Source organism: Rhinichthys klamathensis, unplaced genomic scaffold, assembly GCF_029890125.1.
Source record: "Rhinichthys klamathensis goyatoka isolate OS25496 unplaced genomic scaffold, OSU_Roscu_1.1 h1tg000159l_1, whole genome shotgun sequence".
Lineage (NCBI taxonomy): Eukaryota > Metazoa > Chordata > Actinopteri > Cypriniformes > Leuciscidae > Rhinichthys > Rhinichthys klamathensis.
Window position 1 is genome coordinate 813,177 of NW_026606693.1, and position 144,179 is coordinate 957,355.

The window sequence follows — 144,179 nt, forward strand, 5'->3', positions numbered from 1 at the left end:
ATAGGGGGCGATTTCAGATTCAGCCAATAGATTTAATTTTAATTGAATAATATCTGGGCAAATATTCTGAATCTAAAATATGCCTAAATCATTCCATTATAATATATCAGAATTCCAGAATTTACTCTCTAAAAAATAACCAACAGGAAATAAAAAGCAAATACAAATCTTGGTTAAACTAAAACATCTCATATATATATATATATATATATATATATATTTGTAACAATGTCTTTACTGTCATTTTTTATTCATCCTTACTGTTTTAAATAAAATCTTACTGACCCCTTACTGAACTTTTTAACGTATTGTACATCAAATTTGTTTTAATTACTTTGAGGGCTTTTGTCATTTTACAAATTGTAAAAGTGAAGAGAAAAGTTGATGGGATTGAGAATTGATGCAGGCCAGATTCGAGTCTCACACTGTCATGTAGCTGAACTCAGAAATGAGGAAGACATGAACCAATCGCAGATATCTTTTATTAAAAAACAACAAAGATATACAATCAAGAGAACTAGGAAACCAGAGACTTGTACCATGATGGTAGTTGAACAAACTCAGGGTTGCAGAATTAGTTTCGAGTTGACAAAACCAAACCAATCTAACCAGGCTTTGTTGGTACCATGATGGTAGCATGGTTGGTACCATCATTAACCTTCTTTGTCAACTCTGGCTGTGATCCTGAATTAAGCTGTGACATCAGTAGCAAACAGCCAATCACATGCTGAGAAAGAGTGAAACTGCGATTCATTTCTCGCGAGAGAAGCAGTGCAATTCACTTCTCTCTTCTGCAGAAAATTATATACAAGATTTAAAAAATATTAAGAATTTAAACAAATATACCCAGCAAGAAGAAAATAGCTGTCTTTGAAAGAGGACAACTAAAAGAAAAAGTCTTGCTATATCAATGCATGTAAAAATTGTGAAGTTAGTTTATACAGTTGATACAGGTATTGAGAGAATTTAACTTTTAAGCTCACATGTAGTACTTTTATCGCTTAAAGGCAGGGTAGGCAGTTTGTTTGTAAAACACTTTTTCCCAAATTTGTTAAAACTGTCTTTATATACCAATACATATCTAAAATGTAAGTACTCTGAAAAGGCGAGTATAAAAATCGAGTGTCTGTAGTCCTCTCAGGGCTGCAATAAACAGATACTCTTTCCATTCGGAACGAATGCAATGATTGGCTGGGCGACTGTCACTCTCCCTCGCTACCATGGCTACCACCCCTGCTGCTACAGGAGCTGCCCACATGCGCACACCCGGTTGACTCGCTCATTTCGAAAGAGCAGTCAAAAGTACCACCTGTACCTGCATTAAAATTACCCGTAAAGGGGATACGTTGCCAATGTATCTGTATGGACACTTAAAGGGTTAGTTCACCCAAAAATGAAAATTCTGTCAGTAATTACTCACCCTCATGTTGTTCCAACCCCGTAAGACTTTCGTTCATCTTCGGAACACAAATTAAGATATTTTTGATTAAATCTGAGAGCTGGATCACTCCTCCATAGGCTTCTTAAGGGATCGAAACTGGCCGGCCCAAAAGTTATGAAAGACATCGTTAAAATAGTCCGAGTGACTACAGTGGCTCAATCTCAAGTTTATCAAGCGACGAGAATACTTTTTGTGCGCAAAAAAGAAACAAAAATAACGACTTTATTCAACTATTCATTTCCTTTGTACGGCCGTGATATTGTGCATGTGCGTGTGCATGTGATATTGTAAAATGTGCGATGGGGGTTCTGCGGTGTGTGCACGAACTGTGATTGACAGTCAGATCTCACACAGCCCTGCGCTGATTGGACCAGAAGAACCGGGAGCGGTGGATTTTTGCAAAACAAATAATAGGCTCTAGGTGGAGGTATAAGCGCAGGTTTTTTTCTAAAACCGGCTGATTTATGTTGTTCTGTCGGAGCATAGTGTCAATTTCAGTGAATATGATCAAAAAAATCTTACCGACTTCAGCTTTAATTTGGAGTAGAAACAGGTGGAGTGACTTTATCGCATCAGACATGTCACTTTGCTTACAACTGATTGTTCCAAATTCGGATTACAACCTCTTACCTGGAACATAACCTGCCCCGGACCAGGTTAGCTGTGGAGCGTAAGTTACTATGGTGATGAACACTGCTAAAAGCCAAACAACTTTCATGGTGCCCAGGGTTGGCTTAAACCCAGGGTTGGCGCAAACTAAACTGAAACATAGCTGGCTAGCCACCTAAACCGGCTTCATGGTATAGGCCCCAGGGAACACAAAGAACAAAGCTGAGCACATCGACAAAACATCCATTAAAGGATAAGACTTGACAAAAATCAGTCACAGAATCTCTGACCATTAGCACAGGTGTGTAATACATAACTGTGTCAACTTGTTAATAAGCTATGCCTTCTGCTAAACTCTCCATATTGCAAAAACAACAACAACAATGAATTAATCTGCAGAGGGAAGAATATGTATCCACATGGCAATGAGTAATTAACTGTGTTCAGAGATTGGAGGAAAAATAAAATAAACCAGTCAAAATAAAAAATAATGTGTCTTCAGTCTCTGTAGCGGCTCCTTATTCACCATCAGCTGATCCTGAGGAAACTGGACTGACGTCTAAATACTGAGAGTCCTACAATAAAACACACAGACAGACAGACACATATGAGTATGAGACAGTACATAAAGAAATATTAATAATTAATCACAATTTGTTATAATTGATTATGAATATTTAGATCAGTTAATACAATTAACTTAATGTATTAAAATTAATATTGCAATCAATCCACCTGTTCGTCCTGTGAACACTCAGTGTTAATTATTTAATTCTAAGAAATGTTCATTTCCGGGGGAGGGAAATGCCTTTCTTACTGTACAGTACTAAGAGCCTGTAGTCAAAATCTCAAAATCTTTGTTGCAAGCAGAGAATCAGAACCAAATACGTATTGTGCACAAGTTTTTTTTAAAACTAAAATCACTAACATAACTAAAATAAACACACATACACATTGGGACGGAGAGAACACGCAAAGCAAACAGGAGAAGGGAGGAAGTTGGAAGAGTTGATGGTTGGAGTTGCAATGGACTGCATTGAATGAAGAAGTTGTGCCAAACTCCTGATGTTGTCCTTGATTCTGTTGTGGTTGAGAGAGTCCCCTCTCTCCTGAATAAGCACAAGGCCTGCGCCCTGGGGCCTAGTGTGGCCACGCAGGACAGCTATGCGAACGTACCGAGAAGGCCAAGAGAGGGAAGAGCTTATGTAGAGGCCATTTAAATTCTGAGAAAGGTCCCACCTCTCAGGGTTTGCTCGACCAATAAGAAAGGGGGAATTTCCAAGCGGGAAATTCCTTCAGTTGGGAGGATTTATGGCTCTGTCTCAAGTGTGGTTAGACATAGGCCATGCTGTTTGTGTTCATTTATACTCAGATAGATATAACAAACACACACTGCATTCTATGAGAATGATGAGTCATTAAATGAGGATTAATTAGATAGGAGACACGATACAGGTGGGGTTAGATTGACCGTTGGTTCTATCATAAAATACATAGTATCAAAGACACTACACAATAGGGGTGGAACGGTACATGTATTCGTATTGAACCGAAACGGTACGGGGGTCACGGTTCGGTGCACGAATTTACATGGAGAATACACGGTATAAAAATAAATAACTCGCGTGCAAATTAATTAATGTAATGCGGAACTACTGAGATGCGCGGGTTCTTTAGGGACACATAATCTGTAACCTCGGCTTTGCTCTGAACGCGCGTTCACTTCAAACCAAACCAGGCTCTGCTTCAAACGTTGGCTTTTATCTATACGCGCGTTCTATTCGCTTTGTACTAGCGTCGAACTAGACGTGAATTTGACGCTCTATTCGCTTTTGGTGTGACCGCATATTGAACAGGCTGCGATGTCAAGATTGCAAAGCTGGAGTGTGTGTGTGTGTGTGTGTGCAGAGGCTCGGGCGCGATCGAACTGTGTGTGTGTGAGAGAGAGAGAGAGAGAGAGAGAGAGAGAGAGAGAGAGAGAGAGAGAGAGAGAGAGAGAGAGAGAGAGAGAGAGAGAGAGAGAGAGAGAGAGAGAGAGAGAGAGAGAGAGAGAGAGCAAACAGTGGAAACATAAAAAAACATACTCCGTCATTCTGTTCATACAGATCATTAAACCTGCAAAGTGTTTACTTATTTGTGTAAACTCGCAATAAAACACACCATTGTGCTTTTGTCACACTGTAAACTCTTGTCAAACTGTAACCTACAACTGTCACCCAACCAAAATATCACTCACACAGACACACACATACACACACACACTGTTTTAAAAGCAAAAAAATATTTATCCAACCCCATTTCAAAACAGTCTGTGTTCCATCTTTTGGACATTCATCATATTGCATTGGTTTTCATTTCCTCGGAGTAGGAGCACTAATCTGTTTATTTTTTAACACATTGATTAAAAATGAACATCGAATGTGTTTTTAAATGGTAGTATTATTTTATACAGAAATTCAGATGAGAGTAATGTTACATTAATTAATAATGTTAATTAAAATTAAGGAAAACAAAAATATTGATCTGAATTATAGCAAACTAATTTTAAATTCATTCAGGTACAATTACCAAACATATCGCAAGGTCTTTTTGTCTTTTTATTTTCCCTCCAATGTACCGAAATCGTACCGAACCGTGATGTCTGAACCGAACCGTGACTTCTGTGTACCGTTCCACCCCTACTACACAAGATAGTAAATTGTTCACAGTGTCCTGGGGTGCATGTTCATTAACAGATCAGTTCGTTCATAAATTAATGCAGTAAAGTCTGTTTTAAGGGTTGTGGGTCTTTCCTATGGCCTCTGCTTTTTCCACGTGACCACATTTTTAACAGCAACAAAACCAACTTATCTGATTGTAGTCATGGTAACCAAGACCCTTCTTGCCCTTGTTGGGGGGATGGGACCATAGATCCCAGAGTGAGTTTTTTAAGATTATTTGTTAACTATAACAAATAATTGTGTCTGATTTGTCTCAGTCATTACAATATGGTCAACAACTGATATTCTTTCAGGACCACTATCGTCAAATACGATTGACAATTATCATACATTTTGGATTGGCGGTATGGTTCCGTTCTGGGCGAGAACAGCAATAACCCCCCTTAGGGGAAACAGAACAGAACCAACATGAATGTATGCAGATATCATTAATTCAAGATTTTAAAGTACAACATCGTTCGAGAATTTATTCTGATTCAAGGGGAATCAGAATGCCAAATCCTGACTGATGAGATGTGGAGCTGGGGATGGAGGAGGGCAAATAGCTCCTAAAAACGCGATAGCTGCTGATAATACTGAAGGAGCTTATATATGTATATTATTATATGTATACAGTGATAGGCGTCATATTCCTATAGGTGGATTAACTGAGAGTCAGCTGATGCGAGCTTGACTAACGTGACCTGCCAGAACTGGCGCTATGCTTGATGACAACTCTCTCTTAATCACTTACACGAAGGAGACACTGTAAGTGATGAAAATACTCATATATTCATAGATCATATTCACATCACAGAACTAAACTAAAATATTAAGTTCACCTAAAATTGAAAATTAGCCCATGAATTACTCACCCTTAAGTCATCCTAGGTGTATATGACTTTCTTCTTTCAGACAAATACAATCTGAGTTATATAAATAAAGTCAAAAAGCAAAAATGCTAAAATAAATGTGTACAAAAAAAAAAAAGTCCTGGCTCTTCCAAGCTTTATAATTGGCAGTGAATGGTGGTTTCTGTTTCCATAAAAGTGCATCTATCCATGATAAAAGTGCTCCACATGGATCCGGGGGTTGATAAAGGCCTTCTGAAGTGAAGTGATGAGTTTGTGTAAGAAAAATATTCATATTTAACACGTTACAAAGTAAAATTCTGGCTTCTGGCCAAAGGCCATACTTACACCTAAAGCGCAACTTATGATGTCAGAAGTAGCATAGTGCGTCATGGCGTAGTGTAAATATCAGCAGGACGTCGCATTACTCGCAAAAGTTTTAGACTTAAGTCGAATCCGTATGTTCGTTTGGCCAGAAGCTAATTATTTTACTCTATAAAGTTTTAAATATTAATATTTTTCTTACACACAGGCATTGCTTCAGAAGGTCTTTATTAACCCCCCGGAGCCGTGTGGAGCACTTTTATCATGGATAGATGCACTTTTATGGACTTCAAAACAGAAACAGCCATTCACTGCCATTATAAAGCTTGGAAGAGCCAGGACATTTTTTAATATAACTCCGATTGTATTCGTCTGAAAGAAGAATGTCATATTATACATCTAGGATGACTTGAGGGTAAGTAAATCTTTGGGTGAACTATACCTTTAACACAGTTTACAGAGACTAAAGTGGAGCGGAATTATCTTATATTCTCCAGTTACACACATATGAGGCCTTTTACTGAACTTGGGTCAATTTAAAGGATTTAAATAAAAATATACTCACAGTAGTACAGTAGCTCCAGTTTAAAACGTGGATCATCTTTTAGATCAGAGAGCAACTTCCGTCCTGATTGTTCTATTTTATTCTTAGACAGATTTAGATTTCTCATGTGTCCAGGGTTTGATCTCAGAGCTGAAGTCAGAGCAACACTACCTTCATCTGTAATGCCACAATCAACCAACCTGTAGAGAACAATGACACACTCTTCACTCTATCAGTTCAGATCAGGGCTGCGTCTCCCAAAAGCATCGTAAGCCTAAGAAGTTTGTTGTCCCTCAGCGTCCCTCTGCTACCAAGTGCTCTATACCGGACATTGACTTACCATCACTCTCTCACGATTTCTGCCTGGACTTCTAATATACTGTTTCACTTGCATTTAAATCTTCTGATTATTTATCGTAACAAATATCTCGTAATTTCAACATAATAAGGGGACATTCTAATATGCATTAAGCCACATTTAGCGTTCTTGTAATGGGTTTCTATGGGAGGAAAATGCTTAACGTCAAATTAAACGCGTTGCGTTCATATTCTGGACTTTTTTGTTGTAGGCTATAGCCTACTTTATTATGATTTTAGTATCATATTGATTAATAAATGCACGCTAAATGAACTTGATAAATGTTGTAGATATGTTTTAGGTTATCCACAAACAAATTGCTTTCAGAATTCAACGAATGTGCAGCAATTTGTACAAATATTGACATTTTTGTTTTATTTTGTATTAGTGATTATAATTTGCGCGTGTAACAAAGATGGCCTACACGCGTGCATATTGACGCCTTTTCTGAGTCGATCTCATTTGAGAGTTTTCGGCAATTTGCATAACGTGTATTTAAGTTTATATTCTGGGCTCATCAGATTTTTTTGTAGCCTAAATAATATACTTTATTAGTATGATTATTTACTTTGTTTGGTCTGTTAGTAAATAACACTGTCCGTTATGTTAAGGTTTATATTCATTTTGATATGCCACTAGAGGGCAGAATACGACCGGGAATTAAAGAATGCATAGTAGTTATGTTGACCTACTGTTTTCATAACACTGGATATTCTACTAATTCATACTTTTCTAAAACGTTGCATATTGATGGCAATTAACTTATTTTGCAATTACACATAGTTTTGTGCTAGTTTTGTTGTCAGTAGTATTGCTCTTTCAGCCAGCTTTATAGTTTATCTATTAGATTTGGTTTATTTGTTAACTTTACACAACTCGTATAATCGCAGATAGCCTATTTTGCTTCATGTGCTTGGCCATTATTGGCCAGATCAGAAACTCTGTTTTACTTTACTTGGCTTGCACTGCCTTAGCCTACCACTACTGCGGCTATTAATATTATTAATTTAACAATTGTTGCTGCTGTATGGTCCGTGCTAAGAGTAGACCATGAAACCTACTTCAAATAGCAATTTCGTGTGTGCAATTTCAAAAGTTCCACTATGGGTCCAAGTTGGTCACTCGAATTCCCTTGATTTGACCAACAGAAAGCTGCTTGAAAGTGACTCCTGTGTGAGCTGTGCTTCATACATTACGTCACTACACTGTTGACAATGGTCAATGGACCTTTTTGCCTGTGTAATTTCTCCAAAATTTCACAAATGTGATCGCAAGGCAGTTTCTTGACAGCTTAAAAGTTCTCTTTCATAGGTTCACTCAACGCTGCGGAAAGCGCAGTGGGATACTCTCTGAATGTGCCGATTGTCTGAAGCCTTATAGAATCACGCCAATTCATTGGCTGATGGCGTCCGCGCGATATGGCTCCGCCCCGGCGCTCTTACGTCGCATCATTACATATTCGCGTGCGCGCCATCTGCTCCTCAGATTTCTCTACCTTCAGAACGAAGCGGTCACGTTGCCCTTCGCTCGTGATTTTTCTGAGCTACATCTAAGGATTATTCTCGGCGCTTCTGCGACTGTTCAAGCGGAACTCTGTTTCTCCTTACGGTGAAGTTGCCATGGATTACAGACGCTGTACTCCGCCATGTGCTCGTTACATTGCTAACGACGACCCACACAGTGAGTGCGTTAAGTGTTTGGGTTTTTCACATGCACGTGAGGCAGTTATAGGATCGTCTAAATGCAAATTCTGTGAAAATTTGTTGCTCAAAACCCTCAAATCGCGGCTCGCGATCTTTGAGAGGGAATCATTCGTCTCCCCCTGTCGCGCTCCCGAGGCCTCTCAAGGATCCGCGTCATGGGGTTCGGATGTAGAGCTTGAGGATGTGGAGTTCGAGCAGACGAGCCCCGCTCTTTCTCTCCCTCCCTCCCCTCGGCACGCGCGAGGCATGCCAGTCGAATTTTCACACGATTATTTGCGCCCCAGCCCGGGAGCACGCGACGCGGTTTCTTTCGGGCTGGAGGATATACTTTTTACCGAGGCTTCCGACTCCGAGGATTTCGGGCCTACTGTCGCCGACGAGGTTATCCCGCCGAGCGGCCAGGAAGCGCGGCCTACGCGGAGCTCGTTGACGTGCTTTCGCGCGCTACGGAGAAGCTCACTATTGATTGGCCCGACGAGCCACGTGAGTCTCAGTCGTCGAAACTCGACGAAAGGCTTCTCAGTGGCCCTAATTCTAGGCCTCAACGGAGGAAGCTGCCATTTTTCAGTGATCTGCATCATGAGATCTCCAGATCCTGGAAGCAGCCTTTCTCTTCGCGCCTCACTAATGTGGCTGCTGCTGATTTCACCAACCTGGTAGGCTCTGTGGAACAGGGCTATTCCGCCATTCCGGCGATTGAGGAAACTTTAGCCGACCATCTTGCTCCGTCGTCTGCGCCGTCCTGGAAGTCGCGCCCCCTCCTCCCTTCTAAAGCATGTAGGACTACTTCCTCTCTCATTGGGAAATCCTACATGGCGGCTGGGCAGGCAGGCATGACCCTGCACACTATGGCCATTCTTCAGGCCTACCAGGCGGACGTCCTGAAGGAAATGGACGAGGGCGACGGCGTGACTCCTGAAGCGGTCAAGGAGCTTCGTAAGGCTACGGATTTAGCCTTAAGAGCCACCAAGCATACCGCACGCGCTATAGGTCGCTCTATGGCTGGTTCTGTTGCGGTGGAGCGCCACTTGTGGCTTAATCTCACGGAGATCCGTGACAAAGAGAAGGTTTTCCTCTTGGACGCCCCCATTTCTCAAACGGGGTTGTTTGGTGAGGCGGTCAACACAGTGGTTGAGAAATTCCGCTCCTCCAAATCCCAATCGGCCGCGTTCAGACAGTTCATGCCCAGGAGGGCTAGGGAACCTTCTGCTCCCCCCCCCCCCGGTGCGACCCAGAGAACGTCCCTCTCATAGACCGGAGTTCTCTTCCAGAAGAAGCGAACCGGGGCATCCCCCACCTACCACGGTTTGGGGAGCCCGCGGTCGCCCGTTTCCCCTTCAACGGCCTCACAAGCGCCTCCAGTTGAAGCGGTCCGACAAACCGACTGCTCCGGCGGCCCAGAGCCGTTCCTGACCTTCCGGTCAGAAAAAGGAGAGCTCCTCTGCTTCCTCAAGGTTGGGTCAGACCGCACAAGCGTTTCTGCCCACCTCCCAGCTCTCCTTTCCTTGCCCTGTCACCTTCGCCACTCAGAGTGTCTCGAAGTGCAGGTCATATTTCACCTTCTCTACTCAGTCCGGTGCGGGAGGAAGGAGACGCTTTCTGCTTTCTCCCCTCACCCCCCACACTCGTAGGCTCCAGTTTGGTATCCTGCCTCTCACGGGGACTTCGGATGCCTCAACGCCTGTGATGAGAAGACCAACGCCTGTGAAGAGACGACTCAACGCCTGCGAAGAGACGACTCAACGCCGGCGATATGTTATCCCCTAAATATTACATGATTAACTAAATGTATTTTTTCCAGGTACTTTCTGATATGCACTTACTGTAAAGCTATGATTGTTAGCCAGAGGAGAACTGGCCCCTGACTAGCCTGGGTTCTCCCAAGGTTTTTTTTCTCCATCCAATCTGATGGAGTTTTGGTTCCTTGCCACTGTCGCCTTGCTTTTGGCTTGCTTAGTTGGGGATATTTAATATTCAACAATATTATTGAACTGTGTTGTACTACTTTCATGTTATCACTGTGAAGCTGCTTTGATGCAATCTGTATTGTGAAAAGCGCTATATAAATAAATGTGACTTGACTTGACTTGACTCTCTATAACTGCCGGCCGCATCCTCGGAGGCACTTTCCGTTTTCCTCCGGAGCAGGCGGATCTGGTCACCATGACCCCAGCATCGATGCCTCCCATCACGTGCCAGGACGCCGATGGCCCTCCTGCACAGTCAACCTCTTTACTCCAGGAGCGTCAGCACGGTACCCTCACTCAGGTATGTCGTCTGCATTACAACATCCCTCCTCCTCTATCACATTTCCTTCCAGAGTGGGAGCGCTTACCAGGGGTATCGTCTTGGTTCTTCGCACAATTCGGTTCGGCTACACTCTTCAGTTTTGCCGCAATCCCCCCTGTTTCAACGGGGTGTTTCCTACTGTAGTAGACAGCGCCACTCAGGCTTCTGTACTTCAGCAGGAAATCTCTTCCCTCCTTCTCAAAGGAGCAATAGAGGAGATTACTCCAGGGGAAACCGAGCGGGGCTTTTACAGCCGTTACTTCCTGGTCCCGAAGAAGGGCGGCGGTTTGCGTCCCATACTGGACCTCCGCCGACTGAACTTCGCCCTTTACAAAGGGAAATTCAAGATGTTGATGCTGAAAGCTATCATATCTCAGATTCGGCCAGGGGATTGGTTCGTGACGATAGACCTAAAGGATGCTTATTTTCACATCCAGGTTGTACAGCGACACAGGCAGTTCCTCAGGTTCGCCGTTGGAGAAAGGGCGTTCCAGTACAGGGTCCTTCCCTTCGGCCTATCTCTGGCCCCGAGGACATTCACAAAGTGCATGGATGCAGCTCTGGCCCCATTGCGGCTCCAGGGCATCCGTGTTCTAAATTACCTGGACGATTGGCTTATTTTAGCCCAGTCCAGGAAGCTAGTGGCCCACCACAGAGACATCGTTCTGAGTCATATCCAGTCTCTCGGTTTGAGGTTGAATTCGGAGAAGAGTGTTCTTGCTCCGGCTCAAAGCACCGTTTTCTTGGGGGTGAACATGGATTCCGTTCTCATGCAGGCCCGCTTGGCCCCTGCACGGATTTCCAGCTTGATGACATGCTTGGCTCGTTTTTTGCTAGGCCATCATGTGTCTGTGGGCACCTGCCGCAGGATGCTGGGCCTTATGGCCGCGGCCTCCTCCGTGCTACCGATGGGCCTACTCCACATGAGACCCTTCATGTGGTGGGTGAAACTCTCAGGGGTTCGACCCTCCGGGTCATCCCTTCGCCTACTGAAGGTATCGCGCAGTTGCTTTCGAGCCCTGTCAGTTTGGCGGGACCCTCTTTTTCTGCGGAAAGGGGTCAGCATGGGTGCGGTATCTCGTCGCCAGATGATTACGACGGATGCCTCTCTCACCGGCTGGGGAGCAGTTTTCGAGGGCAGACTAGCGTGTGGGGTCTGGACCGGAGAGGCTCTCTCTTGGCACATAAACTGCCTGGAGTTAAGAGCCGTTTTTCTGGCTCTGCATCATTTCCTCCCTCTTCTGGAGGGTCACCATGTCATTGTCAGAACAGACAACATGGCAGTGGTGTCTCATGTGAACCGGCAGGGAGGTTCTCGGTCGCGCACCCTAGACAGGCATGCGCGTCACCTTCTCCTGTGGTCTCAGAGCAGATTCCTTTCTCTAAGAGCGGTTCATGTCCCAGGGGTTCTGAACCTCGCAGCAGATTTTCTGTCGAGACAGAAACTCAGATCGGGGGAATGGATGTTGAACCGCTAGACGATGGCCCTGATCTGGGAGGTTTTTGGAGAGGCGGAGGTGGACCTCTTTGCATCTCAAGAGTCGTCCCAATGCCCGCTTTGGTTCTCCCTGAGTCCCCCGGCCCCATTGGGGATAGATGCGTTCGCTCACCCTTGGCCAACGCAGAAACTCTATGCCTTCCCGCCCATCAAACTGATCCAGGCGGTCTTGGCCAGAGTGAGAGAGAGCGGAGTCCGCCTCCTCCTGGTAGCTCCGTTCTGGCCATCTCAGCCATGGTTCTCGGAGCTAATTCCTCTACTGGAATCTTCCCCCTGGAGGATCTCGGTCAGGGAAGATCTGCTGTCCCAGCTACAGGGCAGGATATGGCATCCTCGCCCAGACATGTGGAAGCTGTATGTTTGGCCGATCAGAGGCCGTCAGCATTAAGCTCTGGTCTCCCAACTGACGTTCAGGAGACCATTGCGAGTGCTAGAGCCCCTTCTACAAGTAGATTATATTCTTCCAAATGGAGGGTGTTTGAGACTTGGTGCTTAGCACATGATAGGAGCCCAGTTAACTGCCCTGCTGGTTCAGTACTGGAATTCCTGCAGGAGAAGTTTGCGGCTGGAGAAACGGGTGGGAGACTTACAAGCTCTTTCTGTTAGCGAGTCTTGCTTGGACTTTGCCCCTGGCCTGGTCAAAGTTTCCTTGAGGCCGAGGCCAGGGTATGTCCCCAAGGTTCTTTCCTCAACTTTCCGCTCACAGGTAGTTAACCTTAACGCTTTCCACCCTCCTCCATTTTCGTCTGAGGAAGATAGGAAGCTTAACTTGGTCTGCCCAGTTCGTTCTCTTAAGATATATGTAGACCGCTCAGGCGGTTGGAGGAAATCTAACCAGCTTCTGGTTTGCTTCGGTGCTAGGCGCCGTGGGCTTGCTGCATCAAAGCAGAGGATTTCTCACTGGGTCACAGAGGCTATCTCGTTGGCTTACGGGGTGCGTGGCTTGCCTTCACCTCTTAGCATTAAAGCACATTCCACCAGAAGTGTAGCATCTTCTCAAGCTCTTTTCAGAGGAGCACTTTTGGAGGATATTTGTGTTGCGGCAGGCTGGTCCTCTACGCACACTTTTGTAAGGTTCTATAGCTTGGATCTTGACATGACCCCGGGTTCCCAGGTTCTTTCTGTTTGAACTCATTTCGGTCGTTGTCTCTTTTATCTACCAGTTATAAAAGCGCTCTAGCTTGGCGAGTTTGGTAGTCCGTTCCCACTGCGCTTTACGCAGCGTTGAGTGAACCTATGAAAGAGAACGTCTCTGGTTACTTGCGTAACCTATGTTCTCTGAATAGGGAACGAGACGCTGCGTTAGCGGCCAAGCTCCTCGCACTGCTGACAGTTTCTTTTCGGCAGAGAAATCTGAGGAGCAGATGGTGCGCGCGCGAATATGTAATGATGCGACGTAAGAGCGTCGGGGCGGAGCCATATCACGCGGACGCCACCAGCCAATGAATTGGCGTGATTCTATAAGGCTTCAGACAATCGGCACATTCAGAGAATATCCCACTGCGCTTTCCGCAGCGTCTCGTTCCCTATTCAGAGAACATAGGTTACGCAAGTAACCAGAGACGTTTTCTCCTCCTGTTTCTTCGTCCTCTTCTTTATAGTATTATTATTATCATTAATTAGGCTATTATTAGGGGATCAAGCACGTTAGTGCTGAAACCCTATTGTAATTGTAAGGATTTGTAAAACGCATCGTGCAGCCCAAACCGTAAGTGCTGGAGACTTGAAACTTTGACAGATGGTAGTACAAAAATCGAGAAGAGGTTGAGAGAGTATGACCACGATTGGCCCATAGGTGGCGCTATAGCAATACATTTTGCAAAACTGCTTATAACTGCTAGACCGGAAGTCGTAGACTCAAGTGTCTTATATCACTGAAAAGATGGACTCATGAAGAATAAAATATATATATCCAATTTCATTCGATTATGATTGATTTTCCGCCATTTTGAATTTTGTCGAAAACCTACTTTTGCAAACTAGTCCTAGATTTTTTGCCCGATCGGAACCAAACCAGTGCAGAAATGTTCTCTGGAGTCTGAATAATATCAATAATTATTGAAAAAAAGTTGAAATTTCGATTGACAGTCGCTAGGGGGTGCAAAATGAACGCTGTGGGTGGAGCCAATTTTACTAAAATGGCTATAACTTGTCAATGGAATGAGATATCATAATCAAATTTGGAACACCTATGTTTGAGCTTAATTTTTGGTCACGTGCAAAAAATTGCGGCGATCGGCCAGTAGGTGGCGCTAAAACATGAAAAGGGCTATGACCACCTGACCGTTAGTCCGATTGACTTGAAAATTGGTATGCAGTGTCTTGGTCCAAGGTGCCATGTAGGTCTATGAGGAGATTGGTCTATCTCAAAACATGGCCGCCATCAGCCAATGAAGTTTGAGCACCTATAAGACGAGGTTAACGAAGGCCGATCGGAACGAAACTCGATGGGCATGTTCGACTCATGGCCCTAGAGGTCTGTAAGAGGTCTAGATTAATCTAGATTAATTCCAAGATTACAGTGAGATTAATCTAGGTTAAAAAAATTAATCTATGCCCACCACTACTTTTTATGCATATGTGCTTAAAGGCCTTAAACGCTTGAACCCCGATAAATGCTGCTTGCAGCTTTAATTATTATTGTTGTTGTTTAAGGATTAAAAAAAACTATAAAATATAGGCCTATTGAAAGCTGAGACGTTACTGATTGTAAATTTCCACGATAAACCTCTGGGATTTTGGAGCACCAACTTGCATAAAAGTGCATAACAGTAGCCTAGATCAACACAACATAACTAGCCTACAATGCGTTCTTTAATTCCCGGTCGTATTCTGCCCTCTAGTGGCATATCGCAATGAATACAAACCTTAACATAACGGACAGTGTTATTTACTAACAGACCAAACACAGTAAATAATCATACTAATAAAGTATATTATTTAGGCTACAAAAAAATCTGATGAGCCCAGAATATGTAAAATATTCAGCGCATTTAAATACAAGTTATGCAAATTGCCGAATACTCTCAAATGAGATCGACTCAGAAAAGGCATCAATATGCACGCGTGTAGGCCATCTTTGTTACACGTGCAAATTATAATCACTAATACAAAATAAAACAAAAATGTATTTTATTTACAAAAATGTCTATTTGTACAAATTGCTACACATTCGTTGAATTTTGCACACATAATTGAAAGCAATTTGTTTGTGGATAACCTAGAACATATCTGCAACATTTATCAAGTTCACGGATAATTGTGCGTGCATTTATTAATCAATGATACTAAAATCATAATATAGTATACTACAAAAAATCAGATAAGTCCAGAATATGAACGTTTAATTTGACGTTAAGCATTTTCCTCCGAAACCCATTGTTACATTTACTAATTGACGCTTTTATCCAAAGCGACTTACAATTGCTATATTTGTCAGAGGTCACACGCCTCTGGAGCAACTAGGGGTTAAGTGTCTTGCTCAGGGACACATTGGTGTCTCACAGTGGATCTGAACCCTGAACCCAGGTCTCTCACACCAAAGGCATGTGTCTTATACATTGCGCCATCACCACCACCACCGCTATTATAAGAACACTAAATGTGACTTAATGCATATTAGAATGCATATTAGATATTATGTTGAAATAACAAGATATTATGTTGAAATAACGAGATATTATGTCGAAATAATGAGATATTATGTAGAAAATAACAACTTAAGTCGAAATAACAAGATAAGTTTTCTTTTTTTTTTCTCACCTTGCGGTTCAGGGCTTCCATAGTATGAAGCATTGATTTGTTATGAGTTTTTTTCAAAGAAGACCTCAAAAAACAACTTTATTTAATTCTACACAGTCAACAAATTGCTTAATATTTTATTTTCAAAATTATAAAGTATCTCTTTTAAAGTCCAGATAGTTTAGAAATGTAATTAATACAAGGTTTAAAAAAAAGAATGTTTTATCTATGCTTTGAAAAGCTGTTTAAAAAACAGTCACTATATCCCAGTCAACTCCAAAATCAGTTCTGTTTCGTAATTAAATTGACATTTTCACTGGACCTACTAGAAAAGCAAGCAAACATTCCTCATCCTTTGTTTTAAAATATTTAAAATCAAGAATAAAAACATCCACATTAAAACCTTCATTGAAAGCATCAAATTTTGTTTCCATCACTCCACAATAATATAACTGACCTTGTGACAAGTTGTGTTTACCCATCAAAAACAATAATGTATCATTAAGACGTAATCTGAATGTTAACTCTTTCCATTATCTCCCTGTATTATCCAGGACTTCATTCATAAATGGTTAAATAAAATGCCCACTGATTTACCATTACACAATTATGTGTGTATAATGATTTGTGAACAATGATACAGTACATCTGTTTTTTTAGAGTCATTTAATCATGCTCTTTTTGCAGAACCTCTCACCCCCTATAACTGCCATACATATTTTTTCTGTTATTTATAATGTTTTGTTATATTTGTTTAATCTATTTATGAATATTGAGTGTTGATGTTAACTAAGAACCAAAGTACATTTTGCGTTTTGAGCTTTCTTTAGGATCTGTATGTCACAGATCACACTTTTTAAGGTGCAACAGAAAAAACAGACTTTTGGTGAGAAGTTATTCTCCGTGTGTGAAGTAGAAGAGTTACTCGTGTTTTGAGCGAAGAAGTAAAGATGTTTTTTATTTTTGTTTTTTGAACCGGGTATTTCAAGTGAACTCATTCCCTCTTGGTTATATGCAGCCAGCGAGGTATGTGTATTACGTTCGTATTCCCCGAGTGTATTTGTATTTACCTCTTTATAGTGTGTGTGAACATGTTTATCTTTTACATTGTCTTACTGTAGTTTGACGGTGGATTTCATTGATGGAGAAAAGGATGACAAGTGCAATAAATCCATCAGTAACCAGAACCATGGTGTCGTTTATTTCCTGGAGGGAGTGATACCCCCTTTAAATTAATGGATGATGTTTTAAAAAATACTCATTGCAAGGATAGAGCAAGGTTCCACTTCATTAAAAATCTTACTGAATCAATGAAGATCAGAAAATTAAACATTCAACAACGCTCTTTCCCTCAGTTGACTGTAAGAAACTATGGTCACTAAAATCTGTCTTCATGTGACTGAGCTGGATAGTTGATCACCACAGAGTTCCTCCTCATACACTGATAACACTATGTGTTTTTCTTTGATTCGAGTCTGTTTAAAGTCAAGAGACTGAAATGTTGATTTGTATGGAGGGATTGTTGGGTCAGATTGAAAACTAAAAGTCTAAAACTAAAAGTCTTAAACGAAAACCAAAAGTCTAAGTTTGAAACTAAAAGTCTAAGTCGAAAACTAAAAGTCTAAGTCGAAAATGAATTTGGTATTTAGGATTGGGCATTTGGTATTTAGGATTGGGCATTTGGTATTTAGGATAGGGCACTTGGTATTTAGGATTGGGCATTTGGTATTTAGGATTGGGCATTTGAGGATTGAGGATTGAGGAGTGTATGCAAATAAGGAGGCGTGGCCGAAATACTGGAGGCTGGGTTTGAAATGGCTGGTGCAGATGCACCTTATGGACAGCAGAGGGCGCTCCAGTGCTAAGGAGCACACTGTAATGAAACCAAACAGAGCGAGTGAGCAGGTCTGGAGCGAGGACTGTACTTTATAATGTGATAACTTCAACTTAATGACAGCGTTGTATAGGGGTACTGGAACGGTACATGTATTCCTATTGAACCGAACCGGTAGCCTACGGGCGTCACGGTTCGGTGCACGAATTTACACGGAGAATACACGGTATAAAAATAAATAAAACTCTAAATAGCGATACATTTCGCTCTACTCGCGTTTGGTGTGAACGCAGCACAGGCTGCGACTTCAAGGTTGCAATGTTGGAGTGTGTGTGTGCGCGCGCGAGAGAGAGACAGAGAGGGGGAGGCGTGGGCGCGAACGAACTAGGTGTGTGTGTGTGTGTTAGAGGTCTGCACGGGCTTTAAACTGAAGCCCGAACCCGGCCCGTACCCGCGATCATTTAACCCGACCCGACCCGACCCGACAATTACATTTACATATTAAGCCCGAACCCGAGGTCCATTCTGTTTCTCACAGCAAATACCATTTTTTCACGTCTGCTGTCTGTCTGTATTGTGACTGAAATAGCGTGCGAGAGCGGTACATGCGCTCATGCGCAAATCATATGATAAAATAAAACAAAAATTATAATTATCATTATATTTGAGAGAGAGAGCCTGTGTGTCTGTGTGTATGCACACTTTGCAGTTTGAACTTTGCAGCACACACTCCAACATTGCAACCTTGACGTCGCAGCCTGTGCTGCGTTCACACCAAACGCGAGTAGAGCGAAATGTATCGCTATTTAGAGTTTTATTTATTTTTATACCGTGTATTCTCCGTGTAAATTCGTGCACCGAACCGTGACGCCCGTAGGCTACCGTTTCGGTTCAATAGGAATACATGTACCGTTCCAGTACCCCTATACAACGCTGTCATTAAGTTGAAGTTATCACATTATAAAGTACAGTCCTCGCTCCAGACCTGCTCACTCGCTCTGTTTGGTTTCATTACAGTGTGCTCCTTAGCACTGGAGCGCCCTCTGCTGTCCATAAGGTGCATCTGCACCAGCCATTTCAAACCCAGCCTCCAGTATTTCGGCCACGCCTCCTTATTTGCATACACTCCTCAATCCTCAATCCTCAAATGCCCAATCCTAAATGGCTAAATGATTAAATGCCCAATCCTAAATCCCTAAATGCCAAATCCTAAATCCTAAATGGCTAAATGACCAAATGCCCAATCCTAAATACCAAATGCCCTATCCTAAATACCAAATGCCCAATCCTAAATACCAAATGCCCTATCCTAAATACCAAATGCCCAATCCTAAATACCAAATGCCCAATCCTAAATACCAAATTCATTTTCGACTTAGACTTTTAGTTTTCGACTTAGACTTTTAGTTTCAAACTTAGACTTTTGGTTTTCGTTTAAGACTTTTAGTTTTAGACTTTTAGTTTTCAATCTGACCCAACAATCCCTCCATAGATTTGTGTGTGAAAGTGTGTATTTCAGTGTGACTCTCAGTCCTGCAGTTTCATGTTATTGAGGATCAGCTCATGTGTTCAATCATTTACAGCTCAATCAGCTGAACTCACAGCAGCAGAAAGAGGCTGAACACTTCAAATATACTTTACATTGTGATTCATGTGTGAGAGTCAAATATGATCTTACCACAGTATCTCCAATTTACAGTGAGGATCCTCCAGTACAGCAGAGAGCAGTATGACTGAATTTCCTATATTATTCCATGACAGATCCATATCTCTCAGGTGTGAGGGGTTTGATCTCAGAGCTGAAGCCAGAGCAGCAAAACCTTCATCTGTGACGCCACAATCATGCAACCTGTAAAGAAACATGACACACTCTTCACTCTCTCAGTTCAGATCAGTTTAACAGGTACAAAAAATAAACTGACTAACCTTGATTTACAAGTCACAATTCTATACAGACTATTACATTTTTTAATTGATCACAGTCATACAAAACAATAAAAAATAATAAATAAATTCAAAAAGCTTTTAACAAGTGCTTCAAAAATCCCAATTTAAATAGAAAGTTTAATAATAAAAGAGCCACTGAGGTAATATGATCTCAATTTGTTTTATTTGTTAATCACTGTATTACTTCTGATGTTGTGAAGGGTTAAACAAAATCATCTTATTGTGAAACTGATTTAGATTTTAGACCCAGTACAAAAATAGGTTGATAATTATTAACCCTTAAAAAGAGAGGGGCAAGTAAAGGAGTATTAATCAAACTAGCAGAAGAAACTTCTCATAATTGGTGTCCCAGCTTGGTCAGGCTGGTCTGTTGCCTGGGGCCTCATTTAATGAATTATATTTTATACTATTTGATTTATTTATTCAAAAACAAGGCAAGGATAAGCTACTAAATGATTTTTAGCAATGTAATGTGACGACACATCTGGATCTCATATTTTCCTAATGTCTTGTAGCCTTAAACATGGTATCACTTGGATGAATAATGCATATGCAAATGATATGCAGATGAGGATATGCATAGTAAAACGAGATCTAGTGAGAAGCATTAAAATGTCTCCGTTATTAACGGATCAAACAGCGCTGACGTGGAAACCAGGAGAAACATTGTTCCATGAATGAACTAGTTATAGGCTTTAAGTCCACAGATCAGCAACATTCACCATGGGTTTACTGTAACTTGTAACCATGGAAGTTTGGCAGAAATAGTCAAATGCTTTCAAGTACATCACACATCTTATTCCAGCACTTCAAAACTCATATTATAATATTTAAATGTTACTTTTAATGTGATGACCAAAACATTATTTGTTCATCCTTCAAAGATTACCCCCATTTATAAAACTAAAAGTTTTAAGATGTAGGAAAACTCGCACTTATTTAAAAATAATTTTTCTTTTAATAAAAAGGAAATTTCTCTGGTATTTCTTTCTTTTTGCTGTATCGAAAACGTACCAAAACCGTGACACCACTGTATCGTTTCGAACCGAACCGTGAATTTTGTGAACGTTAGACCTAGGGATGGGCATCATTAAGAAATTATCGATATCGATGCCATTGTCGAGTCTGCTTATCGATGCGATTCCTTATCGATTCCCATATCGATTCCTGTACCATTTGCTGAACACTTACAGGGTGGCTTTGAGAGTTGTTGGCTTTGAATGTCTAATTTAAAGTGGTTTTAGAGAATGAAAACCAAGTGTGCAATATCTAGGGCCCTATGAAATCAGTTTTATTTTTTCCCAAATTCCGTTTTATTTTTCCCAAATTCCGTTTTTTTCCGTTTTAATTTTTGGGAATTCATTTTTTTTACCCTTTACTGTTATTTTAGTCATAAAAAGAGTGTGCTTTTAAAGTTAATGATTAAAATGTATACAAATAAAATAGGAATGACCTTAAATTACAGACATTTACTGAGTAGCCTTTTCATACTGCATGATGCCACATGACACTGCACTCTTCAAGTAACAACAAAATATGGTTATGAGCTTTAAACTGTCCTGTAAAATAAATTATATTAGTTTATATAAGTTTAAATAAAGTCACACTCTGTCTCTCTCTCTCGCCCAGTGTCGCTCGCGGAGTTCGTTTCGCTTTTGTCCAGTCCGGCGCCTCATAGACAGACGCGGTGTGTGTGTGTGTGTGCGTGTATGTGAGAGAGAGAGACGCGTGAGTGATAGAGAGATGGAGGGAAAGCGGGAAAAGGAAATACAACGGAAAGAATGCGCTGCGTGTTTTAAATAGCGTAAAAAAAATGAACGAAACGCAATATGTGGCGGCCGGAGTTGATTTTGTGGCCGCGAATTAGTCTATGTGTGGGAAACACTGCATAAAAGTCACGTGCGAACTGCTCGGCTCGGCACTGAGGGCTTATAGCGTCGAGTTTCTTAACTTTTTCGCCGAGGAAAGCAGAGCCGTGGAGAGCCGCTTCGCCATGCTTTCATTGTTTTGATGCCGTCATAGGCTCTATGCAGCGGGGATTGTGACGTGTTTCCGACTACACTCTCTACTGGGCAAACAGTTTCCGGTTCCGTATTAGATCTGACGCGCGAAAGTTAACAACGACAAACATTCTAGTTATTCTTATCTTGGCAGCTTAACTATGGAGAAAAAGGTTTTCCGATATCAAAAGCTAATGCGACCTAGTTCGGAACATTGTTGTGTGCCGTCGTGCGTTGTGTCGGCAAGATACAACTCGACTGTGAGTTTTCATTCATTTCCCGTGGAAGAGGATCTCAGAAAAAAATGGATCGTTAAGATCAGGAGGGATGACTTCCAAGTCAACAAAAACACAAAGGTGTGTAGTGTTCATTTCAAACCTGATGACTTTATGGAAGGGACTAGACTGAGACGTCTGAAAAAAGGTGCTTTCCCTACACTGTTTGAGTTACCAAGTGCAGCCGCCGAGGTCGAGTGTTTGGGAACGGCGAGAGAGACCGCTGCCCCCTGATCCTGACTCGGACGTAGAGCAAGATATGGATATTGACGTGGAGAGGACTGGACACGATTATTGTTCAGTTCCCGAAGCTGCAGCTGTGGACATGGTATTACATGAAAATGAGGAGTTGACGAGGGAGATAGAAGATCTACGGAAGCAGTTGGACCAGACCAAGATCATACTTCGCTTCGGTCTCCAGAGATTTGCTGGGTCCGATGAGGACATACGCTTTTATACAAGGTAAAATTATATTGCCTGTGATAAGCATTTGTAATAGCGTTGCCTTTGTCTTGAAAACACTAGTCCACAGTGTTATTAAATATTATTTGAGTTGTATAAGCTAGCTGCACGTAAAAGTAGGCTACACCGACCAAAATAATAACAACATAGGCTAACATAATTATATGTATGAATAACATATGTTGTCTTCAACAGCAATCAGAGTTAGTTTAATCATACATACGGAATTCCATAATTTTCATGACTCATGATGTATTACAAGATTGTTGTATCAATTACTTGTAGTTCACCATTCTTATTTCCTAAACTGAAAATGACTATATTATAAAGCTAAGTCTAAGTCTTTTATGCCATGTGAGAACCAATGCACGTTTATTTCTTGACAGATTTGCAACCTATAACCACCTGATGGCCTTCTGGGAACTGATTGAACCGGCAACACACAGAATGATTCGTGTCACCAACTCCAAAGTCACCAAGGAGGGTGGAAACACTCGGGCACTTCCTGCAATAGACGAGTTCTTCCTGTTCATGATGCATCTTGCTTTGGGCCTCAAGCAAAAGGACCTTGGTCATCGCTTCCATGTACATCAGGCCACTGTGAGCCGCATCATAACAACCTGGGCCAACTTCCTGTACTTTGTCCTGGGGTCAGTGTGCATTTGGATGCCGAAAGAGAGAGTACGAGCCCATTTGCCAGAGGAATTTCATCTTTTCCGAGACACACAGGTTATCCTGGATTGTACTGAGATCCGCTGCCAAACACCTTCCTCTTTGCTATTACAAAGTGAGGTTTTTTCAAACTATAAGTCTCACTGCACATTCAAGGCTTTAATAGGAATGGCACCTCATGGTGCAATAACATTTGTGTCTGGACTCTATGCAGGGTCTATAAGTGACAGGGAGTTGTTCAAACAGTCAGGGATCATTAACCTTCTTACCCCTGACATGGCCATCATGGTGGATAAGGGCTTCTTAATTGACAGCCTAGTGCCATGCAAAATTCACCGGCCTGTTTTCCTGACCAAGGGAAAACAAATGCTACCTCATGAAGTGACACACACTCAGTCTGTGGCCAGGCTCAGGGTACACGTTGAACGTCTTATCCGTCGAGTGAAGGAGCATAAGTTGTTTGACACAGTCATCCCCTTGTCCATTTCTGGTAGCATAAACCAACTGTTTACAGTGGCATGTTTGCTTGTGAACTACCAATGTGGACCACTTGTCAAGGCATGGAGCCACTGAGTCTAAAAACCCTCATCCTTGTTAATGTGCTAAGGTAAATGTAAATATTGTACATATACTTTTGTAAAAACTATGCATTTCACACTCTGATCAACAGACAAAACTAAGACAGTGTTTCCTTATGCATTTTTTATTATAATTTCATAATGCATAACAACATATTTATTAACTAGCCTATACAAATCTAAATATATATGTACATATACATGTCTAATGTAATATAATAGATACAGGTGTATATATATTGTATAAATATAGTATGTGTGTATATATGAGTATTTTGTATATATTTGTAAATATTGTTTATAGTGTAAATAACAAATAATAATACAATAAATATAATGCTGTATATTATAATTGAATGGACCACCAGTGGTATGTGGCCACACTGTAACACACAGTCATGAAATAAAGCAACATTTGTACAATTGTAGAAATTGAGAAATACTTCACTGGTTATCTAAAAATGACCTAAACACGCAAACACTTCAGTAGGTAGTGGTAAAAAAAAAACAGATCTGCTCGGTCTCTAATGGTGCGCATTACATCAATATCTTTGTATATACGCTCAACAAACATGTCCTCCTGCGCACATACAACAAAATCACACCACTCGAAACCTGTTAGGAGGATCTGACCTTGCACTTGCCAGTAATACTTGTGCTGCCTCCTAAGCTGCAAAGAACCGTCTGACATTTTGAGGTAGGGACAGTCAACATAACTCTGGATGTTGGGGCATTTTATTTCCAGCAGGCCAAATGGTGGGTTGTCAGAAGGATCGAAAACGACTCCATCGGGAGAGCATCCCAGCCATGGAGCATCAGGGTGTATGATGAACCCGCAGGGTGAATAATTCACATTTTTTAAACTGCAGTACTCTGTCACGGCAACTGGCTCCATATCGATTCCTCTCCTCATGTCCTTCGTCATGACAGTCCCCCTCAAAATTCTGTGTGCCAGATTTTCAGCAGTATGACAGCGAACATGGCATGCCTTGTGAAAGCGTGTAGATGTGACTCGCATCTTTCTCAGTCGATGCCATTCCTGGCATGAGCTCTGCTCCCGTGTTGCAGCTTCAACCCTGTGGGCCATGTCGAATGACACCTGTAGCGATTTCATATATACATGTTCCTCCTCTGATAACACATAGGCGCATGTGGTTGGCTCAAGCCTATAGCTTTGGATGGGAATAGAAGGTTGGGCAGGGGCGCCTGGGATGTTGATGATTTCCCGCATTTCTGGTGGTTTTAGCTGAAATGACAGCACACTCCCTGCCTGGACAGCCCCAAAAGCTGACTGAACTAATGGGACTTCTGCTGACATGCCCATGGTGGTCACTAGAGGTGCAAGCAAAGGGGGAAAGTGCTTGTATACCTCTGCCACTCTCAATGTGGCTAGATCTGGCATTTCTCCGTCCAGTGCTTTGTAGAGAGAACTTCTGAAAAAGGTAAAGTGAAAAAACTTTTTTTTTTAAACTGCAGCGTACATATTAAACACATAAACTAAAGGTAAAATAATCTCACCTCACACAAACCGCGGTTGAATTTTGAGGTTTGCGGACCTCCATGTCTCCCACCGGACCTGGCCTAACACCCTGACAGCAAAGACACATTTTGACATGGCATCACAATAGCTACATGTGCATAGGTACAATTCACATGACAGACAGATGACTTACCAAGGTCCTTGGTTTATGCCAGATCTGCTCAGTGTCAGTGCAACTGTGCACTGGGGGTACAGCAGGGATGCTTAATTGGGAGAAGTGTGCTGTTTGATACAGTAGTGCAACCAAATGGTTGCATAAGGCACACCCCGCCACACAGGAGCAGTGAGTGCTCGCCAAAATGACAGGTTTCGAGTGTTTTAACACCATCTAGGGAGAAATAGAAGCTTAGATGACAAATTCCTCTCAAGAGCTAAACTGTTAACAAGAGGAAAATATAACTAATAAAAGCATAGTGTATTCTAGATGAGGGGCACATATGTTAAAATGTAGGTTTAGAGTATTTATTTTTCCCCACATTAATTTCCCACATGTCTAGTACAATTATGTGGTTTTGTTTTACTAATACGGTGTATACTTTTTTTTCTTGATATACCCCTAAAGAATAGAAGTTAAATGTGACAACATGCCATATAGGAGGGGCACATTGTAACATGACAGCTTAAAATGTTATCTGATCTAATAGAAAATATATACAAGTCAAACCAAAACATTTTCTCAATAAAATACAATTATTAACTTTTTCATATAAAATAATGGCATTTTTTAATGTATCAGATTTGTCTAAATTTAAATAAACACAAATGAATAGAGATGAAAAATTAATATAGTAAGAAAAATAATTTTGCTATGGTTAAATAAATGTTCAGTGATATCTTACAACGATTTCTGAAGTTTGGCCCATTTTTTTTCTCTATATAGTGCTGATATGACAACTAGTAAATACACTAAGTTTCGTCCATAGACAGTAAAAGAGGTTTCGTCATGCTGGCATGTGTGGAAGTATTTAAAACAAGTGTGTTACAACTAGCCCCACGTTACGTTGTGCCCCGCTCTCCCCTACGAAAATTGTCAAATTTTCATTTCATTTCAATTTCTCGCAAACACATTTGAGAAGTAGTTATACCCTTTGTAAACAAAGTCGCTAAGTTTCAGTCCAATGCGATAACATTAACTAATTAAAATTTTCACCGGGTCAAAATGACCTACACAACCTGAGGGGTAATATAGTAAGTACTTTAGCTACTTACCCTCATAATTGTCGATATAGCTCCCGATGTACATTTTAAATCCCTTTTCCCGCTTGCTGTTGGGAGCAGCACATGATTTTTTAATGAGTCGGTCTACATCATTTACCGTCAGACGAGGTAAGTCCTGAAGACAACGACTATAAAAGAGAGCCATATCTGACTGTGTATAAACAGGAAGTTGAACCGGAAGTTGATAGCCTAGTACACGCGAACCCGGAACTGCGACGTGCATAGAGCCTATTGGAGCTGAAATGACGGGAGGGGTTGTGTCGCCCAGATTTGCTTCCCGGTCTGCATTTAAAATGAAGCCACACTCTCGATCGTCTCGTAGCCATCGCGCTTTTGGGGGATTTAAAAATCCAGTCGCATACTGTAACGTCATGCCGCGACGCGGGAATGGATGGAACGGAACATTCGGAATCGTTAGTGGAATCGTTAACGTGTGGACGTGTACGATTCCGATGGATCGGAACGTTTGGAACCGGTTCCAAACCGGAACCTGGAACCGATTCCCAAGCCTAGTTAGACCCCTAGTGTAGGCCTACGCCAATTTTTGCTTTCGGGCGCACGTACACTTTTAGTAAGGATCCTACGCACAGTTTCATAAATGAGACCTGTAAGAGCCATTGTTTTGTTAATATTTTAACTACTTCACTGAATCACCTTCTACAGACTGAATGGGTTTTTTAACTGCCGTAAAGCAGTATCTCTGGTCATATGATGTGTATGACATCATTGCCCTCATATGGAACCAGAGTGGAACTGCAACCAGTTCAGAAGCCGGAAGTTTACTGAGAGTGGAAGTTCTCCCCTTATTAGACATTCTCTGGCTACACCAAGTAATGCTATGCCATGTATGCAAGTACGAAATATGAACTGGTGAAGGACTGGAACTGTGGATTTATTGACTGTTTGTTTGGATTCTTCCTTAATTGAAATGTAGACCAGTCACAGTAGAAAAAAATCTACGACTGTAGGCATATTAACTTGTGTGTGGACATTGCAATGAATAATAACCCGGGCGTGCGCATCCATTAACAAGCACTGTCCAGCAGCCCTCAGCTGCTTTAAGTATAGACTTGGTTGCTTACAAGACCCCTGCATGGTTTTAGAGAGTGTTTGGGCACATTCAGCTGGTTAAGCTGGGAGATCAGCAGATTGCAATTTTTTAAGCATGGTGGTGGTTGTCAAAAACACGAGTCATAGACAGTGTTAATCTAGTCAATGTCAAATTAACCTAACATAACATAAATGGTCATAAACAAAGGTTTTTATTTATTTTATCACCAATAACAAAGACAAGAGGGATAATAAATAGGGGTGTATTAGTATATCCTAACCCTCAACTTCAGAAACACCACTTTAACAACAAACTATTTTACTGCATGATATTATCATTGATCTAACAATGTTTTGAAGAAGTAAATCCCAAATAATACTCAATAACAACATGGACTGCCGTTTGAGCTGCGTATGCCTTTGGGTGGGCATTATGCTAATATTTCACATTGTAATGTAGACGTTAGAGAAAGTAATATCTGGACTTTAATCAAGACATTTTAGACAGGTCTGGATCACTGTGTTCTGTTAGAAAGCAAATGAAGCTCCAGTAAATGTTTGGTGGGTCAAAAACAGGAGCAACAGGTCATGTGATGTGATGGAGATGAATGAAATGAACTTCAGTCTTTTGTGCTGCGATTTAATGTGTTTAAAGAACATTTCTAAAATGTACATTAAAAAGGGTTCCTACACAATTCAAAATTCCATACTTTCCCAGGCTCAAATGTCCAAACTTCCCTGTAGATTTCCAGACCATATTTAAAGTGTCCCAATTATGCTTTTTCGAATATTCCCTTTCATGAAATGTGTATTGTAGCTGTCTGTGAATGTAAACGATCTGCAAAGTTATGAAGGAATTTTGTCAGGAATTCGAATCCCACTTCAGTGACGGCTACATGTCACTGGGTAACACATTTGCCTAATGCCCACCTATGATCTACTTTGTCCGCCCGTGAACAACTTGACCCGCCCTTAAACACTGTAGCTGTTTTGTGTTGTGTATTTTGAGAAGACGCTGTTTTCTGCTCTGGAAAAGCAAATTCTCTTTGTAAACACTTTCAAAGGATGAGGATCTTAAGAGTCTGGTTAAAATTCATAAAGCGATACAACAATGGTATACATTTTTGACGAATGCTTCTCAAATCTCCATGAGGTCTAAATGAGGTTTACAAAACGCTCATCCATTAAAGATCAACGCATTCTCATCCCAAGGCGTCACTAAAATGACAATTTTGACCATGCTTCAATATTCGACGCTTTAGGCACCCTTTAGCGTCAGTTACATGACGCGATCCTAGGGCGTCATCTAACTGACGCTTTACCTTTAGCGTCAGTTAGATGACGCGGGTAGGGTTAGGTCTGGAGTAGGGTTAGGATTAGATAGCGCCATCTAACTGACGTTAAAGGTAAAGCGTCAGTGAGATGACGCCCTAGGATCGCGTCATGTAACTGACGCTAAAGGGTGCCTAAAGCGTCAAATATTGAAGCATGGTCAAAATGATTCCCAAGGCGTCAGTTTCATGACGCCTAGGGATGAGAATGGGCTGTAAAGATGACGGAAGTATGATTATTTATTGATGTATATATTTTCTACAGGGTGTTCAAAATATGTCGTTTTGTGTTTTATATTGTGTAGGTCTCTGGCTAACGACTAACTCACGTTATTACTGTCTTACTGAAATACTTCTGCTAATGTTCTATTTGCCAAGTACAAGGGACTATAAAAATACTGGTACTTTAAAAAAAGGTCAAAATTTGGCTTTCTTTAGGGCATTACATCATATTTCAAGGCTTTAGGTCTGCTTTAACACATACTCTGTGGTGGTCAAGAAACCACACCGCAATTTTTACAAAGGTCCTTTTAGTGGCTCTGTAATACGGTAATAAAAATATCATGAGAAGAAACCCAAAATGCTTATAACCTGCATTTTTGCATATTGAAAAGGTGCACCTTGAATTCTAAACAGCTGACATGAAAACACACTTCTTGATACATTTCTATTATAGAAAACTAAATAGGGGCAATAGTCTGGAAATGCTCATATTTTTCCATACTCCGCTTTCTTTTTTCCATACTTTTCCAGACCTGGAAATTACTCAAATAAAATTCCATACTGCGTAGGAACCCTAGGACACTTCTTACTGAGGAAAAGACATGCGTGAATATCAGAGAGATGATCTCACCTCAGTATCTCCAGCTTACAGCGGGGATCCTTCAGTACAGGAGAGAGAAGCTTCACTGAATTTCCTATTTTATCCCATGACAGATCCAGTACTCTCAGGTGTGATGGGTTTGATCTCAGAGCTGAAGCCAGAGCAGCAAAACCTTCATCTGTGACGCCACAATCCCTCAACCTGTAGAGAACAACGACACACTCTTCACTCTCTCAGTTCAGATCAGATCAGTTTAGCAGTAAAACCACAATTAAAGAGAAAGTACACACTTAAAGTAAAAATCATTACGTTTGATGGATCAATGCACTGAGATCTAAAATGTCACAGAGCACAAAACATTAGCCTAATTTAAGAAAGATAAATAATATTTCCTTATTCCACAATGTCATTGGTTTAAAAATGGTTTAAAAACCACTAAACTCTAGACAGCATCTGCAGCACGGGAGATTTATGAACTTTTATTTTCGTAATGTTTTAACAGTAAATTGATTGTTCTCAGCGACACTTACTGAACTGATCTGGATTTTTTAATCACAGAAAGCAGCTTTTGAAAAACTTTCATATCTTCAGCAGCTTTATTGTTTCCTCCAACAAACTTCCTGAGATCAAACTCATCCAGCTTCTCCTCTGATGTCAACAACACAAAGACTACAGCTGACCACTGAGATGAAGAGAGTTTGGCTTCCTTTATTGTTCCAGATTTCAGATACTGTTTTATTTCCTCCACTAGTGAATGATCACCCAGTTCATTCAGACAGTGGAACAGATTGATGGATTTCTCTGGAGAATCAATGGTCCTGATCTTCTTCTTGATGTACTCAACTGTTTCCTCATTGCTGTCAGATCTGCTTGTCTGTTTCATTAGTCTTTGAAGGAGAATATGATGAGACTCCACTGACAGACCCAGAAGGAACCGCAGGAAAAGGTCCAGATGCCCATTTTTACTCTTTAGCGCCTCATTCACAGCTCTCTGATGCAGAGGAGATAATGAAATAAACCAACCATTCATTTGAGGCACAAAACTCTGTTTAGTGATTGATTCAAACACATATATGTTGTTGTTTGTAAAGGAGAGGTGGGCATATAGAGCGGCTAGATGTTCCTGAACGCTCAAATGAACAAAGCAGAAGACTTTCCCCTGATACCAGCCAAACTCCTCTCTGAAGATCTGAGTGCACAACCCTGAGTACACTGATGCTTCTGTCACATCAATGCCACAGGTGTCAGGTCTTCCTCGTAGAAGATCACATTGCCTTTCACAAGCTGCTGAAAAGCCACTTTCCCCAGTTTTAGGATCATGTCTTCATCTGTCACCTTCTTCTCATAGTCCTTCTCATGTTTGATGTTGGTCTGAAGGATCAGGAAGTGTGTGTACATCTGAGTGAGAGTCTTGGGAATCTCTCCTCTCTCTGCTTCGCTCATCATCTTCTCCAGAACAGTGGCTGAGATCCAGCAGAACACTGGGATGTGGCACATGATGTAGAGGCTCCTTGAGGACTTCAGGTGTGTGATGATTGTATTGGCCAGACTCTGATCACTAACTCTCTTCCTGAAGTATTCCTCCTTCTGTGGATCATTGAAGCCTCGTACCTCTGTCACTCGATGGACACACTCAGAGGGGACGAGATCGGCTGCTGCTGGTCTGGAGGTGATCCAGATGAGAGCAGAGGGAAGCAGATTCCCCACAATGAGGTTCGTCAGCAGCTCGTCCACTGAGGCTGATTCACTTACATCACACAACCTCACATTGCTCTGAAAATCCAGAGACAGACGACACTCGTCCAGACCATCAAAGATGAACAACTTTTTATATTTGTCAAAGGATATTTCCATTTTTTTTGTTTCAGGAAAAAAGACATGAAGAAGATGAACTTCTGCACAGAGACTGTTTTTCCAATGCCAGCGACTCCCTTCGTCAGCACAGTTCTGATGGGTTTGTCTTGTCCAGGTAAAGGTCTAAAGATGTCATTGCATTTGATCGGTGTGTCCTCTGTTGCTGCTCTTCTGGATTGTGTCTCAATCTGTCTCACCTCATGTTCATTACTGATCTCTCCACTCTCACTCTCTGTGATGTAGAGCTCTGTGTAGATCTCATTCAGGAGTGTTGGGTTTCCCTGCTTTGCTGTTCCTTCATACAGACACTCAAACTTCTTCATCAGATTTGATCTAAAAGTGTTGAGGACTTCATGGCTGTAAAATTAACATACCAAATTATTGAGTTAACAAGAGTTAATAAACAATAAGTCTTTTTTGTATTATGTATCATAACCAAATCATATCTTTTACAAAAACGTTATACCAGAGATCAGTCTGTTTATCTCCACTCTTAAACTCTATTATATGACCAGATGCGTCACTCCTCATAGACACACAGCTGGGCTCTGGTTCTGATCTCTTCTGATGAACTGAACTATAACAGAGATTAAAGTGATTTCAATTTCTGTATTTCAGTTTAAATTACTGTATTAAAAAAACGTATTTTATCCATATAAACACTTCACAGGTTTTTATTTACACTATGTTGATGTTGATACAAAAACTGTACTTTTAACTAAGCACTCTCATAGATTTGGGTCTTTGTAAGCAACTCTATATATGTTAAAATATCAGATAAAGAATAAAAAAAAACTATAAACAATGTACAAAAATAATTATTTAATATCACAATACTATACTGATAATACAAAATGCCATACTATAATCATATTGTTTTAGAAATGATTTACCTGCAAACAGTCTTGGTATCTCCACTCTTAAAATTTACTGGCGGATCCATAGACGCGTCACTCCTCATAGACACACAGCTGGGCTCTGGTTCTGATCTCTTCTGATCAACTGAACTATAACAGAGCAGATTTGATCCTTTATGATTATAATCATTTTAGGGCTTTACGAATAATCGCAATTAACATGGAAATTGCGCTTAAATAGTTTTATATTATTGCGATTATGAAATCAAAGGCTTTGATTATTTTTTATGTGCAGCTTGTCAGTGACGTACGGCTCTGTGATCAGTAGTAAACGCTGCTCCGTCTGAAAGCACTGCGAGTTTGAGTCGCTTATAACGTGCACTTGAAAAAGCAACATGCGTCAAACATCTTTCCAAACATGAGAAGCTTTTATGAACCTCTTTCCAACAGAAGACAACATTTAATAAATCAATTAAAGCATTTCAATCTTCTGTTTATTCAGCTACAGCGATAGTATGATGCCCATAGGGATTTCCTGGAATGACGTGCCTCATCTACTTCTGCGGCCAGGCATATTTGGAGTTTCTGCGTGAGACGCACTCTGACTTTCAGATGGAGCCGCTTTTAATATCAGCCGTTCTGGACTGACAAGCTGAGCGCTTAATATTAATGGCTATGAAACATAGGACCTTATTATTTCAAAATATGTCTCAAATTTTTATGCTAAATTATATTACAGCAATACATGTTCCGTAGACAAAATAGAAGATTTTTATAGCCCCTAAAACATAGAATATAGTATTGATGAAGATTGTAAAGCCCTCTTTGATAAGGAAGTATCCATTTCCAGAGATTAGAACAGCTATTAAAAAAAACCTTTAATTAAAACAAATCCCCTGGTAATGATGGCTTAACTGTTGAATTTAAAAAATATATATTTCAGGACCAATTAACTGCATTTCTGTTAATGGTATTTAAAGGATCTATTAATCAGAGTGTTTTGCCACCCTCCATGACACAATGTCTAATATCTTTAATTCCAAAGCCTGATAAAGACCTATTATCACTACATAATTGGAGACCTATCACCTTAATTAATAATGACAGTAAAAAAAATCAGGATTATAATTTATTATTGATGAGAGACAGTCAGGTTTTATAAAAGGAAGACACATTTGTAATAATATTAGACTTGTATTAGATCTTATAGATTATAGTGAAATTATCAATGAAAATACTGGTTTTATTCTGTTTGTTGATTTTTCAATACAATCGAACATGACTTTATTTTAAAAAGCCATTACATGTTATGGTTTTGAGGACACATTTAAAAAAATTGTCACACTTGTGTTCTGTTTAGTTTGTTTTCATTGGACTTGTCTGCCTGTCTTCACATCACGTGTTGTCTTCACAGTTAATTATCTGTTCATCTGTATCCCCTGTGTCTAGTTAATCATCATCTGTTTCACTTGTGTTCTGTTAATCAGTGTTCATCTGTGTTTGTTTTTTAAGTTTCTTCAGTTCAGTCAGTCTTTGTCCGTTGTATTTAGTGTGTGTGAACCTTCTGCAACTTTGAGTTATATCGTTAGTAAAACGTTTGCATTGGAACTTCTGACTCTTCGTCTTCTTCTCCCTGAACCACACCGTGACAATAATAAGATTAATAGCTCTGTAAAATAGGTATAATTTTTTTTTCAGAGTCCTATTAGTCATTGCTTTTTTTTGTTGGTTACACATTTTGGCCATTCATATTAAGAAAGATATTTTTCGTGGTATCAGAATAGAAGATATAGAAATTAAATGCACACAATTAGCCGATGACACTACCCTTTCTTAAGAGACTATACTGAAGTTGAAAAAGCAATTATGTGTCTGCAGTCATTTTCATCTGTATCTGGTCTTTCCATGAATATTAATAAATGTGAGCTTATGGCTCTAGGTTCCTGTAACTTTACAGCAGTAGGCTATGCAATATTCCCATGAAAGGAGTTGTCAAATATTTAGGTATCAAGATATCTAAAAGTAAATAAGTCAGGAAGGAGTTACACTTTACCCCTATCATTCATTAATTTTGAAAAGAAACTGAATTCTTGGTTGATGAGAGATCTCTTTAGCTGGTCGTGTGTTAATGGTTAAAGCTGAGGCTTTATCTAGGTTGGTATACTGCTCAAGTGTTAGATGTACCCCCCTCGTTAATTAAAATGATAGACACCAAACTTTAAACATTTATTTGGAAGAACAAATCACACTATATTAAAAAAGAAAATATTTGTAAGTCAAAAACTGAAGGAGTATTGAATGTTTTATATTTTAAGATCTCTAACATGAAATTCAAATAAAATGACTCCAAAAGAAAACAATATATAATTGTTATAATTAAAATGTTATTATTATCAACAAAATACGGATTAAAATTGCACGTTTCCACAACAAACACGCATTGTTTTCTATACCTGCATCCTGGAGAAAAATCTTCATCTCTAACGTTAGATGTGTGTGTGTCATCCATGATGAATCTGAACATTGAACAGTTACAGAATCTGGTCTCGATCAACGACTCTAGATAGAAATGACAAAAACAACAATTCAATTCAACGGGTCAGAAACAGGATCACGAGACGGCGACGTTCACTCAAACACACATTGTTAACACAAATGTTAAAATAAATCACAGACAACATCAAAAACCAATGGAACCACATTAATTTGTTTTAAAGTAAAAAAAAAATCAAACATCATACCTAAACCTAACCCGAAGAAGTTCCATGGGCGTCGGAAGATAAAAAAAAGTGGGTGGGTCCTCCCCCAGAAAAATGTTACTGGAGTAACGTTAAATGCCATTTCATGTATTCCGGTGCCTTTTTAATTAAACAAGTAAACTAAACTCCGCTTCACGTCGTGCATTAAATGCAAAGATATCCGTGGATTATCCCACTGCTGATACCATGGTCATTTGCCAGCATTGACAACTTAAAGCTGTTATTGATGTTTGCAACGCAATATTTTGACTGAAATGGTACAGCGGGCGGTTATTTACGTCAGTTGCGGCTCGTTGAGAAATAATATAATGCAGCGATTCAGTTTGTCAGAGTTGGGTATAAACGGAGGTCGGAGCCAGTTCCCAGCAAACATTTGGACGTGTAATGACCGTTGAAAAGACGTCCGTCCGACACGTCCCGTCATGGTTGAAAAATAGTTCCAAAATGAAAGTTGAACCGACGTCTTTGACGTCATCTGGCCGTGAATTCCACGTCTCTTCAGCGCGTCCCTGGACGTCTAAATGCGTCGTCATTTGTGTGTTTAAATGTGTTGCTGCATAATTTAAGTGTATATAAGCCTGCATTTAAAATAATCACACACATATTGTGTAACATCGTGAAAGGCAATCAAGTCTTGAAGTTTACACATCTTGACAAAGGTTCTAAAAAGGTCCAAAATTGGTCTAGTCAGACCTGACCGTCAATAAAACGTTTTAATCACGTGTACATCACAAACTAGAACACATTATTTGTGGACATAAGAAAAAAAGAAGCATGTTCTGATTTAGCACATTTTATTGATCTTCAACAGCCAAAATGTATCTTAATATTTTTTCAATGTTTAACATTTGTTAACCAAACTAAAATACCAATTACAAAATACTGAATTATATATAAAGGGATAGTTCACCCAAAAATGAAAATTCAATGAAGAAAGGTATAGGCTACAGGTTTGAAACATGAGGTTGAGTAAATGATGACAATTTTCATTTTTGGGGAAACTATCCGTTTAAAAACACATTGTTTGGCTCGGTTTTTGTATCCACCAGCTGTTCCTGGAGCGTGTTTCAGGTGTTCTGCCATTGCTGCATCAATTTCAGAGTCTGTAGCATTTGGGCTCCACCTCTTCACAGCATCTAAGGGAAGATAATATATATATATTTAAATAAATACAATTATTATTAAATTATAATTTGAGGTAAATGATATGCACTTATTTTCAAAATATTTGTATGGTCTACAGCTAAATTTAAAAAAAAACATGGAACAAGATTAATGAATCATGAATGACACATTAGAAAAAGGTAATCAACATGCATTACATTTTATTTTATTGTATAAAATATGTTCTGCTTTTATTTTTAAAGCAGTTACTGAAAACATACATGTTAAAATCCAGCTAAACATTTCATTCCATTTCAGATAATTTACTTTCTGAAAGAAACTCTCAAAAGGCTACATTAATAAGTTACAGTAATGACTGTATCATTAAACAATATACTTGGTATAACGTTACCGTTGTTGTATACGTTCAAAGTTACTTTTAGCCTACTGGCTAATTTTAGCCAAACTCAGTAAATTTCAGTTGACAATGTGGGGATAATTTCTTTCGGTTCATTCATGTCACACAAGTAAAACTCAAGCACGTTAATCTAATACAAAATGTACTTACCCAACAGTAGATTTTTAATAATAATATCGACACAACTCCGTCCTCTCCTCGTGGTTGTTCAAAGTTCCAGAATCTATGGGGAGAACGCGTTAACATCTCGCGAGATAATCCCATCGCATGATTTTGTAATATCGCGAGATCTTTTGTTACTACATCTTGGCAGCACAGTTTATGGTTTGGGCAGAGGGTTTGGGTAATTACATCCAACTCAGACATAAATGGTGACCGGGTATATTTCTGTTTTACATGTATATACATTCCATAAAAAAATAACAACGAATACATCAGGTACAACAGGTTAAAATAATGACTAAAATGCAGTGGCTTTGCATTTGCAATCACTTGACTATACTGTACATTTTGTGATTATAATTTATAAAAACAAGATAAAGTAAATATATATTCATTTGTATATAAATCGTGTATTTTATAAAGAATTATAAATCCTGATAAATTTTTTCTGTCTTGCTAGACTAGACGTGCAAAAGACGTCAGTGGACGTATAGTATTCACAGCCTGACTAGACGTGTAAAGGGCGCCAGTGGACGTCTTCTTCACAACCTCTTAAAAACTTCATGGGCAACTACATTAATTATTGCAGTATTAACCATGCGAGGATTAAGCGCAGCTTTTGCATATTAACAAGGATTTCATAGAGGGTCATGATGGACTATAAATGCACGTGTAAAAGACGTCGCCAGGTGACGTCCTCTCACCCGATACACTAAACATAACTACACGAGCTAAAAGTTAAAATAACAATTATACATGCAACTGTAGACATGTACAAATGTATCTGAATGCATTTTTAGGAAATGTTCTGTGTTACATTTTTTACCGATTTATGACGTCCTGGCCGCAACTATTTTTGGCCAGGGACACGACGTTGCCGTCGGACCAATGTTTGCTGGGTTGCAAATAGCAGCAAGTGGGTGGAGCTTTAGCCGCAAGTGGGCTGTACAAACTTCCAGAGGATTTTGATTGGTTTATTTAGTATCACCTGTGTTGTAGTAGCCAGAGCCATATAGACGTGAGAGTTACGACAACTCCATTCATTGACTCCAATGGAACGGTTTTTTTTTACAGCAATGGCGGCTCGCGGAGTCTCTCAATAGTTCCCAGAAGAAGCAGCAGCGCGGTAGAGTTACAGCAGAACAGACCGTTTATGATGCACTTTTAAAAGGTAAGACGTTTAAAGAATAAGATTGTATATTATCAGTACATCTGAATCAAATTAACTTGTAACTTTAACTGTATTAAGCATGCTAGTTGATTATTGCTCTCTAAATTAGTAGTTTTAGGGAACGTTATCAGGTAAAATAAAGGTCATTGGATAAAGTTAGTACCGCATAACAAACCACGAACAGCCTATTAATGTTTAAACCCGTTTTATTAATGCATGTTTATCGTTTGTTGTGTAATAAGAGGGAAATACTTCTAAACAGGTTAAATATAACATTGGGGAGTGTGATAGTTGTAATTGATAAAATGAGAATATCGGTTTCATTCCATATTAAATGTGCAATAACGGGGAAAAATCGTTATTTTAGGTTTCATATTTGAGTAAGGAAAAACGTATGGTTGGCGTTTTTTATTCATTGTGTTTCTGTTGACTATTACCTGTCTATATTATGATTTAGCTCAGCTGATTTGTATTGATGGGAAAGGGAGATGGAAGTTTATAAGTAAGATTAAAAAACATGCTTAAAACGGCAGCAAGCCGTGTTCTAGATCAAATCACACTAGGCTAAATGGGGTATTATAAATACCATAACTGTATTATATACTAACTCCTATATATAATTTATCCCGTTTTTGTTTCCTTTATCTCTTTCAACACAAGAAGCACAAAGGGGATTCGGTGGATCCTGAATACTCCTGCACTGACGCTGTACCCTCATCAGTCTCAGCTCCTTGGATTTTGCAAGACTTTACTTGCTCCTTATTTTTAATAAACATGACACTTCCCAGTGTTGGTCTTTGTGGAAAAAGTGCAGATACACCTAAGTATGATTAGCACAAAATGTTTAGTTCTATTTATTGCTCCTGACTTGAGCATATTTTCTGTGTCTGACAGGACAAGAACAACATAGAGGAAAGGCCAGACAACATGCTTGACGTGCAGTTTTTATTAGACATTTATAAATCCCATTGTGCTAATTCAGTGCAAAAGTGTGTGTATATATATATATATACACTCACCGGCCACTTTATTAGGTACCCCATGCTAGTAACGGGTTGGACCCCCTTTTGCCTTCAGAACTGCCTCAATTCTTCGTGGCATAGATTCAACAAGGTGCTGGAAGCATTCCTCAGGGAGTTTGGTCCATATTGACATGATGGCATCACACAGTTGCCGCAGATTTGTCGGCTGCACATCCATGATGCGAATCTCCCGTTCCACCACATCCCAAAGATGCTCTATTGGGTTGAGATCTGGTGACTGTGGAGGCCATTTTAGTACAGTGAACTCATTGTCATGTTCAAGAAACCAATTTGAAATGATTAGAGCTTTGTGACATGGTGGAAGTAGCCATCAGAGGATGGGTACATGGTGGCCATAAAGGGATGGACATGGTCAGAAACAATGCTCAGGTAGGCCGTGGCATTTAAACGATGCCCAATTGGCACTAAGGGGCCTAAAGTGTGCCAGGAGAACATCCCCCACACCATTACACCACCACCACCAGCCTGCACAGTGGTAACAAGGCATGATGGTTCCATGTTCTCATTCTGTTTACGCCAAATTCTGACTCTAACATCTGAATGTCTCAACAGAAATCGAGACTCATCAGACCAGGCAACATTTTTCCAGTCTTCAACTGTTCAATTTTGGTGAGCTCTTGCAAATTGTAGCCTCTTTTTCCTATTTGTAGTGGAGATGAGTGGTACCCGGTGGAGTCTTCTGCTGTTGTAGCCCATCCGCCTCAAGGTTGTGCGTGTTGTGGCTTCACAAATGCTTTGCTGCATACCTCGGTTGTAACGAGTGGTTATTTCAGTCACTGTTGCCCTTCTATCAGCTCGAACCAGTCTGGCCATTCTCCTCTGACCTCTGGCATCAACAAGGCATTTCCGCCCACAGAACTGCCGCTCACTGGATGTTTTTTCTTTTTCGGACCATTCTCTGTAAACCCTAGAGATGGTTGTGCGTGAAAATCCCAGTAGATTAGCAGTTTCTGAAATACTCAGACCAGCCCTTCTGGCACCAACAATCATGCCACGTTCAAAGTCACTCAAATCACCTTTCTTCCCCATACTGATGCTCGGTTTGAACTGCAGGAGATTGTCTTGACCATGTCTACATGCCTAAATGCACGTAGTTGCCGCCATGTGATTGGCTGCTTAGAAATTAAGTGTTAACGAGCAGTTGAACAGGTGTACCTAATAAAGTGGCCGGTGAGTGTATATAGGTCATTGACAAATAAACAAATAAATGTTTTTTTAAATCTTTTCAAAACTGATGTAATGTATATTTTTGTGTCATGAACAATGTATTTGAACAAGTTTCAGTTGTGAACATTTCTAAGTGTTTAAATGCACCTGAAAGTGTACCAACCTACCCATACTTGAAAGCAGTTTTTACCAGTATTTGATAGAGATCTACAAGGATCATTATGGCTCCTCTGGACAATGCATTATCATGCACACTGCAATTACCATAATAAGAGAGCCATGTTTGCAGTTGTGCCCCCCTGACATACAAATTGCTAGACAAAAGGTTTTCAATTATCAGCTATAAATCTACTGAAATGTATAAAATTTGTTTATATGAAAGGTTAAAATGATGCCATAGAATTTCATTTAAAACACCATTTAAATTAGTATTTTAGTCTGTTCATTTGTGCGGACAGTTGCACAACCTGACATTTTGGGGGGGTTAAGATAACAAAACATAAAATATGTATTATCTAAATGTACTAAAAATGAATTTAAACTAAATAGGTTTTATAGATTAAAGTGATGTATGTCATGAATTTATCAAATTATGTTAAGGAGATAATGTATGTGTGTGTGTATAATCATGTTTTGTTTTAAAATGAAATATATTATGTATTCATTTAAATAGTAATAAGTGCATATAAGCATTGTAAACATTACGATGAATGCAATTTTACATTTTACTTGTTTGCAATGGCTTTTTAAGACAATCACTTGTTTCCTGCAAGTCTCCTGTCCTTGTGAAACCATAGTGAACATTACATGATAACCCTTAAATAACATACAAGTTTAAGAACACACAAAAAAAATACTTCAAAACAACTGCAAAACGGTCTTTAACCAAGGTAAAGTTAGCCAGAAAATATGTTAACAAAGGCAGGCAACACTGGTTGACCACAATAAACATTAAATATCAGCAGATTTGTATCTTTTAAAAACAATATTGCTGTAACTACATACACATACTACATCCAAATGTCAATGTATTATATACATATTGTAAACCAACGCATTTATTGACTACAAACTACCAAAAATCACAGTTGAAGACAAACACAATTTATCCCTTTTCTAAAATTCCAAGGGCCATTTAGAAGAAAGAGACAATGTTTATTAAAAAATAATTTATTAACACAGGAATGAACACTTGGTAACAGGAATGAGTGTCCATATGTGTGTGCATGAGAGAGAGTGTACATCACATGACTGTGTGTGCATAAGATTTCTGTGTTGAAGTGATGTAGGATACTATGTGCTAGTTCACAGCGAAGGAGGTGGAAAGAGAAAGAAGGAGAGAGATGAGAAGAGAGAGGAAGGGAGAAAGACGTTTTGTATACATTTTTAGCTCATGTAATAATTATATAATAATAAATGTTGTATTCTAATTTTACGGCCAATAGGGCGTCTATGTATTTATTATGTCAATGATTTGAGTAGGAGGGGGAGGCTGCAGACCTGGGGCCGGTAGATATACGGCCCCTCCTGTTGTTCCTGATGCGTCCAGTAGGGGGAGGCTGTACAGCGACACGCATTGAGGTAGGCCTATGTTAAATAATCTGCTAAAGTTATTATTGTTTAGCAATGATGCAACATTTATTTTTCATAGACGATTAGCTAGATAAAGATAGGGTAGGTAGATATCAATTCATTTCTATATCAATGGAAGGGTCTATGATTTATTTCGAGAGACAAAAGTTCTTGCAAGATATTTTTCTAAAAAAAATTTAAGTTAAACCACTGTTTTTATCAGTTTTGTTGGGCCATCACATTTTTGTTGTTTGGCCCATCACTTTTACAATTGTTTAATAAATTAAATTATTAAAACAATTGATAAATTTGAGGCTTCGGTCTTCTTTCAAATGAAAAAAATGGCTTTGTGTTTTTATTAAAATACACCTTGCCTTATATATATATACACTCACCGGCCACTTTATTAGGTACCCCATGCTAGTAACGGGTTGGACCCCCTTTTGCCTTCAGAACTGCCTCAATTCTTCGTGGCATAGATTCAACAAGGTGCTGGAAGCATTCCTCAGGGAGTTTGGTCCATATTGACATGATGGCATCACACAGTTGCCGCAGATTTGTCGGCTGCACATCCATGATGCGAATCTCCCGTTCCACCACATCCCAAAGATGCTCTATTGGGTTGAGATCTGGTGACTGTGGAGGCCATTTTAGTACAGTGAACTCATTGTCATGTTCAAGAAACCAATTTGAAATGATTAGAGCTTTGTGACATGGTGGAAGTAGCCATCAGAGGATGGGTACATGGTGGCCATAAAGGGATGGACATGGTCAGAAACAATGCTCAGGTAGGCCGTGGCATTTAAACGATGCCCAATTCGCCTTTGGCTAAGCCACACCCTAGAATGTAGATTGGTCAATCACAGCGCAGCCAAGAACGAGCTCCCACAGAGGTCCGACACTTTTTCACAGCGCTCCATTGACTTTAACACAGGCGTCTCATATTTTTGGTCTCGGCAAGCTATATAGGCTACATAGTTTTATCAAAAATATGGTTAAGCGTTGTGCCTGGGGCATCTGTAACACAGATACGCGTTTCCCAGAGAGGTTGGAGGGGGGTGTGCGTTTTTTCCCCTTCCCAAACCGAAGTCAAATCCTGACAAGTGTCGTCTTTGGATTAAACTGTGTGGACGTCCTCACAGTCAACTAAACCCCTCAACAAGCTCACTTGTGTGCTCTAAAGTAAATGTTGCTTTTAACCTTAATGTGAAGTTATACTAGTTAGACAGTGTTATGCTGTTAGGTTATGATTTCGGTTCTCTAACGTTACCCTAATTAATGAAGAAAGGTGCTAGCAAGCAAGCTTAGCGATAGTTTAGTTATCACGTAACGTTAACGTAAGTCAGGATTGTATGTTTTGAGTAGCAGCTGGATGTTATCTAACTTTGTTATTCAAGATACAAACACCTAACGTTAATGTTACAGACACGCTGTGGTAGTTTTGAAGGTGACTAACGTTACCGCCACCGTGTTGCCACAGTCCAACATTATTGTTTAAATTTGTTTTAAAAAATGACCAAATTTGAAAGGTGAGACTTTGTTTAATATGTTTAATATGAAAAGTAACCGAAAAGTAACCTGGTCTGTCAGCCTGTTGTCAGTCTCCTCACTGCTCCGCGATGTATTTTTCACTGCTTGAGAACATGGTGTGTGTGTGAGAGCGGCGTAGCTTGACGGACATAGCGACAGTAACTAAGGGGGGCGGGGCTTAGCCAAAGGTGAATTGGCACTAAGGGGCCTAAAGTGTGCCAGGAAAACATCCCCCACACCATTACACCACCACCACCAGCCTGCACAGTGGTAACAAGGCATGATGGTTCCATGTTCTCATTCTGTTTACGCCAAATTCTGACTCTAACATCTGAATGTCTCAACAGAAATCGAGACTCATCAGACCAGGCAACATTTTTCCAGTCTTCAACTGTTCAATTTTGGTGAGCTCTTGCAAATTGTAGCCTCTTTTTCCTATTTGTAGTGGAGATGAGTGGTACCCGGTGGAGTCTTCTGCTGTTGTAGCCCATCCGCCTCAAGGTTGTGCGTGTTGTGGCTTCACAAATGCTTTGCTGCATACCTCGGTTGTAACGAGTGGTTATTTCAGTCACTGTTGCCCTTCTATCAGCACGAACCAGTCTGGCCATTCTCCTCTGACCTCTGGCATCAACAAGGCATTTCCGCCCACAGAACTGCCGCTCACTGGATGTTTTTTCTTTTTCGGACCATTCTCTGTAAACCCTAGAGATGGTTGTGCGTGAAAATCCCAGTAGATTAGCAGTTTCTGAAATACTCAGACCAGCCCTTCTGGCACCAACAATCATGCCACGTTCAAAGTCACTCAAATCAACTTTCTTCCCCATACTGATGCTTGGTTTGAACTGCAGGAGATTGTCTTGACCATGTCTACATGCCTAAATGCACTGAGTTGCCGCCATGTGATTGGCTGCTTAGAAATTAAGTGTTAACGAGCAGTTGGACAGGTGTACCTAATAAAGTGGCCGGTGAGTGTATGTTATAGACATATTAGCTCAAAATCAACACTATAATTTTCCTTGCCCATAAGGCAACATCAAAAAGTTTTATTACTGTCTCCACAACAACTAATGGGAATCACTTCATGGCCTCAGCTGGCTCTTGAAAGCCCATTCCTGTTAGCCCTATATCTATAATCTCCTCAGGGTGTTGTCCCCCCTGGCATAGTTGCAGACACTTGTCACAATGAAAAACAAGCCATACAACTAATGCGGTTTCTTCTGGCGAGTGGTATAGAGGAAACGTCTCGGTTACGGATGTAACCCTCGTTCCCTGAGTAGGGAACGGAGACGTTCCGTCGGATGACGACGAATGGGGTTTCGCTTAGAAAGCCAATCGACTTCGAGTACTACAAAACGAGCCAATGGCAAAGAAATGCCATGGGTCTGCGGAATTTGCATAGCGTAACTCCGCCTCACCTCGTGGGTATTTAAGGAGAACGCTGGCAGCAAATAGGCATGTTTTCTTCGCTGAGGAGCCAAGACTGAGCTCAGGCGATCCCCGCGGTACAGCGGAAGTGGCAGGCAGACGGAACGTCTCCGTTCCCTACTCAGGGAACGAGGGTTACATCCGTAACCGAGACGTTCCCTTTCGTTGTCACTCCGAGTTCCGTCGGATGACGACGAATGGGGATACCAGTCTAATCACGCCACCTTCTCAGCTGTCTTCCAGTGCCCTGCGTAAATCTGAGATCCCTGTCGTGAGACTAGCACGGACGAAGGACTCCTATTTAGCACAGGAATACCAAGGTACACTGGGGAGCATATCCCAGATTTTTTTGGGGAATATGCAATTACTGCCAACCCAGAGGGGGGGACTTAGGAATACACATATGACCCGAGGGATGCATATGGGGAATCACTGGGGTGTCCAGCCGCAGGTGGAATATTTCAACCCCAGGGGTGGCAAGGTGGCTTGCCGAGGGAAAGACACATGCTCAAAGAGGCTTACAGTGGAAATACACATGTGGGGGTAGCTCAGAGGAGGTACCATGCACACGGAAGGCACCTAGCCGACGCGCAGGCAATAGACACTGGCGCCAGCGTCAGCAGTGCTGGAGGAGCTCAGGGCTTTCGGGGAAGCTCACCTGAGGAGAATATCGCACGTATCCAGTCCGTGGAGTGGCATGGCGAGCAAGCGAAGACACCTAACGGGTCCCATGTTAGCTTGAAAAAGACAGTACATGGGAGGAGACTGGCTCCACTCGGAGATTGAAAAATCTGCGAATGTGTTAGGTGTCGCCCAGCCTGCAGCTCTGCAGATGTCTGTTAGCGAGGCACCATGCGCTAAAGCCCAAGAGGACGCCACACACCGGGTGGAGTGGGCGGTCACACCAAGGGGGCACGGTCGACCTTGCTGCTGGTATGCCAAAGCAATGGCGTCCACTATCCAGTGAGACAACCTTTGCTTGGAGAGAGCCTTTCCCTTCAGCTTCCCGCCATAACAGACAAAGAGCTGGTCTGAGGTCCTGAAACACTGCGTTCTGTCTACATAGATGCGAAGAGCACGTACTGGACAGAGCAGTGCCAAGGCTGGGTCTGCCTCCTCCGGGGGCAGCGCTTGCAGGTTCACCACCTGGTCCCGGAAGGGAGTGGTAGGAACCTTGGGCACATATCCAGGCCGGGGTCTCAGGATCACGTGAGAGCCACCCGGCCCGAATTCCAAGCACGCTTCGTCAACGGAGAATGCGTGCAGGTCCCCTACCCTCTTGATGGAGGCCAATGCAGTCAGAAGCGCTGTCTTCATTGACAGTAAGTTAAGCTCGACTGACTGCAAAGGCTCAAAGGGAGCGCTGCGCAGGGCAGTTAAGACCACTGCGAGGTCCCAAGAGGGTACGAGAGGAGGGCGAGGAGGATTCAGTCTCCTCGCTCCCCTCAGGAACCTGATGATCAGGTCATGCTTCCCCACCGACTTACCTTCTATCGGGTCATGATGTGCGGCAATAGCGGCGACATAGACCTTGAGGGTGGAGGGAGACAGCCTTCGCTCCAACCCTTCTTGAAGAAAGGAAAGCAGAACACTGATCGAACATCTCCGGGGATCTTCTCGGTGAGAAGAGCACCAGTTGACGAAGAGGTTCCTATTCAACGCATAGACGTGTCTCGTGGATGACGCTCTAGCGGAAGTGATGGTAGCCACCACCGCTGGTGGTAGGGTACTCAAACCTACCTCGTCCCGTCCAGGAGCCACACGTGGAGGTTCCAAAGATCGGGACGAGGGTGCCACAGGGTGCCCCGTCCCTGAGAAAGGAGGTCCTTCCTCAGAGGAATCGGCCAAGGAGGTGCTGTCGCGAGGAGTATGAGTTCGGAGAACCAGGTCCGGGTGGGCCAGTACGGCGCGACCAGAGTGACCTGCTCCTCGTGCTCCCTGACCTTGCGCAGGAATTGCGCAAGAAGGCTCACTGGGGGAAACGCATATTTGCGGCCCTGCGGCCAGCTGTGCGCCAGTGCATCCGTGCCGAGCGTGCCCTCGGTCAGGGAATAATACAGGGCGCAATGGGTCGAGTCGTGAGAGGCAAACAGATCTATCTGTGCGTCCCCGAACTGGTCCCAAATCAGCTGAACCGACTGGGGATGGAGTCGCCAATCTCCCGGGAGGGGCTGAAGCCGTGAGAGCTCGTCGGCTGCACAGTTCAGGGCTCCGGGGATATAAATGGCACGAAGCGACCTCAGATGCTTCTGACTCCATAAGAGGAGGTGGCGGGCGAGTTGCGACATACGGCGGGAGCGCAGACCACCTTGACGGTTGATGTACGCTACGGTCGCGGTATTGTCTGAACGGACTAGTACATGCTGGCCCCTGAGCACGGCTCGGAAGCGGCGCAAGGCGAGCTGTACAGCCAGCAACTCGAGGCAATTGACGTGCCATAGGCGGTGGGGTCCTGTCCAGGAGCCCGCGGCAGCACGTCCATTGCACATGGCACCCCAGCCCGTGGTAGAGGCACCTGTCGTTACAACAATATGCCGGGAAGCTCGTTCCAGGGGCAATCCGGCCCGTAGAAAACTGAGGTTCGACCACGGGGTGAAGGTCTGACGGCAGGTCGGAGTAACTGGTACTCGGAGAGTGCCGTGTTGCCATGCCCACCTCGGGACTCGGTCGCGAAGCCAAAGCTGAAGCGGTCTCATATGAAGTAATCCGAGCGGCGTTGCCACGGCTGCGGATGCCATATGCCCCAGGAGCCTCTGAAAAAGTTTCAGTGGAACCGCACTCTTGCCCTCGAACTGTCTCAGGCAAGTCAGCAGTGACTGCGCGCGCTCGCTCGTAAGCTGCGCGGACATGGCGACCGAGTCGATCTCCATACCGAGAAAAGAGATCCTCTGCACGGGGCAAAGTTTGCTCTTCTCCCAGTTGACCCGAAGGCCCAGACGGGCTACATGGCGGAGCACCAAATCCCTATGTTCGCAAAGCTGATCTCGAGAGTGAGCTAGAATTAGCCAGTCGTCGAGGTAATGTTCGTGACCCCCTGCGTTAGGCTGTCCCCTGGCCAGGAAGATCATCCCGTCATTGAGTAGCCACAGTACACACTGGTGACCGCTCTTTCCCAATACACAATCAGCTTTCTTCAACAGAACTCAGCTGTTTTCTGGAGCTTAGGAAAGGCACGTTCAAGAGTCACCAGAGCCATTCGGACTGCCTAATAGTTGTAACACAGGGAGACAGGTTAATATCAACAGTATTTAATCACTTAAATCCATTCACCATCTTAAAAGCAGAAAACCTAGCTACTTAGACTGTACTCAGTGAATTTAGATCACAACCGTACATTCAGTGTACTTCATCTGTAGCCGGAGCCATTGGTCCTGAATGGTGGAGACTAAATGAGACAAAGAAGTTACTGGTCCTAAAATAAAATAAAATGTCTTCTATCGTTTAAGATCTGCAATTTTATTTTAAAGACTTCTTTAAAGTCATTCAGTTTTACATTTAAAACATTTACTAATACAAATTGCCCTGTGAACGGCAATTGTTTCTTTAACATCTCTGTGTCTATGATTCTCAACTGAAACACTGTGCTTTACTTATTATCACAGATAACAGCTTTTAGCTGACTCATTGAATGAGAGAGACTCTCAGACATTCGGACTGGTACACTGCTCTCTCATATACTTCTAACATCAAACTTTTATCTACCATCTTTTAACTCTATCCCAGCTTAAGGCATCTTTGCCAGAAATTACATGTGTTTTCAAATAAACATGGTTTTATAGTTGTCTTTTGCCCACCTCAGGGAATTTAGACATTACAAATTTCCACTCAGATTGAGTCTCTGTCGCTCTGGCAGTTTTCAGCCACAGCACACATCAGATTTAGACAAGCGAACTGTTTCATTACAGCCAATAGCAAACTTATCTTTTGAAAGCAAAACATCAGCTTCTAGTTCTTTCATGGCCAACTTTTCAAGCTGTTTGTTTAATCAGCATTTAGCAACTGTTAATCCAGTACTGCTTCTGCTTATTTGTTCTTACATAAAAATAATTATTCTAGTTCTCAATAACGTTTCACATTTCTCAATCTCAATTTTAATTGTCAAGTTCTCAACCATAGTTTAATATTTGACTTAAGTTTTCTCTTGGAGTTTATCAGTCTCCAATCAGGATTCACACTAACTTTGACAAGGCTACTCTGCATCTTTTGCAGTTATTATAAATCATCTTTGAGATCTGTCTCTCTATATTACCTGAACCCTTTTAAAAATGTTTAATTAAAACACAATCATCCTTCTAGTTACCTTTACATATTTTGCAACTCACATTTGTTGGAGTCATTAATTTTACATCAACCTGTATTCATCAATTCACTTATAAAAATTACTATTATAGATCTTTTCTTCAAAAGGATTCACTTTAAGACTTCAATCTTTTGACCTTGTTTTTATCTCTTATTTCTCAGACGAAAAATGTTACTGTCATCATTTAGACACTGATCTACTTTCAAAACCCACATTAATACCAGAAATGTGTCACTATCACATTTTCAAACACCTTCTCGGTGGGCATTTACAGTTACGTGTTAAATGGTCCTGCTGACCACAATCAAGACACTCTCTGTCATCTGGTGGGTTCATGTGTCAGCCTCAACTACAGCATCAGACACCTTGACTATAGTTTGATCACTGTGAGCTTGCAAACGGCTCCAACTTACTGCACGCCCTTGAAGCAGTGTGTGTCCCATTCAGGAATGTAAACAGAGCCACTGATTAAGCAGTTCTCTGTATTCTTTTACAGTCCACCAGTGGCGGATTTAATCACAATAGCCAAATCATAATCTTCATCATTATCATTGGCAGCACATTAATTTTAATAAGTAGCACGGCTCACTCAACATATTCTAAGCGGGTTTCACAAGTTTTTTTGATTACTTTGGTCAAACTTCCAGAATCTCTGGACATAGCTGTCTTTACACCTTACTAATTTGGTATTATCATCAACTTGAAACATTCTTCATATCATGTTAATCCCTGTCAATCTCAATCTTTCCCTACATGCCAGTTCCTTCTGTATCCTCTCCTTTCTTTTCCCTACATGCCAGTTCCTTCATTATCTAACCAGAACATGATTGTTTGCACAATCCCCACACAAACATATCTCACACACCAACCTTCTTGTTTTTTTTTTCCACTTTCTTCTTCCACCAAGTCTCTCACTTACATACAGTTTTCTACTATATTTCTTCTCAATCTTTCCCTTGTTTTGATAACATTTAATTTTAACTTTATTTTTTCATTACAACTACTTCTCACAGTATTCCTTTATCAAATGGTTAGTCTGAGATCCAAAAAAAAAAAAAAAAAAAAAATTATCCGTATTGTCTCAGTCCCACTTATCTTTACTGTTTTGGAGAAACCAAAATATCAAATTACAATCCCCTATTTCACACAGACAGCCTTATTGCTGCTTGCTACTTCAATCCGTATCATATAAATTTAAGTTCTCTAGACATCTAATGTCATGCATCCATTTACTGGATGAAGAAGTAAAAACCTTATTTCTCTCGGCATTTCGACTTTTTTTTTTTTATCTGCCCCTTTAAGACAACAATCCATTGTTTGTCCACATTGCTTACACATGTTGAACACAGCCATAACAACCTTTTTGTTTCTCACTGCCCTGTTCAACTGATTCTCGCACTACTTTCAGTCTAGTTGTGCTCCGTGTTCCCTCCCTGGGGAAATCATGGTATTTTCTCAGTTTTTCAATATCTAAAACATAAATTTTCCCCCATAATTTTCTCATTTGATAGAAAACCGGTGTAGCAAATTTGCATGCTTACCTTGAGACTTCCCCATATTGGCTGCTTCTCTGTTCTCTGTGGATTTCTCTTCAACGCGCGTTTTCTTGATCTGTTAGGCGTCCCCAACAGACCCGATTTTTTTCTTTTAACCCAAATCGGTCGGGTTGCACTATTAGTGCCCTCCTAATTATGGTTTACCAAAAAAATCTTTTCTGGTTCCCCCTAATTAGCCTTAGCACCTAAAAACAATTTGCTCCGTGGTGGAACAACTGATTTTCAGGGTACCTATCTGTTTGAAATCTCTTGATCTGTTACAGACCTCAATTAATCTCAGATAATTTTCTCTCGTATCTGTTTGAAACCTCTTGATCTATATATTGATCTCAATTAATCTCAGATTACGTACCACAGAAACAGCCCTCAGCCAATATGGTTCACTCACATTTCATACCCGAAACAAAATACTTTTCCCCAAAAGAAAATATTTTAGACGTCTCTTACCAGAGATATGTTGGCTGCCACGGGTTCGCTTTCTTTTGATTCCAGTGGAGCCCCTCCCGGACCCGATAGGGGTCGGCCCCTCTCTCTCAAGCTTACGAGGTAGAGCTGGAACTGCTCAGTCCAGGTGGCCAAACACCGCCCGCTCTCAGGTCCAGAAGGCACTTCCAAGGAATCCCACTCTTCTGACACCAAATTGTTGTGGCTTTTCCTTTCCAACAAACATCATCACTGAGTAAGAGACACTCTGAGTCCAATTTAATAGTTTATAAAGTATTTATTCTCTTGCAAGAGAGATCTTCGTCACCAATACACATTCGTGAGTCAGTGAGGAGAGATAAAGAGAAGCAGTGTCTGTCTTTTTTATATCTTGTGTCCTCCAAGGCCTTATTTCTGCTCTCCCCTCACAGGAGAGATATACTTTGTTTTTCCCTATTTCTCCCTGGCCCTGAGAGGTAAATGCCCCCTTAACCCTTTAGGCTATAACGTACAAATGCACTCAAGATGACCCCTTGACCACCTGCTTTTCCTTACCTCCACTGACTCCCAACCACAGTAAATTATCACCCAAAGGCCCCCTCTCACTACATTCGTGAGAACAGATGAGGCCATCATTAGGAATCACTGAAATCAGATTAATAATAGAAAAATTCCATAACAATATTGTGGAAAGATACTCTTGTTTCATGTAGCTTGTTACCCCCTTGTTCCATGTAGTTACAGGGTAAGTGTAACATTGTGGGCTGTAAATTAAAGTGGTGCTTGTTACCCTCTTGCTCCATGTAGTTACAGGGTAAGTACAATAAAAATGCATACACAATCTTATATCACTGACTCGGAAACCTTTATTTATTATACAAGCACCACTTACCCTGTAACCACATGAAACAAGATATATTTCCCAGTATTTAAAAAAATTGCAATAGTCTTAGCTTTTCTTGCCTTGAAACATGTTAGCCCAAACTTAAACATCTGCACTTTTGCTATAAAAAAAAACACAAGTATAAATGCATAGATATGTACCCTGTCATTTAAAAAAAGCCTATACAGTATGTATAATTGGTACACAATTATTACAAAAAGGTACGCAGTGTATGTTCTCGCTAAATTGCTCCCAAATGTAAGATTGTTGTATCATAATAGTAGAATAATAACCCCTTAGTTCTATAATACTTACAGTATAAATATTTTTTTAATTCTCCTGGTTGTTACCCCTTTATTCCCCAAACTTTACATATTGTTCCCTTATACTTATATGTAAGTACGTTATAGGTACACTATAATTACCGAAAGTTACTCTGTAAATTCCTCTTAATTACACAGTTCTTTCCGGGCTGTAATCTAAAGCGTTACCCAATTTTTAATGTATTATGAACAACTATTTAAAGATATTTAGCCTTGTTATTGTTCTTTTTTCCTGTGTATAAATATCATATTATGATGTACACAAACCAATGATCTTTATGTTTTCTGTTTTGTCATTATGATTGTTCATTGTTAGATACAATGGTATCTTTCCATGATCTTTTTCTTTATGTAATAAGTTTAAATTATATGAGTGACTGGTGCACTAACACTTCGTAACATCAGTAACTCGACAGCACAACCTAGAACAGTTTTCCTCTGCGTTTGTAATGTCTGCACAAAGGAGACGGGCCGCTGCTCTCCTCTCCTGTGGAGAAAACTGTTGACTTTATACTCTAAAAATTTAAGTATCGCTCCTTAAAAATTAATATTAGCCTACCTCAGAATGAATTGCATTGTTAGCCCACCCCAAAACTTAAACAAAATAATATTAAATGCTGACCAATACTTAATTATATTACTTTTTTTATATACTAAAAATTATATAATTTAATAAAACAAGCAAAATGTAATTTGTTTTGTCATATGAGTTATTTGAATACACGCGAACATCTCAATTGTAAGTCAAGCAATGAATTAATTAAATAAATATATTTTATATACTGACAACAATAAGAAACATGAATAAATGAGTAAAAGAACAAATAAAAGTAACCATCACACAAAAAAACAAATGCATATACAATTCAACAACACATGAAACAAATCTTTATTCAAACTACAAGCATGTATTTACAGGCGCTGAACCCCACATACTGCCATCTCAACACAGCGGTTCCCATTCTGCGGCTTTACTCTGATGAATTCACCAGAGGTGACCGTGCCTTCGTGCTGGAGCTTGTTGCTGCGCTGCGCTTCACAATCTGAGGCGATAAGGGCCGGTGGAGAGATGGAGCGTCTCATCCATGGCACCGTTTCCAGGATTCAGCTGGCTCCTCATCCTCAGTGCTCACACCAGTCTGAATAAAAACATGTTTAGTTACTTTATAGATTTGTTTATTTACCTTATTTACAGCACATTTGTCTAATGTCAACAGTGTTGACAACAGTGAATTAACGTTATCCTATAATAATGCCACACATCACTCAGATGTCTTTTTCATGTTGTGATGTGCTCATCTGCAATATGTCAATACTTACAATATTTTCCTTTCAGATGTAAATAGACATTTTAAATAAGCGTGTTTAAGATGTATATGGTTATCTAAATCCACTTTAGAGACGTTACGTGTGCTTAGAGCTCCCCTGTTAGCTAGCTATACAAAACACGTTTTTACAGCAAAATCACAACTATACTATACTGTCTAACTACTTTACACCTTCAACAGTTAAAACGTTTACTCTATTCACCTTATTCCGCCCCGCCCACTTTTAATACTTCGCGCTTCCGCATTTTGTCATCCGACTTCCGCTAAACTGGCACGGCACATCCGGAAGCTAGTTCAATCGATAGAAGATTGTTTTTTAGTTAGACAAAACTTTAGCAAAATGTCAAATAACGTTAATACCGTAAATGTTTTAAATTGGGAGCACGGAGAAAACTTCGTAGGACGATCAGTTGGTCTCACATGGTCTCATCCATCGTCATTGTTAACGTGGCCAGTTCTAACTAGAAGACTTAATTCATTTAAGTTTTAAAGGGAATCTACAGAGCTCACATAGGTTTAATAATAAATGACTGACAGGTAAAATCTGGTCACATTGTAAAGGTTTATAAAAATAACTTCATAACAGGTAAAATCTGGTCACATTGTAAAGGTTTGTGAAAAATAACTTCATAACAGGTAAAATCTGGTCACATTGTAAAGGTTTATAAAAATAACTTCATAACAGGTAAAATCTGGTCACATTGTAAAGGTTTATAAAAATAACTTCATAACTGGGCACATTGTAAAGGTTTGTAAAAATAACTTCATAACAGGTAAAATCTGGTCACATTGTAAAGGTTTGTAAAAATAACTTCATGACAGGTCAAATCTGGTCACATTGTAAAGGTTTATAAAAATTACTTCATAACAGGTCAAATCTGGTCACATTGTAAAGGTTTATAAAAATAACTTAATAACTGGGCACATTGTAAAGGTTTGTAAAAAATAACTTCATAACAGGTCAAATCTGGGCACATTGTACAGGTTTACAAGAAGGACAAGTTTCACCTTCCTTTCATAGAGGAGATCAGTAATGGTGAAGCCTCTGTCTGCCATTACTTCATCGCCTGGACGAAGTTATTAAGTGCACGATATTGAAGAAAAATGCGATATGTGATTACTCATTAAACAATGCGATATTCGATATGCGACGCGATTATGCTTAAAATGTATAAAATTAACTTAAATTAGATTTACAATTATATAACCTAAATACGTGTTTCACTTTTTTTTTTGTGACAAGAAAACATCCCTACAACTTGTGAAAGTGAAGACCAGTGTTTTACTGTAGCATAAGAAGTGTTATTTTAACATCAGTGTAAACCACGGGGTTAAGGGGTTCAGGTTATCTTACATTAGGTCTATTTAACAACAGAAACTGAATAATCAAATGTAAAAATAAAACACTGCTTAGTTTTCACTGTATGAATTAAATATATATATAGGCTATATATATATATATATATATACACTGATTCTTTTTAAAGCTAAAAAAGTTATGCATATTGCGATATATTCATTTGTTATATTTTGATATATTGTGCAGCCCTACATGTTGTGTTTGGAAACACTTCTCCTCCATGATGTCAGGCCAACGCGAAATCACCTTTGCATACAATGGACTGAGAAACACCAAACCTTACAGCAAGATCACCCTGCAATAAATTAAGACGCAGCTTCATCAGAGTCATTAGGAGCTGATCTCAAGTGTGTAGCTGAAAGCTGTTGGTGTATGAACTGGTAAGGTGCTCGGCAACTGAATGGAATGCATCTAATGTCGACCCGCTGACAAAGGTGGTCGTTTCTCAGCAGAGTTATGTACTATAGCACTGGCTCAACGCATTGTGTTCCCATTTCAGATGTAGGTGGCTTCAGGTTGAGTTGAGATATTGAAGCGTAGTTGTGGTCAGAGACAGATGGATCGGATCCATTGGATCCTCCCATTGTGTTTCTGCATCACAGGTCTGGGGCATGTGGCTGTGATCCTCCTCACAGTTGTCCACTGCAACACTGACGCTCATTGATGATCTAAGGAAATATTATAACCATAAACATTTTTACATTAGTAACAGTTACTTAAAATAGATAATGAGAATTAATTTATGATGGCATTCATACTTAGAACAGTGTGAAAAAGAGAGATGCATTAAAAACGAGACAGTATACACACAATCTCCTAACTCGCCGTAGGTCAATATCAATATCTGAATGAGAGATGTAGCTAGCTGGCCTCCTTACAGGAATAATGTGAGCTATTATAAGACTGTAATATATATATATTATATTGTAGTTTTATTATATAGTACCATAATATATTGTACTACTATCGTGAATATTCATTCATTCTTTATTTCAGACCTTTAGGTCCATAACTCAAAGTAAACGAAATATAAGAAATATGACATACATATATAGGTGGCCAATGGTAATCATGCAAGAATCGTTGTATTTTGTTAACGGCTCGTTACTAATCTTAAATGTATTCATAGATCGGACTTCACGAATCTAATGTTAGGCTAACATAAACAAGCACATAGATAGGTAACGTTAAGTTAGGTAACAACAGTTATGCAAGTTAGCTTACCTGAATCTGACAACCTGTTCAGCACCCGGCGATGATCTTTACCAATACATCGTAGCCGTGGCTTCCTTTCCTTCTTAAGCCACTTCCGTGAGGGAAAGTATGTTTGACGATATACCTGTTTTAACAAGACTTGAATTTTATTGTAACAAAAAGGTGAAAACTTAAGACAAAACTCTGGCCTTCAAACCAAGCAGTGTGGTGTGATGTAGGTCAATTAAAATCTGTCTCCTAGCCACATAACTTCCTGTTTAAGATGGCTACCTTCAGGAAGTCCCCAAAAGGGGTGCAATTCTTTGCTCCGAAAACGTCAGATCAATTTTTTAAATTTATTTATCTTTATAAATAAACCACAGATTTGAGCTTTAAACAACTATATTCTCGACTGAAAAACTCTTAAAACTACATTTCATGACACAATAACACTAATATTTTTTTATTTCACGGCCTTAAAAAAACACTTCACCACACCGGCTTCGGAGCATACAGTATTGCCAACTATTTTCAAAGGAAAGTAGCTAAAGCCTTCCCTAAAAGTCGCTAAATGACGTCGTACGTCAATTAGCATATTAATGACGTCATCGCGTCGTACTTGCGTTCTGTCAGCCTATATAGTGCGTTTTCTCTCTAAATTAATGCTCTATTTAATATAATATAGCCGAATGTCAAATAAAGCTGTTCTCATTTCCTATTTTTTTGTTGTCAGACAATAGAACGAGTAGCTATAATATAGTGAATGTAATTTTTTATAGGCCTATAGCTGTCAACCCTACCGTTTTTCCCGGGTTTCTCACGTATTTTAGCTCTTTTCCCGCTGTCTTCCCGTTTTAGTACTTCCCCGTAATATCCGTATTTTTACGCTCTGATTGTGTTAAAGGGTCATGAAACCCCCCTCTTTCAGCTCAAGTCTAGCTTGCATTGGTTGTCAACAAGGCGAAGTCCAACATTCTCCAATTCTCGAAGCTCAAAAATGTTTGCGGCACACACGTTTAGATGTGTCCGTGGTTGATGGAAAACCAACCGCCCGGAGCCAGAGTCTAGCCCGGGCGGGCAGCATCGCGTGGAAACATATTCAACACAATTGGACTTTTGCACCACGAAAACAAACACTTGCGTGCGTCCCATGATTGCCTCTCTCATCTACTCCACTGTCTATGCATCTACTACGCGATATCACAGTTTGACATGTCTGTCACTGGAAAGATCCACGTGGTGTCATGAATAATTAAGAGACAGTGTCTTCTCATAGGATATGAAAACTCAGTCTCATTAATAATTATGAGACACCGATGAGTCATCAACGCACTATACTGTGCACTGCCACGTCACAGCCTGTGATGAAGATTTTAAACCCGGAAGACGAAAATAGCGGAAAGAAACTAAAATTTAACCATTTTCACCATACTATTAAATCTAACAGATGCTAACATTGTCTTCAATGGTGTTCAACACACATACCTCTGATAAAATCTCAGAAAATTTGGTTTAGGGTTTCATGACCCTTTAACTAAGAACAGCAACTATCTGTTTGGCTTGCACTTGGGTTGCTAGACCTCCAGTAAAGTAGCCTATCGGTCTTGCGCACCCAACGTCATTTTTGCCGCGCGCACTTTCGCGCTCGTGCGGACGCGTCGAGTATAAACAAGGCTTTACTCCGTGTCAGCGCGCTCTAATCGGTAAAGGAGCACAGACCTCTCCTGAATCATCTCCAGCACTCAGCCTCCGAAGCACCACTAACTCCGTTTCCCTCGTAAGCTGATATTAGTATTTAAACAGATCTCTATGATAAAAAAATGTTTGTAAAAAAATATTTTAATAACACGGTTTTGGCGGTTATAGAGTTCTAATGACGGTGTTCAACTATAACCATCGGTCTCACGGTTATACAATAACCGTCACACCCCTAACACACACACACACACACACTGTCTCTCTCTACCTCTCTCTCACTCACACACACACACTGTCTTTCTCACACACTGTCTCTTTCTCTCTCACACACATATGTAGTTCCCTTTCGAGAGGTTCCTCTTATTGCGTAAGTAGCTTACGCTATGGGAAAACTCCTTTTCTCGAGAAATATTGAAGTCTTTATGTTAAAACGCATTGCAGCTGCACAGCATACAGCAATGAGCGAGGCAGCTCGGTCATTGGCTGTGCTGCGGCAACTGCACGAACCTATGACGGGGCGACTCTGAACCCGCTTCCAATGAACGTGCTTCGCGCCCACGCGCGTCAGAGCCCGCCAAGATGGGCGTGGCCAAGGGCTATATATTGGGCGCCCCGTCGTCTGAGTTCTTTAGATTTTATCTCCTTCAGCAAAGAACCTTCTCTTCGCTGGATCCTCCGGATTTGTTGGAGTCTTTTCGCCGCCGCCGTCGACAAGCCTACAGCAGGACTGCTTCGAGGACGCCGGCGCCTTCAGCCGCCTTCGATCATCTTTTCTGCTAAGCCATCCGGCGCGCATCATCTAATATCCTTTTCAAAGCTATCAGTGTTCGCCCCCGCGACACTTTTCTAAAAGAGCAAATTAACAAGGCGTTGTTTCAAATGCCTTCCTGCGCCTCGTGTCGAGGCCCTCTTCAGGACGGGGATCGTCACATCATTTGTGCCCGCTGCCTGGGACCGGACCACGCAGAGGCTGCCCTTACTCGAGGCGGATGTCCCGAGTGTGACGCCCTGGGCCTCACCGAGCTGCGCGCTCGCTTCGCCGTTTTCACCGCGAAAGAGCCCACCTCTTCCGTGCTGCCATCTCCTCTGGTCGAGCCGCGCAAGAAAAAGCGCCGCTCACAGAGGCCGCCGGAGCACGCGGTTTGCAGTGATGTCATGCCGGGCCAATCCCCGCGGGCTTCACCACCACCCGAAGACTCCCCGCCGCCAGTCCAGTTCACACAGGCGGACCAGCACCCCTCCAGCGGAGCGATGGGGCTCGTCTCGTTTGGCGCGTCAGGGGATGACGATGAAAAGGATGACAATTTTTCATGTGATGCTGCATCCGACGACTGGCCGGGTTCGTCGTTCGACCCCGCGCCATCGACATTAGCGGGCACGAGCGCGGGCTCCAGCATGGATTCTGAGATCGTCCGCATCCTGTCTAAGGCCGTGGAAGACCTCGGGCTCGATTGGTCTTCCCCGGAAGAACCCGCCCGCAGCCGACTGGACGAGTGGTTCCTGCAGGGGCGCCGACAGGCCCCTCGACAAAGACCCTCCCCCTTCTTCCCGGAGGTTCACGATGAACTCACGAAGTCGTGGAAAGCCCCGCACTCCGCTCGCCTGAAGCCTTCTTTTTCTTTGTCGCTCTCCTCTGTGGACGGCGCGAAAGAAAGAGGCTATGAGGGGACTCCGCCCCTCGAGGAGGCTGTGGCCAATCATCTGTGTCCACCCTCCAACGCTGGATGGAAAGCTAAAGCTTCTCATCCCTCGAAGCCTTGCCGGTCTACTTCAGCTCTCGCCGGTCGCGCATACGCCGCCGCCGGCCAAGCTGCATCAGCGCTTCACTCTATGGCTGTCCTCCAGGTGTTTCAAGCTAAACTTCTCCGCAGTATGGACGAGTCTGGACCCGATCCTGAGGCATTCAAGGACCTGCGCAGCGCCACTGACATAGCGCTGCGAGCTACAAAGGCCACCGCCCAATCCATCGGCCGTGCTGTGGCTAACCTGACTGTCCTTGAGCGCAATCTGTGGCTGACGCTAACAGAAATGAAGGATGCAGATAAGGCGTCATTTCTCGATGCGCCTATCTCTCAAAGCGGCCTGTTTGGACCAGCGGTGAAGGAGTTCGCCGAGCGCTTCACCGAAGCCCGTAAGGACTCGCAGGCTATGCGTCACTTCCTGCCCAAGCGATCTAGCTCATCGCAGAGCCGCCAAAGGCCGCCTCAGCAGCAGCGAGCTAAGACGGCGCCTCCCGTCTCTCAGCCCAGACCTGAAACGGATTTTCGACGCCGCTCGCGCTCTGCCAACAGGAAGCAACCGCCCGAGCGACGGGGACCTCGGCCCAAGATTGTGCTGAACCCAGAGCCTCGTAAGTCCTCCTAGCTACAGGGAGAAAAAGGGGGAGCGCGTGTCTCGCAAGAGCCGGACCGTTCTCTCCAAAACGTTTAAAGCATTACCCAGTCCCCTTGCAGGCGGCTGGAAATGTCTATACAGCAGCCAATGTGTAGCCAACCACTACACATAAGCACTGTTCCCACAGTTATAAACACTTCCCCAGTAAAAGCGGGAAGTTTTATAAGAGTGGCGCGTGTGCCCGCTGTTATGCATGCACCCCAACTCACAAACACTGTTTATACGACCAAAAACCTCCCGCCACGAGCGGGAAGTTTTATGAATGTGGCGCGCGTGCCTACCACAGTCTATGCACCCCCACCCATAAGCACTGCCCATACAGTGTTAAACATTTCCCCATCTCACTCTGTGAGCATTACGGCGAGCGTGCCTGTAATCTCACACGCACCCCTGCACTCGGCATTCAACAAAGCTGCTCAGCGCGCGCCCGCGCCGCTGAGAGCTGTAAGCTCGACATTAGCACAGGGCGATTCGCTGGCGGGAGCCATACGTCACTGCGACACGCCCCCAGCCAGCATTCAGCCCATATCTGTGCGAGCGAAAGCTTGGGAAAATATCCCCGACATGCCGAAATGGGTTTTGAACATAATAAAACACGGTTACTCGCTTCAATTCGCTCGCAGACCGCCCCGCTTCACAGCAGTGGTCGAAAACGAAAGTGAGAAAAGATGTTTCACATGTTCTACGCACCGAGATGCTCAAACTGATAGGGAAAGGCGCTATAGAGACAGTCCCTCCCTCTATGAGCGAGGCAGGTTTTTACAGCCGCTATTTTCTCGTCCCGAAAAAGGATGGCGGTCTCCGCCCCATTCTAGATCTCAGACATCTGAACAAAGCTTAATGATTCGCTCGTTCAGAATGTTAACAACCAAACATATCCTCGCGCAAGTTCGCCCAGGGGATTGGTTTCTATCAGTGGATCTGAAAGACGCTTACTTTCACATTCCGATAGCGCCTCATTACAGGCCTTTTCTGAGATTCGCTTTCGAGGGACAGTCATACCAGTACACAGTACTACCATTCGGCCTGTCACTGGCACCCCGTACATTTACGAAATGTATGGATGCAGCACTTTCCCCCCTGAGACAGCGGGGAGTGCGAATACTAAATTATCTCGACGATTGGCTAATCCTAGCACAATCAGAGAGCCAGTTAGTGACACACAGGTCTTGGATTATCAGTCATCTAGATTGCCTGGGTTTAAGAATCAATTTTGCAAAGAGCATGCTATCCCCCAGCCAGAATATTTCTTTTCTGGGAATAGTGCTAGACTCAGTGCAGATGACAGCCGTCAAGCGCGCGCCCCCGTCAAGCGATTTCAAAGGTTGCTCGGTCTCATGGCCTCAGCATCAGCTGTACTCCAGCTAGGATTGTTGCACATGCGTCCTCTCCAACGCTGGCTCAAAAGCCGTGTCCCCACTCACGCGTGGCGCTCGGGCCACTTTTTAATCAGAGCGAATCACGGCTGCATAAAAGCCCTGACGCCCTGGAAAGCTGTCGACTGGTATCAGTCCGGCGTGAGTTTGGGCGTGAACACAAGGAGAAAAATGATCATGACAGATGCCTCCAAAATAGGCTGGGGGGCCCTTTACGAGGGCAGGCCTGTCTCCGGCTTGTGGTCAAACCCGGAGAAGCGCCTACATATAAACTGTCTGGAATTAAAAGCGGTCGCTTTGGCTCTCAGAGCCCTGCTCCCGTACCTGAAAGACGAGCACGTCCTAGTCCGAACAGACAACATGACGGTAGTCTCGCATATAAATCGTCAGGGTGGACTCAGATCGAGCTCCCTGCACTCGATGGCCAGGGAGCTCCTCCTATGGTCCCAGCGCAACCTGCGCTCGCTGAGAGCAGCGCATGTGCCAGGTGTTCTGAACCAGGGAGCAGACATGCTGTCCAGAGACAAAGGTTCTCCCAGGAGAATGGTCTCTCCACCCCCTGACGATTCAGTGGTTATGGCAAACCTTTGGCAGAGCAGAGGTCGACCTCTTTGCCTCCAAGGAAAATGCGCACTGCCCTCTCTTCTTTTCAAAAAGCACAGACGCGCTCGCCCGAGTCTGGCCGAGCCGCCCGCTGTATGCCTCCCCTTCGGTCGCGATGTTACCTCAGGTCATCAGTCGGATCAGGGAGGAGAAATGTGCTGTGCTCCTGATAGCCCCACTCTGGAAGAACCAGACGTGGTTTCCAGAACTGATGCAGATGATGCAATCTGCCCCATGGCCGGTTCCACTGAGGCTAGACCTCCACAGGCAGGCCAACGGGATGATCCTCCACCCCCGCCCCGATCTGTGGGCCCTCCATGCGTGGCCCCTCAACGGGTTCCCGGGAACCTCCCCAGTGGAGTGTTGAAAACCATCACTGAGGCGCGAGCACCCTCTACGAGGCGCTTATATGCCCAGAAATGGAAGGTGTTCAGTGACTGGTGTAAATCCAGGAACCTGAACCCTGAGTCATGCGAAGTACCGAGTGTGCTCGTTTTCTTACAAGAGCTGTTGGAGGCAGGCCGCACCCCCTCCACGCTCAAAGTATATGTGGCTGCCATAGCGGCATCACACGACCCTGTAGAAGGACGCACACTAGGGAAAAACTACCTAGTTGTTCGTTTCCTGAGGGGCGCCAGGAGGATAAACCCCCCACGCCCCCCTTCGGTGCCGATCTGGGACCTGGCCACGGTCCTGGACGCACTCAAGCGTGCCCCGTTCGAACCCCTCCGAACTGTGCACCTTAAACAGCTCTCGCTCAAAACTGCTCTCTTGCTGGCTCTCGCCTCGGTCAAGAGAGTGGGCGACCTGCACGCGCTGTCATCAAGCGCTGCCTGCCTGGAGTTTGGACCTAACGACAGCAGGGTTGTCCTCAGGCCAAAACACGGGTATATTCCGAAGGTGCTCTCTACACCTTTCAGAGCACAGGTGATATCTTTGGCCGCGCTATCGTCTCCAGCAGACGAAAGCGACGCTGATTTACTCTGCCCGGTCAGGGCGCTCAGAGGATATTTGGAACGTTCTGCCCTGTTCAGACGGACAGAGCAATTGTTCGTATTCTTTGGCGGCCGCACCAAAGGTCTCGCTGTTTCAAAGCAAAGAATATCGCGCTGAATAGTTGATGCTATAGCGCTGGCTTATGAAGCCAAGGGCCTTCAGTGCCCCTTGGGCATCAGAGCTCACTCTACGAGAGGCATGGCCTCCTCGTGGGCGTGGTCGAGTGGGATACCCATTCAAGATATTTGTGCGGCAGCAGGCTGGGCCTCACCGTCAACATTTATCAGGTTTTATAACCTACAGGTCCCCTCATTGCACTCTAACATACTGTCGGTCTAACTATGCATAGGCTGGGGTGTGTACATGCTGAGCACTGTCTCCTCCCTCATAGAATCCGTCTCTGACTGATGTAGAGGATTTTTCATGCATGACAGTACATAAAAATGTGCTTGTGTGTTTCTCTGGACGCCCATTGGGCCGTTCCATGTTGTCCTTTATAAAGCCCGCCTTCGGCTGGCTCGTTGGATAATTACTTTGCTTAAAGGCTCAGGCATCTGCCTTCGGCTTAATAGAGCAAAGTCAGCACGCACAGCGTTTTACATGGCGTTCCCATAGCGTAAGCTACTTACGCAATAAGAGGAACCTCTCGAAAGGGAACGACTCGGTTACTAACGTAACCTCGGTTCCCTGAGAAGAGGGAACGAGTATTGCGTAAGCTGCCGTGCTTGTGCTTGGTCAGTTTGCTTCAGTCGATTGAACCTAAAGAACTTAGACGACGGGGCGCCCAATATCGACCGAGTCGTTATAAACTCTTTAGACTGTTAATAGTGCTTAATTAAAAAAAAAAAAGTTTGTGGGTAAGAATCATGTAAAAAAAAATCCCTTATTTTGGGGATGGATTCTGGGAAATCTCCCTTATTTTCAATGTTCAATGTTGACAGCTATGTATAATGTGGAACATTATCTGAATTGAGAACCAGATGAACTAAGCACTGTGATAGTGAGTGTCACAAGTAATAGCGCCCACTATGGTTTCACACCACTTCAAATGGCTGTCCCCATCAGAAAACGGGGTTTCAGATTCAGCCCATAAATGTAATTTTAATTGAATAATATCTGGGCAAATATTCTGAATCAAAAAATATGCCTTAATCATTCCATTATAATATATCAGAATTCCAGAATTTGAAGAAACAGGAAATAAAAAGCAAATACAAAACTTGGTTAAACTAAAACATCTCAGATATTCTATATATATTTTTTTGTAACAATGTCTTTACTGTCATTTTTAATTCATCCTTACTGTTTTAAATAAAATCTTACTGACCCCTTACTGAATATTTTAACGTATTGTACTTCACATTTTTTTTAATTACTTTTAGGGCTTTTGTAATTTTAAAAAATTGTAAAAGTGAAGAGAAAGGTTGATGGGATTGAGAAATGATGCAGGCCAGATTCAATGTCATGTAGCTGAACTCAGAAATGAGGAAGTCATGAACCAATCGCAGATATCTTTTATTAAAAAACAACAAAGATATACAATCAAGAGAACTAGGAAACCAGAGACTTGTACCATGATGGTAGTTGAACAAACTCAGGGTTGCAGAATTAGTTTTGAGTTGACAAAACCAAACCAATCTAACCAGGCTTTGTTGGTACCATGAGGCTGATCATAAACTTTCTCTGTCAACTCTGGCTTTGATCCTGAGTTAAGGTGTGACATCAGTAGTAAACAGCCAATCACATGCTGAGAAAGAGTGAAACTGCGATTAATTTCTCACGAGAGAAGCAGCGCAATTCATTTCTCTCTTCTGCAGAAAATTATATACGAGATTTACAAAATATTAAGAATTTAAACAAATATACCCAGCAAGAAGAAAATAGCTGTCTATGAAAGAGGACAACTAAAAGAAAAAGTCTTGCTATATCAATGCAAGTAAAAATTGTGAAGTTAGTTTATATAATTGCCCCTCCCCCACTACCACCGAGCACCCTCCCATTGAGTTTGCGAGCTCGTCAGTGTGTGTGCACTTTTTCTCTCCGCCATCACGCTTGGTACAATCCAACACACCTGCGGACTTAGGGCTCGTCAGTGCGTGTGCACTTTTGCATCAGACATGTGTCACTTTGCTTACAACTGATTGTTCCAAATTCGGATTACAACCTCTTACCTGGAACATAACCTGCCCCGGACCAGGTTAGCCGCGGAGCGCAAGTTACTATGGCGATGAACACTGCTAAAAGCCAAACCACTTTCATGGTGCCTAAAACCCAGGGATGGCGCAAACCAAACTGAAACATAGCTGGCTAGCCCCCTAAACTGGCTTCATGGTATAGGCCTCAGGGAACACAAATAACTAAGCTGAGCACATCGACAAAACATCCATTAAAGGATAAGACCTGACAAATATCAGTCACATCAGGCACAGAATGTCTGACCATTAGCACAGGTGTGTCATACATAACTGTCAAATTGTTAATATGCTATGCCTTCTGCTAAACTCTCCATATTGCAAAAACAACAACAACAATGAATTAATCTGCAGAGGGAAGAATATGAATCCACATGGCAATTAGTAATTAACTGTGTTCAGAGACTGGAGGAAAAATAAAATAAACCAGTCAAAATAAAAAATATTGTGTCTTCAGTCTCTGTAGCGGCTCCTTATTCACCATCAGCTGATCCTGAGGAAACTGGACTGACGTCTAAACACTGAGAGTCCTACAATAAAACACACAGACAGACAGTCACATATGAGTACGAGACAGTACATAAAGAAATATTCATAATTAATCACAATTTGTTATAATTGATTATGAATATTTGGATCTGTTAATATAATTAACTTAATGTATTAAAATGAATATTACAATCAATCCACCTGTTCGTCCTGTGAATACTCAGTGTTAATTATTTATTAATTCTAAGAAATGTTCATTTCCAGGGGAGGGAAATGTCTTTCTTACTGTTTATTAACTCCTGATGTTGTCCTTGATTCTGTTGTGGTTGAGAGAGTCCTCTCTCTCTCCTGAATAAGCACAAGGCCTGCGCCCTGGGGCCTAGTGTGGCCGCACAGGACAGCTATGCTAACGTACCGAGAAGGCCAAGAGAGGGAAGAGCTAATGCAGAGGCCATTTAAAGTCTGAGAAAGGTCCCACCTCTCAGGGTTTGCTCGACCAATAAGAAAGGGGGAATTTCCAAGCAGGAAATTTAGGATTTATGGCTCTGTCTATAGATATACACTCACCTAAAGGATTATTAGGAACACCTGTTCAATTTCATATTAATTCAATCATCTAATCAACCAATCACATGGCAGTTGCTTCAATGCATTAAGGGGTGTGGTCCTGGTCAAGACAATCTCCTGAACTCCAAACTGAATGTCAGAATGGGAAAGAAAGGTGATTTAAGCAATTTTGAGCGTGGCATGGTTGTTGGTGCCAGACGGGCTGGTCTGAGTCTTTCACAATCTGCTCAGTTACTGGGATTTTTTTTTACGCACAACCATTTCTAGGGTTTACAAAGAATGGTGTGAAAAGGGAAAAAACATCCAGTATGCGGCAGTCCTGTGGGCAAAAATGCCTTGTTGATGCTAGAGGTCAGAGGAGAATGGGCCGACTGATTCAAGCTGATAGAAGAGCAACTTTGACTGAAATAACCACTCGTTACAACCGAGGTATGCAGCAAAGCATTTGTGAAGCCACAACACGCACAACCTTGAGGCGGATGGGCTACAACAGCAGAAGACCCCACCGGGTACCACTCATCTCCACTACAAATAGGAAAAAGAGGCTACAATTTGCAAGAGCTCACCAAAATCGGACAGTTGAAGACTGGAAAAATGTTCCCTGGTCTGATGAGTCTCGATTTCTGTTGAGACATTCAGATGGTAGAGTCAGAATTTGGCGTAAACAGAATGAGAACATGGAACCATCATGGCTTGTTACCACTGTGCAGGCTGGTGGTGGTGGTGTAATGGTGTGGGGGATGTTTTCTTGGCACACTTTAGGCCCCTTAGTGCCAATTGGGCATCGTTTAAATGCCACGGCCTACCTGAGCATTGTTTCTGACCATGTCCATCCCTTTATGGTCACCATGTACCCATCCTCTGATGGCTACTTCCAGCAGGATAAAGCACCATGTCATAAAGCTTGAATCATTTCAAATTGGTTTCTTGAACATGACAATGAGTTCACTGTACTAAAATGGCCCCCAGAGTCACCAGATCTCAACCCAATAGAGCATCTTTGGGATGTGGTGGAACGGGAGCTTCATGCCCTGGATGTGCATCCCACAAATCTCCATCAAGTGCAAGATGCTATCCTATCAATATGGGCCAACATTTCTAAAGAATGCTTTCAGCACCTTGTTGAATCAATGCCACGTAGAATTAAGGCAGTTCTGAAGGCGAAAGGGGGTCAAACACAGTATTAGTATATGGTGTTCCTAATAATCCTTTAGGTGAGTGTATAATCGATAGATATAACAAACACACACTGCATTCTATGAGAATGATGAGTCATTAAATGAGGATTAATTAGATAGGAGACACGATACAGGTGGGGTTAGATTGACCGTTGGTTCTATCATAAAATACATAGTATCAAAGATAGCCTAATAGTATCAAAAGACACTACAAAAGACAGTAAATTGTTCACAGTGTCCTGGGGTGCATGTTCATTTACAGATCAGTCCGTCCATAAATGAATGCAGATAAATGAATGCAGGAAAGTCTGTTTTAAGGGCTGTGGGTCTTTCCTATGGCCTCTGCTTTTTCCACTTGACCACATTTATAACAAAAATAAAACCAACTTATCTGATTGTAGTCATGGTAACCAAGACCCTTCTTGTCCTTGTTGGGGGGATGGGACATAGATCCCAGAGTGAGTTTTTAAAGATTATTTGTTAAATATAACAAATAATTGTGTCTGATTTGTCTCAGTCGTTACAATATGGTCAACTGATATTCTGTCAGGATACGATTGACAATAAGCATACAGTTTGGATTGGCGGTATGGTTCTGTTCTGGGCGAGAACTCCCTGCCCATACATGCAGCCAGGGGCGGACTTAACCATTAGGCAAAGGTCGGCGATTGCCTTGGGCCCCGAGCTACCTAGGGGCCCCCAAAATGCCCCATTAAACTATGCTTAAGTTTTTTTTTTTTTTTTACTTTTCGCAAATTATATATTTCTAAAAAACATTTGCGAAAAAAAGGCATCAAATCATTAGTCGCAGACAGGAGGGCCCCCCCCACCTCACTACATTGGACTATTCCATTATCTCACGTTCTGCGTGCGAAAGTGACAAGGCTGTAATGCGCCAAAAAAACTGACGGAGAAAAATAAGTGATTAACAGACAGTGTACAGAGTGACAGACAGTAGTCGGAGACAGTCAGTAGACAGAGTAGTAGACAGAGTAAAAATTAAGCGAAGCTACCCAAGCGGTGCTGAAAAACCAGGAAGCGGGAGGAAAGCAAAACGTTTTTAGCAAAATCGCAGAAGGTAACAAACGTTTTTGTGATGCCCGCTGACAATGACAACAATGCTAACGATATGTTACTAGTCCATGGCCGTAGCCAGCTATGAGGTGACCGAGGTCCGGAACTCTGTCATTTTTTTACATTCAAAAATAAAATGTCAAGCTCTCTGAATGATTAATTAGCCGTTTAAACCACCTCATATGAGTGTTTGCAATGCGAGAAGCTAGCGCAGTGAACGGGGCTTGAGAGCGCGCTGTGAGTGAGGGCGCGCGTGCAGCCTCCGTGTTGCCAGATCCACTAATGGAAAGGTGGCAGTAGTCTTCTGTACCTGTTTTTCTGATTTAATGTGACACTTTAGTTTAGGAAGTTATTAAAGTGGAAAGTTGCATGTTAGGGTTAGTGATATATTAATCTTATTTCCAAAACACAAGCTTTGAACTTATTTCGGATTGTTATTATTATTTAGTTTTTCTTGTTTTTCGTAGCAATATGTGGCAACATTTTACTGTAACATTATCTGTAAGAAATGTATAACACTATCAAAAACTATAGTATAATACAGATCTGTATGAATGAAATTTGCCAAATAACTTACTGGCCAGCAGGAAGACGGCTCATGCTGTTTAGTTAACCTTTCACAAAGTCATCATAAAAACATTAATTAAAGGAGTGTTTCTCAACTATAGCAATCTATTCAGTCAGCATATTTGTGTTTGATCTGTGTGAATTACAGAAATATAAGACTTGCTAGACCTACTTTTTTCTATATTTCTTTGCACAAAACTCTCCAGAAAGTGCCATTTAATGGTTTATTTTCAACAAAAAAAAAGAAATTTCTTTCTCTTTTAAAGATCGGATGGGGGGCCCCATACTACCTTCGCCTTGGGCCCCCAAATTGCTAAATCCGCCACTGCATGCAGCCTAGCATGGATAAGAGCAGGAGAGCAGCAATAACCTTAGGGCCCCCCTTAGGGTAAACAGAACAGAACCAACATGAATGTATTGCAGATATCATTAATTCAAGATTTTAAAGTACAACATCGTTCGAGAATTTATTCTGATTCAAGGGTAATCAGAATGCCAAATCCTGACAGGGCAAGAGGAGGAGCTGGGGATGGAGGAGGGTAATTAGCTCCGGAGAACCGCGATAGCTGCTGATAATACTGAAGGAGCTTATATGTATACAGTGATAGGCGCCGTATTCCTATAGGTGGATTAACAGAGTCAGCTGATGCGAGCTTGACTAATGTGACCTGCCAGAACTGACGCTATGCTTGATAACAACTCTCTTAATCACTTAGACAAAGGAGACAATGTAAGTGATGAAAATACTCATATAGTCATAGATCACATTCAAATCACAGAACTAAACTCATATTAAAGGGATAGTTCACCTAAAAATGAAAATTAGCCCATGATTTACTCATCCTAGGTGTATATGACTTTCTTCTTTCAGACGAATACAAGGCCTTTATTAACCCCCCGGAGCCGTGTGGAGCACTTTTATCATAGATATATACACTTTTATGGACTTAAAAACAGAAACAGCCATTCACTGCCATTATAAAGCTTGGAAGAGGCAGGAAATTTTTATATATAACTCTGATTGTATTCGTCTGAAAGAAGAATGTCATATACACCTAGGATAACTTGAGGGTAAGAAAATCATGGGCTAATTGTCATTTTTGGGTGAACTATCCCTTTAATCCCGTTTACAGATACTAAAGTGGAGCTGAATAATCTTATATTCTCCAGTTACACACATATGAGGCCTGTTACTGAACTTGGATCAATTTAAAGGATTTAAATAAAAATATACTCACAGTAGTACAGTAGCTCCAGTTTAAAACGTGGATCATGTTTTAGATCAGAGAGCAACTTCCGTCCTGATTGTTCTATTTTATTCTTAGACAGATTCAGATTTCTCATGTGTCCAGGGTTTGATCTCAGAGCTGAAGCCAGAGCAACACTACCTTCATCTGTAATGCCACAATCAACCAACCTGTAGAGAACAACGACACACTCTTCACTCTCTCAGATCAGATCAGATCAGTTTAGCAGTGAATCCATTATTAAAGAGAAAGTACAAACTTGGATCAGGATGTGTATTTTTTTATTTTAATTAATACATTTTATGGTTATTTATACAGTATGTATGAAGCATTGATTTGTTATGAGAGATTTTTTTCAAAGAAGACCACAAAAAAACAACTTTATTTAATTCTACGCAGTCAACAAATTACAAAATGTTTTCTTTTCAAAATTATAAAATATCTCTTTTAAAGTCCAGATAGTTTCGAAATTCAATTAGGGTTAAAAAAAAATAATGTTTTATCTTTGCTTTGAAAAGCTGTTTGAAAACAGTCAGTATATCCCAGTCAACTCCAAAATCAATTCTGTTTCGTGATTAAATCGACATTTTCCCTGGACCTACTGGAAAAGCAAGCAAACATTCCTCATCCTTTGTTTTAAAATATTTAAAACCAAGAATAAAAACATAGACATTAAAACCTTCATTGAAAGCTGCAAATGAAAGTGTTTTTGTTATGTTTCCATCACTCCACAATAATAGAACTGACCTTGTGACGGGTTGTGTTTACCCATTTAGAGACAATAATGTATCATTAAGACGTAATCTGAATGTTAACACCTCCTCTTTCCGTTATCTCCCTGTATTATCCAGGACTTCATTCACAAATGGTTAAATAAAATTCCCACTGAATTACCAAAACACTCATATGAGAAAAATATCTGACAATCCCATTCCTTCTCTCACAACAGTTTTTTTTTTCATCTAGTGTATTATGATTTGTAAACAATGATACAGTACATCTGTTTTTTAGAGTCAGTTAATCATGCTCTTTTGCAGAACCTCTCACCCCCTTTGAAAAAATTAATGGATGATATTTAAAAAAAAAACTATTGCAAGGAGAGAGCAAGGTTCCACTTCATTAAAAATCTTACTGAATCAATGAAGATCAGAAAAATAGACATTTAACACCACTCTTTCCCTCAGTAGACTGTCAGAAACTATGGTCACTAAAATGTCTTTATGTGACGGAGCTGGATAGTTGTTCAGAACAGAGTTCCTCCTCATACACTGATAACACTATGTGTTTTTCTTTGATTCGAGTCTGTTTAAAGTCAAGAGACTGAAATGTTGATTTGTGTGTGAAAGTGTGTATTTCAGTGTGACTCTCAGTCCTGCAGTTTCATGTTATTGAGGATCAGCTCATGTGTTCAATCATTTACAGCTCAATCAGCTGAACTCACAGCAGCAGAAAGAGGCTGAACACTTCAAATATACTTTACATTGTGATTCATGTGTGAGAGTCTAATATGATCTTACCACAGTATCTCCAGTTTACAGCGAGGATCCTCCAGTACAACAGAAAGCAGTATGACTGAATTTACTATTGTATTCCATGACAGATCCATATCTCTCAGGTGTGAGGGGTTTGATCTCAGACCTGAAAGCAGTGCAGAAAAACCTTCATCTGTGATGCCACAATCATGCAACCTGTAGAGAACAACGACACACTCTTCACTCTCTCAGTTCAGATCAGTTTAACAGGTACACAAAATAAACTGGCTAACCTTGATTTACAAGTCACAATTCTTTACAGACTATTACGTTTGTATAATTGGTCACAGTCATAAAAAAAATAAAAATAAAAATTCTAAAAGCTTTTAACAAGTGCTTCAAAAATCCCAATTTAAATGGGAAGTTTAATAATAAAAGAGCCACTGAGATAATATGATCTGCATTTGTTATATTTGTTAATCACTGTATTACTTCTGATGTTGTGAAGGATAACACAAAATTCTCTTATTGTGAAACTGATTTAGATTTTAGACCCAGTACAAAAATAGGTTGAAAAATATTAACCCTTAAAAAGAGAGGGGCAAGTAAAGGAGTGTTACGGTAATCAAAATAGCAGAAGAAACTGAGCTGACTAAACCAGCCTAAACATGGTTTGCTTCTCATAATTGGTGTCCCAGCTTGGTCAGCCTGGTCTGTTGCATGGGGCCTCATTAATAGTTGCTGTGTATGCAGCTATGCACAAAACAGGCCCTCTGACCCATGCGTACAAACATTTTGGACACAGAGCAGTTTGGCGACACCGATGGTGAGCTGAGGGACTGACGGCAGATGAAGGAAAACCACTTTAAATCTTCATTATGAGTCCTACACGTAAATACAGTGCATGTTCACAATAAATTTAAATAAATAAAAGAATGATTTAAATTATGTTTTACATCTGATATACACATTTAGATTCAATATGCTATTGTCATTAATGGAGTTAAGTACTTGCATGAAATTGTAATAAATAGAAGTATTTATAGAGGATGCTATGCTTTTTAAAAACATACACGTACACTTTTAGTAAGGATCCTACACACAGTTTAATAAATGAGACCTGTAAGAGCCATTTTGTCTTTTTTTTTTTATTTGTCATGTAAGTGTGTGTCCAGTAGGGGTCACTCTTGGTAATTGGCAACAGAATATAGCTGGGAACATTCCTTCAGGTTACAGGTGATATGATTGGGGCTTTAAGTTTTCAATAGAAAAAACACAAACAGTCTTTTTCACCAGGAAACAAATTAAGGAAGGGATGAAGTTAAATATGTATGGGAAAGAATTAGAAAGGGTTGGAACATTCAAATCTTTGGGAGTTGTTTTCGATTCATGGTTAACATGGGCAGATCATATAAAGAAAATAGAAGGAAAATGCAAAAAAGTAATTAATGTGATGAGATGTTTGTCAGGTAGAGAATGGGGAGCAAGTTGCTCTGCATTAAAAACAATATATGTGGCATTGATAAGATCTGTGTTGGATTATGGTAGTGTAGCGTATGGGTCAGCAGCCAAATCTCTATTAAAGAAGCTAGATGTGATTCAGGCACAGGCATTAAGAGTGTGTAGTGGAGCTTTTAAAACTTCACCAGTACCTGCACTACAGGTAGAAATGGGAGAAATGCCGTTAGCATTAAGGAGGAGGCAGCTGATGACAAACTATTGGGCTAATTTGCAGGGACATAATGATTTCCATCCCACAAAAGTAGTGTTGCAGGAGACATGGGAGAATGCAAGATATAATGGAGATAATTTTAGTCGAGTAGGAAATGAGGTAGCAAAATAATTTGGAGTATTTGATATGAAGATGAGCCCTGCAGTTATATATCCGATGGTGGCTCCATAGGTACTTGTTTGGCCAGATATTGACTGGTATTTGTTAGAGTTAAAAAGGAAAGAAAAAGATCAAATAGATTTGGTAAGGGCATTCAAGTACCACATAAATAAAGATTATAAAGAATTCATACATGTATAATACAGATGGTTCTAAGAAACCAGAGACAGCAGTGACAGGATATGGGGTAGCAATACCAGCTAAAGGAATAGGAATTAATAGGAGAACATCAGATTTTTTAGGAGTATACACAGTGGAAATGGTGGCAGTGTTAGTTGCGTTAAGGTGGGTGGAAAAAACAAGACAAGAAAAGGTGCTGATACGCTCCGACTCATCCTCAGTCCATGTGAGTTTAAGGCATTTTCACTCAAAAAGCCGTCAGGATATATTGTATGAAGTAAAGAGGGCTTTAAAGAAGGGAAATATAGAAATGCAAATTAATATAAGTAAAACAGAGGTCTGGGAAAAAACAAACCAAATGTGGCAAGAAAGGTGGGACAGAGAGGAGAAAGGAAGGCATTTATATCAAAGTGTAAATATAACTTAGGTGGTGGGCACAGGAGAGAGGAAACTGTAATGACAAGGTAAAGGTTGGGGCACGGAGCTCTAAACAAATCACTTAAAATGATAGGAAAACATGAGACAGGCTTGTGTGAGTGGAGTCAGGAAGAGGAGTCAGTGGAGCACGTAATAATAAGATGTAGGAGGTATGAGGTACAGAGAGTGATAATGAGGAATAATTTGAGGGAATTAGGGGTGCAGGAGCATAGTGGTCACTACAGTGGACAGCTATTAAAAAAGCATTTTCTTGAATTTGCAAGGGTTTTGATGGCAAAGTTGCACATAAATTAGTCTAATCTAATGCATTAAGCCTTAATGCATTAGATTAGACTAATTTATAAGACATAAATGATATTATCAAACGTGATATTAACACCATACTAAAAATGCATACTACAGAAAAGCAGATGAGCACAGAATATGACAAAAGAAAGCAAATTTGTGTTCAGTGCAAATAAACCAGCTGCCTGTGTTTTATTAATAATGTATAACGATTTTTTTTATTTTTTTATATATATATATATATATATATATAACTGTTAGGGGTGTGACGAGACGCTTATCTCACGAGACGAGACTAGACACGAGATTGGGTTCACGAGAACGAGACGAGACGAGATTTTTGCACAATTTTTCAGAAATCCTCAATGACAAAATTCATGGCTGGAAAAATAGTATGCAGGTGCATTTTTCAATGTTTTAACTAATAATCTTCTAATGCATGTCATTTCAGGTCTACTTTATGAGTATGAATTATCAAATGCATTGAAAGAAAACAATATTCAAGCACTGTAAAAGGTTTTTATTGACTGGCTTTTCTCCTGTATAATTTCACATTAGTCTCTTCAGACCTTACTGTACATTTAAGAGCTTTCAGAACTTCTGATTGAGGCTGTGTGTGACCTCCTAACTGAACTCCTTTTAACACACATTTAACAGAGAAATAAAAACCGTATAAATAACAAAAATAAATAACTGTTTTCTCTTAGTCTTATTATTATAAGTTCAGAAACGGAGCCTCCCTTGTCTGTTGTCCTTTGTACGTTACAGTACTCTCTCAATATTCGCAGTGCCAACAGAGACCAGAGCCGCAAATAAACAGTCCAGAGATGGGTATTGGGAGACGGATTATTTTATGTATGCAGCCTAATTTGTGCGCAATGCACATCAGGGAGCTTGTGTTTTACTTTCACTTACAAATTCGTGACCGCGCGTATAGGGAGCAGCGGTGCTGAGCGCGCATTCTAAATGATAAGACATTTACCAGACGTTTAGTCTGTTGCGCAACGAATCCTCCGCCATCGTCACGCGATCAGTGAACTGTGATTCGTGCTGCACTGATTGCAACGGCAACTCGTGCTGGATGAGCAGAGCAGACTTTTGCATTAGTTTATAATGGTTTTTATTTTTTTATAAAAACAACAAAACGATAGTTTATGCATTAAGCCATGTTAGTGGTTCAGAACATCCACGAGGAGGCGGGTTTCGTGACATCATCGCGTACAATAGAAGTCCCATTTCATTGGCTAGGCGCCAACCAATAAAACGGCTCCTTCGAACGTCCCTGCTCCCGCCCCCCTTCCGCTCTCACCGCCACTGAGTTACAAGTGCACAAATCACTTTTGCACCTCATATATCGCGAAAAGAGTAGCAAAAGTTGCACTTGCAGTGAGAGATTTGAGAAGTTCCAAGTGCCAATTTGAGGTTGTACTGCGAATTTGAATGTTAGAAGAAGTGCAAATATATTTTACATGTTTGTGGCTGTCATTGTATTTCTGTGAATGGCATTTTACACATTTGTGACTGCTTGTTTGCAGCTTCAGATTCAGAATACAGGTTTGTGACTATTGTCTGCGAGTGCAAATCTCAACATTCAACTTCAGATTTTTATTTTACAGGTTTTCACATTGGAGCTGTGAGTGTAAATGTTCACATACAAGTACGAATATTTATTGTACAAGTTCTCAAATTCACATCTACGTGCTCTCGAGTTTAGCTACTGATTTACCTTCATATTATCATAATTCATGCATGAAAGGGTTAAAAGGAGTGTTGAAAATAGGTGTCAGAGCTCAGGTAAGAATATTGTTAACCTTCTTAAAGGTCCCATTCTTCATGTTTTTTTGAAGCTTTGATTGTGTTTACAGTGTGCAATATAACATGTGGTCATGTTTCGCGTGTAAAAAAAAACAGTATTTTTCACACACTTAACTTATCTGTATACCGCTGTTTTCACTGTCCAAAAAACGGGCTGATGACTTCCTTGCTCTATGAAGTCCCTCCTTCAGAAATGCGTAACGACGAGTTTTGATTGTGCCAGCGGTTCCTGTGTTGTGATTCGACAGAAGCTTATCGCACGTTGCCCGGAAAGGTCACGCCTCTTACCATAACGTGTAGATGCATGCGCACATTTTCGGGAACCGAGTTGAACATAAATTGTAACCATTGATCTCTAAGCACAGCGTCCCTGGGAAGGCCAGACACTATGGGATGATTATAGTATCAAAATGATTAACACGTGCAAGCACACTTATCAATGAACTTGATACATGTTGCAGAAATGTTTTATCCATGCCTTTCAACTTGTGTGTGCAAAATTCAAAATTGAATGAATGTGAAGCAATTTGTACAAATAGAGACATTTTTGTGAATACAAATGTTTTCCTTTGTATTAGTGTATCATAATTTGCACATGCAACACAGAAGACGTGCATGTGTGGATCAGGTGACGCGCGTGCATTCATTGACTCGATTCATTGAGTCGATCCTATTTGATTCATTTGGATTTTGAGACTTTCATTTCGCGGGTTTCGCCTTGCACGATCCACACACAGCTGTCTGAGAAAAGCTGCTACCACTAGATGGCAGTATTCTGCTAAAACAGACAACGGCAGCATAATCAAGCGTTCTTCCGCATTTAAGACGCTTAATGAGAGTGATATTGAAGCACCAAATTTAGTACACAACAATATAGGCCTACCCTATTAATAAAGCATACTTTATAGAGGCAAACATTACGTCAGATTATGAACAACACCCATAGAAAACCATTATAAAACGCTTAACGTGCAATCGCGCGTTGCATGTTCAGTAAGGTGTATTGGCTACTGAGTTTAAATATCACCGTCTTACTGCATTGACGTTAAGCTTTTTCTTTATAATATGCTCTATGGGAGGAAAACTATATAGCCTACAGACAAGAGACTACATGAACGCAATGTACGGCGTTTCAAGTTAATAACATTTTCCTTCCCGAGCCTGTTAAAAAGAAAAAGCTTAACATGAAATAAAAATTCTGCAGTTGCGTTTAACTTTGCATGTGAATGGGAGAGCAACCGGTCCGAGAGTGCAGTGAAGTTTGATATTCGCCTCATTTTATAAAGGGACCATCTGCAAACTCCACTCACAGTCAAAAAAATATAAACGTCCAGTCATTCATTCAAATGAACATATTTCCAAGGTTATATTATAACCTTGGAAGTCTAGTGGGCAGACTGACTTAGCCTACTGTTACTGTACTATGTCCAGCCAATATCTCGATTGAACAGTAGCCTATATACAATTTTTTAATTTACTGTAAATTGTTTTTCTATTCATGTTCCAAAGGTTGTAGTACGTTCCTAGTGACAAGTCAGGTGAAATTTTACATTATTCACTTGTAGTAAGTCACCAAAAACCCGTTTGGTTAATTACAGTAATTTTTTTATAAAATAATAATTGTTTACTAAATAGGCTACATGAAGGGAGTTATTGGGGCAATTTCACCTGTAGTAAGCCAGTCTAGTCACTGAACATACTACAACCATTTTGAACATGAAAAAACCCTTTTGGTGAATTACAGTATTTTTCTGCAGAATACAGGCTACATGAAGGGAAGTATTGTCCAAATTTTACTTGTAAGTCAGTCTTACAGAAACCTTCTACGAGCTTTGGAATTTGAAAATGTCTGTTATTAAATTTAAAAAGTAATTTGAATTAAAACAAATTATACGTTTTAACCACTGATCTATATAGAATGACATTATAGATCAGTGGTTTTAACGCAGTTAGTGGAATTGGCAGACGTTCCCTTGTGCATCATGAGCTGTGGTTAGCGCGTCAAAGCATTCTCGTGTAGAAATATGCAGCTACAGGCCCGCTACGCCAGTTGATTTTCAATTAATATTTCATGTCGATATACAATGGTTGCATATTGTTGAAACTCATCGTGCTATAGTAAGACTATAGCCTATGGCTTAAGGGTCAAGGGAAAACAAATGTAGCCTACTGCGAAAATCGTCTTTAATATTTAAAAACAGACATTTTCAAATTCCTGCTTGTATACTATGTACACAATGTGTAGTCAGATAAAAATAAGCATATAATATGAACGCAACTGCGAAATTTCACCTTTTTTTAACAGGAAGGAAAATTGAAACGCCGTGCGTTGCGTTCATGTAGTCTCTTGTCTGTAGGCTATATAGTTTTCCTCCCATAGAGCATATTATAAAGAAAAAGCTTAACGTCAATTCAGTAAGACGGTGATATTTAAACTCAGTAGCCAATACACCTTACTGAACATGCAACGCGCGATTGCACGTTAAGCGTTTTATAATGGTTTTCTATGGGTGTTGTTCATAATCTGACGTAATGTTTGCCTCTATAAAGTATGCTTTATTAATAGGGTAGGCCTATATTATTGTGTACTAAATGTGGTGCTTCAATATCACTCTCATTAAGCGTCTTAAATGCGGAAGAACGCTTGATTATGCTGCCGTTGTCTGTTTTAGCAGAATACTGCCATCTAGTGGTAGCAGCTTTTCTCAGACAGCTGTGTGTGGATCGTGCAAGGCGAAACCCGCGAAATGAAAGTCTCAAAATCCAAATGAATCAAATAGGATCGACTCAATGAATCGAGTCAATGAATGCACGCGCGTCACCTGATCCACACATGCACGTCTTCTGTGTTGCATGTGCAAATTATGATACACTAATACAAAGGAAAACATTTGTATTCACAAAAATGTCTCTATTTGTACAAATTGCTTCACATTCATTCAATTTTGAATTTTGCACACACAAGTTGAAAGGCATGGATAAAACATTTCTGCAACATGTATCAAGTTCATTGATAAGTGTGCTTGCACGTGTTAATCATTTTGATACTATAATCATCCCATAAGACACAGGTGAATTGACTCCGGCATGAAAATAACAGTGTCTCGACGACATGGCGACAAACACACTCTACAAACGAAACTCTTCCTCTTCTCCGTGGAGCGCAACAAGACAATGCCCCCTTTTTGTGTATTCCTGTGGGCGGAGATTAGTCAAAAAACTGTTTTAGTGACGTCATTAAAACGGAAGTAGAAGGATGTAGTCCAAACCGGCCGTTCGCTGTAGGCTTTGAAAGGGGACTTCTGTTAAATAAAATATCTCGCTAGGCATTGAACTTTGAGCTTTATAATTTTACAGGTATTATTTATGCTCTAACAGCTACATTACACACTAACTAAAGTTTGAAAAATGGAATCACAAAGAACGAGACCTTTAAGGGAAACTGGTTTGTTCAGATTATGAGGATAAATAGGGATATGGAAAGTGTGTTGTGAAATGAATTAATGTGTATGATATAAGATTATTATTATTTGTTATTTATTTTGTATATATGTATATATATATATATATATGAATATATTTTATTTTATTTATTTTTATTTATTTTTGAGGAAACTAGATTGTAAACCTATTGTCTGATTCACACTCCGGAGCAGAAGGTGGCGGTAATGCACCAAAAGCTGGTTGCCAACCGCCGTTAAAAACAAAGAAGAAGAGAAGATGACAGGTTACAGGGGTGCTTCTCATTTCTTATTTGTGCATCCTCGTTTCCTTTCCTCGCTTCCTTTCCTCGCGTCTCAGCTCCACCCCCTGTAGGACGCGAGGGAAGGCTGCAAGGGAAAAAATGAGGAAGGAGGAATTGAATGAAAGCTTTTTTATACATTGGAATACTTGATCACTCGAGCGTCACTTCACTGCGTCATCAGCAGTGCTCAAAGGATCTGCCCTTATGTTATTAAAGTTTGTTTATTTAAGAAATTCATAATAAATAATAATAAAGCAAGATACCTTGTTGAAATATGTGAGTTGTGTGGTTTATGTAAACTACAAAAGTAAAGTATAAATTTAAATTATTGTGACCGATGTGAAGGGGGAGGAGAATTGATACGTGCGTCATGTTTAGTCGATAAAACTCTTCCGCAGAGGGTACACCTGTGTATCCTCGCTCATAGCTCCTCTGGAAGCCTCCTCACTCCTCGATCCCCGCCTCCTCGCGGTGCAATTAGAGAATTGAGATGTCCTTCAAGATGGCTGAGCTCGATCGGTTTCCGGGTCATAGGATGGAGGACGGAGGAGCGAGGAGACGAGGAGGGATATTGAGAAGCACCCCAGGTGTTGCTGGAGGGAAGGTGCACACAGTTTTTTGACCGCTACGCTACACCAAGTAATGCTATGCCATGTATGCAAGTACGAAATATGTACTGGTGAAGGACTGGAACTGTGGATTTATTGACTGTTTGTTTGGACTCTTCCTTACTTGAAATGTAGACCAGTCACGGTAGAATAAATCTACGACTGCTGGCATATAAATTTGTGTGTGGACATTGCAATGAATAATAACCCGGGCATGCGGATCCATTAACAAGCACTGTCCAGCAGCCCTTGGCTGCTTTAAGTAATAGACTTGGCTGCTTACAAGACCCGTGGTTTTAGAGAGTTTTTGTGCACATTCAGCTGGTTGTGCACATTCAGCTGGTTATTTCAGCAGATAAAGCAATTTTTAAGCATGGTGGTGGTTGTCAGAAACATGAGTCCTAGACAGTAGCTGCGTTTACATGGTTCAATCGGAATGAAATCAATCCGATTGATGAATTCGAACACGGTGTTTACATGAACGATAAATAAAGTAATCGGGTTGATGTGCGCGTTTATATGTCACAAGATTCAAATCGGAATTGATTTTTTGACATGCGCACTGCACGAATATGCTGCTGTTCGCGCATAACTATTCTCCTCTATTTTGGTGCTTTATTTGTTTTAAACAGCAGACTTAATATATTTATCCGCCTCTGGTCATGATTTGGAGACGATGAGCATGAACCGTTTTGTCGTGCTGCTTATATTGATCATGCAGTTAAACCCCGCGCCCAAAACCAGTCGTCCATGGATGAGAGTCTGAAACAAGCACTGCTGGGACGCTGTCCTGCTCCACTTCACAGACGCTGAGTGAAATGAGAATTTTTTAATAACGGAACACTCATTTATATTCACTTTATTCACCAGGAAGAACAGCTCGTTCCGTGCGTCATACGTCATTACGCTATTTCAACGTCATTGCACATGCGCAGTCCTTTTAGTTTCGGTTTTCAATCCGATCAAGTGTTTACATGTTCTCTCGATCGGATTACAAAAGGAGTAAACCACCCATTTCAATCCGATCAAAATTTCAATCGGATCGAGCTCAATCGGATCGATTAAGGTGTTTACATGAAGGTTTTTTAGTCCGATTGAGCCGTCAATCCGATTATAAGTGTCCATGTAGTGTTAATCTAGTCAATGTCAAATTAACCTAACATATCATAAATGTTAGGTTACAAACCATTAACCAAGGTTTTTATTTATTTCATCACCAATAATAAAGACAAGCGGGATACTAAATAGGGATGTTTAGTATACCCTAACCCTCAACTTCAGAAACACCACTTTAACAACAAACAATTTTACTGCATGATATTATCATTGATCTAACAATGTTTTGAAGAAGTAAATCCCATTATTTCCATTACACGAGACGAGAGTAGATGTTAAAACTTCATGCTGATTTGTACTCGGCTTTCGCCAAGATAAGCAAAACTAAGACGTAGCTTTACAGTAAACTATGCTTCTCCATCCATTTACGCTTCTTTCCATATGGTGGTGTGACTCCCCTTCTGTCCGGCGTTAACGGCAGCAGTGTACTTGGCGCGTCAGCACACACGACGGCTGCAACTACAGGACCAGCACGACAACCGTCTGGATTGAACAGAGTAGGGGACATCTCTAGGGTCTTCAAGTGGGCACCTTCCGTCCTCAGTGTTTATCTGCCCATCCACCCGTCATTTACGCAATATCCACAGGAACGTATACAAATAAACCAACAGACTCTTCAAATAATACTCAATAACAACAGGGACTGCCGTTTGAGCTGCACATGCCTTTGGGCAGACATTATGCTAATATTTCACATTGTAATGTAGATGTTAGAGGAAGTAATATCTGGACTTTAATCAAGACATTTTTAGACAGGTCTGGATCACTGTGTTCTGTTAGAAAGCAAATTAAGCTCCAGTAAATGTTTGGTGGGTCAAAAAAAGGAGCAACAGGCAGGCGCGTCGTTAGACATGGGCATTCGGGGCTTCAGCCCCCGATGTTTTTTTTTTTAGCCCCGGATCTCAAAAAAATTAATTTATTGATAATTTTTATTATTTTTTAATAATTTTGTATTTAGCCTATATATTTTTAAAAAAATGACCGGGTCTTTTAATCTATCCTTCGGAATCATGTATTAAAGACGATTAAAATGTGTTCAAGCAGATCAAAGTTACTATGGTTACTATAGTTATAGCACGCTTGAATTTAGAGTGCGCACCAGATCAGTTAACTTACTTACAGCTTTAGGGCTTGACTGTCATTGTTGTTTGTGGCTTCTGGTGGTAGCTATTGTGGACATTATAGGGGGAAGGTATACTATATGAAGACTATAGTATAATGTGAGATAGAAATACAAATTTAAGTCGTTAAATTCAAGATCACGTAAACGTTTCCCTCCGCTGCGGCTGTCAGTCATTCTCCATTCAGCATCAAACAGCGCGTCGCGTTTGGTTACGACAGTCAACGATGAAACTCTCTCCAAGATGATTCAATGTTACTATTATTATAGCCTACTTTATCGGTAGATAAAACTCTATGGTTTCGCATAAAATGACTGATCTTGCTGGACTGTATTGTTGTAGGCTACCTTAATATTCGTTTCTACCGTGTGTCTGTTCACAACACTGGAGAGCACTATAATTGTTCTTCACGCGCACGGTAACTGAAATTTAAAACTGTTAAAAGAAAAGGCTCAATAAACTATTGCATAGATAGATACTGTTACTGTATAATACATTATGCATCGATATGCCTTTCCTTTGTGCTTTGAACTTTTCTGCGCGCTGTGACTCTGTGTTGCTTCAAGCGCATCATTCTGCGCTCGAGATGCGCATAAGCGCTTTGTGCCGCACTGTATGAGTCTTTCATAATTACCGTATATCATAATACTTTTGCGCAATGAAAGATTATTAATAGCTTTTTTTGTTCTGTTCTGTCCTATCTATCATATGTTGCTGCCTCATTAAACAGCTCTGCTATACATTTAAAAATGTCTTAATTTTATAGTAGACTATATAAAATAATTGATCTTTCTGATTTTTATCTTGTTTTTCATGAATGTATTTTACAACTATACAAAGAGCAATGTGTAACGTTTTACCTGATTTAGTGCTACACTTATTGTCTCTTTGTTCCCCACTAAATAATGTTTTTTTCACTAAATGTTCATATTTTATACAATTATTGTTTTTCTAGACAACATTTTACTGAGTTATCCACTAATCTAGTTTATAATATAATTTTTGTCATAGGTTATGATCATATATATTTTTTTTGATTTGTTGTTTTTATTTATAATGAAGTTGTCTGTATTAAGTAGATTGTGTTTATAGAATAAGAGTTATAGAAATTATACTTGATTTAAAAAAAAACTGCGCTGGTATTGGACCGGTATCGGTTGATACTCCGAATTTTTGGCATCGGATTGGATCGGTTCAGAAAAAAAATATATCGGGACATCCCTAATATTTTCTGGTAGGCTATATCTAAGTTACCCAGGAGCTCTGTTGACATAGGCTTAGCTTGATGAATTGAGTCGTTGAACACAGCAGGAGAGAACGCAACGTTAGCCAGCTAGCTAAAGCTCTGGGAAATTAAGTCAAGTCAAGTCAAGTCATCTTCATTTATATAGCGCTTTTAACAATGCATTGTTTCAAAGCAGCTTTACAGAGATAAACATATAATTTAAGGTAACAGATTGTTTTGGCGTTATAGCGGTTGTTGAATAATTTTACTTCCAGCTAAAGTTAACTTTGATTGATTCACCTCCGTCGAAATGATCAGACTTTAAACGCGAACCTGTGATTAACGCTGACGGCGTTCACATGCTCATTCAGAATTCTATAGTTATGTGCTTTATAAAATATGTGCGCAGGTTTGTAATTCATACAACCCAGCCTAAACAAACTACTTTTCTTGCCTATAAATTTGATACAGAATTTTGTTTTATTTTATCACTTCGGGGTACGCGAGCCGGAATTCCCAACGCTTTATCTGTAGAGTGGGAAAGGGATCCTCCATAGGGAGAGGATAGTGGATACTTCAGCACTGCATTGTCATCGGGTCCAGGCAAAGCTCCCTCGTCAGATCTGGACACGGCCTGGATCCGGCAGGCTGCGGGAAAACCCCGGGATCAACAAAGACACTAATATTAGCGTAGATGCCATTCTTCTTATGATGTAACGAGTACATCAAGATTTAAGGGAAGTGTTCCCAGTTCCGGCTGACCTAATCTATGCAGCCTAACATTGAATTTATAGAAGTCTATTATTAGCTAACGCTACGGAGGCCATAATATTTTTGACTCATGGCTGAAGTTAAGTTTCTCCAGCTCTCCAGGTTGGCAAAAAATGCATCTCAAAATGCATCAGATTGATGCTTTAAAATATGGAATATTTAAAATTTTCTTACGGGGGAGCATGCCCCCGGACCCCCCTAGAGGGGTAATATCCTTCTCAACTTTTGAGTGGGGACTGGGCTAAGCCCCCAATGTATCAAGACCCTAGCAACGCCCCTGGCAACAGGTCATGTGATGTGATGGAGACGAATGAATGAAATGAACTTCAGTCATTTTCCATTTCAAAATTCCATACTTTTCCAGACTCAAATTTCCAAACCTCTCTGTATATTTCCAGACCATACTTTAAGTGTCCCAATTATGCTTTTTCGAATATTCCCTTTCATGCAATTTGTAATGTAGCTGTCTGTGAATGTAAACAATCTGCAAAGTTATGAATACGAAAGAGCACAATCAATAAAGTTATTGTTTCTCAAAAAATGAGTTGTCAGGAATTCGAATCCCACTTTTTTGACGGCTACACGTCACTGGGTAACACATTTGCCCACCTATGATCTACGGTGTCCGCTCATGAACAACTTGACCCGCCCTCAAACACTGTAGTTGGTTTGTGTTGTGTATGTTGATAAGACGCTGTTTTCTGCTCTGCAAACGCAAATTCTCTTTGTAAACACTTTAAAATTATGAGGATGTTAAGAGTCTGCTTAAAATTCATACAGGAATACAACAACAGTATAAACTTTTGACGAATGCTTCTCAAATCTCTAAAGGTCTAAACGAGGTTTATAAAACGCTTATCCACAAAAAATGGGACAATACCCACTTTATCAGGAAATATGATTATGTATTGATGTATATATTTTCTACAGGGTGTTCAAAATATGTAGTTTTGTGTTTTATATTGTCTAGGTCTTTGGCTAACCGACTAACTCACGTTATTACTGTCTTAATGAAAAGGGCCACTATAGTTGTGTCCATTAATGCAGACTGTCTGTTGTTCTTAAAGTCCCACTCCGATCATATTTTGAGCTATTTTTAAACATTCCCAGTGGTCTTTAAATTATGATTATGCCATTTTTAGCCAAAATCACAAAACCTGTGCCGTTTTCTGGGACTTCGCTTCAGCAGAGCGGCAGTAGCTCATTAGCAATTCACCTCTGCGTTGTGGGCGGAGCCGTTGGCACAGAGACGACCCTCCCCCTGCCCGTTGCTGAGAGCTCTGTCTCTCCCGCTAGCTTACACCCCCAATACCGGTGGACAGGGCCGGATTAAGAGTTCAGAGGGCCCTGGGCACAATGTCTTATAGGCCCCCCCTTAGGCCAAATGTATATTTTGTCCAAGGACATTTTAATATGGCATTTACAGTTGTACTGACTTAAAAGGATCTTTGTTGTACTATGCTGGACTAAAGTTCATAAATGTTCGTTCTTTCCCATAGGAATTTGTAAAACTATGTTGGGTGGACCTCTGTGCCTCTAGGGGGGTTCGGGGGCATGCTCCCCCGCAAGAAAATTTTGTACATTTTAAGGTTAAAGGCATCAATCTGGTGCTCTTTGAGAGATCAAAATTAAGAGCTTCAACCCATGAACTGCTCGTTGAACAAAGAAAAAGCATTGATTTGTACCAGGAAAATAAAGAGGGCTCAAACATCTTTTTAGTTATGAGAGTCTCAGTCTACATTACATTATCAATGGTGTTTTAGGATGCCAAACAATTATTATAATAATGTAATAATGATTTATATAATTATGCCTATGACGTAAAATCCATATAGCCTATAAATGTACTATAAATGAAAATGACTATTTCAAAAGTATATTTTAGTCTACATTACACTATAATACAGGAAAATTAAAATATTTTTTTCCTTATTTCTTCACTTGCAAGAAATAAACCCTTGAGCTTTTATTTAGGAGAAAACACCAGATAACCATGCTGATCGCATGAGCAAAGTGCACACTTTTCTTTAAATCACCCAGCACAAACAGGATGCCTATTCTTAAAGTCTTGTGCTGTTTTATAAAGGCACAAAGCCATATCATGGTTTCGATTTTAGTTCGTTGGCAAAATATAACCCTAGAGACCTTTATGTTAGGTTATACATTTTACATCTCATATGTGTTGGGAAAAGGGAGAAGAGAGAGTTCGGCAAAAGGCGGATTCGAACTCGGGTCGAGCGCATCAAAAGCTGCTTTCTAGTACTTCACGCGCTACGACCTACGCCACTGTAGCTATTCCGTCACGGGCGTCTTTTTGCTAAAAAGACAGGCACTTAGTGCAAATATACGCTCCGTTATCTAAAATATTTTTTTTCTTCCCCTCGCTTGTGCCACAAGTGCGCATGGCGAACTTGCAATGAATACATTTTATCAGACCGGCCCTCGCGGCCTCGAAACACTACCGGCCCACCGGGGAAACTCCCGACTCTCCCGATTGCCACTCCGCCCCTGGTGCCCAGGGCCCCTTAGATGTCGTGGGCCCCTGGGCAAGTGCCCAGTTGCCCTAATGGTTAATTAGGCCTGCCGGTGGGGCAACAGTATATATACACGTTAATTATTATTATCCGAAGTTAATCAAAGTTATCACCGATCACCGATCATTATTTCACTCCAAGACGTCGCGTGTGGAGACGCCCAGTGGAGTTACTACGTCACAACTCCAGTCTATTTTAGCCGGCATTTTAGCGTCTGCTACTGATTCACAGCCATTTGAATGTAGAAATACTCAGAAATACAACTTTGAGCTTATTTTTCTCAAGATATGTCCTCTAACATCAGAAAAATGCCACAAGAACATGTTAACACATAGAAAAACATTATTTTCATCGGAGTGGGTCTTTAAGGACCTTGCAAAATGAGTCGTGATTCGTGATTCGGTGGCTCTGAATTATCAAAACACCGTTCAAACCCCATTCAAACTGCTTGCTATGGATGCGAAAAACGCCGAAAATCGAACCCGATTCGATTTTTTTTATGACGGACGAAAGTTTCGGAGTCAGTGTGCAAGCGTGATTGACATAATGTGAGGTCATATTTATTTTTTAACGTGCAAAAATTTCGGACGCGAATTTCGTACTCAGTGTCCAAGGGCCTTTACTTCTTTGAGTAAAGATAAAGGATGGAGCAAGATTTGTTTTACAAACTTTGATTTTAAATCAATCATTCAATCAATCATTGCTCAGATAACGTATGCACTGTTATTAATACAGTTAATGATACAGTTCCCACATGTGCACCACAATAAATCAGAAACGCATCCTCTCTGGCAGCAGAGAAACCAAGACACGAAATGGGCTGATGGCACAATATGGCGTGTGCATTGTTCTATTTGCCAAGTTCAAGGGTCTATACACATACTGGTACTTTAAAAAAAGGTCAAAATTTGGCTTTCTTTAGGGCATTACATATTTGAAGGCATTAGGTCTGCTTTATCACATACTCTGTGGTAGTCAAGAAACTACACCGCATTGTTTGCAAAGGTCCTTTTAGTGGCTCTGTAATTCGGTGATAAAAATATCATGAGGAAACCCAAAACGCCTATAACCTGCATTTTTGCATATTGAAAAGGTGCACCTTGAATTCTAAACAGCTGACAAGAAAATAACCTTCTTGTATATGATACATTTCTATTATAGAAAACTAAATACTCTAATTACTAATTACTCACACTTTTCCATACTGCGTAGGAACCCTAGGACACTGGGGGAAAAGACGTGTGAATATCAGAGAGATGATCTCACCTCAGTATCTCCAGCTTACAGCGGGGATCCTTCAATACAGGAGAGAGAAGCTTCACTGAATTTCCTATTTTAACCCATGACAGATCCAGTTCTCTCAGGTGTGATGGGTTTAATCTCAGAGCTGAAGTCAGATCAGCAAAACCTTCCTTCATGACGTCACAATATCTCATCCTGTAGAGAACAACGACACACTCTTCACTCTCTCAGTGCAGATCAGATCAGTTTATCAGTAAATCCAGAATTAAAGAGAAAGTGCATACTTAAAGTAAATATCATTATGTTTGATGGATCAATGCACAGAGATCTAAAATGTTACAGAGCACAAACATTAGCCTAATTTAAGAAAGATAAATAATATTTTCTTATTCCTTATTGCACAATGTCATTGGTTTAAAAATGACAAACATTTCAATTCCTTTTTTATTTGCAAAAACCTTTAATATTTTAATAACTGAAATATTTCTTCATATGCAACTTCTCTGACTTTGAAAACTTATGGTGTTACTGATAAAAAAAAAAAAATAAAAAAAAAAATTCTAACCACTCTAGACAGCATCTGCAGCACGGGAGATTTATGAACTTTTATTTTCTTAATGTTTTAACAGTAAATTGATTGTTCTCAGTGACACTTACTGAACTGATCTGGATTCTTTAATCACAGAAAGCAGCTTCTGAAAAACTTTCACATCTTCAGCAGCTTTATTGTTTTCTCCAACAAACTTCCTGAGATCAAACTCATCCAGCTTCTCCTCTGATGTCAACAACACAAAGACGACAGCTGACCACTGAGATGAAGAGAGTTTGGCTTCCTTTATTGTTCCAGATTTCAGATACTGTTTTATTTCCTCCACTAGTGAATGATCACCCAGTTCATTCAGACAGTGGAACAGATTGATGGATTTCTCTGGAGAGTCAATGGTCCTGATCTTCTTCTTGATGTACTGAACTGTTTCCACATTGCTGTCAGATCTGCTTGTCTGTTTCATTAGTCTTTGTATGAGAACCTGATGAGACTCCAGTGACAGACCCAGAAGGAAACGCAGGAAAAGGTCCAGATGTCCATTTTTACTCTGTAGAGCCTCATCCACAGCTCTCTGATGCAGAGCAGACAATGACACATGTTTAAACATTAGTGGAAACAAGCCCTTGACTTCAGACTGTGAACTCCTTTTGGTGATTTGGTCAAACACATTTATGTTGTTGTTTGTAAAGGAGAGGTGCACATATAGAGCCGCTAGATGTTCCTGGACGCTCAGATGAACAAAGCAGAAGACTTTCCCCTGATACCAGCCAAACTCCTCTCTGAAGATCTGAGTGCACAATCCTGAGTACACTGATGCTTCTGTCACATCAATGCCACACTCTCTCAGGTCTTCCTCGTAGAAGATCACATTGCCTCTTTCCAGTTGCTCGTATGCCAGTTTCCCTAGTTTGAAGATCATCTCTTTATCTTTGTCCTCCTTCTCATTGTACTTTGTGTCTTTGATGCTAATCTGTGCCATTAGGAAGTGTGTGTACATTTGAGTGAGAGTCTTGGGAATCTCTCCACTCTCTGCTTCGCTCATCATCTTCTCCAGAACAGTGGCAGAGATCCAGCAGAACACTGGGATGTGGCACATGATGTAGAGGCTCCTTGAGGACTTCAGGTGTGTGATGATTGTATTGGCCAGACTCTGATCACTGATTCTCTTCCTGAAGTATTCCTCCTTCTGTGGATCATTGAACCCTCGTACCTCTGTCACTCGATGGACACACTCAGAGGGGACGAGATCGGCTGCTGCTGGTCTGGAGGTGATCCAGATGAGAGCAGAGGGAAGCAGATTCCCCACAATGAGGTTCGTCAACAGCACCTCCACTGAGGTCTCTTTGGTCACATCCAGTATAATCTCATTGCTATGAAAGTTTAAGGGAAGACGACACTCATCCAGACCATCAAAGATGAACAACTTTTTATATTTGTCACTGGATATTTCTTTAGTTTCAGGGAAAAAGACATGAAGAAGATCTGAAAGACTGAGTGTTTTGTCCTTCATCAGATTGATCTCTCTGAAAGGAAGTGGAAATATGAGCTGGACGTCCTGATTCTCTTTCTCTTCAGCCCAGTCCAGGATGAACTTCTGCACAGAGACTGTTTTTCCAATGCCAGCGACTCCCTTTGTCAGCACAGTTCTGATGGGTTTGTCTTGTCCAGGTAAAGGTCTAAAGATGTCATTGCATTTGATCTGTGTGTCCTCTGTTGCTGCTCTCCTGGATTGTGTCTCAATCTGTCTCACCTCATGTTCATTACAGATCTCTCCACTCTCACTCTCTGTGATGTAGAGCTCTGTGTAGATCTCATTCAGGAGTGTTGGGTTTCCCTGATTTGCTGTTTCCTCATAAAGACACTCAAACTTCTTCATCAGATTTGATCTGAACGTGTTGAGGACTTTATGGCTGTAAAATTAACATACCAAATTATTGAGTTAAAGGAACACTTCGACTTTTTTGGACTTTAGCTTATTCACTGTATCCCCCAGAGTTAGATAAGTCCATACATACCCTTTTCATCTCCGTGCGTGCCGTAACTCTGTCTGACGCACCCACCGCTAGCCTAGCTTAGCACAAAGACTGGATGTAAATGGCTCCAGCTAGCATACTAATCCCAATAAGAGACAAAATAACGCAAACATTTTCCTATTTACATGTTGTGATTTGTATAGTCACAGAGTGTACAAATAACAAGGTCATATGAGACACAGACATCCTTTAACCGTATAAATATTGGGAACTATATTCTCAGAAGGCGAAGCACTGCTACTTGGGCGGAGTGATAACCGCAGCACCTGAGACGCACCGTTGTTTCTTCTTCTTTACCTCTAGCTCCGCTCATTTGTTACTGGGGCGATAGAGCGCGTTCGTGACAACACAATACTAACATTACAGGGGATACATGGAGCCCGGGAACAACTGCAATAGTAGTGACCACCCTATTTATATAATAGTATCACTGTAACGTTACATTAGATCCAGCTGATGGCACTGTTACAATAGGCTAGTCATCTAAAAACATAACGGAACACTTACCACCGCAGCTGCTCCACTTTGTCCCGTCTGTGCTATCGATGGGATGGCCGTATCCTTCAGGACACGTTTCATGGTCCGTGTGGCAAATTCCATTTTTTCAAAATAGTCGTCCTCAGTGAAATGTACTGAGCAAACATGATCTCTTCAGGTGTGTTTGGATCGATATCCAGAGCAAGTATATTGATTCATCAGGTCAGCGTTTTTGGTTGGAATTCTATGAAACATCATGCTATTACATGGTCTCCCCTGTTTATTATTGTCGCAGCTCTTTACAATACAGCGAACACCTATGATTGTAAACTATGCTTTTACTATCTAGTAATTGTTGACTCTATTACTCCAACTCTAAACGAACTCTCTGCTCCTCACCACGGTGCGTCTCAGGTGCTGCGGTTATCACTCCGCCCAAGTAGCAGTGCTTTGCCTTCTGAGAATATAGTTCCCAATATTTATACGGTTAAAGGATGTCTGTGTCTCATATGATCTTGTTATTTGTACACTCTGTGACTATACAAATCACAACATGTAAATAGGAAAATGTTTGCGTTATTTTGTCTCTTATTGGGATTAGTATGCTAGCTGGAGCCATTTACATCCAGTCTTTGTGCTAAGCTAGGCTAGCGGTGGGTGCGTCAGACAGTTACAGCACGCACGGAGATGAAAAAGGTATGTATGGACTTATCTAACTCTGGGGGATACAGTGAATAAGCTAAAGTCCAAAAAAGTCGAAGTGTTCCTTTAACAAGAGTTAATAAACAATAAGTCTTTTTTGAATTATGTATCATAATAAAATCATATCTTTTGCAAAAACGTTATACCAGAGATCAGTCTGTTTATCTCCACTCTTAAACTCTATTATATGACCAGATGCCTCACTCCTCATATACACACAGCTGGGCTCTGGTTTTGATCTCTTCTGATGAACTGAACTATAACAGATTAAAGAGATTTCAATTTCTGTATTTCAGTTTAAATTACTGTATTAAAAAAAAACTTATTTTATCCATATAAACACTTCACAGGTTTTTATTTACACTATTTTGATACAAAAACTGTACTTTTAACTAAGCACTCTCATAGATTTGGGTCTTTGTAAGCAACTCTATATATGTTAAAATATCAGATAAAGAATAAAAAAAAACTATAAACAATGTACAAAAATAATTATTTAATATCACAATACTATTCTGATAATACAAAATGCCATACTATAATCATATTGTTATAGAAATGATTTACCTGCAAACAGTCTTGGTATCTCCACTCTTAAAATGTACTGGCGGATCCATAGACCTGTCACTCCTCATAGACACACAGCTGGGCTCTGGTTCTGATCTCTTCTGATCAACTGAACTATAACAAAGCAGATTTGATCCTTTATGATTATAATCATTTTAGGGCTGCATGATTAATTGCAATTAACATGGAAATTGCGCTTAAACAGTTTTATATTATTAGCGATTATGAAATGGCAAAGTGTTACGTTCCACGTGGGGGTTTGTTTTGTTTTCACTAGTCTGTGCACGTTGGTATACTTCGCACGTGTTGATAGTATATGCTCATTATCTGTTTCTGTTTCTAGCTCACTCTTGGCTGGCAGGCTGCTGTGATTGGCCTAGCGGGACGTCACTCATCGTTGGGGCGGCGCCCGGGAGCCAATCAGAGTTGACCAGCTGGGTTCAAAAGGATGGCGTTTTCATTCATTCGATCTCTCGGAAGCGGCCATGAGCTCGTGTAGCGTTGTGAGGTTACTAAACCTGTGACTGGAGATTCATATAGTGATGTCTGGCTCTTTGTAGTGGAATGAGTTGGGTGCTGTATGCTTTGTTTATCTGTACCTTGATATTCAGTATGTTTTAGTTGTAGAGATCATAGTTTCAATGTGTATCCCAGTGTGACGCTGTGGGGTCCTGTAATTCGACTCTCTCTCTGGGAAAGAGAACGACAGGTCAGTATGCCGCGGTATACATAATGCCCGTAGTGTTTATTTGTTAGATACACTAGGTTAGGAGTGAGCGCCACTCTGTGTATGTTTTGTTTTAGTAGCTAGCTTATTTAGGTGCCGGATGCACCGAAGAATTCGGTTTTCTTTTCACCTTTTTCTTTGGTTAGGATTAGGTTTAGTATAAGGATTGTTTTGTTATATTCTGTTCTTTTCTTTGGCGCCACTTTTTGGTTCTCTTCCCTTATTATTTAATATTTGTAAACATTGTAAATAGCACACTCATTTTTCCAAACTGGAACTAGTGGCTTCGGCTTTGTGACAATAAAATCCAGTTTGTTTCTCTTCAAGTTGAGTCTGTCATGGTTTTCTCTCCACCGTATTCCTCCATCAGCAGTGCTAATAAAACAAATGTTGCGTAACATCTCCTAGACTTTAAAAGATCGTAACATTTAATGGGGGCTCGTCCGGGATAACTTTATATTTTATTTGTTTCCCGAGTTATTATTTACTGCTGATGTGAGTGGTGGAATGACCATGTTCAGTACTTTCCTTGTAGAGTGTTAATTCGCGAGGCAGTGATTAGTGGATGGGCTGGTTGATTGTATGGTTAGTGATTCTGATAAGAGTAATGGCTGATTTTGATTTAGACACCTTTTTGAGTGCACCTACGGTTGAGCAGTTAAATAAATGTAGGAAAGATGATTTACTGCGGATTGCTGCTCATGTTCAGGTTACTGTTTCGAAGCAGCGGCTTAAAAAAGAGATTAAGTTTGCTGTATCCCAAAGGTTGGTTGAACTTGGTGTTTTAGTGTTGCCTGCAGGTGGTGGGGAAGTTTTTCCTGGTGCTGATAGTCGCCTTGAGGAGGAGGAGCAGAGCGAGACGGCTGAGGTAGAGGGTTCTGAAGCCAAAGCTGTTTTGCCGCCCTTCGAACCTTTTTCGCCGGACTCAGATGAGTCTATAGGAGGTGATGCGCGACTGAAGGTTCGTATAGCGCGACTCCAGATGGAGACACGCGAACGGGCAGAAGTCCGTCGAGCGGATTTGGATTTTCGACTGGAAGTCCGCAGACTTGAAATCGAGGCGGAGACGCAGATTAAGCTGCGTGAACTTGAATTGAAGGCAGCCAAAGTAACACCTGTTCCAGTTGTGCAACCTTTACCGCCCGCTGATGCTTCGGCAGGGGCTGGGCCGGTGAGAACCACCTTTGAGGTCAGTAAGCATATTTCCCTTGTGCCGCAGTTTCGAGAAACAGAAGTTGACTCATATTTTAGTGTGTTTGAGAGGATTGCTTCCATACTCCATTGGCCTAAAGAGGTTTGGCCTTTGCTGTTGCAGTGCAAGCTGACCGGTAAAGCTCAAGATGTTTGTGCTACGTTGTCCTTAGCGGATAGCGTGAATTATGAAGTAGTGAAAGCTGCGATTTTGCGTGCATATGAGCTGGTGCCTGAAGCTTATAGACAGCGTTTTAGGGGTCATAAGAAAAATTCTAGTCAGACTTTTGTTGAATTTGCAAGGGAGAAAGGCACTTTGTTTGACAAGTGGTGTACATCTAGTAAAGTGAATGATTTAAAAGACGTGCGGGAGTTAATTCTTTTGGAAGAATTTAAGAATTGTATTCCTGAACGTGTTGTCGTTTACTTGAATGAACAAAAAGTGACGTCTTTGTCTCAGGCCTCCGTTCTGGCAGATGAGTTTTCATTGACGCATAAAAATGTGTTTGCTGCTGCGCGTTTTGAGAAAGCTGCTGTTCAAGTGAGCTCGAGTAGTCCATCTCGACCAAAATCAGGTACTCCAAAATCAAAGGAAGATCGAGAATGTTTTTATTGTCACAAACCTGGCCATTTAATTGCCGATTGTTTTGTACTGAAACGAAAACAGTCAAGTTCTGTACCTAAGAGTGCTGGTTTTGTGAAACGGATTGATTCTAAAGAAATTGAGTGTAACGACAAGCCTGATTCCAGTTACGTACCTTTTCTGTTGGAAGGGTTAATTTCCGTTGCGGGAAATTCTGAGGAACGGGTAAGAGTTCAGATGCTCCGTGATACTGGGGCCATGCAGTCCTTTATTAGTGCTGATGTACTGCCGTTCTCGGAGCAAACTTTTTGTGGCAGTCATGTTCTAGTACAGGGCATAGAGATGGGTCTCGTTCAAGCTCCGTTGCATCAGATTCACTTAGAATCAGAACTATGTACGGGTTTTGTGAAATTAGCTGTTCGTGAACGTTTACCGGTGAGTGGGGTACAAATTATTTTGGGCAATGATTTAGCCGGTGGAAAAATTATGCCTTTGCTGGAAGTCTTCGACAAACCAGTGGCGCTCGAACAGCCTGATGAGTTATCCCAGTCATATCCAGAAACATTTTCAACTTGTGTAGTGACGCGGGCTCAAGCTCGTAAAGCGGATGCTGATGATTTGGCTACATCTTTTATCGCACCTATTTTTATCAGTGATGTTGTATCTGATGACGTTAAAGCTGTTGAGAATGCGCATGTTCCAGATACTATGAGTGTAAAGCTGCGCGTGACGCGCGAGAGACTTATTGTGGCTCAAAAACAGGATAAAAGTCTCCAGAAGTGCTTTGCTGCTGCTGTTTCCACAGAGAAAGCTCAAGAGAGAAAAACTGCATATTTCGTTGAGGACGATTTATTGATGCGTAAATGGTGTTCGGAGACTGGAGATGCTGAATGGAGTAGTGTGTATCAGATCGTGATTCCCTCATTTTACCGACAGCAAGTTCTATCTTTAGCTCATGATCACGACCTGTCGGGACATCTAGGAATTAAAAAAACTTATCACCGAATTTTGAGACATTTCTTTTGGCCTAGAATAAAAACTGATGTCACACAATTTTGTCGCACTTGCCGCACTTGTCAGATCGCTGGCAAACCGAATCAAGTCATTCCGTGTGCTCCACTTGTTCCTATTCCAGTGTTGGGAGAACCGTTTGAGCACGTTATCGTCGATTGTGTCGGCCCTTTGCCTAGATCTAAGACCGGTAATCAGTTTTTATTGACCGTAATGTGTACTGCCACTAGATTTCCTGAGGCGATCCCATTGAGAAAGATCACGGCACCTGTCGTAACTAGAGCACTTGTTAAGTTTTTTTCTACGTTTGGTTTACCAAAAATTGTGCAGACAGATCAAGGCACCAATTTTGTTTCAAAAATCTTTTCTCAAGTGTTGTCGAGTTTAAATATTTCCCATAGGGTAGCAAGTGCATATCACGCGGAGAGTCAGGGGGCACTCGAACGTTTCCATCAAACGTTAAAGTCAATGCTTAGAAAGTACTGTATGGAAACAGGGAAAGAGTGGGATGAGGGTGTACCATTGCTTTTATTCGCGATCAGAGAAGCAGTTCAAGAAAGCCTTGGATTCAGTCCTGCTGAACTAGTATTCGGACACACTGTCAGAGGACCTTTGAAAATGCTTAAAGAGAATCTATTATCTGTTGAGTCTAGCCCGAAAATGAACGTGCTGGATTACGTGAGTAAGTTCCGTGAGCGCTTGCATCAAGCTTGTTCCGTGGCAAGAGAGTCACTTGAAGTGGCTCAGGGTAAAATGAAGAGTCTCTATGATCGTAAATCTGTTCAGCGTACCTTTAATAAGGGCGATCAAGTGTTGGTGTTGCTGCCTATGGTAGGGTCTGCTTTATCAGCGCGGTTTTCTGGACCATACGAGGTGGTAAGAAAACTTAGTACTACAGATTATGTAATTGGAACTCCAGATAGAAAAAGGGAGACTCGAGTGTGTCACGTGAATATGTTAAAGACTTTTTACAGTAGGGAAGCTGTTCAGAATGTGTCACTTGCAGAAGAAATCATTGCTCCTGTGTTATCTCCTGTGTCATCTCCTGTGTTCACTTGTGCTGCTGTCGAGATCACTGATCCGGAGGATGATGGAGTCGTTCTTCGTCACACACATCAACAATGTGCTCGACTTAAGAATTCTGAGGTATTGTCTGATCTTACATCTCATGTATCTCATTTATCTGAACAACAAGGATGTGATATTATGCAGTTGATTGATGATTTTCCTGCTTTGTTTAATGATGTACCTTCTCGCACTACAGTTTTGGAGCACGACATTAATGTGGGTGATGCTACCCCGATTAAACAGCATGCATACCGCGCAAATGCAGCGAAAAGAGATGTGATGCGAAATGAGGTTGAGTATCTAGTAGAGCATGGACTTGCTCGGTTCAGCTGTAGTCCCTGGAGTTCTCCATGCTTATTAGTGCCGAAGAGTGATGGCACAGCGCGATTTTGTACTGATTACCGAAAGATAAATGCGGTGACGGTGCCCGACTGTTTTCCTTTACCGCGCATGGAAGATTGTGTTGACAACCTCGGTTCAGCCTGTTATGTCAGTAAGTTAGACTTGTTAAAAGGCTACTGGCAAGTGCCTCTTACGAGTCGTACTTCTGACATTTCTGCATTTGTTACCCCTGATAGCTTTCTTCAGTACTCGGTAATGGCTTTCGGTATGCGTAACGCTCCGGCTACTTTTCAGCGGCTTATTAACATCGTGTTGTCTGGAGTGCCTAAGTGTAATGCCTACTTAGATGATTTAGTAGTTTACTCGACCGATTGGATAGAACACATTTCGTCATTGCGAACAGTTTTCGAGCGTTTGGAGAAAGCTTCGTTGACTTTAAATTTAGCCAAATGTGAGTTTGGGCAGGCCACTATTACGTATCTCGGGAAGGAAGTCGGTCAAGGGGAGGTGCGCCCGTTAGAAGCGAAAGTTACGGCTATAGCTGAATTTCCTGCTCCAACCACTCGACGAGAGCTCCGTCGATTTTTAGGGATGGCTGGCTATTATCGTGGCTTCTGTAGAAACTTTTCGACAATTGCACATCCATTAACTGCGCTTCTTAGTCCATCCCGTGCGTTTCTATGGTCTGATGATTGTCAACATGCTTTTCGTACGATCAAGGATCTTTTGTGTAATACACCTGTTTTAGCCGCACCAAATTACGACACTGCTTTTAAACTTGATGTAGATGCGAGTTCTGTTGGTGCTGGATCTGTATTGATTCAGACGGGTGAGGATGGAATTGATCATCCGGTCTGTTATTTCTCACGTAAGTTCAACAAACACCAGTTGAATTATTCAACGATCGAGAAGGAGGCATTAGCACTTTTAATGTCACTTCAATATTTCGATGTGTATGTCGGATCGAGTAGCATTCCGGTCACCGTATTTACTGACCATAACCCTTTAGTTTTTTTATCACGCATGTATAATCAGAATCAGCGTTTGATGCGCTGGTCTCTGATTGTACAGGGTTACAACTTGGTGATTAAGCATAAAAAAGGTGTCGATAATATAATAGCCGACGCACTGTCTAGAGCTGCCTATGGTGGCATTTGAGCGAATGCATTTGATCAACTATTTGTTGAGTTAATCCATATAGTTGATTCTTAGGGGGGGAAGTGTTACGTTCCACGTGGGGGTTTGTTTTGTTTTCACTAGTCTGTGCACGTTGGTATACTTCGCACGTGTTGATAGTATATGCTCATTATCTGTTTCTGTTTCTAGCTCACTCTTGGCTGGCAGGCTGCTGTGATTGGCCTAGCGGGACGTCACTCATCGTTGGGGCGGCGCCCGGGAGCCAATCAGAGTTGACCAGCTGGGTTCAAAAGGATGGCGTTTTCATTCATTCGATCTCTCGGAAGCGGCCATGAGCTCGTGTAGCGTTGTGAGGTTACTAAACCTGTGACTGGAGATTCATATAGTGATGTCTGGCTCTTTGTAGTGGAATGAGTTGGGTGCTGTATGCTTTGTTTATCTGTACCTTGATATTCAGTATGTTTTAGTTGTAGAGATCATAGTTTCAATGTGTATCCCAGTGTGACGCTGTGGGGTCCTGTAATTCGACTCTCTCTCTGGGAAAGAGAACGACAGGTCAGTATGCCGCGGTATACATAATGCCCGTAGTGTTTATTTGTTAGATACACTAGGTTAGGAGTGAGCGCCACTCTGTGTATGTTTTGTTTTAGTAGCTAGCTTATTTAGGTGCCGGATGCACCGAAGAATTCGGTTTTCTTTTCACCTTTTTCTTTGGTTAGGATTAGGTTTAGTATAAGGATTGTTTTGTTATATTCTGTTCTTTTCTTTGGCGCCACTTTTTGGTTCTCTTCCCTTATTATTTAATATTTGTAAACATTGTAAATAGCACACTCATTTTTCCAAACTGGAACTAGTGGCTTCGGCTTTGTGACAATAAAATCCAGTTTGTTTCTCTTCAAGTTGAGTCTGTCATGCTTTGATTATTTTTTATGTGCAGCTTGTCAGTGACGTACGGCTCTGTGATCAGTAGTAAATGCTGCTCCATCTGAAAGCACTGCGAGTTTGAGTCGCTTATAACGTGCATTTGAGAAAGGAACACGCGTCAAACATCTTTCCAAACATGAGAAGCTTTAATGAACCTCTTTCCAACAAAAGACAACATTTAATAAATCAATGAAAGCATTTCAATCTTCTGTTTATTCAGCTACAGCGATAGTATGATGCCCATAGGGATTTCCAGGACTGACGTGGCTCATCTACTTCTGCGGCCAGGCATATTTGGAGTTTCTGCGTGAGACGCACTCTGACTTTCACTTCTCCGCTTTTACTACCGATCAGCCGTTCTGCACTGACATGCTGTGTGCTTAATATTAATGGCTATGAAACACAGGACCTTATTATTATTTCAAAATATGTCTCAAATTTGTATGCTAAATTATATTACAGCAATACATGTTCCGTAGACAAAATAGAAGATTTTTATAGCCCCTAAAACATAGAATATAGTATTGATGAAGATTGTAAAGCTCTCTTTGATAAGGAAGTATCCATTTCCAGAGATTAGAACAGCTATTTAAAAAAAAACTTTAATTAAAACAAATCCCCTGGTAATGATGGCTTAACTGCTGAATTTAAAAAATATATATTTCAGGACCAATTAACTGCATTTCTGTTAATGGTATTTAAAGGATCTATTATTCAGAGTGTTTTGCCACCCTCCATGACACAAAGTCTAACCCCTCATTTACACTGCACACGTCTGCGGCGCATTACGGCTGCGACACGGCTACCGGAGCTGATCGCGGCCATTCTAGTCAATGCGTGTGTTTACCGGCCGCGAAGCGGCGCGTTTCAGAAGCTTCCCAGAAGCGGCTCTCCGCGCCGCTTCGCTAAATATAGGCGCCTAGTCTATTTTTGACGGACAAGCCGCACCGTAAATACAAAATAAAAGTAAAAAAAACACTGTCAATTTCAAAATAAATACCCTGTGCAGAATCCCAATTGAATTGCACACCAATACATCCTTGGTAGAAACCATAGACTGTAGGTAGAGACCCAAAAATCAAGAAAAACCACGTTGGACAGGCAAATCACGTGTTTTTACGCATCCAGTCGCTTCGCTTCTGAAATGCTCCTGGTGTGAGTTGGCACCGCGTGGAGGACGGAATAAAACCTTGCCGGAGCCGTAATGCGCCGCACACGTATGCAGTGTAAATCAGGGGTAATATCTTTAATTCCAAAGCCTGATAAAGACCTGTGGCGAGGGGGGCGTGGTTCAGCGAAGTCTGTAGCGGGAGAGCGAGGGCGGAGCCGAGCGGTGAGTAAGTGGGTCAAGTTCAAATGACAAACACCTGTTTGTGATTTCAGTAATTGGCGTGAGGAGACCGCATATAAGCGGGCCGTGCTGACAGCATTTTGAGAGGGAGGCCGTCATCAGCGTGCGCCACTCTGAACAAACTCGTTGACGGAGACGGTCGACGTCGAAGAGTTCTGGCAGCGGTTAAAGGAACGTCAGGACAAATTAATAGATTCTAAAAGGACAAATCAGGAACGGTTCTTGAGTTGAAGTAGGTGGACATAATGGACGATTCATCCGATGATGGTAATCAAGATATGGAGTTCCAAGAAGTGCGATATAATAAAAGGAAAAAAAGGAAGTAACATGGGTGATGAGTTTGAATGTACAAGTAAAATCAGGGATTCAGGGCAAAGGATGATGAGAAATAGTGAGGAAAAGGAAATAAAAGTAATGATCACATTTGTCAAACAAGCAGAGCAATACATGCATCCTGTTAAACTATCAAAAGCGATAGAAAAAGAAGTGGGATCAGTGAAAGGGGCAACATGTATGAGTAATGGAAGAGTCTTGATTAAGTGTAAGGATGAAAATCAGAAAGCAAAGATTCTAAAACTGAAAACACTAGCTGGTGGTAAAATAAGTTGTGCTGGAATAGATATGAAGAAACGTGGTGTTATTTCAGCAGTTCCTTTAAATGTAACTATGGAAGAAATAAAAGGAAACTTGATTGGAGGCAAAGTTGCTTTGGCTAGAAGATTGACGACATGGAAAGATAATGAAAAGTGTGTTAGTCTTTCTGTACTGTTACACTTTGAAGACAGCAATCTACCAGTCAAGGTAAAGCTAGGTTTCATCAGTTATGTGGTACGGGAGTATGTACCCCCTCCTTTGCGTTGTTATAAATGTAAGCGCATAGGTCATACTGCTGCTGTTTGCAAAGGGAAAATGCGTTGTGCAAAATGTGGAGGGGAGCATGAATACGGGAAGTGTCAGGAAGGAGCTGAGATCAAGTGTTGCAACTGTGGGGGAGAACACAGCGCTGCATATGCAGGATGTCCAGTGCAGCAACAGGCTCGTGAAATCCAAAAGGTAAAATCCACCCAGAATGTAACATATGCAGAAGCAGCTCGTAGAGTGAAACATGTAGGCGATACAAGAATACATATTGGACCGGAACAAACCTCTCAGATTGACAAGTCAATGGAACAGCTGAACTTGATAAAGAATGACTCAAATGACAACATTAACATGAACAAAACTGATTTTGTGGCTTTTATCTGTGCAGTGGTGAATGGCACTGGGCAGGTAGGAAGAAGATCTGATAAAATAAAAATTGTGGTAGATTGTGCAAACAAGTTCTTGAACTGCATCGGTATATCAGCAGAACAAATTCACAAGATTCTACAGTCTAAAGAAGGGAGAACAGAAGGTGGTATAACAACAAATTATGATGCATCTCAATGTAATGATATATAACATTATCATGTCTTTCCTGTTGCTTCATTGGAATGCCAGAAGCCTAATAGCTAATGGACAGGAGTTTAAAAAGTATATTGCAGATATGAATAAATCTCCTGATATCATTTGTATACAAGAAACATGGTTATGCAAGTCATTAGACTTTAGGATGAACGGCTATGAGGTAATAAGGAAGGACAGGATTAATGGTAGAGGTGGGGGATGTGCAACATTCATAAAAGAAAATGTGATATATAGACAAAGAAATAATGAAGGTAATGCAGAGAGTATATGTATTGAAATAATGGGTACACAGGGGGTAATCAGAGTGTTACATTTCTATAATCCATGTTCAGAATTAACGATAGATATCCTGAAAAGTGTTATGGGAGAAAAGGCGAATAAAATGATTATATGTGGTGATTTTAATGCTCACAATTGTATTTGGGGTAGCAGGAGTACAGATAAAAATGGAGAAATAATAGAAGAGTTCATAGAAGATAACTCTTTAGTATGTTTAAATGATGGCAATCCAACAAGAATAGATGTAGCAAGTGGTAGAATGTCATGTCTGGATATCACAATAGTTTCAGCATCATTAGCTGGTAAATGTGTATGGTCAGTATCTAAAGATAATATAGGAAGTGATCATTTTCCAGTGACTTGTGTAATTCAAAATAAGATTCAACTACAAAAATGTAATTTTGGTGTAAAATGGATATATAAGAAAGCAGATTGGGGAAAACTTCAAATGTTATGTGAAGAACAATTCAAAAATCTCTCAGTAGAGGGTAGTGTTGATGACAGATTTAATAAAGTAGTGAATGGCATTTATTTTGCAGCTTCTCAGTCTATCCCACTATCAAGTGGTGTAAATACAAGAAAGAATGTGCCATGGTGGTCAGAGGAGTGCTCGGCAGCAATCAGAGACAGGAATAAAGCATTTCAGTTTTTAAAAAGAACACTCACAGAAGAAGCAGTCATAGATTATCAAAGAAAAAGGGCTTATGTTAAAAAGATTATTAAAAGTACAAAAAGGTCAGCATGGCAAAACTTTTGCAATATGATAGGGAGAGAAACTGAAATAAATGCAGTCTGGCGTATGATTAAAAAGATGAATGGAATTGACAGTTTTAAAAAAATACCTGTAATGGAGGAAAATGGGAAGGTAGCTATCACAGATAAAGACAAGGCTACTATGTTGGCTCAAACATTTGCTAAAGCTCATAGCATTGACAATTTATATGATACATTTTTAACAAGACGTCAGCAAATTAAGAATATTTACGGAGATGTTTGCAAGAAAAAACAAGATTTTAATAATATTTTGGATGATGAGTTTAGTTATTTTGAATTAAAAACAGCAATTAATAACTCAAAGAGTACCACACCAGGAAAAGATTTGATAAGTTATAGAATATTAAAGAAATTATCACCAAAAGCATTACAAAATATTACTGGATTTATATAATTATATATGGAATGAGGGTATCCTTCCTAAACAATGGAAAACGGCAATTGTGCTCCCTCTTGCTAAACCTGGGAAAGATATAACAAAATCTAGTAATTATAGACCCATCGCTCTTACCTCTACACTATGTAAAGTAATGGAAAAAATGATTGTGAGGCGAATGAATTACATTTTAGAGAAAAGAGAATTGTTATCAACATTTCAAAGTGGTTTTAGGAAAAGTAGGTCTACAGCAGATGCTTTAGTATTGTTTGAAAATTAAGTTAAAAAAGCTTTTGTAATGAAAGAGTACATGATTGCAGTCTTCTTTGATATAGAAAAGGCTTATGACACTTTATGGAGGGAAGGTTTGCTAATTAAACTGAATAAAATTGGAATAGGTGGCAAATTTTATAATTGGGTTTTAGATTTTTTATTTGAACGCACTTTTCAGGTGAAAATTGGGGAAGAATTATCAGCTCCTTATAACATTCTAAATGGAACTCCACAGGGTAGTGCAATTAGCCCGTTATTGTTTAATTTAATGATCAATGATGTTTTTGATAAAGTGAATAAACCAGGAATAGGATTGGCTCTTTATGCAGATGACGGAGCATTATGGAAGAGAGGCCGTAATATTAAAAATGTGGTTAAAGGTATACAGGAGTCAATTAAAGAAGTGGAAGAATGGTCATTGGATTGGGGTCTAAAATTTTCAGTCTCTAAAACACAATATATGCTATTCACAAAGAACAAGAATGAACATTTAGATCTGAAGTTATATGATCAAACATTGGAAAGAGTACCTGTTTTTAAATATCTTGGATTATGGTTTGATAAAAAATTAACATGGAAATGTCATATCAGTAAAATTGAGTCAAAGTGTAAAAAAATCTTAAATTGCATGCGTACGGTAGCTAGTCACAATTGGGGAGCTAGCCGTAGTGCATTGTTGTGCATGTATCAAGCATTGATTCGTTCTTGCTTTGATTATGGATGTATTGTATATGGGTCGGCAACAAAGTCTTTACTGAAAAAATTAGATATAATTCAATCCAAAGCATTAAGAATATGTTGTGGAGCAGTTAAAACATCCCCTGTGGATGCAATTGGAGTAGAAATGGGAGAGATGCCTCTAGATATTAGAAGGGAAAAACTGGCAATTACATACTGGGTAAATCTTCAACAATCAGCAAATAATCACCTTACTCGCAAAGTATTGGAGGAGTGTTGGGAATACTCATATGATGAAGGACACAGTTTTGGATGGAAGAGCAGAGTATGGGCTAAGGAATGTTGTATGGACAATAAGATCTTCTGTCCCAATATACCACTTACTGATACTCCACCATGGAAAGTCCCTGAACCGCTTGTAGATTTGAGTTTACTAAGCAAGTCCAAAGAGGAGTACATTGGAAATGAGATTAATGCCTTTTTAAATAACACATTTTATTCAGTATTACAAATATATACAGATGGTTCTAAGGAACCTATCAGTCAAAAGGTTGGATTAGGAGTATATATTCCATATTTTAAAAAACAGATTAGTTTGAGGTTGACCGATGAGATGTCCGTGTACACTGCAGAGTTAACAGCTATAATAATAGGCCTACAGTGGGTTGAACAAGTCAGACCAAATAGAGTGGTAATATGTTCAGATTCTTCTTCAGCTTTAATTAGTATAGTACATGCAAGATCAGACAGAGAAGATTTAATAATGGAAATATATTTATCATTATACAGACTGAAAGAGGCAGGAATAGTGGTGTATTTTTGTTGGGTACCAGCACATGTTGGGGTATCTGGTAATGAAGTTGCTGATAAACTAGCAAAAAAAGCACTAGACAAGAGGGAGGTGGATGTTAGAGTACCTATGGGGAAAAAGGAGGCAAAATCGATTTTAAAGAGGAAGTTAATGAATAAGTGGCAAATTAGATGGGATAGTAGTAGCAAAGGGAGATGGTGTCATAGTATCACACAGACAGTAGGGAGGATACATTGCCAGGGAGGAAATAGGAAAGAAGAGGTATTGCTGTCTAGGTTAAGACTGGGACATACAGGGTTAAACTCAACACTGGCAATTATGGGGTTACATGAGAATGGATTATGTGATGGATGTGGTGTATCTGAAAATGTATGTCATGTATTATTTATTTGTAGTAAGTATAATATTTTTCGGGATGTATTATTCAGTCATTTGAAAAATGGAGAGGATAGAATGAAGAATGAGGATATTCTAGGAAAAGGTTTAATAGACAGGCAGATATATAGAGCATTAATTGCGTTTATATATGATTCAGGTTTGGGATTTAGATTATAATGTGTGTAACGTTGAACCCGCCATGGGGGCTGAGTGTGGACGGAGGAGCTGAACACGCAGCGCCGAATGAAGCTCAATGAAACCTCTATTGCAGGAATGATAAATAATGATGATGTATGTGGGATGATATAGTTAGTAGACAGGCAGACAGTTTTTAAAATTCAGACTTATCACCCAAGGTTAATTTTCCATCCAGCACAGTAGGTGGCGATAATGCTCCTTAGGAGTTAATCGCCAATAAACAACAAGAAGAAGAAGAAGAAGCATTTTGAGAGAGGCTGGGAGCTCGTGCACGTCGCGTGAGAAGCGAGACACCCCTCGCTGCAGCCTGTAGCACGATGACGTAGCTGGATGGTCCAATACGTATTGGATGGAGGTGTGTTTTGCTGACGTCATATACGCATGCGCAGTGTCGATCTCTGGATTTTAATTCGCATGCGCTGGTTTTAAGTGACATATATGCTCAATATTGTACTGATATGATGTTCTAACCTGTGTAGTATATAGTACTGCTAAATAGTAATTATTGATAAATAAGTAATTATTTACATAAATGGGATGCTTATCCGAGTTTCACACATAGGCTATGCAAAATAGTTAATTTTACAACATTTTAAATCGCATGATTTTAAACCTAAATTTGATAGATTAATAGCATGTCCTCAGCACCGCAAGTTTTTTTTTTTTTTTTTTTTTTTTTTTTTTAAAGCCATTTTATTTTATTCAGGTCACATTTGCTGTTGAGTGGAAGCAAAAATGAATCAAGTAGCCAAATTGTTGTAATTTTTGTAATTTGAAAGGTACAATACAATAAAGTCTGTAAACATTTTAAGATACCAGTACTAAGGGAAAATGCAAAAATAATAACAGCATCAAGAAAATAAATCTTGTCAGATGTAAAAAAAAAAGGAAAAAAAAGTGCTTGATATTTTGCCTGGTAAGAGTTCCTTCTTTAATGGCTATAGCCTACTCATTTTTCCACAGTTCAGTGTCTGCAATATATATGGTAGGCTATAGAAGCTTGTTTTCGCCACAGAGTGAGAAATAAAAAAGGTAACTTTTTATCTCACTACTCTGACTTTTTATCTCAGAATTTAAGTCGCAATTGCAGGTTATAACGTCATAATTGCGTGATATAAAGTCGCAATTGCGTGTTAAATCAGAATTATGAGATATAAACTCGCAATTGCGAGGCTTCTTGAAATTCTGGCTTTATAATAACCTACGCAAATTGGAGATATAGGCTAAAGTCAGAATTGCATGATATAAAGTCGCAATTGTGTGTTATAAAGTCAGAATTGTGAGAGAACTGAGGTAAAATTTGACTTTATAACTCGCAATTGCGAGTTTATATCTCACAATTCTAAGAAAATATGTCAGAATTGATAGATATAAAATCTTAATTACGTGTTATAAATTCAGAATTGCGAGAAAAAAGTCAGAATTTCGACTTTATAATACCAATTGGGAGATATAAAGTCAGAATTGCATGATAAGTCGCAATTGCGTGTTATAGCCTAAAGTCAGAATTGTGAGATATTAAACTATTCTGAGGTTAAAAAAATAAGTCATTTTTTCCCTTAGAATTTGACTTTATAATTCGCAATTGCGAGTTTATGTCACAATTAGGCCTATGAGAAAAAATGTCAGAATTGGGAGACGTAAACTCCCAATTGTAGGCCTATTATAAATTCAGAATTCTGACTTTATAGCACGCAATTCTGACTTTATTTCACGCAATTCTGACTTTATAACATGCAATTGAGACTTTACATCTTGCAAACTGACTTTATTTCTCAGAATTGTGAGATATAGTCAGAACTGCGTTAAATAAACTCGCAATTGTGAGGAAAAAGTCGCAATTATATATTTTTAAATGTTTTATTCTGTGCCGGAAAAGAGCTTCCAAACTCAAGTGACCATTTATATTTAACTTACTTTATTCTTCTTGGAAGATCAAAGCACGTGCGATCGTTCACCAACTCTCTCTCTCTACACCTACTCTAACTATAGAATCAATTCTTAATGCGCATATGAACGCCATCAGCGTTTATCACAGGTTCTTAAACATTATTTAACAACCGCTATAAAGCCAAAACAATCTCATTTACCTTAAATTATATGTTTATCTCTGCTTTGAAACAATCTACATTGTTAAAAGCGCTATAAATGAACTTGACTTGACTTGACTAGTGCGCATGCGTATATGACGTCAGCAAAACACACCTCCATCCAATAGGGTCGTCCCGCGTGACGTCACGCCATTTGGAGCAGCCATCTTGACGGTATAGAAACTGCTAAACCGCCGGTGATAATACAGCTCGTCGCAAAATATTCCTATCATTTTCAAATACCAAAAGCTGATCTTGTATTTTATTTAACACTTCTTTAAATCGTTAGAAACTCAGGTTGAGACAACACTCTCAATGACAGTTTATCATACTACAGTGACAGTGTCACTGCATGGTAGCCTAGATAACGTTACAAGCATAAAAAAGTATTATTTCGTTTTTCTTGGATCAAACTAGATTCAACAAATTCATTTAAGATACACTTAATCTTGTTGGTGATTTTGTTTTGTGTTTTTCCCTGTAAACTCAGTTTAAAACTTATTACAGGTAAGTTACTATAATTTGGTGATAAACATACATTGACCAACCTTTGCGGTGATGATTTAAAAATCCTTCTCCGCTGACGTCCAAATCAAAGAGTTGCTGACCCATCCGGACTCGTTATATCGATAGCTTTTGTATGCTTTTAATGAAGCTCCGGTGTAGCGTGATGGGAAGTGAATAAGGTAGCAGCTAGTTGTCATTCATGAACGATCCGTTCATTGCGTCTGTCACGTAACAAATGAACGAAAGACTCGGAAGGTAAATTAATTATGTATGTTCCCTGTAAATTATTTTTGACTGCATTATAATGATTTCTTTATTCAGAATATGATCAAGATTGCATAGGTGGATGTGTTCGGGGAATTTGGCGGTTAGAAGTATAACGTTTAAAGCCACTTGACTTGAATGAACGAAATGACTCGAAAAAAGATTCGTTAATTTTGATGAAAGACTTCGAACAGGAGAGTCAGTAAAATGATCCGAATTTCCCATCACCTCAATGTCAGGAAGTTTTTCCTACACATTTAATGCCTGTAAAAAGAACTTGTGGTGCTTCATGGATCTATGATTCCTAATTCCTTTATCTTCCTCTTGTATATTTCTTTTTATGATGCTAATAATAAGTGCGGTGACATGACGTGAAGAGTTAGCTGACGGCCGCTGCGCTAATAATAGATAGTGGGGGGAAAAAATCGATTCTGTTCAGTATGGAGATATTTTGCACACGCAAATACGTATTGCAATATTTAGGCTAATTACTAATAATTATTTTATTAGTATAATAATATACTAATAATATATTATTACACCATATTATACACGCACTATCAATACTGTAGCGCAAAGTATTGCAATATTTAGGCTAATTATAAAATGATTATACTAATAATTATATTATAAGTATAATAATATACAAATAATTATGTCATTAGTATAATAATATACTAATAATATATATTACCCACGGCTATTGCCACTGAGTAGCTGACGGATGTATTCCGTCAAAATGGCTGACGCGCGGCTAGGGGTCACGTGACTGGGAGATCCCTATACGTATTGGACCATCCAGCTACGTCATCGTGCTACAGGCTGCAGCGAGGACCTCTTGTGAGATAAGCACATTGATAATGTTAATTCTATTAATCAGGATGATAAGTTTCTCTGTGATTTACCAATTACTGTTGATGAGGTTAAAGTCGCAATTTCGCATCTAAAATGTAACAAGTCGCCTGGTAACGATGGGATAGCGGCTGAATTTTATAAGTCTTACTCTGAGGTTATATCCCCTTTTCTCCTTGAAGTGTATATAGAGAGCTTAAACTGTTCTGAGCTTACAACAAGTATGAAGCAAGGTGTCATTTGCTTAATACCTAAACCTAAAAAGGACTCACTTTTATTAGATAACTGGAGACCCATCAGTCTCCTTAATAATGATTACAAATTGTTTGCCCTTATTTTCTCAAGTCGTTTCAAGTCGATTTTAAACTCCATCATTGATGAAAATCAGTCAGGTTTTATGGAAGGCCGTCATATTTTCAATAATATTAGGCTTGTCTTCGACCTTATTGATTACGCTGATCTGATTGAGGATGACAGTTTAATTCTTTTTTTGGACTTTTTCAAGGCCTTTGACACTATTGAGCATCCTTTCATTTTTTTTTGTTTAGAGCGTTTTGGTTTCGGGCCCTATTTGTGTAATGCCATGAAAACGCTGTATGCGGGAGGAAACAGCTCTGTGAAATTAGGCCATGGCACAACCCAGAGATTTCTTCTGGAAAGAGGAATTCGGCAGGGCTGTCCAGTGTCTGTATATCTTTTTCTTATAGTAGCGCAGACTTTCTGTCATCTTATTAAGGATAGTAAGATAGAAGGAATTCGTATTGCCGGTAGAACTATCTTAATTAGTCAACTAGCTGATGACACAGCCTTATTTTTAAAAAACTCCAGTCAGGTTCATCAGGCGATTAAAAGTATTCGGTTGTTTTCTAATGCCTCAGGTCTTCACCTTAATATTAAAAAATGTGAAATTTTAGCCTTGAAAAGCTCCCCTCTTGTACCTATGGATGGTATCCCTGTTAAAGAAGCTGTTAATTATTTGGGTGTTGTTGTCTCGAAGAGTGAGCAAGATAGAGTTTCTCTTAATTTTAATCCTGCTCTTGAAAAGATTAAAAGCAAATTTAATCTCTGGTTATTAAGGGACTTGTCCCTCAGAGGTAGAGTCCTTCTGTCAAAAGCGGAAGGGATTTCCAGATTAACCTATATTGCTTCATCTATACATTTAGACAATAAGACTATCAAAACTATTGATCAGATTTTGTTTAATTTTCTTTGGAAGAATCGTGTGCACTACATCCGTAAATCTGTTATTTTAAATTCACTTAAAAGTGGCGGACTGGATTTTTTAGATTTTGATACTTTAAATAATACCTTCAAAATTAATTGGTTAAAATTTTGTTTGAATAAACCTTCTCTGTGGAATTTTATTCCTAATTTTATTTTTGATCAACTTGGGGGCCTTTCTTTTTTACTGATGTGTGATTATAAAATTGACAAATTGCCGGTGAAACTCTCTGCCTTTCATGCTCAAGCTTTATTGGCCTGGAAGCTGATCTACAAGCACAACTTCTCTCCTCAGCGTTGTTTTATCTGGAATAACCGTTGTATTTTGTATAAACACAAAAGTATTTTTCTAAAATGTTGGTTTGAAAAGGGCATTGTTTTAGTTTGTCATTTGTTTAACTCTCAAGGATACCTTATGACTTATGATGAGTTTCTTTTGCACTTTAATTTTCCTGTGACTCCCAAGGAGTTTGCTCTTGTATTTTCTGCAATCAGCTCTGGATTAATATCTTTATGTAGAGGTGTCTTGTCTTTAGTTGATGTGCCCATAATTAACCCAACTGACACAGTATGTGGTAAAATTTTGTTTTTTACAGTCCAAAAGCAGCAACAAGTCTATTCGTAATTTATTTTTGAAGGAGGTTGTTACCAAATGTTGCTCTATTACTTATTGGGCTAAATTTGTTAATGGCGTTGATTGGGAACGTGTTTGGTTGTTACCTCATAAATTTTTTGTTACAAATAAGGTCAAAGAAATCTCCTTCAGAATATTGCACAAATTCTACCCTGTCAAACATTTCCTTAGTAGGTTTAGGAAAGACATTGATGTGAGTTGCTCTTTCTGCTCTTTGCACTTGGAAACAGTACCCCATATTTTCTGGCATTGTAGTCATGTGAAAAGATTATGGTATGAGGTGTCTATGTTTATTAAGGTTAAAGTGCTTTTTAATTTTGTTTTGCATTTTGAAAATGTAATTTTTGGTTATTTAAAGTATGATAACAGTGTGATTAAGGAGGCTTTTGTAATTAATTTGATGATTGTATTAGTCAAATTTTACATCCATAAGTGTAAGTTTTCTAACAAAAAGCCCCTTTTCTCTGTATTTCTTATAGAATTCAAAAAATATTTTTCTACTATTCAATCTAGTACTAATGCAAAAGCTAACAAGACTGTGCATTTGTGTACTGTCTTCAAAATCTTTGATTGATACGAGGTCTTGTCCTTTTTTCTTTCTTTATTTTTCTTTATTTTCTTTATTTTATTTTACTTTTTTTTTGTATCTCCCCTGGCTTTAAAGTGTATCTTGTATTGTATTGTCTTGTTTAAGCAATAAAAAAAAAAAAAAAAAAAAAAAACTCTTGTGAGAAGCTGTGACCAGTGAACGGAGTGTTGCTGAATCTTTGACACGTGAAGCTGTATCTAGCGGGAAGAGTGTTATTGGAATCGTGTCCAGTGAAGCTGTATCCTGCGGGAACTATTGGAATTGTGTCCAGTGAAGCTGTGTCCAGCGGGAAGAGAATTATTGTCTACTGTTTATTTTGCCTTTTTTTATATTCTGAGTTAACTTTGTTTGAGCGTGATTACGCGCTGAAAAGGGGACGCCTCTTAAATAAAAGTGCACGAGTCCCAGTATTCGCCGACCCCGTGTCTCCTTCCATCATCCAAACACAAACGAACCTGTTATTTATCACAAGACCTATTATCACTAGATAATTGGAGACCTATCACCTTAATTAATAATGACAGGAAAAAAATCAGGATTATAATTTATTATTGATGAGAGACAGTCAGGTTTTATAAATGGAAGACACATTTGTAATAATATTAGACTTGTATTAGATCTTATATATTATAGTGAAATTATCAATGAAAATACTGGTTTTATTCTGTTTCTTGATTTTTCAATACAATCGAACATGACTTTATTTTAAAAAGCCATTACATTTTATGGTTTTGGGGACACATTTCAAAAAATTGTCACACTTGTGTTCTGTTTAGTTTGTTTTCATTGGACTTGTCTGTCTGTCTTCACATCACGAGTTGGCTTCACAGTTAATTATCTGTTAATCATCCCCTGTGTCTAGTTAATCATCATCTGTTTCACTTGTGTTCTGTTAATCAGTGTTCATCTGTGTTTGTTTTTAAGTTTCTTCAGTTCAGTCAGTCTTTGTCCGTTGTATTTAGTGTGTGTGAACCTTCTGCAACTTTGAGTTATATCGTTTGTAAAACGTTTGCATTGGAACTTCTGACTCTTCGTCTTCTTCTGCACTACACAGTGACAATAATAAGATTAATAGCTCTGTAAAATTGGTATAATTTTTTTTTCAGGGTCCTATTAGTCATTGCTTTTTTTGTTGGTTACACATTTTGGCCATTCATATTAAGAAAGATATTTTTCGTGGTATCAGAATAGAAGATATAGAAATTAAATGCACACAATTAGCCGATGACACTACCCTTTCTTAAGAGACTATACTGAAGTTGAAAAAGCAATTATGTGTCTGCAGTCATTTTCATCTGTATCTGGTCTTTCCATGAATATTAATAAATGTGAGCTTATGGCTCTAGGTTCCTGTAACTTTGCAGCAGTAGGCTATGCAATATTCCCATGAAAGGAGTTGTTAAATATTTAGGTATCAAGATATCTAAAAGTAAATAAGTCAGGAAGGAGTTAAACTTTACCCCTATCATTCATTAATTTTGAAAATAAACTGAATTCTTGGTTGATGAGAGATCTCTTTAGCTGGTCGTGTGTTAATGGTTAAAGCTGAGGGTTTATCTAGGTTGGTATATACTGCTCAAGTGTTAGATGTACCCCCCTCGTTAATTAAAATGATAGACACCAAACTTTAAACATGTATTTGGAAGAACAAATCACACTATATTAAAAAAGAAAATATTTGTAAGTCAAAAACTGAAGGAGTATTTAATGTTTTATATTTTTGGATCTCTAACATGAAATTCAAATAAAATGACTCCAAAAGAAAACAATATATAAGCAAAGGTGTTGCAGAGTTCATATTAAAATGTGATTATTATCAACAAAATACGGATTAAAATTCCACGTTTCCACAACAAACACGCGCATTGTTTTCTATACCTGGATCCTGGAGAAAAATCTTCATCTCTAACGTTAGATGTTTGTGTGTCATCCATGATGAATCTGAACACTGAACAGTTACAGAATCTGGTCTCGAACACCGACTCTGGATAGAAATGACAAAAACAACAATTCAGTTCAACGGGTCAAAAACAGGATCACGAGACGGCGACGTACACTCAAACACACATTGTTAACACAAATGTTAAAATAAACCACAGACAACACGAAAAAATAATGAAACCACATTCAGTTGTTTTAAAGTAAAAAATCTAACATCATACCTAAACCTAACACGAAGAACTAACCTTCGGAGAAAAGATTCCAGAAGTCGCACGAAAGCGTCAGACCTATTATTCTCCAGAGAATACAGATGCTTTTTTCACCTTTCAAGTAAGTTAACTACACGGTCAATTCATTACAAAGGTTCCCATTACACACACTGATACTCTTTATTTTAAATAATCGATTCTGGTTGTTAAAATGGCGAACATGAACTCTGAACATTACTTTTGCCTTGTCCAAATAGCCCATACGGGGAGGCTGCAGACCTGGAGCCCATATACGCCCCTGGCAGTTTTACGCCCCTGTTGTTCCTGATGCGTCCAGTAGGGGGATATACTGCGAAATGACATCAATAAACTTGCACATTAAAAACCGTCCCGTCCATAGACTTTGACCAATTTTGTGTTTTTGTTCATTTAAATATAAACGTTATAGTGTAGATCTGCACTACGGATTAACATATCTGTAGATATTCAGTTGGTCTTCGCTTCACTCTCTTCACTCAGCCTACAGAAGACTATTTGTTTTTGTGAAGTAAAAAATGTATTACATATAGTTGGATCAGATGACAAGTAGGCCTAATGATATATGACCTACTGATGAATAGTGATATTCACCGTAGGTTACAGGAGACTGAGTGAAATATGTTGTTGTGAATTTATATAAAGTTACAATAGATATTAACCAGAGTGCCAAATCGGATCCTCGAGGAAATATCTGCTGTACTATTCTCTTATTGTCCTACATAGCATTTTATGAAGACAAACACTACTGATCTCTTTCTAAAATTCCAAGGGCCATTTAGAAGAAAGAGACAATATTGTTGTTTATTAAAAAATAATGTATTAACCATAGGTATTAACACAGAAATTAACACTTGGTAAACAGGAATGAGTGTCCATGTGTGTGTGCATGAGAGAGAGTGTACATGACTGTGTGCATACGATTTATGTGTTAAAGTGATGTAGCCTACTATGTGCTTGTAGTAGCAGCCTACTTCACAGCGAAGGAGGTGGAAAGAGAAAGAAGGAGAGAGATGAGAAGAGAGAGGAAGGGAGAAAGACATTTTGTATACATTTTTAGCTCATGTAATAATGTTGTATTCTAGTTTTACGGCCAATAGGGCGTCTATGTATTTATTATGTCTATGATTTGAGTAGGGGTACAGCGACACGCATTGAGGTATGTTAAATAATCTGCTAAAGTTATTGTTGTTTAGCAATGATGCAACATTTATTATTCATAAACGATTAGCTAGACAAAGCTAGGGTATGTAGATACCAATTCATTTCTATATATCAATGGAAGGGTCTATGTCGGTTTATTTCAAGAGAGACAAATGTTCTTGCAAGACATTGTGTGGCTTGGACACTCATTCATGTCCTGTTACAATTTTTTTTCTAAAAAAATAAAGTTAAACCACTGTTTTTATCCGTTTTGTTTGGTCCATCACTTATACAATTGTTAAATAAATTAAATTATTAAAACAATTGATAAATTTGAAGCTTCAGTCTTCTTTCAAATAACAAAAATGGCTTTGTGTTTTTATTAAAATACACCTTGCCTTATATATTTTTCTCACAAATATCAATTATTTGAACATATAACCAACCATTTCTTTAAAATAAACACTTTCTTGTGGGGAAAACAAAGGAATGAATTTGACATGCTTTTAAACATGCTTTTTAAATGGCACATGAGTTTCGGTAACAGGACTGAGAAAACCTAGAAAACATGCATCCATCTTCTGCTTAGACACCTTATTAAATTAAGTTGCCTGAGATTGACCAATACACATTTTGAATAGTTAAATATGTGTATTAGATTCAGTGTTGAAAAAAAGATTTAAAAAAATAAAAAGTTTAATTTTGAAGTTACAACAAGCTAATTTCACTCATTCGGTGGAACAGCTCGGCTGTTCTGGAAATATTCACCCGATTGTACACCAGGGATTAATATACGTCCATGGATATAAAGTTATTTTTGCAGCAGTTTTCAAGACTCACCTTTGTCATTACATGACTTTGATTAACCATAATACTGACATTACTTCAAAAAGATTTACTCATCCCAGACAGATCACTCACTTTCTCTCTTTCTTCAATTTGATAAATATGTTTTTGAAACCCCATTTCTTTGTTTCCTCAAAAAAGATGAAATATTTCTATCTTTATTTAGCCCATCTTTTTGTTCATTTTTGATTTTAATTTGGTAGTTAAAGGGTTAGTTCACCCAAAAATGAAAATTATGTCATTAATGACTCACCCTCATGTCGTTCCAAGCCCGTAAGACCTCCGTTCATCTTCGGAACACAGTTTAAGATATTTTAGATTTAGTCCGAGAGTTTTCTGGCCCTCCATTGAACATGTATGTACGGTACTGTCCTTGTCCAGAAAGGAAATAAAGACATCATCAAAGTAGTCCATGTGACATCAGTGGGTTAGTTCGAATGTTTTGAAGCATCGAAAATACATTTTGGTCCAAAAATAACAAAAACGACGACTTTATTCAGCATTGTATTGTCTTCCGGTTCTGTTGTGGATCCGCGTTCAGTGACGCTGCTGACGTAAGACGCTGCTGACGTGTATCTGGTGCGTCCGTGTATTCGGGTTCAAATAAATATGGCTGGGCAAAAAAATGCAAGTCTTCCTCTGTGTCGAAATCCTTAGACATGTTTGTGAAGATTGTTTTGTTGACAGTGTGTGTCTCCCTCAGACTGTAAACGAAGCTCGGGCGCACCAGATGACACGTCAGCAGCGTCTTACGTCAGCAGCGCCACTGAACGCGGATCAACAACAGAACCGGAATACACACACACACACCAGACACACGTCAGCAGCGTCTTACGTCTGCGGCGGCACTGAACGCGGATCCACAACAGAACCAGAATACACACACACACACACACACACACACACACACCAGACACACGTCAGCAGCGTCTTACGTCAGCAGCGCCACTGAACGCGGATCAACAACAGAACCGGAAGACAATACAATGATGAATAAAGTCCTAGTTTTGTTATTTTTGGACCAAAATGTATTTTCGATGCTTCAAAACATTCTAACTAACCCACTGATGTCACATGGACTACTTTGATGATGTCTTTATTTCCTTTCCGGACAAGGACAGTACCGTACATACATGTTCAATGGAGGGCCAGAAAACTCTCGGACTAAATCTAAAATATCTTAAACTGTGTTCCGAAGATGAACGGAGGTCTTACGGGCTTGGAACGACATGAGGGTGAGTCATTAATGACATAATTTTCATTTTTGAGTGAACTAACCTTTTAAGTGTTTAACTTCAAAAATAAAGTTCAACAATTGTCAGTGCACAGATTTCTCACCAATTATTTATGTACTTCTTCGTTCAGATCTTAACATCAAGGCTTTTCAATTAAAGTAAATTGTAGAATAAACGAAAGAATAAAAATACATAAATGTTACAATAAAGTAATGCAATACTTTTGCCACTCACCAAAATGATAGAAAAACATCTCTACAAATCTTGATATTTCATAGCAACTGTATTTGAACAATAAAGTATAAACAACTTTATTTGAACAATAACTTAAAAACAAATGCATTCTCAGAATCTCAGATTATTTACTTGAGCAATGATTGCGGCTCCTCGCCGCCATGAATATGTGAGTGTTTGTTTAAGTGGCTTTTTTGTGTGAAACTCCTTCCACACTGCGAGCAGCTGAACAGTTTTTCTCCAGTGTGAATTTTTTGGTGACTTTTCAAATGACTCGCTGCTATAAAGCTCTTCCCGCACTCGAAACACATGTGATCCCGTACAGCATCATGTACTTTTTGGTGCTGTTTCAAATTGTCCGGTCGTGAAAAACTCTTTTTACACAAAGAGCACTTATGGAGCCTCTCATCCGCATGAACCATCAGGTGTCTTTTTAGAATTGATGACGATGTAAATGTCTTCCCACACTGATCACAATGATAAGGTTTTTCTCCAGAGTGACGTCGCATATGATAGCGGAGACCTGACAGCTGTATGAAGCTCTTCCCACACTGATGACACGTGTGCGGCTTCTCTCCAGTGTGAATCCTCATGTGTTTGTTCAGGTGGACTTTCACTTTGAATCCATTTCCACACTGAGTGCATGTGAACGGTCTTTCTTCAGAGTGACTTTTCAGATGCCTTTTGAGACGTTCAAGTATGCTGAAGGTCTTGCCACACTCCACACAAGTATGACTTTTCACAGAATGGATCTTCTGGTGCGTTTTGCAATTGGCCAGCCGTGAAAAACTCTTTCCACACACTGGACACAAGTACGGCCTCTCAACTGCGTGAACTGTCAGGTGTTTGTCGAAATATGATGAGGATCTGAACTTCTTGTCACACTGATCACAGCTGAATGGTTTTTCACGACAGCGCTGATGACGACTGAGATTAATCTTTTGTGAAAAACTCTTTCCACACTGAAGACATGCGTGAGGTTTCTCTCCAGTGTGGATTCTTATGTGTCTGTTAAGGTGGCCTTTTAGCATGAAACTCTTTCCACACTGAGGACACGTGTGAAGCTTCTCGCCAGTATGAATTAGTTGGTGCTTTTTAAAGCTTCCTTTTAGTGTGAAACTCTTTCCACACTCAGAGCAAGTGAAAGACTTGTTGGTCTTTGTAGTTCTTCTGCTTTGTGATAAATTCTTTTTTGTGACATTATTACGCTTTTTCGCTTCATTCAGCGCTTGACTTTGCACTTGGACGTCCATTTGTTCTAAAATAAACACATTAGGTATTTAGATTCAGTTAAAACGATCAAGAGAAAGCAACAGAGGTCAAGTATTTGTTTGTTGGCATCAAGTTATCAGGTCTACCATTCCCTGTTAATACAATCAAATCTGGATATCAACTGTGATACAACGGTGACCTGTGAACCAGAACTACAGACAGGACAATAACATCAACACTGTAAACATAAAATTTCAATTGCAGCCATAACTTTTCATTTTAGAGCATCACTAATACTTTATATGTATTGTCTGTATTATTTAATTATTCCAATATGCACTGCATGAAACGTTTGCTACTGCTCTGTTTTTAACTCGCACCTTGCACTTGTTCAGTAACTTATGCTAGTCAAATATAGAAAAATTATTTAAATATATATTTTTGATAGACCTCTGTGGTCTGGTTATTCAATCAGTGTGTGGACAGGACAGCAGGAAAGCCTCTCTCAAGGCATAAAACACTAGAATGGTCCGTATATCAGAACATGACGTGAAAACGAGACTAGCGGGCTTTTGACACAGTGGCACGTGATACTGTGAAATTCACCAACCGAATAGAAAATCTACCTGCATTTGGCGTCTTGGTTTTTCTGTGAATCATCAAACATCTCCTTCATATCTCTGTCCACCATCCGTCGATGCTCCACAATTCAAACTCAGCCTCGTCGTCGTCAGCGACACGATCATTTTCAGCTTGAACTGGTCAAACTCTCTCAGCACTGCACTTGTTTTTTTTTTTAGATGTGGAATGACTTTCTTGAAAAAAAAAAAAAAATCCGTACGAAGTTGTTTTGCAAAAAGAAATAAAGCTTTCCTTTTACAGATCTGTCTTAGTCCCCTGGCATTTAAAGAAACAATAGATAAAGACAAAGTTATTAAAGTACGTGAACGAGGAATAAACTAGAAAGTAAACAATAACCAAATTAGAGGTGTATTACCGAATAAGGGGACCGAGCGCTGCTTTATATTAGAAATATAACGGTATAAAGAATAAAGTAAATAGTTCCGGCCAGCTTAAAAAAACAACAACAAAAAAATACAGCGTTCAGCTGCCTCGGTTATTAAATGGCCTTAAAAACAGAACATATAGTAGAAAAGGCAGCGAATTTGTAAAATAAAGTACCTTTTCAAAGTGCAGTACAACAAAAAACTATAACCTTACAATAACTCTGAATGTAGTGCAAATCAAACCAGTAAGTGTTCTTGTGTTAACATGCAGCAGGCGACTGTTGCTTAGGTGGACAGTGAGACTTCTGATCCGTTGATAAAACCGCGACCACTGTAGCAACATTGAGATTTGCCTTAATTAGCTCAAATTATTTATAGGGAATTTTAATAATTAATCATGAAATATGATTAATATATCTTGCATGTTGCAGTTAAATTATCGAAATTGAAAATAGATCGATCGTATATATGAATGATAAATCATAACGAATTATAATTCCTCATTCATATATTAATGGTCTCATTACAGATCGATTATATGAGATAACTTTAAGGGAATTAACTTAGTTATCAAACAATCGGTTTGTCCAGCAAACAGCCGTAAGATTAACTTACCAACTTCTCAACGAAGTTATCCCTTTTTATAAACTCCAAGAAATATCAATGTTCCGGCCGTGAACATTAATTTTTCTGTGTTTATAAAATTTAGGTTACTGAAATAAAGCTAACTGTAAAGCTTTGTAGCTAGACCAATCATTTCATTGACTTGTAAATTATGAGCTTTTTTAGACAGAAAGCAATCAAGAATATAATGGCTTTAATAATGGGACTAATAATACATTGAACTACGATTCACACAGAATATATATATATATATAGGCCTATATGTACAGTATACACCGGAAACAAACAAAACGAAAAACATTACAAACACGAAATAAATTGGATGAGAGAGGAAGATAACAATGAGGGAGAGAGAGAGAGAGAGAGAGAGAGAGAGAGAGAGAGAGAGAGAGAGAGAGAGAGAGAGAGAGAGAGAGAGAGAGAGAGAGAGAGAGCTGGGAAGAGAGAGAGAGGGAGAGATTGAGGGAGAGAGAGATTGAGAGTATTCATCACAGACACAGAACCTTTGAGACGACAAGAATCAACAGATCTTAAAGCATTTAAATCGATAGGAATTACGATACTTGCATGATCTTTCTCGTGGGCTGAGAACGCATGTGTGTGTGTCTCTGTCCTCGTGTCACGCGTTCACGTGGTCTTTCAGAGCAGGCAAAGCGTGTTAGTTTGAATGTCCTTTGAGGTGCAGTAGACGGTGGGCCGAGGGGGGATTTCGTGTTTTCAGACGATCTCTGGGGATGGATAACCCAGTTTTTTATATATAACCACTACACTTTTCAACAAAGCAAATAAAAATTGTTGCCACTCACATACTTTGCACATTACTATAATATCGGTAACTTTGTCCAGGTTATTTTCCCGGCGAATAGAGCAGGCGGCTACGTGGTGGGTCCGACATGCGTGACGTATTTGTTGCCTTCATCCAATAGCGTGCGTGGGAAAGTGTCGGTGTTGGTGACGCGTTTGTCAACACACGGGCGCGCTGATATGAAGTTGCTGTCTGACCTACAGTCTATGCTCTGTGCACATCTTTTCGAGAAGTGATTTTAGCCCAGGAAAGATTGAACTTGTTAACTAATTTTGCCCACTTATGCTACGTATTCAGTTTGACACAAAATGTGAATGTAGAGGTAACGTTATGCATTGTCACTGTTTTTATTTTATGCAACCATCTTTTGTCATACGATGTCCTGTCATTTCGTTGTAATCTTTAATAAATATACCGTTCTGATTTCACACATTTAATCCATGGTATTGCTTGGAAACACAACATCATGAAAACCATAGACATCTACAGCAGGATACAACGTTAAAATAGCCTAAATATAAAGTTATGAAACTTTACTTTGCCCTCAGCCAAAACGATTTGCCAAGGAACAAATTATAGATTAATGAGACCAAAGATTACCTGTTAGATATACACAAGTCGAATTATATATCATGTTTAACCACTAGACATCAGAGCCAGCGGCAAACGTCAGAGGCACTATAGCCGAGGTAAGGCTGTTCCAGGTGGGGTACATGAGCGCCCGGATCTCTCACTCCAAAAACGTCAGATAAAATTTTTAAATAGGCTCTATCTTTACGAATAAACCATAGATTTGAGCTTAAGACAACTACATTGTCGACTGAAAAACTATTAAAACTACATTTCGTGACACAATAACAGTAGTATTTTGAAATTTCTAATTATATAATGGCCAAATACAACCAGAAACAAATTTTCAGTCTTGCTTGTGAAAAGTAATTGCTCGAGACCTGTTTTCAATTGTGTGGCGATTTGTACAGCCCCAAGCAGCACACGAAACACATTTTTCTCAATTCCCGGTATGAAATCTATGGGAAAGTTGCCCTCCGCAATATGGCCGCACCGTTGACGTACGCTCCAGCGGGCAATTGGGCGCTAATGTATTGATTATGTCTATGATAAAAACGCACATTTCTCTTTTTCCCGCACATTTTTACTATGGATGAAATCGCAAAAACATGTAGTGCTGCATGCATATATGTGAGGGAAATAGACCCACCATTCCCTTCACAGACATAAGTTGGGAGAAATTTATTAAATCTGTGTTTCTGTGGAAAGACCTTGAATGCAGAGAAAGTATTATAGCAGAAGAGGCAGTACAGGCATACAAATTACAAAGCCAGGAACCTACAAACCAGTTAGTCAAACCAGCTAACATTGGCTACCACAGGGAGTGCTACAGCCATTTCACAAATATCACGAAGATAGAACGAGCACAAAGGAGAAGAGAGAAGGCAGTATTAGTTGAAGAAACTGCAAATGAAGGTTGGTATTATATTGTACAGACAGGAGGTGCAGTAAAAGACATACAGTGCAGTATTATATTGTATAGACAGGTGGCGCAGTATATTACAGTGCAGTATTATATTGTATAGATAGGTGGCGCAGTATAAGACATTCGGTACAGTAGTATACATTTAAGAAAGTAGTATGTTTTACAGTAATATTAATTAAATATAAATGTGCAATGTATTAGCAGTAGCCTTATAAGAGTGTAATAGATATGGATTTCCAGTACGATCAAACACATACAGTTATGTGCAGTGTAATAGCAGTAACAGTATAATAGTACAAATAATATAAATATATTACTGTTAATACACTGTATATAATAAAAACATCCTGCAAAAATGTACCCTTGCAATTATGGCATTATTAACATCAACAAGGCCAGACACCTGAACGCTGTGAAACTGGTTTATTAACCATGTTAAGGGAACAGGTGAAACCAATATATGAAGGATGAGTTTTCCCCTGCCTAAAGTTTCAAACCATTTCTTAATTCAGTGATGTGGGGAAGGGTGCAGAACCTCAATCTATTGTTTTACACTTTTTTTAGTGGTAGAGGCAGAGGATGGTGAGGCAACTCCAGTAAAAACACGGGCTCTGAGGTCTAATGCCCGTGATCTCTACACGATGGTAGGGGATTTCTACGGAGTGGACTGGATGACACTTCCGCCAGCTCCAGAGGCCATTCTGGAACTTGTGCACTGCTCATGTAAAAAAACAAATTGTGTTAAGGGTAGATGCACATGTAAACTGCATGAGCTGCCATGTACAAACCTCTGTCAGTGTGTAAACTGTGACAATAAGTCACTTGAAGATGACTAGGGCACATGTGGTTATGTAAATGCACATGTGGGGAGGGGTGTGTGTGTGTGTGTGTTGGCTACTCCAGCAGAAGTAAATCTGTACGATGTTTATGTACATTATAACTCTGCTCTGTTTGATAGCATATGTTCTTTGATAGTCTAATCTTATTTCTATTACATGCCGTTCTTCTTGAGCTCTTAGCTCTCTGGTTATAATATTGGCTGCTTGCTGACCCTTTAATGTTATGTCAGATATAACTGATAATTAAATATGTTTTATATATCAAGAGGTTCATGTTTACCTTGAGTTTTTGGCGAACGTTTGCAAAACAGTCTGAGGTAATTATCCGGGGACATACAGTGGAGCTGTAGCCTATGTGAGTTGGACTAAGTGTTACCGTTAGAATTAAGTACTTAAAACTTTACACCAAATCAAATATGTAATCGCATGATGCTAGCTACTGCTAGTTAGCCAGCTGAAACTACCCTACTTAAAAAGACACTAACGAGACGCTTACATCCATTTTAATTCCAAAATCTAAACCAAGCTAATCTCATGCATACGATCGCAAGAGATTAGCTTGGTTTAGATTTTGGAATTAAAATGAAGGATGCATTAATCTACTAGTAATGTTGTAGTTTTGGTTCAGAGCTGTGACCTAACGTTAGACATGCTAGCTACTATGTCAGTTAGCCAGCTGAAACTACCCTACTTAAAACGACACTAACGAGACGCTTACATACGTTTGAACAACACAGTGTACAAAACAAACATTTGTCATAGATATCATATTCTAATTAAATGAATACTTACAATCACAAAAACAATGTCCTTGGCGATTGTCACTGTGCTGCCGCCGCAGATGCTGTTCGTGTCTGACAGCTGAATCATCCGCGTAACAACTGTTCTAAATAAGCTACATCTGATTGGTTAATAATAATCCTATGTCAGTATCTTGCCACGCTATTGGCTCGACTGATATAGTAGGCAACCGCGTTTGCCTGCATATTTACGGTCGTGCATTATGATTTCGGGGGAAAATGTGCAACAAATGGGAGTGGCAACACTTTTCATATCGTTGAAGATAAAACAACCGTCCCAACTTTACAAATTCAGGTTCTCCCTCCATGGGGATCATTCATTTCGAAAAGTAAAGCAGATACGGGGCCTCGGCCCACCGTCTAATCGGCGCGGTGACTGACAGCTGCACACACTCTCCTCAAACACTGTGTTCATCCGCGCTGTGCCGTGTCGAGGGTGTTGAACTACAACCCACGTAAAGTTGATAATTCCGCGAATGACTGCAATTGCAGATTTCGAACAGAGATGGCGACAAAGAGGAAAAATGCCGGACTGCAGCTTTAACTTATTTCAATGCCTCTCTTTTTCCATTGGACTTTTTGAACCATCTTGGTCCCCTTTCAACTTTTGCTAGCATGGTAAAGAGCAGCTTGGACATGCTTTTGTGTTCCACAGAAAGAGGAAAATGGATTTGAATCACTATATCATTTAATTTCTATAACATTGTTAAATCTATACATGGTTGGTGTCTTAAGTTTTATGAAGCTCAACTGTTTTGAGTTTCTTATACAATTTGTAAAAAGCAGCAGGTAGAATAAATTACATTTTTTTTTAAATCAAGTTATCTTGAGGCACGCTTTGGAAGTTTGCTGAGGCCCCCTAGTTGAGAATCACTGTAACTAATGGTGCGTTCACGTGCTATGGTAATTATGGTAAATACCAAAAGCCGACATGGAAAATGCACATGAACACCCCCTCATGTGGTATTTTCCACTGGGCAACTCGTAGAATATTTTGATGCACGAGTTGCCGAGATGAGATTACCTTTGACCTTTTCAAAATGGCGGAGAGCAACGCAAGAGTTGTGAATGGTAAAAATATGTACTATTCATGATCTAGAAAATACACAGCATATTATTTACGTTTGAGTTTTGATAAATCATTTTCTTGCTGTAGCAGATGACTTAAGCAATCTAAAATAGTTTTAGCTAAATAACAGGTCTGGATCTCCATCTTTTTACCACATTACGACAACAAAAGCACTTGAACGCAACACACTGGTAAATACCAGTTCACAAGTGGAAAATATCATATTTTCCATAGCACGTGAACGCACCATAAACGTAAGAAAGTCCGAAGACGAAAATAAAGAAAGATTAAAGAAAACGGAGAAACACGGCATACAAGCTCCCTAAGGAGCCATCGAACCGGAAACCTCTCACAGGAAAAAGCTCTCGTGTGTTTCCAAAGAAACTTCTGTGTCTCTTAGGAGGGTTCACGCCTCTGTTTGCGGAGTGGACACAGTTCTCTTTGTCCTGTGGGGGATGCCCACTTGACTGAGTCATGAGGAGATTGTATTTGAGCCGTTCGGCTCCTGAATACGGTGGCCGAGAGGTGCAAAACAAATCACAATTATAAAAGCAAAATAACAAATCCAAAAACAAAATAACAATTCAGAAAACAAAATAACAATTCAGAAAACACAACGACAATTCAGAAAACAAAATAACAATTCAGAAAACACAACAGCAATTCAGAAAACACAACAACATTTCAGAAAACGCAACGACAATTCAGAAAACACAACGACAATTCATTCAAAACGGAAAAGATAGGTATATTTTGAGAATGGCATACTTATCGCTGATTGGACGAGACACCTGTCAATCAAGCTTTACAGGAAGGACCGAGGTTAGAAAAGCGATTCGGTTTTGAGGTATGAATATGTATTGTCCTTACAATACATATTCATAATATGTATTGTAAGCACATATTAATTTACAAAATTAGTTTGTAAATTAATACAAACTAATTTTGTATTAATTTACAAAATTAGTTTGTAAATGGAAACAAACTAATTTAGAGGTCTTTAGAATCGCGTGGAAAGACAGTATGTCACGTTATAAAAAAGCTCTAAAAGCAGCCAGGGCAGAGCATCTGCGCAAACTAATAGAAAATAACCAAAATAATCCAAGGTTTTTATTTAACACCGTGGCTAGACTAACAAATAAACAGACATCGCCAGAGCAAAATATTCCGTTACAGTATAGTAGTAATGATTTTATGAACTACTTCAATAAGAAAATAGAAAACATCCGAGACACAATTGTAAATGTACAACCCTCTATGGTGTCTTATGATTCAGCCTCAATTATCGTCCCTCAAGAACAATTACACCGCTTTACAACTGTAGGACAGGAAGAGCTAAATAAACTTATCATTGCATCTAAACCAACAACATGTTTATTAGATCCAATACCAACTAAATTTCTGAAAGAAGTGTTACCTGTAGTGGAAGAGCCTCTTCTTAATATTATCAACTCGTCTTTATCTTTAGGTCATGTTCCAAAAATATTCAAGCTGGCAGTAATAAAACCTCTCATTAAGAAACCGCAATTAGATCCAAATAACTTAGCAAATTACAGACCCATTTCAAATCTTTCATTTATGTCTAAAATACTAGAAAAGACTGTGTCCGCTCAATTGTGCTCTTTCATGCAAGCAAATGAGATATATGAAAAATTTCAGTCAGGATTCAGACCGCATCATAGCACAGAAACTGCGCTAGTTAAAATTACAAATGATTTACTTTTAGCGTCTGACCAAGGCTGTATTTCAATATTAGTTCTACTCGATCTTAGTGCTGCGTTTGACACTATCGATCATAAAATACTCTTGGATCGACTACAAAACTACACTGGTGTTCAGGGACAGGCATTACAGTTTTTTTCAGTCGCTAACAAGCGTTTGTCCAACCAGTTGTCACATTTTCAAAACTCTAAACACAATTAGCACAGCATCGGTCTATTGTGGCCATACCATTCACACATTTCATGTCGTTTTCACACAATATGCAGTCAGTGAACACATTTCCACAATGCTTACATTTTCTTAACAGACAAGTTATACCTCCCAACAAAATTATGGATTGTTTTTGTAGTATTTGCGAATGTTAACACACACCATCCCACAATAGCAAAAACAATATTCCAAACCTTAGATACAGTATAAAAACCTCTGCTTCTGCAATGATATCAGTTCTAAAACAATATATCTCAGCAAAATAATAAACAAACAATTGAATAATTGACCTACAGCTTATTTATGTTGGGTAAATTGGGCCAACCCAAAATTACCCTTTTTTTTCTATTACATTGACAATTATACAGTAAAATTAGGACTTTGAGGAGTGATGTTTTTGGAAACAGAAACAGAAAAAGACAAACACTGTAATGTCTGGACGAGGAAGAGTAAGAGCAAGGGGCCCAGGGAGAATAGCAGGAGCAGTGAGAGATGCAGTGAGAGATGCAGTGAGAGGTGCAGTGAGAGGTGCAGTGAGAGGTGCAGTGAGAGATGCAGTGAGAGGTGCAGTGAGAGGTGCAGTGAGAGGTGCAGTGAGAGATGCAGTGAGAGGTGCAGTGAGAGATGCAGTGAGAGATGCAGTGAGAGGTGCAGTGAGAGGTGCAGTGAGAGGTGCAGTGAGAGGTGCAGTGAGAGATGCAGTGAGAGGTGCAGTGAGAGATGCAGTGAGAGATGCAGTGAGAGGTGCAGTGAGAGGTGCAGTGAGAGGTGCAGTGAGAGATGCAGTGATAGGTGCAGTGAGAGGTGCAGTGAGAGGTGCAGTGAGAGATGCAGTGAGAGGTGCAGTGAGAGATGCAGTGAGAGGTGCAGTGAGAGGTGCAGTGAGAGATGCAGTGAGAGGTGCAGTGAGAGATGCAGTGAGAGGTGCAGTGAGAGATGCAGTGAGAGATGCAGTGAGAGGTGCAGTGAGAGGTGCAGTGAGAGGTGCAGTGAGAGGTGCAGTGAGAGATGCAGTGAGAGGTGCAGTGAGAGGTGCAGTGAGAGGTGCAGTGAGAGATGCAGTGATAGGTGCAGTGAGAGGTGCAGTGAGAGGTGCAGTGAGAGGTGCAGTGAGAGGTGCAGTGAGAGATGCAGTGAGAGGTGCAGTGAGAGGTGCAGTGAGAGATGCAGTGAGAGGTGCAGTGAGAGATGCAGTGAGAGGTGCAGTGAGAGATGCAGTGAGAGGTGCAGTGAGAGGTGCAGTGAGAGATGCAGTGAGAGATGCAGTGAGATGTGCAGTGCAGATACAGGGGGACCAAGAAGGGAACTTCTCACTTTACTAATGAGCTGCCTGCAGAATCGGCCCATTTTTGATGGTCCTCCCAATAGAAGCTACCTGGTATACAATTCAGTTGGTGAGTATTTAAGTTGTTTGTTTTGTAAAGGAGTTCCTGTTAATGAAAAAAATGTGTGTTACAGACATTTGTCACTGTTTTATTTAGTGTGTGATTTCGCTTTACTTTCTATGACAGCTGTTAGGGAGGATGAGTATTTCTTGGCAGGGAAAATGATTGCAGTGTCAATAGTGCATGGTGGACCAGGGCCCCATTTTCTTTCTAAAGACCTGGTAAACCACATTGTAGGCCAGCCCTCTTTCAGCGCCACTTTAGAAGATGTCACAGATGAGGGTGTAGTGAAAGTGCTGCGCGAGGTATGGTAATAGACATGTTTTAGGTGATCAGTAAGGTTACTTAAATATGTATGACCCTAGAAATAATCAGTAGCAAGTGTAAAACAATTATGTATTTATTAAGTGTTGAATTATTTCAATTTCGATAAGAAAAAAAGAATCTTGGACATGAAAACCAATGCACTGTTGTTTTTTGTTTTAAGATTCAGATTGCAACTACTTTGGAGTCACTACAAGAACTAATCTTGAAAAACAGCACCCTGCTCCAAACTGCTGGGTGTTTTCGATGCGTGAAGAGCATTGAGGAGAGAAACACAATTGTGGAAGAATACATCAGGTGGTATGTGATAGACAGAAACCACAGTGTTATTAAAAGGTAAAATTGTTTAAAACAAAAAATTCACATACACATTACATTATTGGCAAATGTTTATTTTAAGAAATACAACATATATATAGTTGCATTAGTCTTTCACAATGTTACTTTATTTCACTAAATTATTTACTATTTATTGCATGAATATTACATTTTCTACAAGCCTGTGAATAAAACAGCCTAAACTCTTGACTGCTTTTATAGATTTAAAGACGGACTTGCCACTCTGCTGTTTCTGACAGCACTTAAGCAGCATCCAAGTGTTTTGGCTTCTTACCTCTGTCACTCTGACAACAAGCTGACAGCGACCGATTTGGAAAACCTCTTCAAAGCAGAACTCAGCCCAGTGGGTAGTAACCAGAGGCAAGAGGAATCCAAGACGCTTTGCTTTTGGTCAGACTATCTCCTCGACTGTGAAGGTTTGTTATTTGTAGTTTAACAAACTATGTTCTGTTTTAGGTTAATTTCAGAAATCTTTAGAATAGTTCACCCAAAAATAAAAATGTCAAAAAGAGTTATCCTGCTCACTCATCTATACAATGGTAGTGACTTGTAACTAGCTTTTATGCTTCAAATAGGACAAAGTATTCCATGCAAGTTGGGGGTGGGGGAGAAATTAAATTATGAATAAATAGTGTCTTCCAAAAATATAATAAGGGTTGTAATGTGATGCGTTTAAAATACTTCTGTCCCGTTTTTGAAGTTAAAGCTAGTAGATCTATTGTCGTTGTATGGACAAGAGCAAGCAATTTGTGTTCTGCTGAAGAAAGCAAGTCAAAGTAATTTTCAGGTTATTTAATTATGGAAAGAGTAACTTGACATTTCTAGCTTTTTTCAAAGTTCCATTTATTTTTTGTCTTTGTAGAACATCAGACTGAAGTGCCACTGGAGAATGTGCTGATGTTTGTTACTGGCCTGACATCACTTCCACCAGCTGGAAGTACACCACAACCATGCATTGTGTTTCTTGCCAATTCACCGTTTCCAATGGCAAATACATGCTCAAACACACTGAAGTTACCACTCTTAGACACATACAGTCATTTTCAGACTCGCATGGATTTCGGAATACAGAATTCTCCAGGTTTTGGATGTTTTTAAAGGGTTAGTTCATTATGAGAAAAATGACAGTTGAAACCAAAAGAGTACAACCTGGGAATAACTTATTTAAAAAGGAAACGATTAAAAACACAGAATGTGACATTGCAAGAATTATGAACTGAGAATATCGGAAGTTTCCTTTTTGGGTGAATTAACCCTTTAAGTAAACTTTGATCAAAATTGACATGTACCGATATTCTCAGTTCACAATTCTTGCAATGTCACATTCTGTGTTTTTAATTGTTTCCTTTTTAAATAAGTTATTCCCAGGTTGTACTCTTTTGGTTTCAACTGTCATTTTTAAAACACTCATGTTCATAGACCTGCTGTTTCCTTCATTGTGAAGTAAAGTTGTAATGCTTCCTCCCAATTCTCTGGTCACTGTAACTGATCGTGTTCCATTACAAATTCTAGATATTCCTGAATATTTTTATCGCCACATAATTGTGTTGTCAGCCTTGACTCAGGAAAAGCACTTAACTCGCTTTCATCAACTGCAAAGCCACAGTCCCTTGATCCATACCTGAAAGTAAAATTTCTTTGTAAATGTATTTAGCATACACGTTTATACAATGTGATTTTTGTAGTGGTGTATTTTAAACAAGCTTATTAAACCACTGTTATAAAATGCAATTTGTAAAGATTTTTGATTTGCTGACCTGTGTGGTAGATGGTACAGTTCATTTGGTACCCCTCCAGGGCACATTGCAAGTCTAGAGGGCCTAATCCTGTGCTTATTCCAAAGTTCTACACATTCATCCAAGTCAGCCTGCAGAACATTTTGGAAGCAGAACTGAAGCAGGAACTGGTGTCCGTTGCTGCCATTGAAGTGCCCTTCATTTCTAAGGTCCCCAAAGAGTTCTATCCAGAACTGAGCCCTAGAACACAAAAATAACATACATCAATTACATCAAATTTGTTCTTAAATCATTTTGCATGTTATTGTGATTTATTTTTAATTTAACTGTTACAATGTACTAGTTGCAATTGTATAACTAACGCATCACTTTACTGACATTTCGTCAATGGTCAAGAATATGAAACCAACACAAACCTTGCTTTCCTAAAGCTGGACCACCAAGATTCAATGCGTTGATTGCTCATTGATGTGCCATACATGTGACTTCTTGAGCCAGCATAGTAGTCCGTGTGGTGATGGCGGAGATTGCACTGTATTGCTGCCATTGTCCCATTTTCTGTTCCACAGTCTGTTCGTAGTCTCATGGGTGCAACGCCAAGGCGTTGTACACAGGAGGTATAATTGTGAGCAATAACCGCAGGGTCATTGTTAGTATGCCCACAAGTAAGCCAGAGGATACGTCTAGAAAAACCATCAATGCATCCGGATATGCCGAAACCAAATGGCTTTAGTTTATCGTACCCATCAACAGTGGCGTCATGCCCATTCAAAGTGAGGGGGCACGTGCCCCCTCAGATTTTTCCTCCCTGATAATTTTTTATTTCTTCAGTCTTGTTATAATCAGATTCAGCGCGTTGTTCATCTTCAATCCGCAGCGGCGCCGAGCAGAGAGCACGTCAGAAACAGGACAGGGTGTGTGTGTGTGCGTGTGTGTTCATCTGAGCCTCATTGGTCTGTCACTGCTCGTCAATATCAGAATATTTGAGATGACCAATCAAATCAAAGTAGGCGGGCTTTATGTTCACAGAAGCTGAGCGCGAATTTTAGCAGTGAGACTCGACGCTTCAGTGTACAGTCAAGTGCGAGATGTAAGTAGCTAAACTAAACATTTCATATTTGACAGTTTTTTTAGTTCATAAATGTTAAACGAATGACAAAAATAATCAGGCACACGAATATACTTTTGTCTAATTTCGCCATTTTGAACTGAAAATAGGCCTATGTAACGTGACTCGTAATGTAGGCTAATAATTAGTTTACTGTCATTGTGAGGGGAAAAGACGTTTTCATTGTTAGGCACAAGATTAATAATGAATGTGTACATATTGAGAATTAATATAGTACAATTTGTAGCCTTAAGTAAATTAAAAAAGCTCAGCTTTAGGAGGGGAAGGCAAGATCAGGAGACTGAGAGAAAAAGAAAGAGTGATGGATAAGAAGTGAGAGCAGGTATTGACAAATAATCTACTGTCCGCTGACATGGTTTTAAAGCTATTTCTTATCCTTTTTTTGGCCTTCAAACGTCTTGAAATGCACATATCAGAGAAATAAAAAATTTGAACCCCCTACCCACCTCAAATTTAGGACCTCTGTGATTATAAAGCCCTGTCTACGGCCCTGTATTAGGCATAAGATCAATAATGAATGTGTACTGTGAATGAATTTAATAAACTTAGTTAGGCTACCTAGCTTTCCTAGTAGCTTTCAGTAAATAAATTCGTCTGAGAAAATGATTCATAAATCAACCTATCAGTTGACCCTATGTTTACTTTCTTCACTGACAGACAAAAATGAAAAGCCTATCAGTCAAAGCTCAACTTTAGGAGTTTTTTTGGCCTTCAAAACATCTTATAATGCACATATAAGTAGGGGTGGGAAAAAAAATCGATATTGCAATATATTGTTGTGCTCTCTGTCGCAATAAATAATCGATACACTAACGCCCAATATCGATATTTTATTACAACACAAAATGATTAATTTACCCATTGTCAGTGTCACTGTCACTACCCAATATCTACCATTCTGTTTGCGGGGGGCGCTGTTCGAGCAAATAGGGGTAAAGTGGCGCAAACAGCGGCCGGTGAAGCACACAAGTTAACTAACAACAACAGAGAGAAGCGAGAAGAATGGCGGAAAACAATAAAAAACGAATCAAAGACCCACCCGCTAGTTTCCACTCTAAAGTGTGGAGACACTTCGGGTTTTACGAGCAGAGAGAGCGCAACGGCCGCGCGCGCGCACTTTCACGTCTTCAAACAACACGAGCGCTGTCTTGCTCTCTCTCCCTCGCGCATATTAATCAAAATCAATTGACACGATAGTAAAAGGTCGGAAGACCCCAGTTTCACGTGGAGCATTTGGAGATTTTTAGAGATTAGAGACTCGCCTAAACTCAATGAACAACATCTCAACACTAAATTATAAAGGCCTGTCTCATATAGACGCCTGTCTCGAATACAAGCCGGTGCAGTTCGACGATTTGGGAAAATAAAAACCCGGGAAGTTTTACGGTATATTAATTCTCAATATGTACACATGCATTGTTAATCTTTCTTTTCAGTCACATATATCGTGATATATCGTTGATGAAATTTCTTCCAATATATTGAATATCGTAGATATCGCGAATCGTGATATTATCATATCGTGGACCACATATCGCCACAGAATTGAATCGTGAGGTACCTGTATCGTCCCACCCCTACATATAAGATACACATATACTTTAACTTAGTCCTCAGATAGAGGAGTGTTGCTGCTAGCTCCGTTAAGGTATTTCTGTCCCCCCCAAACTGCATTGAAATAGTATGTTTCGCAGCCAGAATTAAAACATTTTCAGGGGGAGAAACCCCCTGACCCCTCCTAACATGATCCATATCACCCGTCAGAAAACAATTGCAACGTCTCAGATTGTGCCCCCCCAGAATTTTGGCTTGCATGACGCCCCTGCCCATCAACATGCCAAAGATAGTTCGGTCCCATGGAGTGATATGTACGCCTAACAAATCTACGACGTGTCCTCATTTCTGTCCCTTGTGGGTTGAGTTCTTGCAGCAACCGCATAATGTCATCACGTTTGACACGCAACTTGTGTTTCTGCATTAGTGCTAACCACATTGTCCGGTAGCCGAACAGCTGTCCTGGTCCACGCAGCTCTGCTCTTATAGCATTCCTTACATCGTTTATAGACGAATAGTTCTTTCTTCTAAACATACTTGCTTCCTTCAGGTGTGTTTTTAAAGAGCGCAAGCTCATTTTAATGTTGTGGTATGTCGCGAGCATGTCCACAATCACGGTATATGAATGTCCTTCTTCAAAGTAATGTTTAATGTGTTCCATTTTCGCATTTAGCAAACCAAAGTTGATCTCAAAATTCGTACTTCCTGTAAAGCTTGATTGACAGGTGTCTCGTCCAATTAGCGATAAGTATGCCATTCTCAAAATATACCTACCTTTTCCGTTTTGAATGAATTGTCGTTGTGTTTTCTGAATTGCTGTTGTGTTTTCTGAATTGCTGGTGTGTTTTCTGAATTGTTGTTGTGTTTTCTGAATTGTTATTTTGTTTTCTGAATTGTCGTTGTGTTTTCTGAATTGTTATTTTGTTTTCTGAATTGTTATTTTGTTTTTGGATTTGTTATTTTGCTTTTATAAATGTGATTTGTTTTGCACCTCTCGGCCACCGTACCTGAAATATGAAATCTGTAAAATAATGCACCTTACTTCATTATGCTATCGGAATTCGGCTCCGTTAGATTGAGCGAATTACAGACATATCAGACACCTCACATGAAGATTATCGGAATACAGAGTTACATAAGATATGCATTTTATAAGCATTTAATGTTCCTTCACACGACTATAAAGCCATAATACCGGCTACCATGACCTAGGAACTATCAAATTCATATGCATTTCTTAAGTGGTTATACTTATAGACAATATAAGATTGCAGAGTCTATTCATCTTTCTTTTAGAAATAAACTTAAGACTCGAGGTTACAGACAGTCTCAAATTACATCTATAGAATAAGACAAAACTAATTAGATATGCATGCATACAGGAAGGTCGGATACAATTCTGTGTTATATACATTTAGGACATTCCTATCCTAAGTTGCACACAAACGATGTTTGTGTGGTGTGCATCTGTCCGTCCGTGGTGTATACCACGTGAGGGTTTAGTTCGCAAATAGTTGTCTTCAAGACAAAGGGTAGTTTTGTGTTTAAATCCACTTATCAGACATAATAATTGATGAGGGGGAAAACTAGCTTGAGACTCTGAATGGATCAGTTCTTTTATTCTTGGTGCCTGAACACAAATTGCAAGCAGTGTAAGGATGAGAACAAGGGGGACCTGTTTCTTGATTGCAATGCGTCATAAATGAAGTAAATCAATGACCTGCACGTCAGAGACATTGGGGCACCATATCACATGATTCAAGGTTTTGGGAATTAAACATATATGTGTTCACATTTATTCAGTAGTGAAAGGAAAACAGGATTAGGTCAGTCGCTACAGATTCCCCCTTTTCGTCGGATGAAGTCCCTGTGTGGACATCATCGGACGACAATCATCACAATGGCCAACTGGCAGGTGAATCCTGATGGTCATGTAGCAGGTGGACCATGGTAGTAGGATAGCAGGTGGAACATGATGGTAGGATAGCAGGTAAGTCATTAGGACTGAGGGCTCAGCTCGATGAGGTTCAGCGTGGTCTCTGACTTGGCACCCCCTTTCCGGGGATTCCGTCTGAGACCTTCAGACATGGCTTTCGTGAGCTCGGCTGTGTCGCATCTGGTTGAGCCTTCTGTACGGAATGAAGGCCATACATAGTGTCAGAGGGTGGCTGATTACCTGTAGAGATGCTCAGCGCAACGTCGGCGGCAGTCCAGGCTTGGACAACAGGTGAGGTAGTCAAGACTGGCGGTCGAGACAAAGCTTGGAGGGCTGTGTCGATAGGAGCAATGTCAATTCACTGGGACCCCCCTTTGCAAACCACAATTCCCGTTCTGGAGTTAGGGTGACAGTGTGGTTCCTGAAGAAGGATGGGACTTCCAGTTCTAATTTGTACTCTTTGCTTGGAAGATGGTACAATGTCTGGTCATCCAGGTGGAGGATGGCACCTTTCTGTACTCAAATCCACATGCTCTGGTTAAGCCAGGTGACACGGGTGGCAGTGTCATGTTGGTTGTAAGTGAGAGATCATAGGTCGCTGATCATAGGTTGCAAACCGCAGATTCCGTCACTGTTGTCTTTGAGGAATGGTTTACTAGGGCAGAGATAGTGAATGTCTTTGGTCGTGGGCTGCACATGTGCGGGGCCAGGTGCATTTGTAGAGGGTCAGTTGGTGTGGTGATAGCGGGAGCCAGCACAGTGTTCACGAGGCTTAAGGGTATCAGGTGCGGTGGAATTCTACCCATGGCTAGGCTGTCAATGGAGGAGGTCACCTCCTGTAGCATGTCTGTCATCAGAGCTGTGACCAGCTGAGTTTGAGCAAAGTCATTCTGGAAAACAGTAAACGGCTGTTTCATGGAGTTCACTGTCTGGTTCAGCAGAGCGCTGTGGGTGTTGAGAATTGCCACGGTTCCCTTAAATGTATTTTCGATGGTCTGCAGGGATGCACTCTGTGTTGTGAGTTGCAGTCTTAGCTGTGGGAACTCAGTCCGAATTTCAGTCACATGGTTCACTGCGTTGGCACTGGGCACACCAATGCCAAACAGAGTTCCGACAGCAGCAGCGGCTCCGAGCAAAGCTCCCAGGAACCGTTTGGAACAGCGGTTGTGTCCACCTAAGTCCGCTTGTGTGACAGTCATTTTATCAAGTTGATTGAGCAGGTGCTCGGCATTGGCCTTGGCGTGAGCGAGGGAGTCCTCTGTTCTCTGGGCTACTGTGCTGGGGTGAGGTGCTCTGTAGACGTTGCGGGGGTTGCGTCGAACACACACTTTCTGGGTGTGGGTCCTGCAGTTGGTGATCAGGAGTTGTTGTCCTCTCCGGACGATGCCTGCTGTCGGACCTGGTGAGATGTCCGACTGCGGCTGTCCTCTGGTTAACTGGAGGCACAGGCATCGCGAACCACAGCAGCATCCTGGTAAAAGTGAAAGGGAGAGAGACAGAGAAAGGGAGGAAAAATTTCAGCGAGTGTCGTCCTCGGTTGGCTAGGACAGTCTTTTCGCTTTGAGGACACCGGTATGCCACTTGCTTCGGTGTCTTGCAAGTGTCTCTGGTGCTGCGGTGTGCAGCACGTGGTGCGTCCAGGGCGTACATTGGCATGACCCCCCTTTTGCACTGTGGGACCACAAGCTGTGGCGCAGTGATGGCATCAGGTGCAGAACGCTGAATGTTGTCCTGTGCACGCAGCATGTGCTTGTTGACGTAGGTTGACAGGGGCACCGGTTGTCGATGGGTGCAGACGGCGTTCGTGGGTGGTTGGAGGGGTATGAGAGGTGGTTTCTCATAGTGTCCATTGTTTTGTCACAGTCTTTGGTAGCTAGAAGGTTAAGGTCAGGTGAAGCAGGGGCTCTGTGACATTTGGTCATACTTGAGGGCTTGAGACGAAGAACCATATAAGTCCATATTTTCAAATTTTGAATAATGACATTTTTTTAATTTGGACTCTGAATATTATATATATATATATTTTTTTTACTTGAAGATAGACAACAAAAGTTTCACAATTCTAATGAGATAAGATTTTTTAGTATCAATCTTAAAAATAAAAAGTTAGAGTAATTTACATTTCTGGAATGTGGAAGAACAGTATAAGTCCAGTTAATGTGGAATAACAGTATAAGTCCAATTCATCATATCACTTAAACCACTGGAGATTTGATTCCTTTATCTTAGTTTTAATACAGTAACAGAACCTTAAAGAAAATATTAAACATTTCTTTCTTTCAATTTCTTTTATTTTTTTACCAACAAAAATCACAGAACAAAAACACAGACAATACAGTACGAACAATGAACAATACATAGGCCTACTTATAGTACAGAAAATAAACGTCATTACAAACAATAAACCGTACATACAATCAACAATACATACAAACAATAAACAACAGTAATAACTGGAAACAATACATATTTACAATACAGACATACATCATCATCATTCCTTGCTATGGTTCCATATGCTAGTTTACCATTTTATAATACATTTCATAAATCACCCCATTCATTCATTTACTAAATAAATAACTATATATTCCTATTATACAACATAATATAAGGCATACAAGATAAACTACAACTACTATTATGATTAATTTTACACAATATACACAATATACCCCACCTTACCCTGCACATGACCTACACATACCAGGCTACTCTTCGCATTCTAATGCCCCATAAAATGCTTGGGCCTCCGGTGGCATGTAGGCTAGCATTTTCATAAGATCCCGGTGCTTCTCCTTCTTGACGGGCAGAGGGTCCTCATAAGCACGAGCATACGTGGTGGAGAACAAGGGAGCTGGAGGTGGTTGATTCTTCCTCTGTTTGGTGATCAGCCAGGTCTTCCATCCCTCGTAGAGGCTGTGGCTCCCTTTTGTGTGGACACACCATGGATCAGCAGCTGAAATCATGATTCAACAAGAAATTCAATAAAGATTCTTCTTTCACGCACATATCCCCAACACTGTTAATCTCAGAAGACCTACTCTTTTGTTTTTTACCTGTCACTTTCAACCACATCATGGATGTGATTAGCAAGCCAGGTGGACGCTTTAATGTTGCATCAGGGAGCTGCCTGAAGTCCGGACATTTCATCTCAATGACTTTGAATGGATGCTGCTGCCTGGCTCCACGGATCATCTCGGCGACATCGCTGGGGGTGTGGAGTGTGGACACCTTACGCCTCTTGTCCAGCGTGGCAAAGGGACGGTCACAGGGAAGGAAGGAGTGACCAGACACCATGAACTTCTGCTCTATCTGACTGAAGTACCTTCTAGATACGAGCAGGGCCATGAGGTTTAGGACTCGCCAGTTGTTGTTCTGCCCACAGCATCGGTCACTATAGATGACGAGCTTCCGTTCCTTATGACGAGCTTCCGTTCCTTTGGCTGGACTAGGGGAGCAAAAGATATTTCTGCCCACTTCAAAAGACAGCTTGCCACCTCGATGGAACCTCTGTGAGCGATGCCCTCATGCCAGAGGCACATTGTAGGAGGATCGTCAGTGCCCATCTCCTGGATACAGAGGTTGTAGTTGGCCAGCTGCCGTTGATAGTACACGTTGGAGTGTGTCAGGTTTGGCGTGAACACTACCCCCTGCATGTCGATACAAATGACATGGCAGTCATCATTGGCTTTGGCCCACTCTATGTCAGCCTGCAACTGGGTGTACGCTTTTTCAGCTTTCCGGTGGTGAAGCTCACTCTCGGCTGCGATCTTCAACCTTTCTCCTTCTGTTGTAGCAGCTGTTAATTTTAAAAACAGGGCGTCACATTTCGCACAAGTGTCACTTCTTGGCTGCCCAAAACTGAGGTTCTGCTGCTTGAAGATGTCCCTATAGAGCCAGAACTTTGCAGTGGATGTTGGATTGTGTTCCTTGTACAGGCGGAACATGCGGAGCAGGTTTAAATCAGGGCTCAGGTACTCCCTCTCCACATCTCCCTTCATCCGTGAGTAGTGGTTCGGTTGGCGTGGGAAGCTCAAGATATGCTCTCTTATCCCCTCTCTCACTGCAGGATGAATGCTATGAGGCCTAAAAAATAAACACCACAACTCATGAACAAGGGAAATATAATAAACTATGCTGGTCTGTTTTGCACAATTGCATTGTTTCTGTGACCATAAATGTATAATTATAAACATTCCTCTAAACTATAGGATTTTGTTTTTCACATACAGTCATTAAAGGGATACTTCAAGATTTAGCATTAAGCTTTGTATCATTAGAAAACCGAATTCTTTTTAGTATTTTCGAATTACCATGCTTTTCTCCCTCATATCCCCCTGAGATGAGAGATTTATGTATTTTTTGTCTGGAAAAAATCCTCCGATGACGCAAAAATTGTCATTGTTTACATGCACATCTTTTGTTTCAATCTAACTGAATTTATTCCGATTTGTGAATCTGAATGTAGTGTTTACATGGATGCTAAACATGTGATTGATTGATGTGTGCATTTTAGCATTGCAATCTGAGAGTTGTTGTCTTTCATCCCCATAAATCAAAAATACATTTTCTGGCTTTTAGAAGGCTCCATTCAAAAATAATTTCACATTTCTACTACATAAATGACCCATTTTAAATACACATTAATCTTTCCAGAGCTGAAGTATCTCTTTAAGATCCACATGTTGTAATGATACAAAGAATAATCATACATTACATTTGCATTGCACTTTATCTCTAATATCGATTTCAAAGTGCAAAAATATGTTTCCTGACTGGGCAACAACAGTGAGCTGAATCCTAACCATTACGGTATGTGTGCACACTGGCGTTATAGGGTGGCAAGGCACCCAACGCTCTATAATGCCAGCGTCCAGTGCACCATTAGACCAGGGAATGTTGTAGGTGTGACAATGGTGCAGCTTTAAAAACTAACAGGACGAGAGCATGAGGTCCTTCAAGATTTGTTTTTTTTTTTACTTACCTGTTCTTATGTTTTCCTCTGAAGTCCTCTAATGGAGACCTGACTTCAGCTACCTGCTCTGTTCCCTCAGACTGACTGCCTAACTTTTCTTGAATAACCTTTTCAAAGATAAGTAACTTTAAATAAATATGTTATGGACAATGTATCTAATTAAAATCATGCATGTAATAAAAAGTTAACAAACGGAAAAGGCTAGGCTATATAAAACTTGCCTGTAGGCGACTGTTGGTCAGTTGAAAGACTGACATAAATGTGAGTTTACAAACAGCAAGTCTTTGGCCTCCTTGTTGCACATGGTACTTGAAGGTGTACTTCCTCTTAGTAATCTCAGTGTCAGGCCCACGTGGTCGTCTGCGACTCACCTTGTGCTAGAAGTAAAAAGACATGAAGTAAAAAGACATTTACCATAGCGTAGCAGGCTAGCCGTATTGTAGAGCTGTCAGGTTAAGGTCATTAAGTATGTGAGTAGGCTTTGGTTAGGAGAATGAATAAGCATTTTAGGGCACCAAAGCGCTGTGGTCTGACTGTAATGCACTTGGTGGCCTACTTGATGCTGATCATCCTTCATCCATCCTCACAAAATTTAACATTTACAGTGATCAGGCACATGTGCAGTCTTAGTGAATTGAAGGCATACAGTAGTATTCAATTCACTGGTTATTTCATGGGCCTACATTGTGATGCATTGCATAATGTTGACATGATATGGTCATGAATTGCTTAAGTTAGCCTACCTGCTCCAAACCAGAGAGAATGATAGCCTGCTGCCTCTCATAAGAGACAGCATAAAACTCTGTGAAGAGCTGGAGTTTTCTTTGTTCTGTTAGGCTTGAACACTGCCTGGGACACGTCTCCTTGCACACCTTGCCCTTAACAAAAACAAAGCCACATTAGAGTTTTTTTTGTTATATATAGCTATAGAACACTAGAGCTATTAGCAGCTATTAAGGTTACTACCTATAATATATAACGTAACAGCTTACACAATCAATGCATTTTTTTATTATTACCTTTTATTTATTAAAAAATGAGTAACAAACAAATATAGCATACAATATTACAAAACAAAGTGTTGCATAAATGGTAACATGGGATCCAAAAAGTATATCAAAATATTTTAAACACGTCAATGATTTTTTTTTTTTTTTTTTTTTTTTTTTTTTTACCAATTTCAGTGAAGACATAAAGCAATCAAAGTCTAATTTTCTCAGCTTTCATTTCGACCCATTCATGACTTGATTCGCTAAACAGTCAGAGCTGTATGAACATTAGTAACGTTAGACGCCCAGTAATATGCCCCCTGACTGTAACCAGCTACGTTACAAAGTAACTGGCTAGCCAGACATCAAACGCAGCTATAATGTTTCGATTCATTTATCCTCGGTTATAAGGAGTAGTAGCCTACAGCATTAATTTCGACCCATTCATGAATTGATCCGTTAAACAGAGTGAGCTATATGAATGAACTGTAGTAACGTTAGACGACGCGCAGGAGCCTACACGCCCCTCTGACTGTAACAGTAGCTGCTAAGTTAGATACTTTGTATACGGTTCTTTCACTCACCTCTTTCGGTGGACTTTTCGTTTTTGCTCTCCTCTCCGGTTCACATATGGTTTCCCAGCATCCCTCAAAGACTTCCTTGCTCTGTCCTTCCATTCATTCATGTTCGCTCTCCTTTTTTTTTTTTTGCCGAGGTTTTGCCGTTTAATGTCCGCAGCGGACATGAAAGCAACCGGCGTCTCCATTTTTCGTTAGTGGACATAAACGGTTTTTCCTCGTGAGACTATTTTAAAATTTAAAATACAGAGTTTTGGTCGCGCGAACACACCCCCAAAGTGATTCTGTATACAAAGTGGCACACATACATTCAAGTCACATGGTTATCTCAATTTTTGTTTTTTTGGACTTATACGGTTGTTCGTCGCATGAACACACTTGTGGTGAGAGACTAATGCATGACCCTAAAAGTTCAGAACCACGGTTTAATGGGTTCGCTAGATATGCAGCATAAAGTTAGTTGTTACATGTGTATCTAGCTAGTGATGTGTATCTAGCTAGTGATGTGTCTCTTGTATCTTTATCATCTTGGCTGTGGATGTTAGGAGGCTAAGACTTATGTGGTTCCGAGAGTATTTCCTGGAAAGGGCATAGCCGAGATGAAATAAATGACTTAAGATGGTTCTTACGACTAAATTATTTCTCTGGACTTAAGTAGTGGTTCACTACGGCTTGACAAAGTGAATGATGGGGAGAAAAAGGACAGCTTTCCTATTCAAATTATGCTTATTATCAATCCTTTGGACTATAGTTGTGCCCTAGTAAATTGTTGAAATTACTTGTGTTGCTAAACT

At 40.2% G+C, this 144,179-nt stretch overlaps 2 protein-coding genes and 1 pseudogene across 2 annotated transcripts; all 3 read right to left on the reverse strand.

Annotated features, from left to right (window-relative positions):
* Nucleotides 1-2,568: 2,568 nt before the first annotated feature.
* LOC130091106 (NLR family CARD domain-containing protein 3-like) lies at nucleotides 2,569-114,936 on the reverse strand. Its single transcript, XM_056258803.1, is given in 12 exon segments — nucleotides 2,569-2,625; nucleotides 3,034-3,212; nucleotides 6,490-6,668; nucleotides 19,570-19,740; nucleotides 29,818-29,980; nucleotides 30,163-31,032; nucleotides 31,035-31,676; nucleotides 31,679-31,998; nucleotides 32,108-32,218; nucleotides 32,535-32,648; nucleotides 93,307-93,420; nucleotides 114,889-114,936. Coding segments are annotated over 11 exon segments (2,874 nt in total). The 5' UTR covers nucleotides 93,375-93,420; nucleotides 114,889-114,936.
* Nucleotides 90,544-92,950, reverse strand: LOC130091074 (NLR family CARD domain-containing protein 3-like; annotated as a pseudogene).
* Nucleotides 114,937-118,782: 3,846 nt separating the features above from the next.
* On the reverse strand, nucleotides 118,783-120,647 carry LOC130091107 (gastrula zinc finger protein XlCGF57.1-like). Its single transcript, XM_056258804.1, has 2 exons — nucleotides 120,493-120,647; nucleotides 118,783-119,912 (listed from the first exon to the last, which is right to left on the reverse strand). Exons 1-2 carry the CDS (start codon nucleotides 120,524-120,526, stop codon nucleotides 118,783-118,785), a joined length of 1,164 nt encoding a protein of 387 aa, XP_056114779.1. The 5' UTR covers nucleotides 120,527-120,647.
* Nucleotides 120,648-144,179: the final 23,532 nt, after the last annotated feature.

Excerpts from the sequence above, each read along its gene's own strand:
- LOC130091107 (XM_056258804.1), bottom strand. The coding sequence starts at position 120,526 with ATGATTCACAGAAAAACCAAGACGCCAAATGCAG. Across the intron at positions 119,913-120,492 it reads AACCAAGACGCCAAATGCAG|AACAAATGGACGTCCAAGTG; the intron begins GTAGATTTTCTA and ends TGTTTATTTTAG.